At 34.4% G+C, this 140,723-nt stretch overlaps 18 protein-coding genes, 1 long non-coding RNA gene and 2 pseudogenes across 27 annotated transcripts in view; 11 read left to right on the top strand and 10 right to left on the bottom strand.

Annotated features, from left to right (window-relative positions):
* Window positions 1-5,002: 5,002 nt before the first annotated feature.
* On the bottom strand, window positions 5,003-9,318 carry LOC140809744 (phosphatidylinositol 4-phosphate 5-kinase 1-like). The gene is made up of 8 exons (XM_073167464.1): window positions 7,715-9,318; window positions 7,428-7,592; window positions 7,064-7,229; window positions 6,745-6,855; window positions 6,459-6,652; window positions 6,242-6,372; window positions 6,058-6,151; window positions 5,003-5,692 (listed from the first exon to the last, which is right to left on the bottom strand). Exons 1-8 carry the CDS (start codon window positions 8,902-8,904, stop codon window positions 5,383-5,385), a joined length of 2,361 nt encoding a protein of 786 aa, XP_073023565.1. The 5' UTR covers window positions 8,905-9,318; the 3' UTR covers window positions 5,003-5,382.
* Window positions 9,319-15,405: 6,087 nt separating this feature from the next.
* Window positions 15,406-22,635, bottom strand: LOC140809743 (oxysterol-binding protein-related protein 1C-like). The gene is made up of 10 exons (XM_073167463.1): window positions 21,959-22,635; window positions 21,144-21,500; window positions 19,096-19,195; window positions 18,431-18,876; window positions 17,451-17,606; window positions 17,042-17,209; window positions 16,821-16,961; window positions 16,243-16,473; window positions 15,951-16,064; window positions 15,406-15,708 (listed from the first exon to the last, which is right to left on the bottom strand). Exons 1-10 carry the CDS (start codon window positions 22,457-22,459, stop codon window positions 15,535-15,537), a joined length of 2,388 nt encoding a protein of 795 aa, XP_073023564.1. The 5' UTR covers window positions 22,460-22,635; the 3' UTR covers window positions 15,406-15,534.
* Window positions 22,636-24,683: 2,048 nt separating this feature from the next.
* On the bottom strand, window positions 24,684-29,449 carry LOC140810686 (serine/threonine-protein kinase MPS1-like). 2 transcript variants are annotated; one of them, XM_073168556.1, is made up of 6 exons: window positions 29,034-29,449; window positions 27,742-28,155; window positions 26,527-27,488; window positions 26,190-26,390; window positions 25,853-26,014; window positions 24,684-25,528 (listed from the first exon to the last, which is right to left on the bottom strand). In XM_073168556.1, the coding sequence occupies exons 1-6, from the start codon at window positions 29,248-29,250 to the stop codon at window positions 24,941-24,943; spliced, it is 2,544 nt and encodes an 847-aa protein (XP_073024657.1). In that variant the 5' UTR covers window positions 29,251-29,449; the 3' UTR covers window positions 24,684-24,940. The 2 variants fall into 2 exon arrangements, with proteins under 2 accessions (XP_073024657.1, XP_073024658.1); XM_073168557.1 differs by lacking the exon at window positions 29,034-29,449 and adding an exon at window positions 28,772-28,857.
* Window positions 29,450-30,526: 1,077 nt separating this feature from the next.
* Window positions 30,527-35,062, top strand: LOC140809011 (chaperone protein dnaJ A7A, chloroplastic-like). Its single transcript, XM_073166458.1, is given in 10 exon segments — window positions 30,527-30,663; window positions 31,168-31,282; window positions 32,189-32,330; window positions 32,696-32,753; window positions 33,117-33,159; window positions 33,608-33,656; window positions 33,764-33,844; window positions 33,966-34,349; window positions 34,351-34,431; window positions 34,433-35,062. Coding segments are annotated over 9 exon segments (1,332 nt in total). The 5' UTR covers window positions 30,527-30,663; window positions 31,168-31,175; the 3' UTR covers window positions 34,820-35,062.
* Window positions 35,063-39,721: 4,659 nt separating this feature from the next.
* LOC140810506 (caffeic acid 3-O-methyltransferase-like) lies at window positions 39,722-41,619 on the top strand. The gene is made up of 4 exons (XM_073168349.1): window positions 39,722-40,152; window positions 40,584-40,888; window positions 41,108-41,172; window positions 41,326-41,619. Exons 1-4 carry the CDS (start codon window positions 39,722-39,724, stop codon window positions 41,617-41,619), a joined length of 1,095 nt encoding a protein of 364 aa, XP_073024450.1.
* A 1,584-nt stretch (window positions 41,620-43,203) lies between these two features.
* Window positions 43,204-45,683, top strand: LOC140810195 (uncharacterized). Its single transcript, XM_073168064.1, has 3 exons — window positions 43,204-44,216; window positions 44,804-45,032; window positions 45,335-45,683. Exons 1-3 carry the CDS (start codon window positions 43,324-43,326, stop codon window positions 45,497-45,499), a joined length of 1,287 nt encoding a protein of 428 aa, XP_073024165.1. The 5' UTR covers window positions 43,204-43,323; the 3' UTR covers window positions 45,500-45,683.
* A 6,374-nt stretch (window positions 45,684-52,057) lies between these two features.
* On the bottom strand, window positions 52,058-55,938 carry LOC140809692 (uncharacterized). Of its 2 annotated transcripts, none has more exons than XM_073167400.1 (12): window positions 55,771-55,938; window positions 55,297-55,356; window positions 55,171-55,224; window positions 55,015-55,075; window positions 54,685-54,761; window positions 54,533-54,582; window positions 54,340-54,422; window positions 53,407-53,477; window positions 53,165-53,321; window positions 52,862-52,992; window positions 52,689-52,784; window positions 52,058-52,304 (listed from the first exon to the last, which is right to left on the bottom strand). In XM_073167400.1, the coding sequence occupies exons 1-12, from the start codon at window positions 55,807-55,809 to the stop codon at window positions 52,233-52,235; spliced, it is 951 nt and encodes a 316-aa protein (XP_073023501.1). In that variant the 5' UTR covers window positions 55,810-55,938; the 3' UTR covers window positions 52,058-52,232. The 2 variants fall into 2 exon arrangements, with proteins under 2 accessions (XP_073023501.1, XP_073023500.1); XM_073167399.1 differs by having other exon boundaries at window positions 53,159-53,321.
* Window positions 55,939-58,001: 2,063 nt separating this feature from the next.
* LOC140810840 (uncharacterized) lies at window positions 58,002-59,922 on the bottom strand. Its single transcript, XR_012113316.1, has 4 exons — window positions 59,673-59,922; window positions 59,556-59,583; window positions 59,153-59,252; window positions 58,002-58,111 (listed from the first exon to the last, which is right to left on the bottom strand). It is a non-coding gene; the product is annotated as an uncharacterized lncRNA (long non-coding RNA).
* Window positions 59,923-61,583: 1,661 nt separating this feature from the next.
* Window positions 61,584-67,165, top strand: LOC140809246 (uncharacterized). Of its 3 annotated transcripts, XR_012113086.1 has the most exons (10): window positions 61,584-61,768; window positions 61,890-63,436; window positions 63,903-64,041; window positions 64,147-64,232; window positions 64,441-64,664; window positions 65,093-65,179; window positions 65,712-65,811; window positions 66,020-66,230; window positions 66,376-66,956; window positions 67,035-67,165. XR_012113086.1 is itself a non-coding variant. In XM_073166801.1 (9 exons), exons 2-9 carry the CDS (start codon window positions 61,919-61,921, stop codon window positions 66,720-66,722), a joined length of 2,712 nt encoding a protein of 903 aa, XP_073022902.1. In that variant the 5' UTR covers window positions 61,584-61,768; window positions 61,890-61,918; the 3' UTR covers window positions 66,723-67,023. The 3 variants fall into 3 exon arrangements, 2 of the variants coding, with proteins under 2 accessions (XP_073022902.1, XP_073022904.1); XM_073166801.1 differs by lacking the exon at window positions 67,035-67,165 and having other exon boundaries at window positions 66,376-67,023; XM_073166803.1 differs by lacking the exon at window positions 67,035-67,165 and having other exon boundaries at window positions 66,379-67,023.
* A 598-nt stretch (window positions 67,166-67,763) lies between these two features.
* On the bottom strand, window positions 67,764-71,294 carry LOC140810569 (lysM domain-containing GPI-anchored protein 1-like; annotated as a pseudogene).
* Window positions 71,295-74,834: 3,540 nt separating this feature from the next.
* On the top strand, window positions 74,835-76,619 carry LOC140809426 (uncharacterized). Its single transcript, XM_073167046.1, has 3 exons — window positions 74,835-75,412; window positions 75,991-76,112; window positions 76,321-76,619. The coding sequence occupies exons 1-3, from the start codon at window positions 75,056-75,058 to the stop codon at window positions 76,469-76,471; spliced, it is 630 nt and encodes a 209-aa protein (XP_073023147.1). The 5' UTR covers window positions 74,835-75,055; the 3' UTR covers window positions 76,472-76,619.
* Window positions 76,620-76,918: 299 nt separating this feature from the next.
* Window positions 76,919-80,800, bottom strand: LOC140810063 (UDP-galactose transporter 1-like). The gene is made up of 5 exons (XM_073167872.1): window positions 80,499-80,800; window positions 79,399-79,648; window positions 79,010-79,217; window positions 77,635-77,866; window positions 76,919-77,391 (listed from the first exon to the last, which is right to left on the bottom strand). Exons 1-5 carry the CDS (start codon window positions 80,607-80,609, stop codon window positions 77,164-77,166), a joined length of 1,029 nt encoding a protein of 342 aa, XP_073023973.1. The 5' UTR covers window positions 80,610-80,800; the 3' UTR covers window positions 76,919-77,163.
* A 4,704-nt stretch (window positions 80,801-85,504) lies between these two features.
* On the top strand, window positions 85,505-91,454 carry LOC140809036 (uncharacterized). The gene is made up of 10 exons (XM_073166492.1): window positions 85,505-85,686; window positions 86,003-86,241; window positions 86,753-86,786; window positions 87,594-87,724; window positions 88,630-88,696; window positions 89,232-89,331; window positions 89,964-90,127; window positions 90,428-90,474; window positions 90,554-90,598; window positions 90,842-91,454. The coding sequence occupies exons 1-10, from the start codon at window positions 85,614-85,616 to the stop codon at window positions 91,217-91,219; spliced, it is 1,278 nt and encodes a 425-aa protein (XP_073022593.1). The 5' UTR covers window positions 85,505-85,613; the 3' UTR covers window positions 91,220-91,454.
* Window positions 91,455-92,419: 965 nt separating this feature from the next.
* Window positions 92,420-98,518, top strand: LOC140808740 (long chain acyl-CoA synthetase 9, chloroplastic-like). Of its 2 annotated transcripts, none has more exons than XM_073165962.1 (12): window positions 92,420-92,705; window positions 93,290-93,771; window positions 94,086-94,166; window positions 94,326-94,595; window positions 95,738-95,869; window positions 95,969-96,142; window positions 96,236-96,465; window positions 96,588-96,705; window positions 97,051-97,182; window positions 97,275-97,409; window positions 97,637-97,843; window positions 98,157-98,518. In XM_073165962.1, exons 2-12 carry the CDS (start codon window positions 93,325-93,327, stop codon window positions 98,319-98,321), a joined length of 2,091 nt encoding a protein of 696 aa, XP_073022063.1. In that variant the 5' UTR covers window positions 92,420-92,705; window positions 93,290-93,324; the 3' UTR covers window positions 98,322-98,518. The 2 variants fall into 2 exon arrangements, with proteins under 2 accessions (XP_073022063.1, XP_073022062.1); XM_073165961.1 differs by having other exon boundaries at window positions 93,324-93,771.
* A 2,190-nt stretch (window positions 98,519-100,708) lies between these two features.
* Window positions 100,709-103,507, bottom strand: LOC140809537 (amino acid permease 3-like). Of its 2 annotated transcripts, none has more exons than XM_073167189.1 (6): window positions 103,329-103,507; window positions 103,009-103,226; window positions 102,695-102,788; window positions 102,206-102,420; window positions 101,902-102,053; window positions 100,709-101,505 (listed from the first exon to the last, which is right to left on the bottom strand). In XM_073167189.1, the coding sequence occupies exons 2-6, from the start codon at window positions 103,136-103,138 to the stop codon at window positions 100,852-100,854; spliced, it is 1,245 nt and encodes a 414-aa protein (XP_073023290.1). In that variant the 5' UTR covers window positions 103,139-103,226; window positions 103,329-103,507; the 3' UTR covers window positions 100,709-100,851. The 2 variants fall into 2 exon arrangements, with proteins under 2 accessions (XP_073023290.1, XP_073023289.1); XM_073167188.1 differs by having other exon boundaries at window positions 102,993-103,226.
* Window positions 103,508-111,071: 7,564 nt separating this feature from the next.
* Window positions 111,072-114,148, top strand: LOC140808727 (WAT1-related protein At1g43650). Its single transcript, XM_073165928.1, has 7 exons — window positions 111,072-111,356; window positions 111,506-111,568; window positions 111,809-111,925; window positions 112,008-112,251; window positions 112,378-112,536; window positions 112,608-112,759; window positions 112,851-114,148. The coding sequence occupies exons 1-7, from the start codon at window positions 111,160-111,162 to the stop codon at window positions 112,969-112,971; spliced, it is 1,053 nt and encodes a 350-aa protein (XP_073022029.1). The 5' UTR covers window positions 111,072-111,159; the 3' UTR covers window positions 112,972-114,148.
* Window positions 113,555-114,517, top strand: LOC140808728 (uncharacterized). 2 transcript variants are annotated; one of them, XM_073165929.1, is made up of 2 exons: window positions 113,555-114,147; window positions 114,381-114,517. In XM_073165929.1, the coding sequence occupies exons 1-2, from the start codon at window positions 113,555-113,557 to the stop codon at window positions 114,451-114,453; spliced, it is 666 nt and encodes a 221-aa protein (XP_073022030.1). In that variant the 3' UTR covers window positions 114,454-114,517. The 2 variants fall into 2 exon arrangements, with proteins under 2 accessions (XP_073022030.1, XP_073022031.1); XM_073165930.1 differs by having other exon boundaries at window positions 113,555-114,140; window positions 114,381-114,495.
* A 3,586-nt stretch (window positions 114,518-118,103) lies between these two features.
* On the bottom strand, window positions 118,104-120,125 carry LOC140810138 (BTB/POZ domain-containing protein At4g08455). 2 transcript variants are annotated; one of them, XM_073167964.1, is made up of 2 exons: window positions 119,785-120,125; window positions 118,104-118,717 (listed from the first exon to the last, which is right to left on the bottom strand). In XM_073167964.1, exons 1-2 carry the CDS (start codon window positions 120,067-120,069, stop codon window positions 118,250-118,252), a joined length of 753 nt encoding a protein of 250 aa, XP_073024065.1. In that variant the 5' UTR covers window positions 120,070-120,125; the 3' UTR covers window positions 118,104-118,249. The 2 variants fall into 2 exon arrangements, with proteins under 2 accessions (XP_073024065.1, XP_073024064.1); XM_073167963.1 differs by having other exon boundaries at window positions 118,104-118,720.
* A 1,173-nt stretch (window positions 120,126-121,298) lies between these two features.
* On the bottom strand, window positions 121,299-126,271 carry LOC140808726 (protein kinase STUNTED-like; annotated as a pseudogene).
* Window positions 126,272-132,625: 6,354 nt separating this feature from the next.
* LOC140810059 (UDP-glycosyltransferase 73B3-like) lies at window positions 132,626-134,561 on the top strand. Its single transcript, XM_073167869.1, has one exon. The coding sequence runs from the start codon at window positions 132,837-132,839 to the stop codon at window positions 134,427-134,429; it is 1,593 nt and encodes a 530-aa protein (XP_073023970.1). The 5' UTR covers window positions 132,626-132,836; the 3' UTR covers window positions 134,430-134,561.
* A 1,526-nt stretch (window positions 134,562-136,087) lies between these two features.
* Window positions 136,088-140,723, top strand: part of LOC140808818 (protein EMBRYO SAC DEVELOPMENT ARREST 30-like) — a 6,409-nt gene continuing 1,773 nt past the window's right edge. The window contains 9 exon segments of the mRNA XM_073166101.1: window positions 136,088-136,473; window positions 136,780-136,989; window positions 137,108-137,195; window positions 137,605-137,675; window positions 137,753-137,841; window positions 137,933-138,176; window positions 138,764-138,876; window positions 139,997-140,087; window positions 140,524-140,649. Coding sequence (XP_073022202.1) covers window positions 136,465-136,473; window positions 136,780-136,989; window positions 137,108-137,195; window positions 137,605-137,675; window positions 137,753-137,841; window positions 137,933-138,176; window positions 138,764-138,876; window positions 139,997-140,087; window positions 140,524-140,649 — 1,041 coding nt within the window. The 5' untranslated portion in view covers window positions 136,088-136,464.

The raw sequence follows: 140,723 nt of genomic DNA on the forward strand, positions 1-140,723 counted from the left end.
TCTGTGGAAACAATCAATTACAGACCACAAGATTTCAGACATGTTGTCCCATTATTCCACAAGTTTAATATCCATACGATATAATCTTAGTGTAAATAGTTGTTTGTTGGCAAATAAGAGTACACCATCATGAGCAATCTCTTCCAACTTTTGGCAAGATCGGATGGAGCTATGAACCATGGACTTATTTGCCCTTAAAAATTAAATTTTATATTTTATTTTGTTTGTGAGAATACATATATTAGGAGCATTATAGAAAGGCAAGTCATGGATTAATAATTTTCTGTAATAATAATGTTGAAAAGGCCCATACAAAAGCTATGGAACCATGAATTAAGGATGCATTGTCTACCATACAATACATTCCTTGCATCAAAATGAACGTCTTCCCAACATCTGTGGACTCACATCATCATTTAATTAGGCCTACCATTAATGCACCAAATACATACATACATACATACACTCACACATGATATATAATATATATGATGAAGATGGAGGGGAATTAAGAATTTTAAGCTTTTTATAATATAGAAGGAGCTAAAATAAATTATTTGTCACAAACAAAAAAAATACATACTAATAAGTAATAACCTCGGATAACTGATCCGACTTGATTCCACCACGAGCCGCCTACATATCCGAGCCCATTCGCGGGGTTGGGCTTAGCCCATATCTAATACAGGTAAGTGGGCAAAGGACCAACACATGCACGCACATGCACACACACATATATATTAATTAACGAAACGATTATTTATGAAATATAAAAATTTACCAAAAAATAATAATTTAATTTGATATGTGATGTATATATTACATAATCAATGTGGAAAGTATGGCACCAATCACCATATTTGGTCCTTGATATTACAGGCATGTGCTGTGGACACAAATTTGAATTTTTGATTCAATGAAAGCGAAAAGATTCAAAAACTAAAAACTTAGGCTTAAATTCTTTTTCCTTTTTTTCTTTTTTCCAGAGTGTGATGAAATATGTGAGCCAAAATAAATAGAATGATAGGAATGCAACAATTTAGCAACACTGATTTATGTATGTCTTGTCTCTGTCCATTTATAGGCTTTGGAACATGTAAATTGGTCCCAGAAAATAAAGGGCAATTGCATCAGATTACAGCTTTTGCCCAAGGTGAGTGTTATATTCTGAGTGACTGATTTTAAAAGAGACAATTTTGAATGAATACCTTTTGTTTTTTTAGATAACATCATGTGTAAATTTATTTATGTCTTAATTTTTTTTTCTTCAATTTGTCAGGACCACACGAGTCTAAATTTCATAATACCTGTCTCGAATTTATGGACTTGTTTGTTTGTATAGATAGATTAAAAAATTTATTGGATAAATAAAATTTACAAACGCACTTCATATGTTGTTCTTATTTAATTCATTTTTATTTAAAAAATTGTTCCACGTTTTTTAAAACTAGCTAACAAGGATATATTGTTAAAAAAATCAAAAATATATATATCACTAAATTTAAAAATTAGAATATAGATTTTAAACAAACGAAAAATAAAATGAACTTAAATAATTGTGACATGTGCAATAATAAATTTAATAAGTCTATTGTGATACGGTTTAACGACTCTCAATATTGGCCAAACAGCACAGGACTCGATGCAGGATTTGCTGGATAAATTGAGTAGGAATTTAGTGGCAATATGATTCAATTCAAAATTTCTGTCCGTCGCTGCTGGCTTTTTGTCTAAGTAAAAACCTAAATATTTAATTATCAATGACACGAAACTTAAGCACTTGGCGTAAGTCGAACAGTGCAAAAGGAGAAGCTGTAATAAATATTTAATATAAAATCCAGTATTTCTTTTATTCAAGTATTTTGTATGCTTTTTGGCATACATCCATCTATATTAAATATATAATTTTTCTGTTTATCTGTCGAAATTTTATTATTTTTCAAATGTCTTTGTCATGATTTGTTATTTACTCAATATTTAATTTTTTTTTTTAACAAATATTTAATTAAGCATAAATACAATATTGACAATTATTTGATAAGAAACATAACCCAAGTTAGTCTTCGTGGAGTGGTTGATATTTTTCATTTGTATTTTTTATTTGTTTAATTGGATTAATTTGACCACGTTAATTTTAAAATATTCGTCGTTACTGTTTTAAAACAAATAAAAAAAATATTACGTAATTTTTTCTTAAATAATTGATTTGAAATATGTAACAAATTATAAATTTATTTTCTTAAGATAAATGTAAACTAATGAAAACCTAAATTACATATCTCACCGATGACGTTTTTTTAAACTCCACGTATTTTTTTTAAAAAAAGAAGATATTTTATATATGGTGGCTTTTAAAAACTAATTATTTGAATAAACATATTTAATTTTTAACCGACCAAATAACATTGATTGGCGTGGGAGTTGACTGAAAAAATTGTAGTTGACGTGTGTCCCAAATATTTAAATAACTTATTTTTTAGGGGGCAAAGTATAAAATATTGCTGACCTAAACTGTGTGAGTGCATGCATGTTGTCCAAAAAAAGAAGCAATAATCTATGAGAATTTTAGGTTATAAGAAAATAAAATAATTTATAAGGATAAGAGGGAGACTTGTAAATACACGACTCTCAACTGGCTTTTTTTTTAATAAAATAAATAATATATTATTCTTGAGTAGGTCTCTTGTGAGACGGTCTCACGAATCTTTATCTGTGAGACACGTCAACCCTACCGATATTCACAATAAAAAGTACAATGCTTAGCATAAAAAGTGATACTTTTTCATGGATGACCTAAATAAAATTTCTGTCTCACAAAATACGATCCGTGAGATCGTCTCACACAAATTTTTATCATTATTCTTTATACGAAAGAATAATTTTTTGAAAAAAATAATTAAATTATAGTAATTAAATGTGATAATGAAAAGATGAACAAGCGCACTTCTTATAATGTGGCACTTTATTTATTGCAAATTTGCAAATTAATTAAAAAACGAAATGAGAAAATATTCTTTTTTTGCTTTCATATAGGGAAGTGTTCGTGTCAAGAAATTGGAAGGGCTTTCTTGTTTTGAGAATAAATACCTTCAACTTCTTCTTTTTTTTTTTTCTTTTTTGGAGAAAGCTAAAACATACATTAATATTAAATATATGATTTTCTTATAATCAAATTTTAATAGAAAATGACTTAGCTTCCACTAAGATAAATTCCAAATAATGCGTTACACTTGTTAATTCATATTCGATTTCTATATATGACAACACTTTTTCAATGGCCAAACCTTTATATATAATATAGATAATATTGCTATTGCATTAGTACGTCCTAAGAAATGTCTTATTATAACATACAAGCTAAGGATAAAAAAATTATGTGAACTCGATGGAGAATTCAATATCCGATTCGAATGAGGGAGGAAGAAGATATGGAGGAAATTTTTTTTATCTGATTAAATAAATGAGTAATCGAGGCTAAAAATTTTGAATATGGAGATGTAGGCCGGTCTTGAATTAAGAATCCTACTATACCCGACTTGAATCTCTAACCGAAGCTAGCCACGACCTAATTAATTATATTTTTGATTCGATGATGCTATCGAAAAGAAAATAATAATATGAAGGAGCGAATAATAATATTTTGACGCATTTTTTAAGCTAAGATCAAAAGATGATATCGTATAAAATTAACTACTATAATTTTTAAATGTATATAGATAAATAAAATGAGATACATCGTTGCCATAAGCACACGTATGTCAAAGTTATGTCATTAGTTATCCTTTATTAGTTTAACTTCAATTATAAGTACAACAATATTAAATTGCATGATTTCTTTCACAAGTGAGATGTGCCAATGTACTCAAAATTTGATAAATGATCGAATAAATAATATGTTAGAAATCTATGATTTTTTAAATAAATCCTCTTTTTCTTTTTTTCTTTTTTTAAAAATAAAACACACACACACACACACACATAATTTAATTTAGAATAGAAATCATATTTAACATGCATGATTTAAAAGTGAGAGTTGATTCGAAAGTTTCGTATTTATGATCAAACTTCATATATTAAATAAAGAAAATAATTTAAGGTATACTCATATTTATGATAGAATTTCATATATTATTAATATGGTTTTATCATAAAAACGCATTCTTTTCTGGTAAATTTTTCTTTTTTTAAAAAAAAAAAACTCTTTTACTTTTTTCATCACATTCCAAAAATTTTAATATTCCCTCAAAATGGTATGTTAATAAAATTTATAGAGAGTAAAATGGTTAACTAGTCGGACAACTCTACTAGCTCGAACAACCTCCGTTTGTACGAATTATTAAAATTTAAATGCATCAAGCATTATTTATAAACAAAATACAATAAATCATACACAAAACATTCGAATCAATAATAAATAGTTTTAAATCTTTTATTTTGGTGTTTGTTTTTTTTTAAAAAAAATAGATGAATCAAATGTTTTGTGTGTGATTTATTGTATTTTGTTTATATATAATGTTTAGTATATTTACTTTTTAATAACTCTGAAATGAGATTTGTTCAAGCAAAATATAATACAGTTTTCAAACACGAAGAGGCATGTGACATTTCCTCCCTTGTTTTGGTGATACAAATTTTCTGTTTACATCCATCCTTGACTCATCAAATTTTTATTTTTTTTTTTTCAAAAAGAAGGAAACAATTATTTTAAATTTCCAAGTAGGAAAGAACAATGGCGCATCTTTCACATTGCTTTCTCTTCTTTTCATGTGCTCAACCATCTCCCCCACTTCCTCTCTCCCAACCTTTCCCTTTTTATGATTTCAATTTTCCCAAAAAAAAAATATATATTTCTGCTGATTTTTTTTTTTAAATTTTATGTAACATAAGACAAGATGATTAGCGTCAACGAATTGAAAATAGGAACATTATTTGTTTACATATAAATACATGTCATCAAATATACCAAAGTTATATTTAAATACTATTAAAAAAAATAAGAATATGGTTCCCCAAAAAATGAGACTTTTGTAAGCATATGATAACTTTTTCTCCTATAGCTATACAATCATTATTCAAATCCCCTAATCTCCTGTAATTCGAATTTCTTTATTGGGGAAACACTGGCTATTTTTACTAATTTAAAATCTTCACCAAAAATCACTAAAAAATATACACCATCCTCCCTGTCTATGTACATAATTCATCCCCGAAAACCCATGATTCCCTTGGCTCCAAGGGTGCTTGTGACATATGGATGGCACTGCTACAGGCAAAACAAGCAGAACCATCTCCAAGAACTCGAATTTTATGCTTGGTAACATTCCCACGTGAGATTCTACCAAAATCTTCTTGGACTCGTTTTGAAGTATCTTCTTGGTGTTGTTATCTATCCTCGATGAATGTTCTTTGAACAAAATCTCTAAATCTTTTGGAATAAAGTTTTGGACCAACAGCAGAGATTGAGGTAGGATCAACCTGTAAGGATTTGTACGCATGCTCGAGTTTCTTGCTGATGTCGTAGTCTTGTAGAATGTCGATTATACCAAAGTATAGGATTACTTCACAGGTTTCACCGCTGCAACGAGGTTTCAAATTGCCAGATCCACCTGGCATGTACTGATCAAAATCACTCCTTCGAGCCACTCGCTCTGCTCGTGCAGGCATGTTGGCACCGAGTCTGATCAATGGTTTCCTGATCAAGTGCAAGTGCAAACCCTAACTCAGAACGATATAAAGAACATGAATATCACATATATTTGTCTATTGACATTTATCTCACTTGGACAGGGTATATATCCTTGGAATCATCTCATTCAAATAAAAGCAATAATCAACAACAATTTCAAAGAACATAGCCGCGCTATCAAACGGCTCCTCAGTTCTTTCAACGGCAATGAGCAGAATAATCAATAAGCCTAAAGCAGATTCGATTATAACTAAGAAAACAAAAGAAAGTTGCTTCAACTAAATCCACGCAACTGAAGAACTTCTATCGAAAACCGGTTCCACAAAAAAATGAGCCCAAACAGACAGATTATAACATGGCAAGGACCATACCTGCCAGCTAAAATCCGATCCATGTCCTGTAGTTCAGATTCTAGGAAACGAAAGCCTCGCAAGAATTTTTCATTCTGATACGAATCATTCTTTTCTGCAAAAAAAAATAAGATATTTTATAAGAACTCGCCATGCCTTTTAGCAATACTGACTTAATGTATTACTTATTATGGTGAAAAATAACCTGTACGCAACAAAAAAGGCGACAGACCAATCTTGTCTCGAGTACTATCATCGCGAAAATGAAGACCGACTAAAAGACTGTAATCCATGATCCTCTCAGCTTCCAAGAATTCACAATCACGATCTATTTGTCTGTCGACATGAATAAGTAAATTAGGAAAATATCGACATAATAAAATAGAAAAACATAAGGCTATCAGGAGATCACCAAAACTCACTTCATTAGTTCTTGGTACCAACTGGTTTGAAGCCTAAACACAAAGTTGAGATCGAGATCTTTAAGGGTTGTGGTTTCATCAATCTCTCCCTCAGGCTTCTCGGTACTGCGGCCATGGGATGATCCTTTCAAATCAAATCTTTTATGAATTCGATACATGGAGTAGAATAAATTTCCCATCACAATGAACCTTGTCTAATATAAAATGACAAAATATGTATCAGTTTGTGACAAGGAGGCAACTCAACACAAACAGGACGAGTGCATTTTTAACAAGGAGCCAATACCTTGATGCCACCCACTGGTTTTACGCAATGGACACCAAAAAATTTGGTCACCAGAGAACTTTCATAGCGACAAACATGTCGGTAATAATTTGGAAGCATCTTGATGAGAACCTAATGAATCGAATAGCCAAACTTTGTATTTCAGAAATATGAGTACTCAGTAGATAGCCTTATCAAATTGAAATAGTACTGAGAAATTTCAGCTGTGCAAGACAAACATCATGAAGAAAATTCAGAGCTTCAGCTTATGCTATCGAGCTGCACAAGATAGCATAATTCGAGATTAACAAATAGGTACTCGCGTAGATGGCCAACTAACCTTGGCTTCTGATTTCTTGACTGTCTTTATCACAAACCGGTCATCCTGTGTTAAATAAAAGAAACTCCCACTTTTCCCAGGAGATGAAAGCTCTCTCAAGGCATTGGTACCGCAAACAGCTAACATATAATCTGCAGGATCAACTTGGAATAGCTCCCTTAGATGTCTGAGAAACCATTAAGTGATGATCATCGTATTAGAATGCAAAACTAGAACAAAACCATAATCGAGTCATCCAAAAGCTAATATAAATCATAAATTTATATACGCAGAAGACCAGAAACAAAATTCAACAGATACAGCAAATAAGTATTATGTTTACACATTTCTAGCAGACCGAGAAAAAAAAAAGATAAAGAGTCACCTAAACACCACTGGACAGTAATCCTTCCACCGGAACTCCGGTGATTGATGGGGCGGTGTTGTTTTTGATCCTTCTGGAGGAAACCTAGTCCAAAACTTCTCCTTAGGATCAAAATCCCTGAGCTTGAGATCGGGCAATCTTGAGGCATCCTTTCCCACCGAATGCCTAACAAAAAATAGCCAAACCAAATCAGCAAACATCATATTGAAAACAAACAGCTTATGAAACTTCCACACACAAATTTCAAAACACCAGTTTATATCCATCATCATTTGATCCATTCTTACCGAATGCCCAGTTGAAGATTAAGCATCAGATCATAATTCTTATGACCTTTCCCAATCATCTGTCCCGGCTTCTTCACTTCCCCACTAATAACACTAGGATTCTTCCTAAACTGCTTTTGCTGCTCCATCAAAAAGCCATCAGAGCACGAAGGCCGCAAAGTATCAATGATATCACAAGTTATATCTCCGCCCTCCCCTTCAGATTCCCAAATGCAAATTCTTGGAAAGGCCCTCTCCATCACACCACCATCAGCGGAAGATGACCTTTTCTTCCCTGTACCTCCTCCAGGCACCACATTCAAGCTCTCCTCCCCAACCACCATCAACGGAGCCGATAACTTATAACTAAAAAATCCCTTCAAACCTTCTTCATACACCGTATTTCGACTTTGAGAAGGGTAAAAAGTTCCGTTCAAAATTTGATTGTTACTCTCTTTTTTGCAAGAATCCTTACACCAACAACCAATGTAGCAAATCCCATCCGGCCAAGTGAAAACCCCATGTCCCTTAGGAACCCCATTTTCCCAATTCCCTTCATATCTACTCCCAATGTTCCAAATCAAAACACCCCTTCCATGGATCATCCCACTCTTCCACTCCCCATTATACTCGTTCCCATTTCTCCAAATATACCTCCCTTGCCCATCCTGCAAGTTCCTTCTCCACTGCCCCTCGTAATGGTCCCCATTAATATAGTGCTTCACTCCGTACCCGTGTTTTCGATCCGAGGACCAGGAACCCTGGTACATGTCGCCATCCGCGCCGATAAAGGTGCCCACACCCTCCATTCGACCCGACTTGAATCCACCTTCAAACGTTGCCCCTGACGGCCAAGAAAACTTCCCCTTACCACTCGCTTTCCCTTTTCTCCACTCCCCCTCGTACATGCACCCGTCTTTCCACAGATATTTACCCGATCCATGAGGAGTGCTGTTAGAAAACGTTCCTATATACAGATCCCCGTTGGGAAGAAGCTTTTCGAGTGTGTCAGCTGCTGGTGAGGATGAAGTAGGCGTCACCCTACGGCAGCCGGCCTGTGATTTGCTCCTCGGGACGAGAACAACCGATCTTGGGGTAGTAGTCGTGGTAGTATCAATAACTTTTTCTTCACCACCATCTTGAAATGTTTTCTTCTTCTCGTTATCTTCAAGTGATGCAACTGACTTTACAAACAACACTGGCTCGAGCATTTTCTTAGGAAAAAAAAAAGACAATCTTTACTTGGGTAAAGAATAATTCGCTGGACTATAGCCAGGAGATAGCACAAGACAGCTCCTTTAACATCTCTCCGGGCAGGCAGTTTCTTCGTTTGTTAGTCATATATCCGTTAAGGGCCGCAATAAATCATCTTGAAAAAATAAAAAAGATAAACAGTGAGAACCCTTCTACGGTGATAGCAGATGGGAGGAGGGAATCCAACAACAGATTAATTGAATGAATAAGAACAACACACCACTGAGACCAACAAACGATGAAGGATAGAGGAGAATAGGAGAGAGAAAGAGAATGTGAAAAGTATGAATTCAAAGCGTTAACAATGTGTGAGAGAGAAGGATTGCAGTGTGCTGAGGTAGGAAGGGAGGAAGGGAAGGGAAAACGTTGCCAAATTTTAAAAATTTATATTATTGTTTATATATTTATATACATATACAAACAATCAAATACCATAAATAATTTATACGTGGCTTAATCTGCTTTATTGTGCCGTCGACATAATAAGGTTTAATCAAACAATTAGAAATATTTTTAGACGAAAAATTAAAATTTACCAACTTTGACTGATAAAACAATATAATCCGACTCTATTGGGAGAAATAGACAAATGTACATGGAGACCTAATAATAAACTATTTCACAAATTTATCAACATGCACATCGAACGTATCCATATTACATGTCAAAATTATTGCTAAACGTACGTATATCGAAAAACAACCATAACAATATAAAATGATTAATAAACCGGCTTGAGGATGTTCAAATTAGTGAAATAGATAAAAAATTTATCAATCAATGATCATGTATTTGATTTCCGATATTAACTCTGAATATATTGAAGTTTTTGCTAACTATCACATATGAAATGTTTATAAGTATTTTATTCATATATAATATTTATATGGAAAACTATTATATATATATATATATATATATATATATAATAATAATAATCAACCTCTATCGTGGCCCTTTCTTGTGGTATGTTTGTTGATTATGATCTTGAAATTCGAATAATTCTCAGTCTTCTATGTCAATCGAATTCAATAAATATTTACAAATTTTGGATTGGAAGGGCCCATTTTGCCTAGATATAGTCGATGTTTTCCTTGCACTGATTAATCGCCGTGGCATGAAAATTACAGCCTTTTATCCACTTAAGAATCCGTATGTTTACTCTTTTTTATTTTAAAAATGAGAAGGATTAGTCTATTTGTTGTATCTTGTCTCACATGGTTTAGAAAATAAGATGAAAATGATTTCTACTAATTTTTTTATAACAATTTGAGTCAAAGGTTACAAAGTAGTTGATATAAACGATTGATTTAGCATGAGCTCGAGACTTGGTTATGTCCATATATATTATAAAAGATAAAACACATAACACTGATTTCTACTTTCAACAGTCGATCATTTCTTCAAATGATTGGATGATCAAGACATTAACACATGTGATTATGTTTTTGTCTATCACGAAAACTTACGGACATGTCAGACGTGTGATTATGTTAACTATGAAATTATCTGGAGAAAATTTGCAAAAACTTTGCTGTAATTTTTTGATGAATTCTGTCCAGAGTCCTTCTGATCTTTGTTGTTTGTTTTTGTTCAACTCTTCTGAGCAGTTCTAGCCATCTTCTACGATCGATCAGCTTCTTCAAACCTGAGCATCAACTGATTTTTTCATGGGCTTGACAACTGAGTTTCTCACATTCGATGGATTTCCATTGCTGGTGAACTTTACATAATTTGGGATAACAGTTTTTAATCTTCCACTTTTGCTTGCAAAAGAAATCTAGCTGTTATCCGCTTCATTACGAGTATCATATAATTTACAAGAAAGGAAATTACATTTATCCATTCCAACTAAATAGGTCTGGCCTCGACTATTGGATGAGCTGTAAACTAAAACGACACGAGAAATAATCCCCTGGAATGTGACGTGTTCATGTTCTATTTTTGGAGTTTGCAAGGAAATGGATAATTAAAAAGATTCTTCAAATTCTTTTTCGAAAAGGAAGAATTTTATTCCAAAAATCTTATTCTCTCTCTGGCTTATGGTTAAAATACATTATTATTTTTTTACAAATATTAAAGTTTGTAATTTTCCTGTGGATGTAATTAACTGATCCTCGAATTTGGTAGTTTAACTGTTCGAATTTTGTTGAAATTCCAGAATATAGGGCAGGGCAATTTCGTCGCATCATTTCATTAAATGATTCGAGACTCGCTAAATGGTCGGTTCTAAAATTAAATATACTCGGAAATTTTCAAACAAGAGCAACACCAATTTAAGACAATCAAACACACACACACACACATACATACATATATACACATTTTTTTTTTATATATAATATACATCTATCATGTCCATCGTCGAGATGACATTCACATATTGAATGTGATAAATCATATCAAAATTATAAATCAAATATATGAATGATACACAAACATACATTTTTGATATTTTGCACACTCGCATTGCACACTTATTTGAACACCAATAAGGTGACATTCAACTATTAAATGTAATGAAACATGAAAAATTACATCATCTAACACGTGAGTGTTACCTCGTAAGTGTTCACATAAATATACAAATTGAGTATGTAACATATCAAAAAATTGAGCAAGTTTATATATATATATTTTAAAATGAAATGATAGAGACTATACTACTTAGATACCCTGCTCAATCTGCATGTTGGGTTAATCAAATCAATTTGACGACAATTGATTTTTCAATGAAATACATATCTATCAAAATCGAGAGACTAGTCGTTCACCATTTATTTGTTTTTTCAAATATTCAACTTTGGTTTTTGGACAAATAATATTCAATCAGTTGGAATTTAAATTTTGAACCGAATTTAAAAAAGCTCCCATTTTTATTGTGTAATAAGTACCATCGAGGAAAAAAAAACATTTTATCTTATACGACTAGATATGAAATTTGGGAACAAATGGTGAACAAATAGTACACGTTACAAATTCAATTATTTTTTATAAAAAAAAAGTCAGCATATTTTTGCAACGTGGAATGGTTTGTTTTAATATTTTTAGATTTTTAATGAATTTAGTTTATAAAAATATTTGTCCCGTTTCGTGCTACAAGCATCTTCTATAATAAATATATTTTTTATTTTTATTTGTTTTATATCATATCTTGACGAAATGTATTGCAATTTTGAACGTTTTGACTTTCGATTGCATGTATTGGAAATTATTCAATTTTTTTTTTCAAAAATAATGAATTAAAACTATATATTAAAATATTTTCTATTTTTTTATATAAAAAATGTCGCTTTCTGCATGCTTCTCCTGAAATTTACACGAAAATTTTCTTAGTCACGGAGAAATTTGAATATATATATATATATATATATATATATTCAAATTTGCACATCCATTGTAATTTAGTTAACTATTTCAATAAAGGATCGATGGAGTCAAACGTAAAAATTGTACAACTGCGTGCATGAAAAAAAAAAAAAACAGAATTGGATGGAACAAAACTAAAATTCTTTGGATATATTTTTCATATTGCAAACCTAATTTTGCCTGCCCCTCATCGGATAGGCGGAGAAAATAAATAAATTACATTAATGAAAATTGAATTTCTAGAACTGACCGAAGAAAATATGTCCAAACTTTGAAGACAAAATATTATATATTAATCTTATTCTAGTTTTGTACATTTATAGGGTAGATTTATCATTAATTCGATGGTAACACATTTTTTCAAAGATAAACAAATCAATATTAGTATAAAATATGAGCCCGATAATTTTAAAGATCAAAGACTTCTACTTGTTTTAATATTATATCGATGTTTAATTATATAAAAATAAATAATAATAAATACACTGTTTATCATTACTTTCAATTTGATATCATTGTAACTTGTGATTTAGATAATTGAATATTAATATTATATTTTAGTATTTGATAAGATAATTAATAGTTGTTTTTAAAATAGTAAAACTCTATGATTCAAAGCACGAACCACGAATTTTTTGTTTTTCGTATGTTTAATTGGTTTATGGAATGAATGTTATAATAAATAGAACATACATATCTATAAATTATTTTGAAAATGCCTTCAAAAATTTTCATTTATATAATTTGTAATTATAACAAATACATTTTTTTCATAATAATTTTTACGAGATTATCTCACAGATCAATTTTGTGAGACATATTTGTAACTCGACTCGAGTTATAAAAAATATTAATTTATGTCAAAAGTATTACTTTATTTTTAAATATAGATCATGTCAACTCATTTCATAGATATAGATTCGCAAGATCACGTGACAGAAGACTCACTCTTTTTTTTAAAAAAAAATAGCAGCATAACTCCAAAACATTTGTAGTGATATCTAAAAAAAATGGGATACAAAAAAATTAGCTCAAAAGTCATGTTGGAGATATTGATACACAATTTAATAACAATAACAAAAAAATAAAGGAAGAAATAAATGATAATTTAATTGATTTTAGACTATAAAAATACGCAATAATAATGTTGAAGAACTTCATTATCCATGGATGATAATAATAGGAAAAGCGATTTGAAATCTCACCGTAAACAAATTGAATGAAGAATATCCATGAAATGAAATTAATTTAAATATGAGATATTTTTTAGTTGAAAATAATCTAAATAGAGATGAAATTGTTATGTTTTGAAAATTAATTATTTTTATGAAAAGACGATGAATTATTATTCAAGGGACTTATTTTAATTTCAATTTAGTCCTCTAAATATCAGGTATGACGCTGACAAGATGTATCTCATACACATATCCCTCGAAGCAAGTATCATCGGCTTTAGTGAGAAAATGGTTGTGATTCGCTAATTCCCATGTGTTATGGCTAGGTTTGAGTTAATGATAGATCTTTTCTGCACGTTAGGAGTGTAATAATTATTCTTGTCGGAAGATCAATCAAAACGTGTGATTCTCGAGCTGTCAGATGATTTAAAAGATTTCACTAACACAATTCCACTAGTTATAACATTTTGTAAATGGAAAATGTCTGAACTTAACAATTGATATCATGTCCAAAATCACAGGTACATTTCTTATTGATAGCAATTGATGTAATTATTGAGAGATAAAATGTTACGATACAATAATTGTCTATACTAAGAGAACTATTGAAATATAGCACTTACGATGTTTTATTATCTAAAGATTCTTATCACCTATTCTAAATTTGACGAAATGATAAACACTCTAGCTTAACACACAGCTATAAAGTCGTCGATTCTTTGAGAAATCAGTAACAATGGAACCCAAAATATATAATACCACGTGCACATATAAAATAACTGTCTGTACTAGGAGAACAATATGAAATATAGTTTTATGATCTAAAGATCTTTACCACTGACTCTAAATTTAGCGAAATGATATAGTCAGCTATAAAGTCGTCGATTCTTTGAGAAATCAGTAACAATGGAACCCAAAATATATAATGCCACGTACCCAGAACCCAGATAAAATCTAGAGTCGGAAGAAGGATTATTTGACAAATCAGTAGTGTATTTTAAAAATGGCCAAATAATTACTAGTTGTAGGGCCAATCACTCGTCCCCAATCAACACGGCGGTCGGCGCCACCCACTTAATTTGATCCCTGACCCATGGTTGGTTAATTGTTCAATCAAAAACCACACGTCGCACCATTTCCATTTTGGTATATATATATTTCCGCCCTTTCACGAACACTTGCAGTTGTGACTAAATTATGTATTTAATTTACTTTATATCCAAAACCGACTCATAACTTATTTATGGTGTATGGTGGGCACCATGCATGCATGTTAGCTCCCGGCGAGTAGTTGCAGTCATATAAAGCTAGAGAGATCGAAAATGTGTTATATTCCACCGTCTCTTTTCACATATTTGTATATACATATTTATTTATTTTATATGTTATTCATCAAACCGTACCTATCTTTTTTTATATTATTTAGACGACAATCATCCCGTGGATGTATAATTTTGATATAGTTCATCATGTTCACAATATTAGTACTGTCATATTAAAGTGAACACGATAAGTTACTATGAACGATCTGAAGCGTCTATATATATATGATTAATTTCTTGATTTTTTATGAAAATTTCCCGTGTTCAAGAAATCTAACCAAAATCGAGATGATGGATAAATCTTTGAGGATCGACTATTTCGATTTGTCCTAAATGGATTCAATACAGTAGGACAATAGAAAAAGGGGATTGTAATCTCTAAGCATATATCAAAATTAACAAATTATTTTGGGTTTAATTATAAAAATTAAATTTTCTCAAGTTACCTAAAAACTTCTTGAATTCTTTTATTTTTCTAGTAGGATCATCTACATGGTTCGTATCATTTTTTTTCCTACAGAAATTAAGATAATTGTTCCCAAATTTCTTAAATTCCAGAAATCGAGACAAATGGAATAATTTTTTTTTATTTATTATAATTGAAACAATTTTAGATGCACTGTACAGTCATGAACATATTTGAAAGAATCGTTGGCCGTTTTCCAATATTTATAGCGACTATACGTAAGAGGGAATGGATATCAAGACAAAAAAAAATTTCTTACTCGAAATCTAAGCTTTGATCCGCTGGGATTTGGCCAAAAATATCAGGGCAGGATTCCCAGTTGCCTTGTTCCTTTGCTTCCCAATAGCCGCCAACGTAACGGTATGTATCAGATTCTCTGTCTTTCGCAAACCACCGAGCTTTCCAACCCCTCTCTTGCATTTTCCACGCCTGGTTTCCACAAATTTGTCAGTACTAATGGAACCTCAACCTGACTGTTACAGGAGATTTAATAGAAAAACAAGTGTATAGTATGTCATTTAAGTTACTATGGGAGAATGTGACGAGGGTTCGGAAAGGCCAAGACCTCAAATTGTTCAAGGTACTTCGGGAGAAGTGACAGAGGACAAGATAATACGAAAGTAGCCAATGAAACATTGAATTTCTTCAACAAAAGAGCTCATGTCAACTACCTGTCGTTGACGTTGCTCTAGACGCAGTTTTTCAGCATTCGCCATTTCATACTCCCCATTTTCCAAGCATCTTTGATCAGGTCTTAGTCTTGAGTCCGTAGGGGGAAGCTTTTCCTGCAACAGATGAAAATACCAGTTCTTCTCATTATGTATGAGATGTAAAACAACCAAGACCTCAAAAAAAAAACATTCAAAACTTTGGTACATATTGTTCTAATTTCCAACGTATAATGATGACCTAAGAGTTTCTGCTTAACCAGTGGACAAAACATAAGGAATTTTGACAAACAACCTTCAGCCCTAGCGTAAGTTCATTCAGTACTATGGCAAAGCGTGTCAAGCTATAACGTGTGGGGAACTTTGGGGGGTTGCTTCTTTTCCAGAGCAAATGGGCTTCTGAGTGAGGTTCGTGGCTTTTCCCTTTGGATGTGAAATCTCCATTCACATAGTGCAAACTTTCGTTCCATTTTCCAAACACAGATGCCACCGTCTTTCCATTCTTTTCTTGGATTATTCCCTGTACCTGCAAAATATGAGTTTTTATCTGTATGACTACATCCATCACAAGCTATGATCATACGAAATAGTATGCAACCACAAATCCTTCGATTTTGCGATACAAAAACATATCACATTTAGTACTCCAAAATGCCTTAATTTGCGAGAAAAGTACTGCACATAGAACTCCAAGTTATACCACAATTGTGTAAGAAGATCCTTGTCGATAAGTTCATATTTATTTCTTTTATTGACTACTGCTTCGTAAAATTTCAGAAGAGCTAGCAGCACTTAAGTCTGTTATCTAAAAAAGCCCGAAAGAATCCACCTTCTTAAAGGTCTATAATGACATCAGACCGAAAGGAAGAGTACCTGATGAGGATTTCTGTCTATAATAGACTGCTCCTTGAATTTCAATTTACAGGAGTAATCACAATTTCCTTGTATCCGCATCGTACCATAGTGATCACAGTATAATTTCCCCAAAATGAGATTGTATATAGACGTTGTTACCTACTAATAGAAGGCCAGTTACATTATTTGTTAAAATGAACAAAAAAAAAAGGAGCAACCATCATTTAACAAAAAAGCACCTTACTCCACTGGAAAACTTCTCCATCATCAAATTCTAAAGTTAGAACACCGACTGGATCAAGCTGAATGGACCGACCCCAAAATTTGCTTTTCAGATTGCTATCACCGTGAAACCTCCACCCTGTACCCTCGCAATGGCAAGCTACGATCATTGGGTGGTGACTCACCTGATCCAAAAAGATGGTCAGCCTTGTTTTCAATTATAGCAATCTACAAAAGAAAGGAAATGGAGAATCAACTACAAGTCGTAGAAAAAATATACATGACATTTTTTTCTTAATATTATATTTAAGCCAATTTAGCAACAAAACAGCAGAGCATTCACACTATGGTAGTCATGAAAAAGTTAATATAGTATTTAACACGACTAGAAAAGACCAAAGTTTGGTCCAGGTCATAAATGGCTACCTTTTCTGAGAAAAACCGGAGACCTTTATCCGGATAATCAGCCTCATAAGTCTCCCCCAACAATGGATTAAATGGTTTGCAATTTCTTCCATCTGTAGAAGCATATCCAGACACGGCAAATGCAGCTACATTTAGAATCCTCATAAAACTGTTGCCCTACCAAGAGATATTACAGGTCGAAGATAAGATTCTAAAGAGTGAAAAACTATGGCACTCAAGGCACATATTTTTAAGCTCAATTTCCTACTCTGCACAAGGAATCCAACGAATCTCACAAGAAAGGAAGCAACAATATTTGCTGGAGATGATAAACTTTGGGACATGATAAGAAAGACAAATAATCTAAAATTATAAATTCACTCATAATTCAAATTCCTAAGCACCATGCAGTAGCACAATGATTTACAAGAAACAATGACCAGATGGATCGTGTGATGTCAAAAGTGAATAAATGAGGTGGAATAAAGCCCTTCTTGTACTTCTAATATAAAGCTTCACAATTATCTAAAGTTGGATATTTTGCGCCAAATAATCTATAAATCTCAATTTACAATCATTCCAAAAGAAATCTTACGTATCGTGGGAAATAAATAAAAGGACTGCTTGATGACTGCAAATCATATCGAGAGAATCTAAAAGAACTTATAATATGGTTGATAAGCAGTAAAATTCATGTTCATTTTGCATTTCTGCCAGTGAGACTCATTCTGAGATGGGAACAAAATTTTGGGTTTAGCACCATGCAGGAAATATGGTTATGCCTTTTAAGTATAAACATGGGAACCCGATTTATGGCGCCCTTGATAAATACAACAAGAGAATAAACATACCTTCTTGACTCAATTCCTAAAGCTGTCAAGAAACAAATCATACTAACAAATAAAAGAAATAAAAAACACCGAAGAATTAGTGAGAATTTTTTACTATTTGAGTTTATTATTATGATAATATTGTTAACTAGAAGTCTTGGGAGAAGCTACCTGCTTTCCCCATTCATAAGCCTGGTCAAGAAGATATGAATATTCCAAATCCTCGAAACATTTCTGCAGAGAAGAGAGAGGCTCATTGAAGTAGACCGGAAGACACACTTTTGTAAGGTCCTTCCCGATGTTATCCTTTATCATTGACCATAAACTCACTCCTCTCTCTTTCTCAATAGGGTCTGGCAATTTCTTTCGACGTCTAATATAAGGAAAGTTGGTCCCAGCAGATTTAGTGGCAGGATCGATGTTATCCTCGGCTTCAAAAGCATATAGTTCATTGTCATCAGATGAAAAAGATGATGTCCTAAAGTCGGAACCACTGCTTTTGAAAGAGCTAGATGAAAGAAAATCTCTGGTGTCAAAGAATGTATTATCTTCTTCATCAGTATCTTCTTCTGCTGCATCTACTATTTCATTTTCGTCTTCAGATTCACTTGCACTTTCTGTTAGAAATTTTAAAAAATGATACATAAGTAAAATTGCAAGTAACCAAATAACTCATGATTGACTTGGATACAAAGATTATTAACTTGATGAGAAATCCTCCTTGCTAAAGCTTAAACATGAACAAATCATAAAGAGGTGAATTTACTCAACCATGCAAAGCAAAATAAAAAATAAAATAAAACAAAAGAAAAGAAATAAAATGTTATGAAGCATACCACTGCACTTATCTTGCCTTGATCTAGAGGATGCTCTAACTTCTTTTAGTTGTCTTTGGCTCTCATCAACAACTGTGTTCTCCAAATCCACCTTTTCTCTCTACACAAATTACAAAAACAACATTTAAACAAAACACGTGAACAAAAGCCACAAGTAAAAGAATGCAAACCAATCTACATGTACCAAATTTTATTTATGTCATGAAATAAAATATAGGAAGAGTTTAACTTGTAAGAAAGAATGACTTGAACCATGCTTTTCATATATCATTCCCTCAAAGAAAGACATATGCATGCGCCAAAAAATAGATATTTACAATGAAAATAAGTACCCAACTGAAGGATGACCAAAATATGTAAATGACAAACCACCAAAGGGAAATGATGAAAATATTCTAAAGAAAATAGAAAAATAAATCTTAATGAGAAACCATCACAGCGAAGTACAAATAATTCACAAACTTTAGTATAGCATCGTTAGACTCTGTAATGAAACATAGTTAAACACTCTGCAGAACTTGTAACAGAAGCAACCCTAATCTTCATTAAAATGTCAAGAGAAGGTGACATTTAATTTTATGTCCACATTTTATTACAACAGAAGCACAGGATTCTACCTCTTTTCAACATTCAAGAGCATTTTTTTGTTCACAAACACAAAACAAACTGCAATGTAAGATACCACTATATCTGATTTAACAACTTTTACAGCCTGATCTTGAAAGGTCACACATCGTCAAAAGAATTCTCTCTTGAAAACAAACAGAAATGCTGAAAGTTCACTGTGCAAGTTTATAAAACTGTACAATGAAAGGATACCCATAAATTTCTTGCTGGAACAGTCAACAGAAAAAACATCAGCCAAGCACTTCCTTCCGAGAAAAGCCCTTGCATAGCAGCAGTAGACGGGCTTGCCACTTAAGAAAATGTGATCAACAATGAGAATAAAAAATCCATTGTTTTGCTTTCTTTCAAACATGAAGAGAAACAAAGCATAAATCTAACGATCAACAATAGTTCAACTTCCACGGTTTAAACATGCAGCCATTATGGTCTAAAATCACTAGTTCTCGAGCAAAAGTAGAAATTATCCCTCAAAGATATTCATGCTTATCCAAGATATCTTTACATTATAATAGATTAGAATAAATTATATAGCAGAGATGTTCACTTTTGTCTGTCTTCTGGTCACCGTGAAAACCCTAGTATCATAGAATTCATATGACACATGAATATGAATATCTCAAGGCAATCGGTAATCTATAGCCCAAATTCCCTGCCAAGAAACATGTGATAAATGCCACAGCCACACGAAATCTCTTTCCATTCTCTTACACACAAGGAGAAATGTATCCCGTATAGGTACAAGAATCTTTCTCATTTTTCACCACTAAAAAGTGAAATAATCGATGACAATCTAATTATCTTACACTGATGTTCAATGTAATTTTCTTAAAAAACTCCATAAAGATTTCAGTAGGAATCCTTTGCCAGACTATATTAATCTAGGGAGAGACAAAAAGCGCCATCACAAAAAGAAGCTGAAAAGGTACGGCCAAAACTAGCATCTCCAAATCCCACATCCATGCCAAACGGGACAAAATACTTAAAATTAAAAACACAAGACCGAGGTTCAAGATGATTAAAAATTCAACCTGGCCATTCACTATAGAAAATAAATGTGATCGATCAATTTTCATCATAGAATTATTCAAACAGGATTGTACTAATGAGCCAACGAGTACAAATTGATCAGGAAACAATTTCAGATCAAGTGATCTACACAAAAGAATACAGAAAAAATAATCGATTCCATATCAATCAGTCAGTCGATTGAAAAATACAGGAAAAAGAAAAAAAATCAATGTTTACTGTCATTCTAAATGGTGCCGAGAGAGAAACAACAATTCACAAGCCCAAGCCAGTTACCACCCTACAATTAGCTAGAAAGCTGAAAGGACTCTATGTGGCTAATTCTTTGGAGCGTAGATGGAAGAAGAATTCCGAAATCAACATGTAAGACGTTTTCTATGTATCATATGATGTACCTCTAAATGTCGCAGTGTGTCTATGCAGAGCCAATGCTTCTGCTTCAACATTATCAATTGATTCTGCAGAGCCGCAAACTCATTTTTCATGATCTGCTCGCTCTCCTGAATGGCAGCTTCACTCAGGCGTTCTTCCAACAATCTTTGCCTCAACTTATCTGTCGGGATGGGGACATCTTCCACAGGAGCCACTAACTCACTGTTGGACATTCTCGGAAACATGTCCTTCACAGCCTGCAATGCTTCCACCCATACCATTCGATCTTCTCTGCTCTCTGCCCTCATAAAAAGCCTCTTTGTTCCCGTGAAAATGGAAAATCTCTTATCATCAGACCGGCTCTCTCGAATAGAAGAGACCTACAAAGAAACTACTCAATTTAAATGCCAGAACATTTACAATTTCATAGTAAGCACAACCCCTCCATTTCTAAATTGAATAAATAGCAAGAGAAATTACGCAGTCAGATCACATCCGCAACAAAACATGCATGTGATTGTCAAGACCGTCTTGAAGTTCAGTAACATAGAATCTATAGAGCTTAACTCATGTAAAATAAATAAACCTACAAAACATGCCATACATCTTCGACCAGATTTCAATTCGAAACCAAAATAAAGAAAAAAAACCCTCCAAAATACCGCCAAATCTTTACAAACAGCAAAAGTAGAATCCAAACGAAAATAATAAACTCCCAAACTACTCAGGGGTATTAAAACATATCCAGACAAATCTGTCTCTGAAAAATAGTTGGGTAACATGTTTAATGCCTTCTCAGTTTTTAAAGCTTAAAGCAATACAATTGTAAAAATGAAACCTTCAAATGAACTTCCCCAACGGGCTCCCGGATATTTGCAGAAGACCCACTAGTCCCGTTCTTATAGTGATGATCGTGCCTGGAAATCCTTTTAATCGATTCTTCGCCAATCACTTTCAATCCTTTCTCAGTATCTTGATTGACAACAATTTTATCAGGGCCGTGAATCTTATAATAGCTCAAAACTTCATCCTGCAAAACAAACCAACGAGGCCTCCACCCTTTTCCATAATTTACCCATTTGTACAATACTCCAGAAATCCCATTGCCAACTATATCGTTCATCTTCACGTCACGGCTGTGGGCGTGGAGAATATTTTTGCCATTCGGAGCACCACCAGAACTGTGATCCAGCCCGGAACCACAGGTTGACGATATCCTCAAGATAGCGGGATATTGCTGACTTTTAGTCAGCGGATCAAAAGGTGGCGGTGTGGACGGGGAAGAGGGCATGTTAGGATTGCTGATTGGTGTCGATGTGATACAGCAGAATGGACGCATAGCAGGAAGATGAACATGAATCAGTTCATCATTTGGCCATTAACAGATCAATGAAATTTTATTTGATCGAAATCCCAGAAAGAGAAACAAAAAAGTGGCGATCGAGTGAGTTATGGACATGGAAATGTAGAATGAATTGGACAGAAATCCTGTGCATCGAGTTGAAGTTTCAATTTTAACATTACACGAGCATCTCAAGTTTATTATTTGTTGGATTACTCATTGTTAGATATTCAATAATTGAGTCATTTATAAATTTTAAGCTCCAAATATTCAATCCAATGTTCATTCATAGGTATGAGCAGAATGTGTTAGTTGTCCCACATCGGTTAATAAAATACCTGAGAGTTTATATAGATTTAGACAATTCTTCATTTTTAACAATCTTTTGTAGTTGAGTTATGTTCATATCCCAATATTAAGAGAGTGGAGAAGTTTCCGGCGAATAAGTGCTGATTTCGAAATCGCGGTTCTTGAATACTCGAGAATTTGTGATTTCCCTACTCAGTTGCGATCGACTGGGTTGCGCTCCGCAGACAGGGAAATTCGGCTACATACCAATTGGATTTTGTAGTTCACATATGTAGACTTCGAAAATAATAATTGTACACAAAAGTAACAATTTCGTTTGAAAAATAAAAAAAAAATATAAAAAAAATTTCATCAATCGTATTCATATTTATAATAAAAAATAATATTTTTTATAAATAATTTACATAAAAATTTCAAATCACAAAATTTTGTTAAGTTAAATAAACATATTTTAAAAGGTGATGTAATAAAATCTATTGACTAGACAAATTTCTCTAAACAAAACGTCATTTCCGTTTCTCTTATTCTGGTCCACAATTATGTGCTACCCATGTGATAATCTATTTATTGAAAGTACGAACTTTTTTTAAAAAAAAAATCTATGTCGAACAGATGGTGTTCATTCAACAACTTGATTTTATTATACTTGTGTTATATATTTAATTGACAAGTAGTGATTTTTCTCTTTGAAAATGACAAGTACTGATTAATTTATACGTGAATGTTTCTATACATTTTACGAACTCCATAATGCATTTTTTTAATGATAATCGATTAAACACTATGAGAAAACGGAGATTATGGACCGAAGATCAATCATATATTTTCTCAATCCCTTTGGGTTTTCAACATATAATCGTTGCTCATCCCGAAATTTCGATGAGTTTGGTGCCGTATATATTTTCGGAAATTTTTTTAAAATATAAATGATATTGTAAAATTCAAAATATATATAAGTATATGTTTGATAGGCCACAATTATGTTATCCGTTCATGAAAGGATCTAAATTTGCAACTGTTTGAATATATACATGCTTACCTCAACAATACAATGACCGAAAAAGTCTTTTTAATATATTTCCTTCTTCGGGGAATAATTTAGTGATTATTTTGCTTTGATTTTCAAATCATTGGTGGGCAAGAAGTAATCTGTAATTTTCCAACTAAATAACAAATTTTTGCTTAAATATTCCTTTTTAAAATGTAGTGTATGTCAGTAATAATTTTCAAACCTTTTAAGAAAAAAAATGTTCATTTTCTCATATGGGATAGTCATAAAATTTAATTAATTTAACATATATTTAATGTTCTCACGTGTTTTTCCGACAAAATGGAATGTTTTTTTTGTGCCTTAGCGAGAGCATTCACAATCGCAAAAACACAACCTTAAATTATCTGAACAAGACAATAGCATAAAAAGTCTGTTGCTTTTATTTCCTTCTTCGGGTAACGTAAATAATTTACACACGTATATATATTCAAAAGTTGCGTAATCCCACTATTTTTAATGAAAGTGGAAATTAAAGACTACTTAATCCCTTTTTCGAGTAATGGTGGCCAAGAAACTTTAATAGGCATGTTCGAATGTTCTGCATCAATTCTTTACATCAAATACAAAGTAGACACCAGAAAATCAATAGCCCATCCCTTATTTTCACTCTCTAAGAATAATAATAAACATGAAAAAAATTCATATTTTAGAAAATCTCTTTGCTCTCCCATATTTTTATGTATTTTCAATATAAAATTTAGCAATAAAAAACTTACCATATTAATTAATAAAGGACTATATTATATGGGTAAGTAGAAAAATGTCATTTTGAGGTAAATGAGTGTTTATTTAAATGGTTTATCATCTTCAAACAACTTCACTAACCTGAGGGTTTGGAAAAAATAATAAATAGCACCTAATATTTGGAGGAAAACTCAACACAACCTTATTTTGATGCTCCATTGTAATTGACGCAGTTTCTCTGTTTCACATACATAACAGTGAGAACACGTGTCAGTAGCAGTATATTTCATTACATGATTCGAAAATACCACTCAACTTCATTCTAATGCAGCACAAAAAGAAGTAACACACGGAAGCAAATAGCAAATTGACCTAAGATCACCAAGCTACATTGCTATCTAGGGGAAGGAAAATGCCAACAATTGAAATAAAATTCATCTGTCATTTGAGGTTCTCTCCGAATCCGCAAACTGATCCTGGAGCTGAAAGAAAAGCGTTGAAATTTTACCAAGTATTTCGTGTACATGGCCTCTTGAAACAGATTCCTCGTATGCTAGAAATGATCTGGGGTTGCTTAGCATGTTTTGGAGTTGAGAACATAGCATCGGTGCCTTTTCATCACCCAAATTCGATTCACTTATTAGTTGAAGCAATTTACAACTCTGATCGGGAGTGCTGAATGATTGAGGTGGAACGGGAGGAACAAGGAACGGGTGTTGGAATAGTTGGGGGATGCGCCATCTTTTGTTCCTATCCCAGGCTAGGCATTTTTTCATAAGATCAAGAAGCAATGGGTTAGGCAAAGGTTCATATGTGATATTGTGGTTTGGATCTGTTATGACTTTGAATTTTGCCCAGAAAGTTTTGTACTCTGAAAAGGGAGTTCGTCCATAAACCATTTGGTAAAGGATACAACCTAAAGACCAGATATCTGATGGACGACCACATTTTATAACGTTTCCATTTCCATCTGTCTCATTACACAAAAATGCTTCAGGAGACATGTAACTCAGGGTGCCAACCTGCAGTTGTTATGTGATCTTAGCATAAGTTTAAAAAACAGAGTACAAGAACTTATGTTTGTGAGAATAAATAATAGTATTAGATTGTTCTGGCTCTAGACATTGGAAGTTCATTCTTGAAAAAGTTGCTTCTTTTTCCGCTTTTTTGTGTATGAGGAGAAAGAAGCTTAATTGCAAGCACTTGTGTTTTATTTTTGTTTATCAAAATAGACAAGTATGTTTTAATAAATATTGTCAGGTAATATGCAACCACAGATCCAATAAAGTAACAAGCTTCATCAAGTAAGTACCACAGGATATAAAGGAAATCGTATATGGAGAAACCTGCGAGTCCCGTTGAATATTTGTTGTATCATTCATTATAGCCTTGGCAATTCCAAAATCAATCAGCTTCAGTGAACCTTTCACCAGAAGAAAATTAGCTGGCTTCAGATCTGAATGCAAAATACGTTCCTCATGTATGGTGTTTACTGCAAGAAGTATTTGCTGCAACATTTTTGACAGAGGTACAAGTCAGAAAAGCTTACTGATGCCTTAAGTGACTCACTTCCCTTGACAACAACCAATATCACCTAGCAACATGTTTTGTGAATTTCCAGTTTCTCGGAAACAGTATGCCAGTACGGTAAATTAATACACAAAGACGTGGATTAGTGAAAACCTTCCAATAAAATCGCAACCAGTTCTCATCCATGGTAGCAATAGAACCATCTAGCTCTCCCCATTTCTGAGAAAGCATATGTGCCAAATCAATTTCCCCGTATTCAAGTACCATATATATGTACCCTTCATCCTTGACCCTGCCATCCTTATTATTCATGGAACCATTCATTACCTCCTGAAGTAAGGGTTTATCTGTCACCTACGAAGAAATGCTACATTAGATGATCACATGGGTCGATGAAACACAAAAGAAAAATAAAAGAGACTTAATTAATGGGCTAAAATACAGAGAACTGTGTTTGAGTTCACAGTAAACATTGAGTTGCAGCATGCACCTCGTAGTCAATGAGTTGAATAATATTGTTCTTCCCCTTCAATCTATTCAGATATTCAATTTCTTGACAAAATCCATATGCTGTCGCATAGTCACGACCTTTAAGTTTTATCCTTTTTAAAGCATAGATTCTGCATTCAGATGATATGACCTTGTGAACCTCGCTGCTTCCTCCACTACCTATTTTTCCAAGTCTTTGATAGAGCTTCCCATTAACTTTGAAGAATAAGTCAGGATCGTAACCCTTTTTCCGAGTTGTTGACGCTGCTTTACTATTTGCACCTACTTCAAGTTTCTGCGCTTTTGAATTTTCCAAATTTGCTTCTGATGAAGTTAATTTAGATGACAGTGGCTCAGATTTTTTATCATGTACATTTCCTGCGGTTAAATTGTTCTCTTCACCAAAAGAATCTTTTGAAATATCACATTCTTTTGGTGAAATGCTCGGCAGCTCCTTAGACATGACAGAGGATTTGTTAACATCCATTGACATAGCAGAACTAGAGCTGATAGCTTGCGATGGAACAGACAATAGATGTGATATCACACCATCAGCATGCTTGGATGAAGACTGCAATGGTTGCACCACATCCAGTTGTGCTTCAGCTTCTCCTGATGGTTCGGACCCCAAATTTGAACCACTTGTTTGATGAGGTTGTGAACAATAAGTTGTTGAGCTAATCATTGGGGCACATGATGGATTTGTTAATGTTGAGGTAGCACAAGACGACCCAACCACTGAAGATTGTGTCATGGCATTACTCAGATCGTTCTGTATAAAGTTCTGGAATTTGTGTAGCTGATCCTGAACACCCATTGTTCTTTTAGATGGCAAAGAAAACATCCCATTCTCAGACTTCAAACTAACCACGTCCATCTCCATACTTTGGAAATTTTGATGCCGCCAGACTTCACTGACAGCGGCCGAAGAATCTACTTGATCCCCAGCATCCCATTCCATTTCTGCCAATGTAAGTAAATCCATTTGAGATAATAAATGAAATCATTGGGGGACGGGTCATCAGCCACTGCATATACAATAGGCTATAACTGCTATAAATTACAAATCATAACTCACAATGATCTATAGCATACAAATAGGCATCCATATTACTACATCATGTGTCAGCAATCCACTGGATTTGATACTTAAACATGCAAGACAGACACTGTTGATTGCTTCATCACAAGACACTAACGCTAAAATAATTATTACCGCAAGATGTGGCATTATTTCCACTGGAAAAATGAACCTTCTTTTGCACATCAGCCACTGGAATACACCCAGATTCTGCATCTGATGAAGCAATTGCAACTCTGCTTCCAGACATTAAAGAAATCCCTGGTTGATCTCTCTGAAAATTACATGGTTTAAAGTTTTCATCTTGCGTATTTAATGACGAACCCCATTGAGAAGGTGGGGTGATTGATGCGTTCTCCTGATTGTCTCCAGCAACAGAGACCCCGATTATAGATTTTGGTATGGAGCTACTTGGTCTGTCACCCTGTGCAATCTCCTCTTTACCTTTTTTGGCATAAATAGTTGAAGGTTTTAGAATTGATTTTTTTGAAGTTTCACGCTGAGGAAGCAAAAGTCTCCTTGGTTGATTACCACTTGGCTGCAGCATTCCTAAATGCCCATCAGGAAAATAGAACTACAAATTTAGAAAGCAATTCCAAAGCACCAACATGAAAGGAAAATTAAATAGAAAGCATGTTATGGAACTGTACTAGAATATTTTCAACGAAAGCCTCTAGTTTTCAATTTTCGAAAAAAAAACACAGATCTTTTTTGTTATAAACAAAAATAACTGCAGCATTAAAAAATTATAACATCGAAAGAGAGACAATGATGAATACTTTGAAAGTGAAACAGCATGCAGAAGAAGCATTTACCAAGACACGCACGTTCGTTTAACACCTTATCTCTCAATTATGCGAGTCTTTTTGCAAACTACTATCTACAAAAATACTTTAAAGATAATTCGAATTGACTTACTGCCTGTGTATCGAAGAAAAACTAATGAAACAACAAGGAGCTTCCTTAGCTCATTCTTTATTATGAGCAAAGAACCAGCATCAAAAGTTCAAGACACGCACTTTTCAACAATTATGCTAATTTTCTTCCCTGGTCCCTCGACAAAATTACTGAATTATGCATAGTTAAAGCAAAGAAACAGAGCTAGTATAAAGTCCAAATTAAAAAGCTCATTCTTTTGAATTAAAAGTTAGAGAAGATATAATACCAAACAAGGGGAAATGCTCAAATACATATAAAACTAGATTCAGCCAAAACCCTCAAGAGAAACAATTAGTTTTGCATATCATACAGATACGTAGTCGTAGATAATTTGAAAATTAAAAGGAGAGACGGCGTTTTTTCCTTCGAAAAGGCAAACATATTATTAGTTTTCAGAGCATCGAAAAGGCAGACATGTTATTAACTAGATTTTCACATTCTAAATTGCCGAAAAAATAATATAAAATCAGTAAACGAAGAAAACGTGCCGAGTGAGTGATGGCGTTTGAAGGCGGCTTGAACTTGCCGGACCAAGTCCTGCGGATAAGAGGCAGAATCCGAGGTGGTCGAGGTGCAGGTTGAGATGGTGTTGAACGAACGGCTTAGATTGATTGAAACTGGGTGGACGCTGATCGGATGGCCTGGTTTCGGCTTGAAAAAATTCGAATCATCGGGTGGAGGTGCAAGGTCAGGCTCTCCTTCCATCGATTAATCTCCTAAACATCTCGAATCCAGGCAAACCTTATGCACAAATTTACAGAACTTCCATGGAAGAACAGCGTGCTCGGTTTTTTGTGTGAGAAATTTGAAATTGACAATTGGCGCTCTTGCTTCGACCACTTGCTCGCAACTCAATTGCGGTCTAGTTTACAGAGTAGTTAGATACAACGACCATCAGATCGATTCACTTGGGGAAAAAAAATCGGCCGATTTAGTCGTGTTTGGGTTCTATGTTATAATAAAAAGAGTATATTGAGATCGGACTTGTAGCCTAGTGGTCTCATCCCGTCGGACTAACTGGCTCTCTTCCACGGGTTCGATATCTTTTTTTCGCGTGTGTTGTAATAAAAATAAAATAAAATAAAGGGTATGTTGTTTTTCTTGTTTAGACAAATTATTTCAACTTTGAATTTATAAATTGTAGTATACACATATATTTAATTGATGAATACTAAATTTTAACTTGGTATGATTAATACTATTTATCTTAAGCAAAAATTTGTGTGAAACAATCTCACGAGTCATATTTTGTGAGACTGATATCTTATTTGGGTCGTTCATGAAAAAATATTACTTTTTATGCTAAAAATATTACTTTTTATTGTGAATACGATAGGGTCGACCCGTCTCACAGATAAAGATTCGTGAGACCGTCTCATACGATACTTAATCTTATCTCTACTGATATTTCATATTAACAAAATAAATCCAACTATATTTAAATATTTCATAAATTTTTCTTGAGATTTGTGAAAAGTAACAAACTTGATATATTATTACATTCATACTTTATGCTTGTAATGTTTTCACATTTAACCCCTAAAAAATATAAAATAAATACAAAACTGAGGAGTAAATGTAAAATAAATATAAACTTTATTGCGATGTTTGTAACTTAGGAAGTTAATGGATTTATTATTTCATTTTAACAAACTTCGAAAAAAATAAAAATAATATTTAAGTATAGTTGGATTTTTAAAATAATTATGATAAACCTAAATAAATTATATTGTCCTTTGATATGTATAATGTTAATTTTTGCTTGTGCGCATAACTGACCTATGGCATTTTGCCATCCCTAATTTTGTCTATAATTTGTGGAGTTTGATGAATGACCATGGGACAATCTTACAAAACTTTTTTACCAAAAAAATTCCTATAAAATTTAATTAATAAAAAATGAAATTAAACCATCAATTTGTTTACCTTCCTTTTGTTTTTTTTTTTCCCAAATACAAAGCATCGAATTGCGGTTGGGTGAAGTCGGGAAAACACAACACAATCTCACCGAATAAACTGAGAAGCCCTATCCTCAAACGACGCAGCCTCTCTCTCGTCGGTTTCTTCTCCAATTTCCAGCTCCGGTCCTAATCTATCTTAACTCCAGGTATCAAACATGTAATTAGGGTTTAATTCGCGTGGTGTAACTAGTTCTTCAGCTCTTGATTTTATATGTTATGCCGTGTCTAACTTGTGAACAACGTTTTACTTTGGTAGTGTTGTATTCCAGTCATATGATTTGGTTTTGTGTTACTTCGTTTTAATATAGACCTGAAATTCTGATTAATGTAAACTTGTGCTTTCTTCAAAGGTTTTTTATTATCCTCTATCATTTTCTTTTTACATGGGGCTGCTTATTGTGTTACTTATACGGAAGTGGAGCTTCTAAAATTTTCTGGCTCGAACCCGTATGTAACTTGTCAGGCTCTTTAATCTTTTAGAACGAGCTCAAGCTAGCTCATTTTGCTAAATTTAAATCTTTAACGATGAAGTGAACAAGGCACGTGAATACGTGTCATTTATTTTTTGTGACTATGTCTATAATAATGAACGAAAAATAAACTCTGGTTTTCGCAACGCATTTTTTTTTATTTTCCTTCTTAAATGTGTTGCATTATGTAGTAAAGTTGATGGCAATCATACCTTGTGGAAGTACATGGATATATAGGTGGGGATTTCAGCCTCAGCTTGTATTGGGATCCTCTATTACGAATAAATTACCAGCTTCTCTGCATTGGTAAGCATTGTGCTGAATTCTCGAAATACTGAAATTAATCTACTTTAAAGTTCTAACTGTATTTCAACTTTTTTCCATGTACAATTTGTAATTTTTACTTGTTTATTGTCTCTCTTTTCTATAGCTGACAGCTTATCCTTGTTTCGCTAATTTGCAGATTTTTTCTTTTCTTGTCTTTCCTCTACCATAGAGTCTTTTTTTTTTCCTTTCCAAAATGTACACATTATGCCCAATCTAACAGCATTTGACATTTACGATGGAGTGAGATTTTTTTGAAATCATAGGCATCCTGGTATTAGTCGATTGATTTGTGTGTTATTTTACTTCTGTCGAAATTTTATACATACCATCCAAGTGTTTGAAGAATATATTCTTTCGTGTATGTCCCATTTAAAATTTTAGAAAATTAGAGATGTCGAAAATACCTTTTAGCCCCAGTGAAATCTGAGAGGGAAGTAGTGCCATTTTGATGGGGGAGAATGTTTGCTTTATTAGATTTTTGGTTATGTGTGATGATGTGATTATTTCAAATAGAAGTTGAGGCACAATCTTCTGAAAGTTCACTATATTGGAGCCTTATATGCATGGAATCAGGTGTATTTTCCATTGATAAATAAGCCATCCAATGTAAGCCTTTAATTTCCGTGTACAGTTGAGTATTAATAGATAGTCTTAAATATATGTAGAAAGAAATAAAGTGCTTAAAATAAAACAATTTGTTAGGTTTGTTGAAAGTTAAGTATTTTCCTTGCATCATCAGTTACTACTCACTACGACGCACGTTGAGCTTGACATTATTCAGCTTCCAATAACTCTTGCTTTTGCTTACAGTTTGGATTCTTGGATCTTATATAGGATTGTGTTTATATTTAAGGTGATTGATGATATATTTTTTGGTCAGTGCAGTACGGCTAGCACTATCAAGCCACTGGCATCAAGAAGTTCAACATTATTTTCTCAAGAATCCTTGAATTTACTATTCAGTTCAGGGTCATACTGTAATTTACGTGGGAGAAGAGGATCTCGTCTTCTTGTTAGAGCTGACAAAGTGAGATATTTTGTATGCTGTATTAGTTTGTAGTGTTATGTAAGGGAATTCTTATCACATTATTTATTAACTTGTGTTGAGGTAGCACGGAATCGGTTATTGACAATTTACTTGAGGTCAAAGTTTACCTACTCTTCACCCTTCAGCATCCCCAGTTGACACCCAAAATTTAAAAGTTAAACAGTAATCCAAATACAAGCATACACTAGCCTTCATAAGATAACATATTTATAGTCTGAGTTGTGGGGGTATCCCTCTGCAATAGCTTTCGGCATAATGTCATTGAGAAAAAAGGTGATTACTTTGCTGTTCCTTTCGTCAGGCTTTGCATAAGAAAATGCTTATTTATTTCATTAAATTTGCAGGATTACTATTCTGTGCTTGGTGTGTCTAAGAATGCGAGCAAGTCAGATATTAAAACAGGTGACGATATACTTGTCTCTTATTTGTGTTCTTAAGTTTGAACTCTGTGTATGAGGTGCTTAGGGAGGCTTTTCCTTCCTCTGCTCATTTGTTGTTAATGATAATGATTTAGCTTTGTCCCTGCATAAAAGTCGTCGTGATCTCTTTGGGTTTTTCAAATTTGATGTCCTCATGAAGAATCTAGGTGGTCTATTAGCATATCTGGTCATCACTTTTAGAAATCACACTTCCTTTGTTTACTTTACTCAATGACATTATTTTGAATTTTTTTTTATAGATAGACGCTATACATGGCAACTGTATTCTTTGCTCATGAAACTTATGAATTAAATGGAGTTTCATCTCTTTGTGCTTTTTCTTCAGCGTATCGAAAGCTCGCCAGGAGTTACCATCCAGATGTAAACAAGTAAATCTTCGTGCCACTTTACTTGATATTTGGTTTCATCTGCTAGTTATCTCAATTTGACTTCTTTGATATCTAATAATAGCCACTGATATTTTTTGTATGCTTATTGAAGCCAGATATTGAGTGTGTTGCTAAGGGTTGGTATTTCACCTGAACATCATATGAGTAGATTAAGCATTGATCTGAATTAGATGTGAATATAATAAAAGAGAATATGGAACTAAAACTGACATATTTAAGAGTCGATTGTTTGTATTAATTGTTGCCTGCAATTTAAGGCCTAAACATCTATTCATCATCATTGACGAGGTCATCATCTGTAGAAAAATGGTGGTTAAAACTATCGATTTTTACTTTTTGCCAGGAAGAAAACTAAAACATGTTTTGGTATACTGGTTAAATTATGAACTTGCCTAGCCCAGCTGAAAATATGGCATTGTAACTGCAGAGAACCTGGAGCAGAACAAAAGTTCAAGGAGATCAGCAATGCTTATGAGGTATAATATCTGATCCTTTTAGATGGTGTATGGCTTGCTTTTGTGAACTATGCATGCTTGTCGAAGCATGTATAACTTAATGAATTATTGGAGAACATGTACGACAGGTCTTGTCGGATGATGAAAAACGGTCCATCTACGACAAGTATGGAGAGGCGGGGCTTAAAGGTGCTGGAATGGGTACGGGGGTAAGTCTGCCACATAAGTAGCACAAAGATCTTAAAGAAGTGGAATAGAAATATGACTTTCTTTGAAATATAGTTATCCTGAAAAGCTGGTATTCTAACCTCTAATGCTTCTCTATGGCAGGATTTCAGCAATCCGTTTGACATATTTGAGTCATTATTTGAAGGAATGGGCGGCATGGGCGGTATGGGCATGGGAGGAAGAGGATCTCGCAACCGAGCCACAGAAGGTGAAGACCAGATCTATAATCTGGTTTTGAACTTTAAAGAAGCCGTATTTGGTGTCGAGAAAGAGATAGAAATTACTCGTCTTGAGAGCTGCAGCACTTGTGATGGATCAGGAGCGAAACCAGGGACCACACCATCTAAATGTGGAACATGTGGAGGTCAAGGTCAGGTCATCTCATCAGCAAGGACCCCACTGGGTGTTTTCCAACAGGTCTCAACATGTTCCGCCTGTGGTGGGGCTGGAGAAAACGTAACTCCTTGCAATACATGTGGCGGAGACTGGGCGTGTAAGAAAGTCGAAAAGGATTAGTTTGAAAGTTCCAGCTGGGGTAGATTCTGGCAGTCGCTTGAGGGTCCGTTCCTGAAGGGAATTCTGGACGGAGAGGAGGTCCTCCCGGGGATCTGTTTGTTATTATCGATATTATTCCAGATCCTGTTTTGAAACGAGATGATACCAACATCCTTTACACTTGCAAGGTTTCTTACATAGATGCCATTTTAGGGACAACAATGAAGGTGCCGACGGTAGACGGGATGGTTGACCTCAAAATTCCATCTGGTACGCAACCAGGTACGACATTGGTCATGGCTAAAAAAGGCGTCCCTTTTTTGAACAAAAGCAATAAGAGAGGTGATCAGTTGGTCAAAGTTCAAGTTGAGATTCCAAAGCGATTGAGCAGCGAAGAAAGAAAGCTTGTTGAGGAACTTGCCAACTTAAACAAGACAAAGACAACAAGTAGCAGGAGATAGTTTGGGCGATTAACTCTCTGCCATTACATGTTTGACCTGCAGTTCTCCATAGTTCTGGTGTTTATGGCATGTTGCCAAGATATTGTTTTACGTTGATCCCTCGAGCAATTTGCACAAGGCCGAATGTGGGCTTGGAAAGAAGTTGGGGGTCAATATTTTGCAAGGTAAAATTATTCAAGTTGAAACACGATAACATTAGGTATACTATTCATACATAATTCATGCGTGCACCGTTGCCACCTTTTCAAGTTCTCGATAGTGGAACTGCATGTGGTATAGCTACTGTAAATCACTCCTTTGGTGATCGATTGGCATTTTTCCCGGTACAATAATCTCGTGTCATTTTGTAGTACGTAGATTCGAATTCGATTATCTATGATATATATTCATCGATGATAATTATCTATTACTTATATCTTTTCAAAATTGTTCTGAATTGGAAGGATATATAGAAACATGCATTGCCAGGAATGAACTTACTTCGTTTACGATTAATGAAGATTCGTTAGGTTCTAGTCTGTTAAAGTTCGTTTTTTAATAAATAATTATTTTCAAAATTATACGACTGAACCGAGACATGAGTGAAATATATGAGATTGAACCGGGTTTTACCCTATAAACTGAATATAAAAATTATTTTGAGCCGCACAGAAATGGAGCTGAGGCTGTCGTCTCTTCAGACTTACCTCAGATACGGGTTTGCTCATAATATATAGTCATTGCTGTCAAGATCAGAATTTGGACTTAATTCAACCTCAATAACTAGCTTTAGGGGGGAGGATTGTCCAAGTTAATATATACAACTCTCAAGTTATTTATCCAACCGATATGAGACAATTATCTTTTTTCAGAAAAAAAAATAAAAAAAATCACAATTTTATCCCTAAAACTAAAGTATTTTTTAAAAATACGCACCTGCATGCATCTCTCTCCAACTGATATTTTCTTAATGAAGAATTATCCCTAAAATTAAAGTATTTTATAAAAACACGTAAAATTACTCTACATACACACAAGAATGTTGATTTCTTTCTGTAAAGCTAATATTTATAACCATGCCTACATTTTATACATAGGAAAATGAAAGGAGTTGGCGAAGCGACAACTCTTATATTCTTCCTACTCATGATTATGACGGCCATGGCCAACGAAGAATCAAGTTTCTGCAACTCATGAAAATGTGCAGTGAGATGCTCAAAGGCAGGACGTAAAGACCGGTGCCTCAAGTATTGTGGTATTTGTTGTGAGAAGTGTCATTGTGTCCCACCCGGGACTAATGGAAATAAAGACAAGTGCCCTTGCTATAGAGACATGAAAAATTCCAAGGGCAAAACCCAAGTGCCCATGAGTGCTATATATAAATTGTATACATGATCAAAATTTAATAATCTTGATATAGATGATCCATTGCCTCAACACTCAATTTCAGTACAGCCTTCGGATAAAATGTTGTAAACAAAGATCAGTACTGGTGGTTTTCCGAATGTGCAGAAATCTTGGGTAGCTGCATAAAGATGTAATATAATTTTAACATGTATTCATACTAGATATTCCACAAGCTTTTCCAACTTGCCATTAAGAAAGAACCTGAAGAAACAAAAAACAGCCGAAGTTCACATCAGGATCATAAACTTACCATCACACTTAGCGGTTCTTGATCCGAAAATTTTCAGCTGCACTCGTTGAATTTCATAGACCTGCAAATGAGAACCAAACAATTAAACTTGAAAATTACTCCTGCACGTAAAAAAAACCTATAAGTAGTTGATCTATAGGTCTTGCACACAAAGCATTAGCCGCATTACTACCCATTTTGAATCGATTCACTACAAAAAAATCAGGTGTTAGCGACGGTTTAGGCAATCATTACATGTGAAATTACAACCATGATCAACTTAAAGGCTCTACAATTGGAATATTTATACAAGACTTTGCATGTGGAACAGCTGAACTACATCGAAGCTAAAATATACAGTACTGGACTTCGAGCACAAAAATTATGCTGGCTAAACTACTGATCATCTAAAATTAGCGGAAACTCTACTCCACATTTCTTGTGAGTTTGATGCCTAATGTTTGTTTTCAAATTGGAAACTTAAAAGGAAGATATCCCATAATAGATTCTGGTGGGTGTGTAAATTAAGAACACACAAAGCTGTCATAAAAGAATTGATTGCTATAATTCGAATCGAAAGAAAGATGACCTCAACTATGATCAATCAAGAGCTCGTGAATCAGTATTCAAGAGTACTATATGGCAGTAATAGTTTGATTTGAAAAACATCCAAGAAAGCTTCCAATAATCAAAGTTTCAGGATTTCGTTACATATGCTTACTTCAAATTGCTTCCCAATGTAATTCATTAGTGGACGTTCAATGTTTTATTTGGATATATATAATATGCTGTTAGGATAGTAAACAGTAAATTACTAATACAAAATTGCATAAAATCACTTCAAATATGAATACAATCTCAAGATATTTATGTATAAATAATTTAGCGCGCGGCAAATTATTTAAATTAAGTAATATGAAGTTCTATTATATGTAAGAATAAACTTTATAATAAATTTATAATTATACTAAAATGGGGCCCCTAATTTTTTATTTTTCATCAATCAAACTCGTGTTTTGCTACTTCTGCGCTTTGATCGACATCCAGCGGCACAGAGATGAGGAAATCGAGCTGGTTTTATTGGGAGCTTTCTTTTTATTACCCCTTGAAGGAAATAAATTTACAGTTATTCTCTGTAAAACTTCTCATTGATATAGTAATATTGTTGAGATTTGGACTTTGTTCTTGCATTTCTTTTATTGTATTATTCTCCTTTCTATTTCTTTGTTATCGTGCAATATTCGTCATATTGCTCTACGGTTGTCTGGTAATATTCATAACAGAAAGTAGAAACCATTACTTTGTTTATGAACATAAATGAAAATCCAAGCTGACTTGTATATATATATAAGCCTGGCCATATTCCTATTTTAACTTGATATGATCGCGATTTTACTGTCCAAATGATGGAATTTGTCAGCACTAACAATTTATTTGCTGCTCTTTAATGGAACCTAGCTCTGTTATGCTTTATAAACCGCAAACTAGTTGGTCGAGTGCACCAACTTAGACGTACGCCACTTTATTCACAGAAAAACTTGCGGCTCTGGATCAAATTGTCAAGAGGCGAGATTCTGCCATAGCAAATGCCCAAGCTGTCCAAGGTTCTCTTAAATTTTATTAGAGGATCTCCTTCTTTCAGCTTTTGTTTGTTTCTTGTTGTTAGCCTTGATAACAGTTGTCTAGTTGCGAAGTACCTCCATGCAGGAGTTTGGTCCGAAGAATAGATAGGGTTGATGAGAGGGTTTTTTTTTCCTAAAAAAAAGTGGTGAAAGAACTTTATTTATCTCATCTAGACACGAATTCAATCCTATTATAAGTTTAGCTTATAAATTAACTTCATTAATGAAGTTGTTTTAAAGTTTAGATTAAGGGTTTCAGATCGTATTTAAGATTCTCCACCCCATCCCCAATATAGCCGCCCCTACCCCTTATCCAACTCACACATGCAATTGTATATATATATATAGCATCGTACCTAATTAACCTAAACAAAACAATACTTGTATTGTTTAATCATAATATACAACCTATTTATCTCTTATAACAAGAATCGCAAATAAAGTTATATATATATATATATATATATATATATATATATATATATATTGCGTTTTCATTTAATTGGTGTATTTTCTTTAAAACACATGAAGATCATAATAGTGTTTTTTCTTCTTTTTTTTTTTTGCAACATAAGAAATTTTGAAAATAATGTTACGTAAAAATTGAATAGATATTTGATTATAAATATATATTAGAGAAATAACATTTTCTTGATAGATAATTCTTAGAAAAAATATTGAAAGATTTTTGAATAAAAAATATAGTTTTCATTAAAAATATTAAAAGAAAATTTTTAAAAATATATATATATGATTTTTACATAAAATCATATGATTGAATTTTAATCTGGGAAATGATTTTGAAAGTAAATTATAAAAGTTCTTAGTTAATTTATTCGTCTAATATGACAAGAGATTAAACCCAGATAAATTAAAAAATGATTCAAATTATTTTTTCAGAAGATCAAAAATTTTAATTTTAATTATATACATGCAACGGACGTGCTTCATGCTAGTCATAATAAAAATATGGAAAGACGAGGTAATCCTAATCAAGAAAACAATTTCATATACCGCGGTGATGAAGCATTCATCACTAGCATCATGCATGGAGTGTTTGATTATAATATATGAAATTTTGTAGTCGTTCGATCCGTTGCAAGAAATATGTAATTGAATCGCCGGAATCGTTCGAAGGCTCAAGTTTAGCTATAAGTAAAACAATCAGGAAATTAAGTTGATTTGTTAATCGATTGATGATGCTCGTCTAGATTAATGGAACTAATTTCTAATTTAACAAACCCAATAACCTTCAATCTTTGAATTATATATGAGTCCAATTACAAGATGAGAAAATTCTAAAGTTCCCTAAGTATATATATAATTAGAGTGTATCAATCGTTTCTTCTGAAATGTAATTTATAGCATATATATTAAATTAAATAATGTGTGCGTGTTGAGAGCCAACTATTTGCCAAACCTAGTTTTAGTAATTTTATTATTTTTTTGTTATTTGTATCTATAGCTAACACGAAAGAAATCTAATAAATTTATTTTTTGTAGAGATTTGGTTTTTTACCCAAAACATTTTATTTAGTATACATATTCTTAGCCACACCAGCTAGGGCATGCGGCGCTATTGTATATATATCCTCGATCATCCAAAGATAGAGTCACACAACTAAAACTACTGAAAATCGAACAAAAGTTGTTGAAGCAAAAACTATGGAGAAGCAAGGCCATGCTGATTACTACAAACATGTCAACCATGAAGATGATGATGAAGCATTTTTTGATTGCATGATTGCATGTGGATCCCATGTCCTCCGGTTGGTTTTGAACGCTTCGATCCAACTCAACCTATTCGAGATCATAGACAAGTCCCATGATGGGGCACCCGTCTCGGCTTTTGAGATCGCTTCTCAGCTTCCAACTGTTAACGTCGAAAGAGCTGCCCGAGTGCTAGACTCCATGCTTCGGGTGCTGGTCACTCAATCTTTCCTTACTTGTTCGATTACTGATCATGCAGCTTCTACATTAACGGAATTACGCTTCGGGATTACACCAAAAGGAAAGTTCTTGGTTGTGGATGAGAGAGGGGTATCATTGGCACAATTTCATGCCCTAACAGTCCTACAAGAATCAACCAATTGGCGGTACGTATTAAGTAGTACTGAGCATTCAAATAATCTATCAGTACAATATATATATATATATATATATTACACACACACAGACACATATATATATATTATATAAAATTCAACCTTCTTTGTTTTGATTTTTTTCCCCAAAAAACTTTAATACAAAAGAGTCACATATCTCACATCGGCTATATATATATATATCAAAAGTTCTTGAGTTGTATATATAGACTTGCATGTACAATTCTTCCTATGAGTTAACTTTTGAGGAGGAGTTAGTTTATGAGTTCTAATGATCTTAACATGATATCGACTCATAGTTATGTGTTGGATTGTCATTATAATATACCTGTTTATGTTTTGTAAACTTCGGTGGATTAAGTTATTGGACACATGATTAATGAAAACATGTCGATGATTGACTAGTAATTAATCTCTCGCAGCATTGACTTAAAAGCTGCGGTTCTTGAAGGTATAAATTTCTTTGAAAATGCCCAGCCTTATTACAAAGACATATCATCAAACCCCGATTCCAACAAGATATTCAACAACGCAATGGGAAGTATGACTGTTCTATCTATGAAAAAGATTCTTAAAATATACAACGGTTTCGAGGGATTGCGCACATTAGTGAACGTTGGTGGTGGTAATGGCGTGACTCTTGATATGATTATTTCTAAGTACCCTTCAATCAGTGGCGTTAACCTGGATTTACCGGCGGTCATACGAACTGCCCCAATCTATAAAGGTATGCATAAGAATTTATCCAAGATTTTCCTTTAAATGGTAGAAGTTAACCTATAATTTGAAAATATTTTGTCTAGTGGAATTCAAGTTTTTCGCCCACTCGCGCTATTTTAAAATCCTGGTTACGCATGTGTTGGTGTGCAAACAAACCATGTAAAATCTACATCAACAAATTAATTCTTCACTAATGGAATCATTGTGTATATATATGTTGCTGCAGGAGTGAAACATGTTACCGGAGACATGTTCGCCCAAGTGCCGAAAGGAGATGCAATTTTGTTGAAGGTGCAAAATTTAATTACTTGGATACTTTGGCTTTTAGTTTAATCAATGCAATGCAGTATGTATGCTTTAATTATATATTCTTTTATATATAGAAAAGTAGGTTGGTATATAATATATAGTATCGTTTAATTTTGGTCATGCATGCATGCGCAGTTAGTGCTACACAATTGGGGTGATGAACAATGTGTGAAAATTCTAACCAACTGCTACAAAGCATTGCCGAGGAAAGGAAAGGTGATTGTGATCGAAAGTATTCTTCCTGAAATCCCACAAACTGATCTTTATTCACAAGAAATCGCTCTCCTGAACATCATCATGTTATCCATTAATGGAAAAGAAAGAACCAAGGGCGAATACGAGGCCATGGCGATGGAAGCTGGATTTGCAGAGTTTAAGGTTGTTTGTCGTGCCTATGAATCATATGTTATGGAACTTATTAAATTCTAATTAAAAGTAGTACAGTGTACGTCTATGTTGAAGATCTGAAATAATAAGCTTGGCAATTAATAATAAACTGAAGTTTCAATATCATCCAAAACGTACGTATATATAGTACGTATACATATCTTTGCATCCTAAATTGATTGAAAAGGAAGCTATCACCAGTAAATCGAGCAAGGCTTAGAATAAAAAACTATGGAGAAGCTAAGTCAGTCGATAAAGATTACAACAAACATAGCAACGATGAAGATGATGAAGCGCATTTGTCGAGTGCCTGGTTGCATGTGGACAGTGGCGGAACCAGGAATCTGGCATTACCCGAGCTAGAATTTTAAACTCTAACATCCTTTAATATTTTAAATTAATCTACCCGAGCTAATATCAAATTTACCCAAAATTATACAAAAATTTACATATAAATTTTTTTAAAAAAAATTGGACCATCCGGTTAAAGCCCGGGTATCACAGGCTGTGGCTCCGGCCACCTCTTCATGTGGATCCAATATCCTCTTATTGGTTTCTTCGATCCAACTCAACCTACTCGAGATCATCAATAGATTGGAGATTAATGTTGTATTTGATTCAAAAAAATGCGCTATTAATTATTTAGTGGAGAACTTGTACTAAAATAATTAGTTTATAGGTTGGCAGGTAAAATTCATGCTAACATATGTAAGCGGCCCCCCAGTGTCGAAATCCTAGATCCGTCCCTACTTAGTTGGTGGATAACGTAATTAATAAAGTGGAGATACTAATTAAGACACTACCACGATCAAATTGGAGGAAACAGGAGATATCATCAAATAGTATTTGGGAATAATTGAAAGTTGGTACCAACCAAGGGTGAATACGAGGCCATGGTATCATAGTATAATTATCAGGACATTTAGTCTTCTTCAAATATACATACGTTCTTGTTTAAAAATTAGACGTACCAAACATTATGTAAAAATAAAAATACAATAAATCACACACAAAACATCCGATTCATATCTCGAGCAAAGATGTTGATTTGTTAATACGAAAAATATGAATCGAATGCTTTGTATATGATATTTTTATACATAATGTGGTTTGGTGCGTTTAATTTTTAATAATTCATTCAATTAAAACTTGTTATTTAGAATATCAGCTGCGGATTTCGTACTGTGCATATGTCATATTAGGTAAATACTTGTGTGAGACGGTCTCATGAGTCGTATTTGTGAGACGGATCTCTTATTTGGGTCATCCATGAAAAAATATTATTTTTTATGCTAAAAATACTACATTTTTGTGAATATGGATAAAATTGACCCGTCTCACAAATTAGCTATCCATATTAAAACCAACTCATCAAAATATATTATGATTACATATATTAAAAATTCTAAATATATATAATATATAAATAAATATATTAATTCCTCACCCTTTTAAATCTGGATCCAACGACCATATGTTCCAGTCGACAGCGGGAACTTCCCATCCAACGGCCAAGAATTGGAAACCAATATATTAATCAACGGTCTCAATGAAACGAAGGTGGCCCCACATCATACTATAAAATCCCTTCTTTCCTGTTTCTCTCTCTCTCTCTGTTTTCTTAATTGACATGCGCCATAGCTTCAGTGCTTGGTGGTTATGGAACCCGCGGCATAGTACAGGATAAGAATAGCAGCGAGATACAGCAAGTGGAAAGAATAGCGGGATAAGATCCATCGCTTAAGAATGGACGGTCAGCAGAGCCAAGCTAAGCTTGCTAGGACACATTCTTCACTCCTCCGATCGTCTCCCAACGTCGAATCAAGAACCCGTGTCATACCTTCGGTGAACGAGATGTCATCTGATGGAGAAACGCAGGATATTGAAGAGAAAAAGCCACATAGGAATCCGTGTTCTCCATCTGTTCGACCCGGATCGAGATCTGGTTCGGGTCATTTGGCACCTGTTCTGGCCATCTTCTTGCTATCGGTTTACATCCTTTTCGCTTTTTCCTACAGAGATGAAAGACCCACGTCGGAGAATTTACTGCTACTCTTGATTTTTATGGCGGTTTTGCTTTTCTTTGCATCCAGGATTAAAGCTTCAATCCGGAAAAACTTCTCTATTTACAAGAATTTGTGTGATGATTATGCAAGGAGAGTTGGGATTGCTTGTTTTGGCTCCAGTAGCCCATCAAAACCTGTGCAATGGTTCATTGGAGAGCCAGGAACTGGCAAAATTGAGAAGAAACAAAGTACGAAAATGATTATAAGGGAAGGAGTGGACTTTTACAGCAATGGAGATTTCTACGAAGGGGAGTTTCACCAGGGGAAGTGCAGTGGAAGTGGAGTATACAATTACTTTGTAAATGGGAGATATGAAGGAGATTGGATTGATGGTAGGTATGATGGATATGGTATTGAGAATTGGGCAAGAGGGAGTAGATACAAAGGGCAGTATAGGCAGGGATTGAGGCATGGTTATGGAGTTTACAAGTTTTACACGGGGGATAGTTATGCTGGAGAGTGGTGTAATGGGCAGAGTAATGGGGTTGGAGAGCAGATTTGTGCTGATGGAAGCTCTTACAGTGGAGAGTTCAAGGGTGGAGTTAAACATGGCCTTGGCTGTTATCATTTCAGGTTCTTGTGAAATTGATTAAAATTTGGTTTCCAATTTTTTTTTGTTTTGTTTTGCTGTGTATTTTTTGTAAGAATTCTTTTGTATTTGATGAGATTTTTGTTCTTGTTTGATGTGTATTTGTTGGACTTTTTAATTTTATCAGGTGATAAAGATTGAATTTGTGCCACTAGATTACACACACCACATATGTATCTTCTCGAAACGAAAACTAAGATTTTGGCTTCTCATTTAGTTCTTGACTTCTTGTTATATATGAACTGTTTAGCGTCCAACTTCAAAGATGGTGACTTTAAATCTGTTCTGCGATGAGGTGTTGAACTTAAGCTTGAAGATTTTGTTAAAAGAAAGTTGTACAGAATAAGGTTCAGTGTAAGCTTTTGCGTGGCCTTGTTGAAAAGTTCAAACTTGGTATCAAACTTGTTAATTAAGCCAAACAGAATCAACCTCCCCTGTTGGGGTGGTCTGTGGTCCTTAATCACTACGATCAAATAAATAGATAGTAGCTTATACATATTATGTTGGATGCACTAGTTATTGTGTATGAGTGGAACTCAACTTATATTGGTAAAGTTCTTTCATGTTACAGGAATGGAGATAGATACGCTGGGGAGTATTTTGGCGATAAAATGCATGGTTTTGGTGTTTATCAATTTGCCAATGGTCAACTTTACGAGGGGTCATGGCATGAGGGTGGTAAGCAAGGTTATGGCATGTATACTTTCAGAAACGGCGAGACCAAATGCGGCGAATGGAGTGGTGGCGATATTAAGACTCCACTTCCCCCTTCAGCCAATGCAGTCTTTCGAGCAGTTCAGGTGAGACTGATCCCCTATTCAAAATGTTAGGGAAGAATAATTGGTTTTTCCCTATTGTGTGGTTGCCTCTATGGCACCGCTACCGAAATGTAGGTTTTAGGCTGGTTTTTTAAAATCTGAGTTGATCAAAACAACGGCAACCACGTGACATCTGGATTTATTCGGCACAACGATTGGAGTGTGATGCTTTAACTTGTGTGTGTTAAAATATTTTTGGATGTACTGATTAAGACCATCCATCAGCCCTGTAGTTTTTTTTTTCCTGCATTATCCCTTCGTCTTACATCTTTATACCTCTGTAGGTTGCTCGAAAAACTGCGGAAAATGCAGTACACCTTCGATGTGTGGATCAACAAGTGAACAATGCGGTGACAGCTGCAAACAAGGCAGCAACAGCAGCAAGAGTTGCTGCTGTCAAAGCAGTTCAGAATAGGATTGACGGTAAATTTTGTGAAATTAATTTCTAAAATACAAGCAATATTGATAAGTGTAAATATTTTAAGTTCTTGAATGTATCGAATGCGTCCAAGCACCCCAGTGAAGCTGAAAGCTCGCGGGAGGTTGAGAGTTTCCGTAGGTTTGTTTGATCATCTCTGTAACTTGTACATGCATCCATTTACGCAGCAATGGAGATTTCCATTTTTGCCTAAAGTCTTTTTTTTTTTGGGTACATTCCAGTTGATACAACAATGCATGTTCTTCCCCCTGGCGTGGTTGAAAAATGAGATCAATGTCTCTTACTTCGAATTGTGTGTGAGCTTTATGTTTCATATATTTTTATTTGCGGCTTCTGTTATTTCATGTGCGGAACTTTATGACATATTTTTTTTATTGAACATGCATCATTCACCAAGATATAATTCCGAAACAAAAGAGACATGGAACATAAAAATGTGGAGGATACGGTACTATCCAAAATAATGTAGGGGAGTGATGTTTTTGAGTTCTTGGGGTGTCCACGCAAGGCCCTTGGCTTCACAAAATGTTCACTTTGTTTTGTTTGCACACCATACGTTTCTACCCTACGACATATTTTGTGTATATGATGTATAAGAAAAGTCCCCACCATTTCTTTGATTACCTTGTAGGGTTGTGGAAATTGAGATTTAAAATGGAGATTGCTCGAACCTTTGGTGTTTCGATATTTCAACTTATCCAAATTTGATGACGAAGCAGACATATCTATCTAATGTATGTCAAGACATCTGATGTGAAACAATGGCCTATATATCGACCTCATCGTTTCAACAAATTTTTGGATCATTTTGAAGTCAAATTCGAACCACTCGATGAATTTACAATTGATGCAATTAGATTATTGCACTTTTCTTGATTAATAAATACACAAACAAAAAAACTCCTGTGAGTCGAGATTAAAAGTCGATTTTTGTGAGATTAGTATTTTATTTGAGTCAATCTTAAAAAAATATTATTTGATGTCTATCGGTGTCAATTAACAAATTTGAACCTTGTTTCGTGTGTGTGTGAAACTAGTGAGGAAGGGCCCTGCGATGAAGAGTAAAGGGCTAAAATGGATAAAGGCATAATGTTGGCACTTCTTATCTAAAAGATAAGATGAGGTGGAATGTTTGTTGATCCACTTCATTTTGTTCGATTGAAATTATGTCAGACTTTTTTTAATATATTTATTTGCTCAACTAAAAGTTTTTAGGACAAGTGGCTATAAGGTTCACAAATAAATATATATATGGTACAATACTATTTTTTTTTTGCTCAAATAAAGGTTTTTAAAATATATATTTTTCTAATATATAATAATATAATATTTGGACCTATTTTCTGGAAGGTGTCATAATAATATAATATATATAGTTAAAAATATTCTCTCATTTTGGAACTCTTTGATTGAAACGCCCAAAAGGAGATTAATGTGACCTTAGAATATGATTTTAAAATTTAAAAAAAAAAAACTCATAATTGGGGAGAAAAAGAAGAGGTGGCAGGTCACCAAATTCCAACTTCTTTGTTTGACATCTTATAAGTATATTTTTATATACTAGAAAAATGCACGTACCGTGCACGTAAAAACCTAAACTGTTGAAAATATATGTACGAAATTTTGATAATATTTAAATGAATTAAAACATGGTTAATAACATTTATCAAATGAAACAAACTAAGCCATAAAAAATAAAAAATATGACCATAGACGGTATATGAATCAGAGAAATTATCTTATCCACTTGACACACTTTCCAATATCTTCTTGATTGACAACTCAACAACTCTTTGTCCAGGGGCGAATCCAGAATGATATGTTTGGGGGGCCGGTCTACCTCAATTCCTGAACGTAGAAAAAATGCCAAGAATCCTTGTCTTTCCTTCTGATGCGTCTCCGAACTCGCGTCCCACAATATTTCACTCGTCAGTCGACAATATAGCAGAGGTTTTGCAAAAGGTTATTATTTCAAATGGCCTTCTTGATTGTGTTTGTATTAACCACCTATAAAGGTTTTAAGTTGGGACTTTGTAAAAGCCCGTTATTTAGGTTTTCAAAAAAAAATTTGCAGAACAATGTCAAAAAACAGCATATAAAAAGAATTAAACATGGACCATATGTGTAAACCTCGAAAGTCTTTAACCATTAGACTAATTATAGATACTTAAAATTTTGATGGATCAAATAATATATATACTAAATAATAAAATATATCTTACTTAGTAAAAAAAAATTAAAAAATTTCAAGGGTGTCGTGGTCCCCTCCGGCCCTACAGTGGATCCGCCCCTGTCTTTGTCGTAGTTTGTTATAATATGCATATAACTATTTTGGTATGCTCAGCAAATATCTGATCGTCTATAGCTATAAGATTAATAAATTTTCAACAACTATTTCTCAATCACTGTGAGAAAAATTACTTGAAATCTCTTCAAATGACTATATCTTAGAATTGTGTCCTCATTTAATTTGACACAATTCAAGAAAATCGTCTTTGATCGTCATTTTTTGGAAGCTTTGCAATAATGATTGCGTGCATCATGTCATGAGGATGATATAGTTTCAATCTCATTTGTTGCGTTTAGAACATAATATTATATTATTCATTGAAACAAAACAAATTTTCTTCTAGCGAGTTTATATTTTGTTTTATAATATTTTATCTTGTAGAATGACATACAAAATTATTTATTGTATTTTAAAAATCTTGAGAATATATACGAATAATGTAATTAAGATATGCATATGAGATATCATTCTAGTATATGTCAAAGTATTTGTTTTATTCAATATCTCATCTAATAATATAACCATTTAAATTTCATGAGCATTTTACGATAGTCAAAATTAATTTGATGAAATATTGTAGAATTTTATTTGAATTTAAATTTTTGGCTAAGTGAATTTACTTGACAAGGAGTTTTCTATGCTACATCATATATGTTATGAATTAGCTGGTTAGACACTTTGACTAAAAAAAGAGACAAAAACAATCTCGTATCACCTCGAAATATATCGAGATAATATTGGAGGAAATAAAGTGAAACTGGCTCGATGTCTCAATAAAATGCACAGAATTCATCTATTATATTGTGTCAACAAAGCTTTAGAATTGTTCTCATACCATTATAAATAGAATGAAAATTATGTACAATTTGTTTTTCATGTATTTTTTTTCTGAATGAAGAATTTTTTCTTTTTGAAAAACTATTTTATTGAGAAATATTGACATTTATATGTCGCACAACCGTGAAGTAGCAACATAATCATTATATAACATTTAATGTACACATACAATTCTTCAATTTCTTCTTCATTGTGCTTCGTTGAAATTTAAATCTGAATCATTCTTGATCTTAAAATTTTGCTTTAAATATGATTTAATATATATGTATATGTTTCATGTTACTTAGTTGGACCTAATTTCAAATATCTATAAAAAAATGTGCTTGAATTATATCATACAGAAATTAGGACATAGTATGTAGGAATGAGCACTTGCCGTTTTACCAAAAGTTATAGCTAGTAGTAATTGTGCAACTCAAATCTTTTAAACCGCGCAACAGCTCAATCACCACGGTTCGACCGCTCAACCAAGTAGGGACAATTATTACACCCAACAATCTTCCTCCTATAATTGCACTCATTGCAATCAATGAGAATCGAACCCGTGACATTGGCTCTGATACAAATTGTAAGACTGAACGTTTGTCGCTTTACCAAAAACTATAACTAGTAGTAATTGTGCAACTCAAATCTGTTAAACTGCACAGCAGCTCAAGCATCACGGTTCGACCGTTCTTCCAAACAGGGACAATTATCACACCCAACATAGTAATACACAACATATTTTTTTTATTTAACATGTCTTTTTTTTTTCATCCACTATGTTTGTCGAAACTTTTTTGTTCAAAATTTGACGCATTTCGTAGACTATATATATGAAAAACCAAGAAATTATATAATTCACAGAAACCATTTATTATTCTCTTCATAGAACAGAAGACCCAATATACGTGGTTTGATTGGTGTACTCTCATACTTATTTTTATATAAACAACAAGACACATCATATAATATCAGAAAAATCAATTACCGCCAACAATACTAACAAAAACGAATAAAAAAATCATAACACAAACAATCTCGATAAGAAAAAAAATGATAACTCAAAGTTCAAAAATAATTTATTTAGTACAATAACAAAGAAATTGAAGTATATACGAGCAATAAAAAGCAACTCTCAAATTAAATATTATCCCATATTATTTACAATTTGTATAAATTTTTCAATATTTTTTTAAATAAAGAGAAGACGTCTTATTAATGTCATCGTTTTATAGATATTCATTCCACATCTTTAAAAAACACAAATGAAAAATGGTGCCTTGAAATCATAATAAAACCATTTAGAAAAGCAGCTGTAAAAATATAATACAAAGTCACACAATTTTTCTTAAACCATAGAAAAATATTAGACTATTGACAAAATATATGTAGCAACAACAAAACATGCGTTAACTCGTGATATAATTAAAATTTAGAATCATGCATAATCATTGAATTAGAACAAAATTGCATGCCAAAAATCTACTGGATATTATATATTTTAATAATTTATCCATATTTATCGTTTACCAGAAGACTCTTAGACCTACCAATTTTTTTAGTTCACCTATTATTTTCATAATAAATAATATTACAAAAATAATATAAACAAGAACATAAAAACTCAAATTAAAATGTCTTCTATCAATCTAAGTAAAAAACATTGATTAGATAATAAAATAATGTCGTAAAAAATTTAAATATTGATTTATATACAGAAGTTTGGAAATATATTTGTCCCAATAAATAAAAAATATTATCTCTTGATATTCTGAGACATAAGGTAAAAACGAAGAAATATTTCAATTTTTTAATATTTTCTAAGTCACTTTAAACTAAGTAATCTAAGCAAACAGAAAACATGCATTATGTGTATAACAAAATATCTTAATAATAAAAATTGAAAAATAACCATTTTTGTTGGATATTTGATTTTGTTTTCTCTTTTCTTTGTGCAAACAAACAAATCACAAAAACAATTCAAACACAATTACATGATCAATACAAATGATATATAACAATCAAACATGTTAACGCTAGGGTAAAAAAACTCATCTCATTGCAAGAACAAAAAATGATCAAATAGAGCATATTATTTAGTAATATTTATTTAGCAGCATTTATAAAAAAATTGACTAAATAACTTAAAAACAGTGTTTGAAATCTATTACAGAAAAATATTTCTCTCAATCGTATATTTCTATTGACACATGAGGAGTCTGAAAATATTTTTATTCTAAATGAGAGAAAGAAATTTTGTATGACCTTAATATTTATTAATACTTTATTTTTATTCAATCCGACTAATCTCTTTTGTCTTCCTATTATTATTTGACGACAATGTATAAATTTAAGTATTTAAAATTAAATTTAAAGTAAATTAAAATAATAGTTAGTTTGATTGAGTTAAATACACTATTAATGATCTTATTAAACTAAAATAAAAAATGACTTAAATAACATCATTAATATGACAAATTATAATATAAAAAAATAAAGTGATTTTCTGTGAATTTGAAAAAAAAAATAAAGTGATTTTGTGTGAATTTGATGTCAATGTAATCACAATTCACATTCATATATAGATATTAGTATAGATAGATAGATTAATTTAATTTTAATTAATTTTAAATTTTAATTAATTAATTTAAATTTTATGAAATAGAAAATGAAAAAGAAAACATATATTCAATTCACATATTTATATTAGTATAGTATAGATATAGATAGATTTTAATTAATTAATTTTAATTTTATGAAATAGAAAATGAAAAAGAAAATATGTATTAATGATTAATATGAAAATGTATATTAATGATTAATATTAAATGAAAGTAAGGATATTTATGTAAATTCACAATTCAATTCATATATTTATATTAGTATAGAATAGATATAGTATAGATATAGATAGATTTTAATTAATTAATTTTAATTTTATGAAATAGAAAATGAAAAAGAAAATATGTATTAATGATTAATATGAAAATGTATATTAATGATTAATATTAAATGAAAGTAAGGATATTTATGTAAATTCACAATTCAATTCATATATAGATAGATTTTAATTAATTAATTTTAATTTTATGAAATAGAAAATGAAAAAGAAAATATGTATTAATGATTAATATGAAAATGTATATTAATGATTAATATTAAATGAAAGTAAGGATATTTATGTAAATTCACAATTCAATTCATATATTTATATTAGTAAGTATAGATAGATTAAAAAATACTTGTATAAAATAAAAAAAAATGTTTAATTGTTTTTTCCTTCTTGTTTTAAACTTAGTTCGTGTGTGTATTTTTACGAGGTGATGGTTTTTTTGTTATTTAAATAGGCTGTTTTGTAGAAAAGTTATTCTTGAAATTGAAAAAACTTGATAAATAGTACGGATCAAGTGGCCGGTTAATTAAATTATTAAAACTTTGCAGAAAAAATGGTACAAAAGATTGATCATCAAATCTTTACGTTATGGTTTCGATGGTAATTTTTGGTACATAATTGAAAGGCATTCTCTATTATAAGCTGAAGATAAAACAATGTAAAGAATTCATTGTAGAATGCAACCGAACGAACATTTTCTCCACGATGTTCTATTCTATCTCATTAATGTCGTCGATACTTTCACCATTTGTTCGGTTGAGAATGATTACCAGCACGAAAGCCTTCAGTGTATGCTGTGTTCTTGAACATCGTCTGCAATAGAAAAAATGAAAAAATATTAATATGTGATACTTGATTGAAGACAATTTCGAGATTGGAAAAAGGCAAGCAAAAACCAAAAAAGAAACTTCAGAGGCTATGTTTCGACACCGGAACAAATAACGATGGCGCCTTCTGATTAATATCAGATGTTTCGTACCAGAAGGTTGAGACTTTTCAATTAACAAGCAAACCACGCCATTAAATGCAAGATAAGTGTAGTTTGAGACATAATTTTCACTCCAAATATAATGGGATTGTACCATGTCGATTGTTTCGGAGCTATGATAATCCGGTGAGGAATTTGTTCAACATAAAAAGAGAACTTGCAAGACATCATGATAGAGGTATTGGTATTTTTGAAAAATTTATACTTACAGCAATGAACTTCAACTGCACACCAAGTTGTTTTCTCATATGGTTTGACAGTGTAATAGAAAGTTGTTCCGGGTCTTTCTCTATGTGCTGTTTGATCTGTTTTGTAAAATTAAACGAGATTGAAAGCCATGACCAAGAAGCAACAGGCACTATATGTATAAGTGAATACAAACCCCAGAAAGAGCTGTGGACACAGTCTTCTCCAAGATTTCCTCGACAAATTTTTCAGGGTCTGCAAAGGCTATGGGCGAATTGGCAGTAGCGCGTGATTTCTCCTTTTCAGATGCATCGGACGATTTTACAGCTTTTGGTATTGAGCAAAGATATGCACATTACATTAATTCAAGTTCAATTCACCATAAAACACTTATGATTTTCACACGGATTAGATAATAAACACACACCATATTTCCTTAACTTGAAATAAATTAATTATTTACTCTCTATCATTTTCACACATTGATGACCACAGATACCTGTAACAACAGTTGGCTTGTTATTCACAGAGATGGGAGTCTTTTCAGGGCCTTGAGAGGGTGCTTTGTTCTCTGGAGGGTTAGGCAAGACAGTTGCACCCAAAGGAACAAGACCAGCTAAATCTGGTGGTTGATCCTTTCCTATTGTAGAATCGGCCTGCAAGATCACCACAGCAATATTAAAAATCAAGCCAATAATATTAAGAACATTTGCGGAAATCAATGAAACATTGTTAACTTACCTCCAGGTCAACATACGCTGGGGTTTTTCCAACTGAACTCAGAAACTTGTCAAGATCGTGTGAGTTAAGAGCTGGAATTGGCAACAATACATGAATAAGCAAAACAGTAATAAAACAAAGGCACAGAACAGAAGGTTAAGGTCCGGGAAAAAATTGCGGGATTAACTGTATTGAACAGTTTTTGAATCAACGTGCTATGGACTAGCTAAGAGCAATTTAATATTTTCATATTTTGTGTCCCATGTTGCCATTGGGACGTAAGGTCAATAAATATTTAAGTATCACTCGCGATCACAAGAAACCAGGTACAATCATCAACTAATAGAAGATTCAACAAATAGTTTGACCTCTAAACTCCAATGCACACAACGGGATACGCACAAAAAGAAAATGTGAAACTGCAGCGTACTTATCATAAACACAAGAGGACCCTACGCTCAAGAAACAGCGAGACACGTTTCTATTAGGGTTAATCAAGAGACAGCCCTTTGGTGAAGCCTGAATCTGGCCAAGGTACATGTAAAAGTCTCGAGGTGTTCTTTAGTGCACCTTAGACAGAAGGATGGTGATTCCTTACTGAAAGCCAATGTAATGATCATCCACATTTGCTTATACACAAACAAATACATCTTTTATTAGTGCACAATTGTTTGTCAAGAGCGTACTAGGTGTAAAATGACAATTTTATTCATAAACCTACACTCTAAAAATTATCACTTAGTTCACCTGACTTCTATAAACAGCACTTCTCGTTTGTGTTCTTAAGAAATATAAGAGGAGAATTCGCGGAGTAAGAGAATATGAAAGTCAACAAGGAAGGCGAGCCAAGCTAGTAAATTCAGACATAAATATAATGAAGCATTGAAACCCCAAAAAGAGCTCACATTAGGTCATATTTACCGTAACTCAACGTAAAAATGTTAAGTCGCTCACCAATTGACATATCATTAGACAATGGATGAAAGAAACAGCATTCCTGGGTTTTCAACTTTTGATCTAACAACAATGAAACATTCCTTCACAAAATTCAGAATAAAACATGAGCAAAAATATAGCCTCGTAACAGTAAGCAAAAAACAGCATATAAATACACAGCATTGGCACAAAGAAAGAAGAAAATATATACCTAGCTGATTCGTTCACAAGTGCAAATGGAGTTACACAACCCAAAGGCACCTTAAAAATAAATTAGCAAAATGTGTCAAGAAGTGTGAAGAAAATTAGCAAGGAAACTCGTAAACTAATTATTTGTTCTTCAAAAATTCACATCATACATACCTGAATTATCTCTGCAAGTGCTTCATCAGGAGCCATTCTTAGACCTCCTTTCCCAAGACCAAGCCTCTGAGACAACACTGTGTGCTCCAGTGGTACAAACAAATTAGGTACAACAGAAGACAAAATTTAGGTTATAAATAAAAAATTACTGTGTTTAACGCCTCTGAGTAATAATCGTATAACGAAATAAAACATTATACTTTGTGTTCAGCATGTGATATGAGTTCACCTAGGTGTCAATAATGAACAGAATCCTGCCAGTGAATGAAATCATAAAAGCAAATCCAATTGATAAGATCATTGAAGCCATCAACTAAGAAAGGTGCATACCTTTCAGATCTACCTTTGTCTCCGCCAAAGCCGAAACAATGTAAAATCTTTGTTTTTTATCCTGTCACAGAACAAAAAGTATCAGGAATGTATGTCCAGACAAAAAAAAACGAGAGAGGAAGCGACGAGCATTCACACACACAAGGATCATTTTACCTTCAAGAATAAATTTTTGGTCAATGCACCATTCATGTGACCAACATGCTTTGCCTGATACAAAAAAAAAGGTTGCTTTAACTATGGCAAAAATAAGAGACACGCAAAGCTTCCAAATGCGCTCACCTGCTCTTCAACTGTCAAAACAACAGGATGCTCATACTGGGAACATTCTATTTTCAGTTCCTGGAAAGAAATTAACACAGGTTACTACAAATTTTTTAACAATAGATGTGAAACAATTCATTTCGTTTGACCCATTTTCTGTGTACACATTAGTCGAACAAGAATAAAAAATTCAACTATCCATCTCCCTGGAAAGGAAAATGAACACAAAGTCACATGCTTATTCCTCGAAAGCCTCAGTCTTGAAGTGAACAGATTGAAGAAAGGTATGTCATCGTCAAACAACGATAACATTCACCAAATCGACACGGAACACTCTTTTCAGCCCTATCAATCTATTAATCCATTTGCGTCCATTAATTTGCGATAATCATTCGAATCCCAGATGTTAAACATTTCATTTCGTCCATTCTGTGCTCATAGAAGAATCTAAATGAAAATATACATAAATTCCCAACAACAAAAAAATAGAACCTGCAAAAGAGACAAGAGCTGCTCCTTCGTGTAACCCATTTTCTGTCTGCCTCTGTATCAAAGGCGTGGAGAAGTTTAGAACCCAAAAATGCGTTGTTGCCGCGGCGCTAGGGCTGACCACAGTGTGCTTTCTCGTTTAGGTTAATTACATACTGCCCCAAAAAGTTAATTATTACAGATTAACCCCTAAACTTAACAACTGTATCCATTTCCATCCAACCATATTGTTCCCGGCGCTGGGGCTTTTTTTGTATATATATATTAATATTAAATTTTTTTATGTGTATTTTTTCAAACATCAAATTCTATTACTAGGCCATCTCCAACTCAAAACTCTCTTTTAAAACAACTCTACTAGTATTATTTCTGCACCAAATATAATATTTATCTTCAACTCATCTACTTCAAATCTTACTCTAAAAAATAATATTTTCGAAATATATTTATACATTTATATAATTAAATATTTTAATTTTTATGATTAAATATTATTTAAATATATATAATTATTAAATTAATATATATAATAATATCATATTATTATATAAAAGACATATTATTATATGGGAGCTGCGCTATTTCTAAAATATTGTAGCTCTCATTGGAGAAGGCCCTGCACCAAAATGGAAGGGGTTGGAGATGCCCTAAATAAAAGACATTAAAGTTAAACATTTCAATGATATATATAAAATAAAAAAAATGATTCATTTTATTTTTTATTTACAGGTAACTTAAAATGTAAAAAAAAAATTACCACATACTATTTCAGTTAAAAATAGTGAGTGTTATATATATATATATATATAAAAGGACCTCAAACGAGCAATTTATTTTTTATGTTTGAGGTAATTTATTTTTTATATTATAAAATTATTATATATATATATATATATATATATATATATATATTAAAAAGTGCTTAATTTTCAATTAGTCATACCATTTGCTTGTTTTTTTATAATACTAACCTAATTAATTTAAAATAGTATAATTGTGATTATCATAAAATTATTAATGTGATAGTGCATGATCAAAAGTCTTCGATGGAATAAATGATTGGAAAATACATTATAATCAACTTATATAAATATTCCAATAATTTTTATTATTATTATTTCATTTACAAATAAACACATTGAAATTTGTGGGGAAATTTTAGTTGATCATGTACAAGTTTTACACAACCTACACTTACATTTGATGCTTAAAGTAAGAAGATTGCTCTTTCAGGCCCCGTTTGGTTTGAGGGATAAAGTAGGTTTATATTATTTAACATACTTTATCTCTTGTTTGGTACGCGTGATTATTTAACCCACCTTATCCCTCCTATGAATGATTAGGTTATATTAGGTAGGTTAAAATAATACCTCCTCACCCCCTAGGATTATTTATCCTACTCTTAATCCATCCTATTTTTCCAATTTTACCCTTCTCCTAAATTCAAACTCACCACCAGGCCTCGTTTGGTTTGAGGGATAAAGTAGGTTTATATTATTTAACCTACTTTATCCCTCGTTTGGTACGCGTGATTATTTAATCCACCTTATCTCTCCTATGAATGATTAGGTTATATTAGGTAGGTTAAAATAATACATCCTCACCCCCTAGGATTATTTATCCTACTCTTAATCCATCCTATTTTTCCAATTTTACCCTTCTCCTAAATTCAAACTCACCACCAGGGCCCGTTTGGTTTGAGGGATAAAGTAGGTTTATATTATTTAACTTACTTTATCCCTCGTTTGGTAAGCGTGATTATTTAACCCACCTTATCCCTCCTATGAATGATCAGGTTATATTAGGTAGGTTAAAATAATACCTCCTCACCCCCTAGGATTATTTATCCTACTCTTAATCCATCCTATTTTTCCAATTTTACCCTTCTCCTAAATTCAAACTCACCACCACTTCCCGCCTAAATTCAAACTCACCACCACTTCCCGCCGCCGCAACGACCGCCGCCGGCCGACCGCCGCCCCCGCCGACCGCCGCTGGCCGAGCACCGGCCGACCGCCGGCGCCGGCCGAAAGTCCGGCCGCAGCCCCCCGCCGGCCGTTTCCGGCGGACCATTTCCTGCCGGCCGCCATTGACGCCGTCTCCGCCGTCGCGAAGGGGAAGTGCAATTTCGTCTTTTCATCAAAAAATTCAAAATTATCCTACACTTAAAAATATTACCAAACATAATATTATTTTACCCCATATTAATCCATCTTACCACAATCATTTTCTTTATCATTTACATACTAATCATTAGTTTATCCTATCCTTCCAAGGCCAGTTTGCTCGAAAGATGAGCCCCAGCTGCAGCAAGTCTCAAAATTGTGCGGGGCCTTGATACAAGCTGCAAGAAGGAAGCACACGTTAGTATTTGTGAGACAGGCTAAGAATTACTATTTTGGTGCCCTAGGTGATGTGTACCTTATACTAACAGAGATAAAGATAAAAAATAGAACGTTTCCACAAATTATGAATCACATTAAAACAAACTATGTAGTCGTGGTCGGCAGAGACAAACTACAATCTCTATGATACAGTTGCAACAAAACTCTTTTACAATTTCAACTTCAGCCAAAACTCTACACTGGATATCCCTGTAACTATAGCATTTCAAAATTTTAGCATGTACACATCTATTAAAACAAAGAATGCAGCATGCAAATAGAATCGTGAAAATCCTTGGGGAAGTCGTAGCCAAACTTCCAGTTGGGGATCTAACAAACTGTTCTTTATGATTTCTGAAGCTACAATTGGATATAATATATCATCATAAATGACAGTTTGTTCTGACAGCTGTTTCATACCAATGATGTAGTGTCCCATCGCACGCCACAATTTCAAGCATCTACTGCACACCATCATCACTATCCATATGGCATATGATTTTGTGCAAAACCTTAAATTAATTTGAGAGACAGAGCAGAAATGCAACTTTGGCACTAACAAAAAGATTGAGCAGCACACACGTGAGTGAAAAGATGAACCCCCAAAGGATAAAGGGAAGACAAAATTACACATGCAAACGTGGAGGCATGAGGAGAACAGCTTATTTTGTTTATAGTCACATGGGAGTTGTCCATTTATCTAAATCTAACAGGCAGAAGAAGATCGACATTGTCGTTGATCACTGCACCGAGCATATGAAGTTTCCGAACTTCAAAAGCACTCACAGTCTCAAGGTACTAGAAAGTAACATAGCCATTTAACAAGTTAGAACCCCTACAGAGTACAACACCAACTTCACAGCTAGACATGACAGCGCATAATAAGATACAAGGTCAAAGATGTGAAGTCTTCCAAAGAAACAATATTAAAGGGTCGATATAGTTTCAAGATTTTTAGACATCAAAAGTTATCTTTGCAGTTCAGCATATTCAGAATATACCTCGCCAGAGTAAGTCCCCAGATAGCCATGGTATAAAACATCTTTCCAGCATGCCATATATTCCGCATCTTCTCCGCTTTATTCATACCTCCCAATGCTTCTGTCAAGGTTGCAAATCAAAATATTCTTGATAATTGCCACTACAATTGTTTCAGATCACTAAATGAGAAAATTACATATCAAAATGAAAACAAAAAGAATTTGGGCAAAAACAACTAATTGCATGGTATCCATGTACTATTTTCTTCTTGGCTCCAGCATGAGAACAATCAGAGAATAAAAAAAAAATATATCTACGAAATATATCATTTCACTTGCACAACTTTTTACATGGAATTTTTTTCTACAAACAGAGAATCGAGCACCCAGAAGAAAGGACGTAGAATAAATTGAATTTTTTTACCTTTCTGCAGTTCCTGAGGGGTCAGATTCTGCATCAAGAAAGAGTAAAATTGTGACTTTACATGAGATAGATACTAGATAGGCAGCTACCAATTTAAAATCATATCAGCTCATATACCAGAGCCTTTGGATTGGCCACAGTGCATCTAGCCATAAAATTTACCACCCCATGACATGCTCCTCGCTAATTAACAACCATATAAATTTTCATTGTCGATCCCACTCTTCTCCTCAGCATTTGAAGATACCGATTCCTCGGACACCCACACCCACAAACTAGGTTCCTCTTGACCGACAGTGATAAAAACTTCTGCCTTCTCCAAATCTGAATTTGATAGCGTTTCATGAAGGAAAAGATAGAGCATCAATACATCATCTGTATCCATGTCTGCACATGATCGTGCATCAAAAATAGAAATTAAGTTATCCATATAAATGCTTGGCCTACACAAATTTATCTGAGAGATTCTCCACCTTAATTTAACGAACAAATTTCTATGATAACGCCGCACGCATAAGAAATGGAAAAAAGGCAAAAAACAGTTTCTGCTACAGATCCAGAACATCGCCATATTAATAACTTTTCATAATGAATCGAATACATGCATCGGAAGGGCATTTCCGTAGCAAGGTAAGGGAAGCAGACATCTGCTGGAGTAGCGTGAGATTTGTCTCAAGCAGAAGGCGCAGGCGCTGATTTACAGAGCGCAAGGATTCCACATCAGAATATTCGTTTCCTGCACTTCCGGGGTACTGCGGGTCCGTTAGGTGGTGGTGGCAGCGCTCAACGGCGATCCACGCCACGTCTGCCACCTCCCACACAATCTTCGCCACCGGCCCACCTCCATCAACACGTGCGTTTGTGTCATCAATCAAGAAAATTCAAATTTCTGCGTTAACCTTTTGCTTCAGAATCCTTTAATGCAGGCACGATGGTGGATAGATTATTTAATATTTTAAATCTTTCTTATGATTACTCCTTCCTTCCGATATAAATAATTATTGTTCTACAACAAAAGTATTTCAGCGGCATAAATTTTTATTGATTGAAAAATCACATTAAAATCATCAAAACTATTAAATTATCATATTTTTGCAAACGTCATTTGTATAATTCTTTAATATAAAATGCACAACGTGGATTTGGTAAAAAAATTAATATTGATCAAAGACCACGTCACACCACACCGAGCCGGCCGAGTGCGTGTGTTTAACTAACCGAGACATAGCCTACTAGCATCTTCCTCATCTAAAAACTTCAGGTACCCTTCGGGTTCCAAACCCATAGCTCAAACTAGGAGCTTATGAGGGAGACTCACCTAGGTTAATCTTTCAATGTGGGACACTTCTTTTACCATCAATTTTTATATGTGAGACGGATCAACCCTACCGATATTCACAATATAATATTTTTTCATAGATGACTCAAATAAGAGATTCTACTCGCAAATACATACCGCCTTACACAAATTTTTAGGAGTGAATCTTATGTGAGACCGTCTCACGGATCATAATCTGTGAAACGGGTCAATCCTACCCATATTCACAACAAAAAGTAATCCTCATAGCATAAAAAATAATATTTTTTCATGGATGACCCAAATAAGAGATCCGTCTCTCAAATACGACCCATGAGACCGTCTCACACAAGTTTTTGCCAATTTTTAGATTGCAAAACATACAAACGCGCTTGTACTGGGAGTTTTCCTTCAACCCCGTGTATAGGATGGAACAAACATAACTACCAAAACTTGCATTTAAAAGTTTGCGCCAAAATATGCACTTTATTCACCAAGATAATATTCATATTCCAATAATTTTAATTTTATATACTCATAAATGATGAAAACTCGTACGAAATTATATTAATATCAACCAACCTAATTGTTTATCATTATACTCCGAATACGGATATATCTATACTAATCTACATGTATAATTCAAATTTATTTTTAATTAAGAAATATCAATAATGGAGGGAAATTTATGCAACCTGGTTCCTTCCCTATTCCGAACCCAAAATTAAAACCAATTTTCGCATACAATCTGCCTTTAAATACCCACAGAAACAAACAAATTATGAACCCAACAAATTTCAAGCCCTCTTCTCTCGAGTTAAACCCTTCCTCTTCGTTTCTCTTTAGCAAGCAAGTAGAAGCTGTAGATACGGGTCAATCTTTCGTGTCACCAGAGTTGCTTTTTTCTTTGCCATTGGTATGTTTTTTTGTTGATTTTGATGTGTAAAATGCGTGGGCGTGTGTCAAGATTGACACTTTATTTTATTTTTTTCACTTTCTTTAGTCTGGGGTTTATTTCATTTTATTTGGTGTGGCAGGATTTGATATATTTTCCGTGTTAGCAAGGATGAAAGAGGGGGGAAGAGATGTCGAAGATGAGTTGTTTGATCTGAACAAAGAACCCATTGAGAGAAAAAGGAAAAGGGTCGAGACTAATTCAACTGATGGGCAACAAGGGTTTGATGTTTTACCTCAAGTTGTTGGGAGGGTTTTGAGGTCTGAGACAATGGCTATGGCCGAATGTGGAAGACAAGCCATTGATTTGAAATTAGTAAAGATCGAAGTTGAAGATGAAAGTGAGGTTTCTATGTTGCCGAAAAGGGGAAAAAAGAAGGGTAGGCGTGGGAGGCCTCGAAAGATTCAAGGTAAAAATGGGGTTTCCTCATTGAATTTGAAAGAGAATGGTGGTGTGCCTGTAAAACAGGAGAATATAGATGAGGGTAGTAAAGGGACTGACCGAAGGTGGAAGAAAAAGAAGCGTGGACGTGGAAGGCCACCCAAGGTGGCTTCAGGGGATGCAACGAAGAAGGAAAAGGTTGAGTGTGATAAAGGCTCTTTCTTTAATTGGCGTAAGCAAAAAAATGATCATCATGAGAAAACTTGGGGTGGGAATGGGGTGAAACGATTGAAGGCTGATCCTAACGCCTTAGGATATGAAATTGTTTGGCCAGGAAAAGGAAAGGGGGAGTACGCTGGAAGGAAGGACATGGGTCGTAGGGAACAACAACAGTTGGTGAGGGATCAAATTGTTGCCATGCTTAAGAAAGCTGGGTGGACTATTGAACTCAGGCAGAGACAACAAAGGGAGTACATGGATGCTGTTTATGTAGACCGACAAGGTAGAACTCATTGGTCAGTGACATTGGCTTACAGGAAGTTTAAGGAGAAGATTGACAGTGGTAACGCTGATGCTATAGATGTTTCAGCATTTAGTCTGATCCCAGAGGAGACGCTCAGCACTTTGTTCAGAGCCACTGAAAAAGGTAAGAAAGCGGGTAAAAAGAAGAAAGGTGGTGCAAACACTATCAGTAGAATTTCTAAGAAGGTGTCATCCAAAAGTAAATTATCCGACAGAGGAATAACAGGGTCTGGTCGGGGAAAAGGGCAAACTTTGTTGGCTCGCAGGCCTGGAGAGGGGTCGAATGGTGACTATGAATTGTATGAGGGAAAACGCACTTTGATTTCATGGATGATTGATTTGGGAACCATTCCTCTTGGTCGGAAGGTTGCATATAAATCCCGACGACATGGAAAGAGGTTGCTTGAGGGGAGGGTTACAAAAGATGGAATTTGTTGCGATTGTTGTGGCAGCATGCACACAATTCGGGACTTTGAGTCTCATGCTGGAGGAACCCTTGGAAATCCATTTTTTCATATATTCATGGATTCCGGCAATTCTCTTTTGCAGTGCCTCGAAAATTCCTGGAAGAAACATTTGGAAACAAACTATATAGGATTTGTTGCCGTGGATGTGGATGGGGACGATCCACATGATGATACATGCAACTTTTGTGGTGATGGTGGTAACTTGATCTGTTGCGACAGCTGTCCTTCGACTTTCCATCATGGCTGCTTGTGCACTGAAGTAAGAATGCCTGGCATTTATTTTTATTGTCCTTCATTCATTATTAAATTTTTAATACTGTTGGAAATAGTTACACTGTGAATGGATTCGGTGAATTGGTGCTTTGCCAATTAATGCAAAACATTTAAGAATTCTACTTTGAATTCGATATTCAAATGGAATGGCACATGACTCCGAAAATAGTAAGCCACCTCAGAAATACATGTCAGCATATCATCGTGCGTTTCTCGATCATTAATGATACAGTAACTAATTTCACACCCTTTACTTATTTGTGTTACTCTGAACGTGCATATGGATTGATGTACAACCTATATTTGCCTGAAAGGTGATATTCGTGCTGTTTGTGTGTCAATGCATAATCGTTGTTTTGGTTTAATTAAAATACAGGAGTAGATATTATTGAGGTAATGCTATCCTCTTATCATTTTAGTGAAGGGCATGCCAATGTTGTTTTTTTCTGAAGGAACCTTCTGGAGATTGGCACTGTGTGCACTGTTCATGCAAATTCTGTGGTATAGCTGATGAAGATGACTCAACAGTTGATGACAATGAGGATTCTTTTGTATCTGAGTTGTTCACTTGCCTATTATGCGAGGAAAAGTGTATGCTCGTATCTTATCCTTCCCAAATTGTTGAGATGTTTGCTGATTTAAAACCTAAATTTACATAAATCACAAAGAATTAACACAATAGTTTATTTTTTGCAGTTCATGTGCATTGCACTGAAGGGAATGTTGCTGAAAATTTCGATTACAGAGACCATCCATCTTTTTGTAGCACGGAATGCCTAAAGGTAACTGCCTATTATAGTGTCTGAGTTGGCGAGTTTTCTCCAAAAAAAATTGTGGACTTTTGATATTTTAATTTGCTTTGCTTGGATAATTATAATGGTGCTATTGGTCTCAACTAATATTAACCACTTCGATAAATTCAGTGGCTGACAATATTTCCTCTTGACCTTAATTTTATTTTGCACTGATACGTACGTCTTGTGCACACAGATTTTTGAGCACCTACAGGTTATTGGGATTAGATATGAACTAGAAGAAGGGTTTACGTATACAATTCTTCAACGTCGTGATGAATGCATAAATGAAGACTGTACAGTTGAAGAAATCAATTCCAAGTTAGCTGTTGCTTTTACCATTATGGATGAATGCTTTGAGCCAATCATTGATGATCGAAGTGGAAGCAATGTGATTCGCAGTGTTGTCTACAACTGTGGGTAAATACTGTGCCTTGATTTCTACTTTCAGCTATATTTTTGTGAATTAATAAGCTTCTATGGTGGGTTTTGCTTTGGCCATGGTTAATTGAGTTTTATCTTCTCAAGGTGGCTTTTGGTTGTTTCAAATTGTAGGATTTACAGCTCATGTGCTATTATGTAAATGAGTTTTAAAGTTAAGTTTATATCGAATTTCTATATTCATAACGACGTCTTCTAATTCTTAATGATATCTTCTACATGATGAAGTATAATATGCTTATTTTGTGCTTTCTAGCAATGGACATATAGCTTCCTTCTTTTCTGATCTGTTTTGTCTTGTCTGTAAATTTTTTTTTTTGGGTTGAAGCAGAGCAATTTGATGATTATATTTCATTCACTAAATAGAATTGAACTTTTATATTTTTATTCCTTCTTGTTGTTTCTAGGTCAAATATTAGACGGCTGGACTTTGGTGGATTTTATACCATTGTCCTGGAGAAGGGTGATGAACTTGTTGCTGCAGCATCTATAAGGTTTTTTTATATGTGATTATGTTTGGGTTTCAGTGACACTGTGCATTGGCTTAGTGTTTATTTTGCCTACAAAATAGATTTGTTCAGATTTACCTTTATTAGACACATGGGGCACGTGTTCCACATTTAGAATAAAGACCGCTGAGGTCTAATTAGTTAGCACTCTATGTATGCTTCCTGCAAGATTCGTCGTGATAAGATAAAGGAAGAATATTCTTCTCCGATTACTTTTTTTTTTTTGTGATGTCTTCTCCTTTCTATATGTCTTGTCAATTCTGAGTTGAAACATTTTGTTCAAAATATTTGTCCAGTTGGGACACACTATGAAAATGAGTTGATCAGAATCTGTATTCACATAGAAACCTTTATTTCAATAGTATTTTGAAGTCCTTTTTGTTTGGAGATGCTTTTGACATATTGATTCTCATTATAAGGCCAATTTGGCGACACAATCCTTTTTTTTTCCTTAACTGGTTTTATGTTAATCATGCAGTTGGGGCTAACAAATGCCTTTTTACTTTCTAATTAACAGAATCCACGGGAGTCAGTTCGCAGAGATGCCTTTTATTGGAACTCGATATATTTATCGTCGTCAAGGGATGTGCAAGCGGCTTCTAAATGCGATTGAAAAGGTGAGTTTCTAGTTTTTTAAAGTTTCTTCGTCATTTTTAAAATTGCTTAGCTTGTGTCCTGATTGGTAATATTGGGAAGAATATAGTGCTAATGTGTAAGGTAGTGCTGTATGACGACTTTTCTTATCAATCTGTTGTGAGCAATTGTGTGTTTTGCTGCTTGTTGCAGTTTGGTGTCTTTTTATTTCACGTGAGAAATTCATCGCAGGTTCTCAATTGTCTTGGTGTTGAGAAATTGGTGATTCCTGCAATATCTGAACTAAATGAAACATGGACAAACAAATTTGGGTTTGTTCTCCTCGAAGAAACTCAACGAAAAGAAATGAAGTACACGAGTCTGATAGTGTTTCCGGGGATAGACATGTTGCAGAAAACTGTTTTCGAGCATCAGTTCTATAAAGGACAAATGAACTCTACAGGTATCTCGTGATAAACTAGGCCATCATCATTCTCTGCTTCATTTCTATTTGTTTAATCCAAGAGTTAAAATTTTCCAACGGCACACACTAAACCTCCATGTATCTGCTGCAATCAAATCTGGTGCTGATTCACCTGATACGGCAGCAGTTACAGAGTCCGTTGAAGCTGAAGCTTTGCATCAAAACTCACTGGAGCAAAATAATGGTACGAAAACTTCAAATCTTGATACTTCTACGGCAAAAATTGATGGTCCCAAAAACAAAGTTGGTGCTGTTGAGTCTGGTCCTGTCAGGTCCTCTGATGCGACTAATGATTCAAGAAAGGGAGTTTGTGTTAACGAGTTGCCTGGCCAAGAAAGTCGTGTCAACGATCTTAATGCATTAGAAGGCAGCAAATATTTCTTAAAAGACAGTGCTGGTGCTGACTGTAAGCTTGAGGCAAAGCAATCTGATGATGGTTTTAGAGTGCCATTGGTTACTGGAAGCCTGTGATCAGCTACCTTGAAATATCTGGAAGGAAATATGGAAATGTTGAAAACGGGCTCGTTATATCTCGAAGAGTCGGTTATCCTTTTGAAGAGGCTGGGTTCTTGCCATCTCCCCGCTAAAGCTTCCCTTCTAAGTAACATAATCTTATGGTAAAAAAATTAACATGATCTTGAACAGGGGAATCATACCCTCGGGAAAAATGGATTGTGATGGATGAGATGTATATAATTAACTAATGTGAGATATTTGTCATCCTTTTCAGTTTCCCCTTTTGAAAAATTGGAAAAATGTGACAAATTCTCTTCTTTTATGTAGTTAAAATCACTTTTGAATGGGCAATCCACCTTTGAAGTGACAATTGCCTGGATCCTTGCACCCCATGGGATAGTCCAACTCCCACGAGTTAAATTGAATGCCGGCAATGCTTCCCGCCCAAAATCCATTTATGATCATGTGTTTCAAATCTCTATTATGAGTAATTTAGATTTAGATTTAGATTAAATAAAACTCTCCGTTGCCCATTGTATAAAAAAAATTCATTTATTTGTCAATTGATACACTCAAAAATTGAATTGCAAGTTCGGGTAATAGCTAAAAAGCTCACATTTTTGGCAAAGCTCTGAAATGATAAAAATACCATGTAGATATTTTTTGAATCAGTTACTAAAAATGAAAATCCGATGCGAAAGAATCATGATAAAGAATATAATCGGAATCATGCACTTGCACAAACAAAATAGATGTGAAATTGATTTCAAAAAGCTCAAACATCCAACTTTACTAATTTCGGCTCAAACTCTACTGAAATCTACTCAAAGAAATTCGAGACTTGGGCATAACACTAAATGAAGTAATTTAAGGCAGCTCACTCGTCCACACTACTAAACCAAACGAGTATTGTGTAATTAGTCAAGAAATAGTTGTGCAGCAGCACCTCTTGTCTGTTGATATAGTCTAACAGGGAAACTCGTGTATTATATCCATCGGAAACAGGGGCAATGAAAGCAAACAAACGGAATCACCAGCGGCACACACTTTCTCATAAAGAAGACAGCAGGTACGCTGCATTCCAAAAAATTGTAAGCATACTACATACAGGGAGGACCTAGTTAAAACAAACAAACAAAACGTAGCCCCAAAAAGTTCCACCATGGGAACAGTAGAGATTACATCGAAAACTTGACAAGACACAATAGAAGGATGATTGGGAAACAAGACAACTGATTCATTAACGAGTAAGAACTAGAAAAACCAGGGACACTCCCAGTAGGTCCGTTAGCAGGCGAAAATCCAAGAACAGCATCAGAAGAGGGCACGGTAGATGATTTCGGGTTTGTGGCGGGAAAACCACCAGGTTCGGATGGCGAAGGTGCTGGAGTGAAAGATAAATCAGGGACGACTGTAGGTGGAGCAATAAGTGCCGGAAATTGCTGTGTTCCTGCAAGACAAATTATGTACGGCAAAAATATAGGGAATTGAATAGCTTGGGTAATTGTAGAATGTGGATCATGACAAAGTTGCCTTGTAAAGTCACTTATTGAAAACACCATATCTTCTAAGAAAGAAACATTGCTTCTCATTTAACATCTTTACCTGGGCATCTTGGTTGGAGAGTTGAGGACAACCTTCATATAACACAGAAAAAACTTGGAATCAACTATCATTTCTAGGAAATAATAAACACTCTGGCACTATGTGTGCCGATCATACGTAAAGTACGAGTCATTGGATGTCAAACAATAACAACAATGTCATGAAGTTTGTTTTGCCAGTACAATAATTTTGGTAATCCATGATTCGCACTGAATAAATGTATATGCATAAGCTGTTAGCTGAACAACAATATTAAGCTGTGGTCTTCAACTATCATTTTATTTTTCAAAAAGGCAGATGCATTTAATGTTTGGATACACTAGTCAATTTTTTTTAAAATAGAGGACAATACGGTAGCTCGAGAAATCGCATTTTCTGACGTCTTGATATCAACTTTGTCATGTGCGCTTTTAAACATGTAACAGTCCAACTAAAAGATAATTTTTCTAAGAAGTATTTTTCTTATAAAAGCTTTTCCATCCAAATAAACTGTGACAAAACATATGGCCAGCCAAAACCACCCTTTTGGGGTTGTGGGCGGGGGGGACCAAGAGTAAGTTAAAAATCTATACGTCGCAGAGATGCTTCCATTAACATAGCCACTGTAATTGCAAGAAGTCACATTGCATCCAGCACTAGATTGTTGTGCGGTAACATTTCCCAGCATAAGATTGCTATTTCCGCATTGCATACTCGAACAAGAAACTGCTAATGAGGCTGGTGTGCAATACAAACTGCAAGAATCCCAGAAAGGCATTAGATGTTGTTCAACAAGTACAAAATTCTATCAAGAAGTTAAAAAAATCACTAGAGCTATTTTTTGAACTCACTTGCGACTCCATGGTCCACAACTGCACTGCACACAATGACTAGCAGTTATGGCGTAACTCCCGTTTGGAACAACTAAGCCATAATCCGAAGCATACTTTGGGAAACTAGACGCACAAGCTGCAAATGCATTATGTTATACGACAGTGTATGCCACTATATAACAGAAGAAAATGATGTATGGTTTGATCAAAATTGACACGATTTTTCCAATAAGATGAATTAGTAAAGGCAAAGGGACGAATCAACATCTTCACTTTTTAAAGAATACGTCAAAAAAACATTCTATACATCCAAATTCCGAGTGAAGTTCTTCAAATTTTCAATGAAATAATCAATTTCAGCATGCATTGGTCATTGGAATGTAGCTAAAGCTATAAAGATATTCCTATACAATTCCTATGAAACTTGAAATTTTCTTCGTTTGAGATATTATTTTACCACCTAAACTATAAAGAAGATCAATTAACTGACAATCACAAAGAGTAATTGTGATCTATGTGTCACCAATCCAAGTGGATCACGGGTTGAATTCAGAAGAGGCAACTAAAAGGCAGTTAGCTAGTTGGTTGAAGAAGTGGTTGATCGAGATCAGAGTTGGCACTAACATGGGATCATCTCATGGCCATTCGATGGGAATATTCCATCTGAAGGCTCAGTATATAAGGTGGTGGAGTTAGTGGAAACAAAAGTTTGGATCATCCCTGAAATCTGAGAACAAGAAGCGAGAAAATCCCCTTTCAATATTCAGGAGTTTTTCTGTAATTCATAGAAGAGAAAAGAGTGAACTTGAGAGTTCGATTTGTGCTGTGATGTTCTATTGTAACACTGATTCATTCCTAATGAGAGCATCTCCCGTGGATATAGATCAACTCTTCGATCGAACCAGGTAAAATCTTGTGTTGTACTATTTTGTTTCTGCCTTATATTTCTTTCTTGTTCATTGTGCTTTAGCATATATTGGATTGATTTATCCGAATCTGGAAACAATATGTGATCTTAGTATAACTACTCTGTGGATTCAAGGATAATTCATTACAGTAACGAGATGTGGTTCACACTTTTTAAAGTCCTCTTTGGCCAAGAATCTTGAATCAAGCGTCACGAACATAATTAAACCAACCGAACATATGATCAAATGTGAATAAAAATCAATACCAGATAATGGAATAGCAAGAATGTCACCCTCAACAATTTCCATACTTCCCAAAGAATTCACATTCGTCAAATCATTCACAGTTGTTGAATACCTCCCCGCAATCCCCACCAGAGTATCCACATCTTTAACAACGTAAGACATGTAAATCGCCGGCAAATTGTTGTCACTGTTATCGAAACAAGTACAAGGCAGCGGGATATTAAGCTTCGTCCCAACGCTAATCACCGAAGGGTCAGACAAAGAAGCGTCTGGGTTAGCCTCTTTAATCTGGTCAGCCGAGACAAGACCGCCGTACACGGCGGAAGAAATGGCGGTGAGGGTGTCGGAAGGACGCGTTTTGTAGAAAATACCGCCGGATTTCCGAATGCCGTCGATGCAAGAGCAGGAGATGGGTACTTTGAGGAAGAGCTGGGAGGGCAAAATGTGATTTTCGACATCGGGGTATGATATGTCGATGGAGTTCACCAGTAGGAGGGAGATGGGGTCCACGGAGAAGAGAGACGCTACTTCGGAGACTTTGAGGTCGGTGTAAAGGGTGTACCCGACGAGTGAGCTGCAGTTGTCGGAGTTCGATCACGCCTCAATGGTGGATTTGGAGGTGGCGCGTGGAAAAAACGCGCCGACGAGTCCGAGGAAGGTGAGGACTCCAAGTGTAGTGTTGATGTCCTGGAAGGACATTTTTCTACTGGGTCTTCGGTTTTGAGTCCGTTTATGTTTTTGAGAGACGGAGGATTAGCTGAAAGTCTCCATAATGCAGCACCGGAGTTCACAATGTGTGTTCTACGGGTGTTTGTACGTGAGAGAGAGAGAGAGAGATATATAGGGGGTAGGGAAAAATGGTGGAGCGAATGGGGGAAAGTAGTTTTGAAAGTGCGGAGACAGAACAAAAGCCTGAAACGAGACAAAGCGCGAAGCTTTTTCAAACAGAAGTGTGTGCCACTACGTGAGAGAGACAGCAAAATGTTTTAGAGAGAGAAAGAGGACGCTTCGATACAATTCAGACATTATTAGTTATCCTTTCTGGATTGCGGGGTCAAGCGTGAAAACGGAACGCTTATCCGATTTTACTAATTTGCCCTCCGATCATTTTTTCTTGTATGGTTCATGAAGTAAAATGCATTCCAGGCATATCTCGTCTTTTTACAAGACAAACTAATATTATTCTCTCAAGTTATTTGAACTTTTATTTAATTTGTTGATATGTCGAAATCTAAACTACATATTAAAAACTAAAATAAATTTTTACGTCATTTTCTTACATTTATTAATCATTCGGAAAAAAAAAATTCATCATCATGTTTTTTTATCGGTATATTTCTTTTAATAAAGTTGAATAATATGTGATGAAATAATATGCTTTTAAAGCTGATAATATTAATTGGATTGTTAACATATACATTATTAATTTATTATAATGGTATAGATCATTCTTCAACATTTTGTACTATTTATGGATGAACCGATCCAATGATATTAAAAAAAATCTTATCAATTATCAAACGACCAACTTATTCGACATTGTTTAGTATCTACTAACCAAGTTGTGCATAAATAATACGGAACTCGAGGGTGCTATTCCTTTTTTTTTTTGGGACAAAGTAACACATTGTGGCTCGCGTTCAGGCTGCTAAAAAAATATCCTTCTCGGTTGAATCCTTCCCAATCAAAATTTCAGTCTTGAGTAATGGCGAGGGCGACGTGGTCATTAGATAAAAGTTATATTTGGACAGTTGAACGAATTGAAATCAAGTGGACCCACTTTCTGCAAAAACCCAACCTGAGATATCGACGTTGAAGATTTTATTGGGCCTGTTCGAAATAGCCCGACATATAGTAACCATTGGCCCAATTCGTCCTTGTGAACAGAACCCCAATCGATTTAAGTTGTGTTCATGGGTCCGACAAGGGTAGTCCAGTCCAAGTTTAAAGATAATTGGGCCTAACAACCGATATGGATTTTTATTAACTTGTCCAGTATATAAACCCAACTGAATGATAATACGAATTAATTAAATTTCCATGGCAACATATTTATTTGAGATTTCTTGTGATTTATTTAGCTGTTAACCTTTGATTTTTCTACCACAATTGTAGTGGCGCTTTATTCGTTGCTAAATTTTTTAAAGTGGAAAAGTTTAATTATATGTGTGAACTTGTAGGGAACAATTCGATAAATAATTATTGTAGGGCCATTCACATATAAATATATATATATATATATACATATATATATACAAGAAATTAAATTCCCCAATGAAGTGGCAGAAGGTGGCGTCTGAATATATATATATATATATATATATCTGTGTGTGTGTGTGCGCGCATGTTCATACTTACGTACACGTAAAACTTTGACCAATAAGCAATAGCACCAACCCTTATTCAATTATCGCAGGAGTGAATCAACAAATGATTCGCATTACTTATAATCGAAATATGAAAAGTTGACATGATCTAATGATTTTAGAATACGCGAGAAATCTCCGGTGAAACAGAGACTAATATTTGTATGCCACAAATGTGTCAATTGTATCATCAAGGCCTTCCACCAAATCTCCACAGGATGTAAAATGTCTCACTAACCAAATTAGAATTTTTTAACAAGACAAAAGCTTATCGATAAGGTTGATTCGTTTTACAGATAAAGATTCATGAGATCATTTTATAAAAAATCTACTCTTTTAACAAAACAAAGTTGGCAGATGAAAAATATATACTAAAAATTTAATGGGGGCAATAAAAAATTTTAGAGAAAGAAATGAAAATAATATAATTATTTATAGTCATTTACTCTTTAAAAAAATTCAAAGAATAGTGGCTGTATCTACCGCCCCTGACAGGTATAGTAATCTTATTAGAGTAAAAATCATTTAATTAATTATTTTTCAATTAATTGATGAAACTTCAGATTAAATTATGAATAAAACCGAAATTATTAGACAAATTAGTCATTCTATATTGTCTCTTTTTTTAAGCTATTATATGTTTTATTATTTACTAAAATAACATTTATTTTGTGTCATTTGATATTTTTTATTTAAAAAAAATTCACTCATTTTTGTAAAATAATATATCTATTGTGTTTTGATGTTTATTTATTTACGAAATCAATATATATTTTGTATTTTTTAAATTTTGCGATTTAATTTTTTTAAAAACGAATTTATATGAATACGCAGTGCGTAACAGTGGAGTGCTAATATTTGTTATTTTCGAGGGCACAAACGTAAATGTGTGGAGGAGGAATCTCGGCGAATTAAACGGGAGCAATAATTTGGGTGTACGACATATTTCAGACTGAGAAAACATTAAAAGTTCAATTCACGAGGGACCATTCTGACATTTCACATTTTAAATTAAATTTCTCTCTCCAATCGAGGCAAGCAACAACCCATTTCGCTTCATTTTCTTCTGTTTTTATTTTATGAACCATAATTGCCTCCCATTTCCATACTTCCTAGCTTTCACCGGAATGAAATTACATCTCCACCCCTTCCAATAATTTTTGTCGGCTCATGTTTTCTTTTTTCTTCTTGATTTAGAAATTTAGGAACTGGAAAAATATCGAAACATTATTTTCTCTATAAATTTATATAATGGTTTAATTTTATTTTAATATATTCAAATATAATCTTCATACGAGCAGTCAAACAAGGAAATCGTAGCATAAATATAAAGTAACACAAATATAACGACTCAACTCACTTGTTAAATCGTTTGTTTTGAACCGTGGTCTCACTGTTTTATTTACACATTTTTTTAATGAAATTTCAAAATATTTGAGAAAATATCCAAATTACCATCGACTGTTTAATTACACTTTCTAATAATTATGTATATAATATATTCATGAATGATTTTTGTTTCCATACGAATGAAAAGGCACACAACATCCTACTATACAGTGTATACTATCAAACAGCAGGGTGAGGAAAGGATTCGTGACAGTGAAATGATGGATGAATGGATGGATGGGTACTATTGAAGGCATCAGCTGTCTCCTCATTTTCATTATTTTTTATATTATTCACTCATAAAAAATACTAAACAATGCCAAATTTATACGGTGATTCCCGTGAATAAGTAACTTTAATCACCCTTGGACTTGTATGTTTATTGTTTGGTAAAAAACACATTTTGTTTTTCTTGGTGGTTGTTGTCAATTTGTGATATAAATTTGTTTAATGGAACTTCATATCCAAAGGGAAATTTGTTTTTAAATCTTTGAAGACAATGGTTCAAAATCCAAACTCATCCTATACCAAGAAATCTTGAGATATGGGTAATCACAATCCTCTACAAATGGCTGATGTATGATTAGAATATTATCCATCTTATGAGAAGATGAACACTAATATCGATGTATCTGACACATTTCTTTATGTTTGTTTAGATATAAATTACATCAATATTGAGTCATTTTAGTAATAATTATATTATATAGTACAAAAGAACAAAGTATAGTTATCAAAAACCAATAAATTTGTGGTGAGATAAATATGCTATTGATGTGGAATGGAAGTGTGATTTGACCAACTCGTCATCATCACCAAAATCTCCCTATGAGCTATAAGTTACAACCATTGGCCCACCTTTTTGCCCCTTTCGCCCAAAACACAGACGCATACTGTGCCAATTTTCTTGATTATAAACCAAAGATGAATTTTTATAGTACATTGTACATGCATTAGGGGTGCTAGCTAGTTAGCTAGCTAGGTTAATACCAGGTAAAGACAATCCAAGAACTCTACGGAAAATGCCAAGTTCAGATTCATTTCTCAGGCAACTAAGCAACAAAGAAGGATGGAAATCAACTTCCAGAAGATGGGTTGGCGGTCGAGGATGGGGATCTAGCTTGGAGCAAATGGAAGGGATGAACAACGTGTGTTATGGGAGTGAGACGGGGTTCTTTGTGGTGAAAAAAAGAGTAATGGTTTTGGTGGATCAGTCTTCGTATTCTAAGCATGCAATGATGTGGGCTCTGACTCATGTTGCTAACAAGGGTGATATAATCACTCTTCTTCATGTCGTGCCTTCTTCCGAGTTTGACAAATCTTCGTCCCATTTCCTTGTTAGCACGCTTGGGTCACTCTGTAAGGCGTGTAAGCCTGAGGTGGGTTTATGTTTCTCGGTTTCTTGGAGTTATTCTTGGTGTTTTGAAGACTTTTAATTGAAAGCTAACAGCTTTGAGTACTGTGATAGTTGAATGTTGTGCTTATTATCCTGCATTTGCCTATGCTTTTTATGTGCCCAAAAAGTTTGAGATGTCTGATTTTCTTGGCCCCCATGTTCAGAATTTGTCCTTGAAATGCATACAGTAAAACCTTGTATATCATTGAGCCAAGTAAAGATTTTCATTTTCTTAAATTCTGTTCGACTTTTCTTTCTGTTTCAGAAGTTAAGTTGAAAAATTTTATCAAGAATTTTAATAAATTTCGCTTGGCAGTGTGCCGCATCCTTCCATTCCTGATTATTTTTATATTTTTTCTTTAATTAATGAATTTCTGCATGTTCATTTTCTAAAGCCATCTTTCAAGTCAAAAAAGAGAACATAGTCATTGTTACATGTTCCAGGTTTTTTTTAATTATATATTTTCAACTTTTTTCTCCTGTTGGGCTAGGATAAAACAAAGTTCTGTACGCATTAATAGTAAAGGTCAATACATTTCTAGTTTTTCGGGATGGTTTCAGGTTGAAGTAGAAGCACTGGTGATCCAAGGATCAAAGCTAGGCACAGTGATGAGCCAAGTCAAGAAACTTGAGGTGTCTGTTCTTGTTTTGGGTCAAAAGGAGCCTTCATCCTTACTCTATTGGTCAGTACATTACTTTGCAAATTTCTCGTCTTATGGATCTATGTTGAGCCAAGCTCAAAATGTTGTGCTTCATGTGCCTGATTTGTGATTAATCTTTTGAAAGCATTCTTAGAACAATTTCCTAAGGTAGATCTCGTTTCTCGTGGTTCTCAGTTAATCTCACAATATTGGTTCAATTCTTACTCGAGTATAATTCCAAATTGGACAGCCTGTGTTTGAAAAGCAGCACGGAGGAATTCGTGGAACATTGCATCGATACTTTGGAATGCTTGACTATTGGAGTGAGGAAACAGAGCGGAGGAGTTGGTGGATACCTTATCAGCACAAGATGGCACAAAAATTTCTGGCTTTTGGCTTAGATTTTATATTGGTTTAAATATAATATCGGAAATAAGATGAAACGTAGAGATAATTCTGTACAATATTTGCATCGGTATGTATTAAAACTCCGCGTAACATTAATCTGTAGCTTGATATTCGATATATATGCTTCGAACTAGTTCTATATTGAAAAGCTCCCGAATATCTTGAAAGTCATGGAACAAGAAGTAAACATCAAGTCATCAAGTGTTCATTTGTCACCATGGCCTTCAACCCCGGATCATTCCGTACCTATTTCGCTCTTCAATATAGATTCGTTAAGGGTCAAAATGGGCAACATGTGTGTTCATATGTTTTTTTTTTAAAAAAAATTAGAACTAAGGTAATCTGCTTCTTGCTTTATATGAATGCCTTTGATGCTATCAAAAATCAAAATACAACATAAAGTAGTGCAAAGCTTTGACTAATGTAACTAAGAAGTTAGGAACCAGTGCAGTGTGATGGGTGGAACATATGAGATAAACTTGACTGCAATCAATATCCGGAGGAGTTTTAGAAGACATACCGAAATCTCGCAATTATACGATATAAGAACAAAAAGAAAGCAAACGAAGATAAGCCGAGGAAAAAATGAATCTACCCAGATTTTGATTCAAACTGTACTGAAACTTTTTTCCTTTCTACAAAAACTATACCCACCATTTCCTGCGGAGCATAACTCGAGCTCGACTCAAACTTTATCATCTACTTTCTCATTGACTAATGGAATCAACTCTGCTATAACTCTTGGAGTCCGAGGCGTCCTAGGTGTACGAGGAGCTCCAGGTGTTTGTGAAAGCATGTGCCTAATGTACCCGTAGAAGGTACATCCCAAAAGGGTTATAGCACATCCAACCGCATTCATTGCGGAAATTGGGTTCCGGAAGATCAGCCATGAGCACGTAACAGCAACCGCTACCTTGAGATGAAACAAAGAAAATGATTTCAATTCAAATACCATTATAGGATCATAATCCTGCCAGATCATATCCCGTGAACTTCATTACACATTGGCGGTTATGGAAACTTGGAAAATATTAGATAGAAATTTGTTGTCCCGCTCCTCATACTTCAAAGAATTTAAACTTGTAGCACTAGAAACACATGGAATATTAACATATAAAAATAGATCCAGTAAATCTCAAGAATTAGAGGCTTGTACCTTAAGATTTCCGGCAACATTGAAGGTCACAGCAGTTGTGGAGTGAATTACGTAAAAAATCGAGAAGTTGAGGCAAAATGCTAACACTCCAGACCCGAAAATGATGACTAGGGACGAGAAAAGTGACGGAGATTTATGAATCCATTCCACAACTCCCGGTCCTTCTAGCAGCATAGCTGGTACGGCCAAGATCATAGTTGCAAAAGGTGCCATGTAGTATACTGTGTTTATGCTGAACCCAGCAAAAAAACTCTCAATATATAAGCTACTGTATTGGAAAAAAAATTTAATGTGATTCCGTGAACTCTAAGGACAGATGCAACGGTAAGGCAAGGGGAGATACATCGGTTGCTCCCCAACCTCAACTGAAAAAAGTTGAATTTTTTTTATGCATAAATTTTCTAAGTATTCAAATTTCGGCTCCCATTTTGATTTGAGTCAAATTGTGTGCTTTTGCATAATGTCAATTGGAGCAATACTGTGTGCTTCAGGAAGCCAAAGTGCCAAACTCTGGCCAAAGACCAATTGCTGGTGACTACAAATCTTCAGTTTAAATATACTAAGAATTATCTTTCACTGGGGTATCAAACCAGCATGAACCCAAATATATCAAACGTCCGATTATAAGCGGGCAACGAATTGATACGTTGTTCAAATTTCAAATTGGCATGTGTAACAGCACGTCATCAAAATAAGAGTGATCACAAGATCATATCGATTTCTTCTACAAGGTAACCACGAAGATGTCCAAAAACACAAACAGATTCATAGAGAAAAAAAGAGAGATTTGATCACAAAAAGTCAATGAATGAATTGGATGAATTAAAAATCCACAGATGAAAATGGTAGTCTATCATAGTTATTCCAATAACTAGTAAGTCTAGTTTCCAAGTAACTAATAAAAAAAGGCGTGCAAAATATCTGAAAGTTTTGAATAGTCAAGCATGGGAACGCAACAGTGGAATTGAATGCACTCTACAAAGCAAATGAATCACTTATACAAAGTGAGGTGCACGAGCATTGATTGGAAAATTACGGCATATGTTATTTCAATTTTTTTGGTAAAACCAAATATATTTGTTGGTTATCATTTTTTGACAAAATAAAGTAAATACAAACAGATAATTTTGACTCATTTTAACACCAAGGAAAACATCAAACAATTTAAAAACGATTTCTTTCTACTCTTACTGTGTCCGTATTCATTGAAGTAATCTTCTGCACAACTACGTATAGGAAGGTTGATAGATAACAAATAGTTCCTCAGCTATTTTAAGTTAGGAAAGAGTTTCATGTAAAAGATAGATGCTAGCTATATAAGAAAATAAGAAAGCAATCTGGTAGAGGAAGAACAAGATTATGAATAAGTAAATACCTATCAAATTTGTATCCATGCAACAAAGACTCCGCAAGAATGGTTTTTGTAGAGGTAGCAAGACAGCCAAATAAAGCAGCAAAAAACCCCAGCATATTAAAACTCAGCTCGGTGACAGAAGTGACTAAAATCCCTCCAACAATTGGAATCAAAGAAGCCCAAATTCTCCAGTCAAAATATTTTTTCCAGATAAGCCACTGCAAGATAACTGTTTTAAAGGCATTATAAATGTAAGTCTTCATTGACAAAATAAAGAGAAAGCTGATAACATTTACGAAATAGAGACAACAATATCAAAATGATCAAATACAGCGATAAATTTAGAGGTTATTACACATCAAATCATCATTATTTCATGTTGCCTGATATTGGCAGGAATAAAAACTCACCAGTTGTTGCAGGGGTGAAAGATTTGATGGTTTGCATGAAAGAAACCGGAATATAACGCAGGCTCACATTTCCCAAAACTATGTTGATACAAAATATAAATGACATGGGAAAAATTCTCCTCCAGCGATCTTCAGGGTCAACCAGAATGAGTGGCTTTAGTTTTAGCACTTTAATTACCAGGTATGCACCTATTGCCGAAGATATAAAGTGAATGCATGACACTGATAACGGAAACTTAAAATCCAGTTTCTGTCAAGGCAAAGAAAATGGAAGATCTGGTGAACAAGAAAAATCATCACATTCACATTCAAGATCATTATAACGGAAAAAATCAGTAGCATGTTTATAACCAAATACAACTACACTATCATTTATATTATTTAAAAATTGACGTAACAGAACCTAAAATAAATAGACCATGAAACCACATAGAAGAATGGCTGAATGATCAGTTGGCCATTCACAAGGCAAAATTTTATTTTTAAAATTTTCGTTTGAGCTCTTAATGAAATACTCCAAGCATAATTGTGTGAGTTTCACCCAATATATTAGCTACGATAATTCAACTTGAACCTAATAATCACACTCAACTTTAAAGAAGCAAAAGTAAGAAAAGTAAACTATGGTAGGCATGATAAATTTGACCATAACAAAACCATTATATTCTAATAAGCTCGAAAACCATTAACGATCAAAATTTCTCATCCCACAACGAAAACTAAGAATAAACACAGGCAGCAGATAGTCAGAGATCAGCCCGTTCTATGCATTTACAAATATGTGCATAAAGAAACTAAAGTGCGAAGGCCACTCGTAACACACAGTCTACAAAAGCATCCCTCGAATTAAAAGGGGATTCAAAAATCAACTACAATATTGCACTACCCTGCCACAAAATTCTAAAACAGAACCACATTTAGCACAATCGAAAGTTCGAAAACAAAAATCAACTACAGATACAATCAACACAAAACTATCAACCAATAAAGGAACGAAATCTGTAAAATTAGTAGCCTACAAAAACATGGAAACAATTCCTTCAATAATCTACGCTAGTTTTTGCTGTTGTATGAAAGACGCAGTTTTAACAAACACAAACCTGAAAGATCCATTTGTTGATAATAATAACGGTGACATTGAAACCCCACCACTGGAGAATAGCTAATATGGATCGAATTACACTCCACTGGCAAAAAATACTCTCCTCCATGATTTATGTCACCACCTCAGATCGGAAAACGTTTGAGCGAATAATTTCTGCCCATAAGTTTGAGGAAAAAAATACCGAGAGAACGATCACAAGTATATAATAGAGAAACCCCAGATGAAATTCAATGGAGCTTGTGAAAAATGGAGGCGTAAGATTAGAGCCGTGCCATCCAGTTTGCTGTATTATTTTCCAATAATTTTGTATATTCAATTCTGCAAATCCTAAAACTAATTATGTTGTTTTTTTTTATTGTTAAATCAAAATATTATAATTTTATCTATGTCTATTTGTAAATACATGTAAAAACAGATAATTTCTGATATTTGAAAAGTTCCGACAAAAAATAATTTCTTATAAAAAAATTATATTTGAAAATACGTAGAAAATACATACATAAATAATGTGAAGTCGTTTCAATTTTTTTTTAAATTCACTTTTGAATTTGATGTTGGTCGAAAAAATATTTGCATTGACTATATAATTTTATTTAATTTCGATTAAGATTTTGAGTTTTGTATTAATTTTTTTAATATTTAATTATCAATGCTTTCTATATAAAATATATATTATTAAAATTTTCAACTTTTTAAAAAAATATCATCGTGAAAAATTAGGATATTAACAGTCCAAAAATTATTGTTTTTATTATTATCTAACTTCGTTAGAATTTTAAAATAAATATTTTTTAATATATCTTAAAAATAATTGAAACTTTTAATCAAAATTTATCTATATAATAAATGGAAAAAATTACTTTTTCAAAGTATTTATTTATTATCAATTTTTTTATAAATAAAATAATATATGTTACATTCAAATATTAATATTTATTAATTTTAATCATTAATTATATAAAATTATGTTGTGGGTTTTGTATCTGGCTTCACGCCTTTGGGATTTGGACACACTAATATAGACACGCAGCGCCCAAATGAAAATACGATAATATGCTCTTGAATATTCGAATATCTGAATTAACGAGGCCCGTTATGTTAATAAGTTAGTTTCTAGGGTCAAAATTGGTAATATGTACCACGGCGACCAATGACCATTCAATTCGAAGTACACCCTTGTTTTAGGTCCAAACGTCTACATAACTTTCAGGAATGATACTTCCATCTCTCACGATAAAATATTTTTTTTATTATTATAAATTTGACTCGTCTCATAGATGTCTTACGAATAAAAATATGTGAAATCGTCTCATAACAGTCATCAATTTATATAAAGTGTAAATCTCGACCATTTTACTATATGATTGTATAACTTTTATGACTTTGAGATTTTTTATTCTAATAAATTTTGTCTTGCAATAATCTAACCCAAATGATTTATGGCCTTCTTGTTTGGTCACGTTCACGCAACTCAATTCAAGTCAACTCATAATTCATGTATTTATTTATTTATTATGTATATTAAATATATTCCACAAATTTTACTCCAACCTGAATTCATTTTTTCCGTACGTTTGTTTTTCACTTTTCCCTTGTGCAGGTTTTGAACCTCGATCGATATTGTATTCAAAAATAGAAAATCCAAATAGTTAAAAATAAAAAAACCCTAAATCATTCATGATTAATTACTTCATCTCATGGAGAAGAAGCATGTCATGCACCTACATTACATTTGGGGTTTTGTTAGAAGTCAAAATTAGGCGATTTAATTTGAAAGTAGGGTTTGGCTCCATAGCTACCACTTTTCAAACATAACATTTATTTGATCTAGCAACTTTAAGTGTTCCTTCTTTGCTATAGCATGTCAACGGTCGATCCTTCGAGAGAAATTCAACGTTAAGTTGGCCCATCCAAAATTCAGTCGAATATTAACTTTCAAAATATAATTATCGCAAGTAATATCATTTTCTTGTGTTATAAATCAACGTCATTCTACGTGCACTTGCGGCACATGCTTCAAAATACCATAATGAAAAGTCAACTAACTTCATTTTTGGGGTACTTTGTATTATCTTTGTTCAATATCGAAGTGATTCCTTTGTAAAGTTTGAGTGATATTGTATTTCAACATTTTGATGGGATCTTGTTATTATCGAAAGATGATTTGTTTATTTTATCTGTTCACTCGCAACTACGAACAAACCTCAAGATTGAACAATAACGAAGATGGATCAAGAAGAATAATACGAGCTCCGATCCTCCTGTGATATGGTAAAATTTCATCCCTTTAATCAATATGATGTCATTTTCTATTAAAACATGGAGAACTTACATGATCTAATGATGTTGAGTTATGTAAATAATTACTTCCGAAGGATGATATATATACTAACTCGATGTTAATATGATATATAATAGTGTGGATGAGTTTGATTTATACCATGAATCGAGAAGATGTTCTTTTTTTAAGTTACTAAAGTAATTTGCTTGATGCGCACCCCCCTATGGGATAACTTACTCAAAGTTGACAAGCTAACAAGAGTTGGAAAACTTGCAGTATCAATTCAGTAAAGGTCAAGCAAGGGTAAAATATGTGACAAGGCAGGCATGTGAAAGGAGATCACAGAATAAGGGATCACTTTAATTGAAAGAGAAGCTATGCAAGATATTCGCATGCATGTGCTACATATTTAGCATTTGATATTAGATTTTAATATGAAAAAAATCAGGAAATCTGGTTCAATTCAATTAAAACCTGGCTGTCAACCACCTGGGGATGCTTACACAATGACCCAATCCATATGAGAGTCGTCCTTCTTAGTTACTTAGTAACTAGGCCAGCTAAGTTAATCGTCTCAATTCTTATCCTTAGATTGCATTTTGATCGAATGATTTGAAATTTCAAGTCCACGACTCAAATCCAATAGTGTTTCCCTTTGGGAAAAAGTCGAGCTTTTGCCCGACATACTATTTTTAAGACGAGATCATTTCTTATATAAAAAATTCTAATTTCGTAACAAGTTCAAATATGGTTTTGTTCAAATCAACATCACGTATTCCAAGTACTTGTGGAAATAAAAAACCATGACCGAACTATTTTTCTACACTTTACTATTTTCAAAGCATAAATCAAGAAACAACGAATCTTAAAGCATTTTTTGGCCTGGCGATAAGAACTCATTAGCGACAGCAAAAAACCTAAACAATCACCAATGTGTATAATCAAGGAGTATAATAATCTTGCATCAAACTTCAGATGCAGCTCTAATCCTAAGATAATCACATAATAACCTAAAACCCTTTGATTTAAATTTTCGAACGTTAATCACATCGACAGGGCATGGCCACTGGCGATATCTAATCCTACGACAAAGTGGCAGACCAATAAACGATTAGGAAACTCCCAGAGACCACGGGTGAGCTGTGGTTGACTTCTCCGTAAATGGCTTTGACAGTGGACAGAGAGACGAGGGCTTTTTGAGGATTCGCTTCGGCATCCGCGCATAGCAGCTGCTTCCAGTCCCAAACGGTTTTCTTTGCGAACTTGTTTGTTTTGAGAAGAGCGTCGCTTCCACTGACCGCTGCTCGGTTCAACGCGCTAGTAATTCGCTCCATGCTTGTTCCACTCCCCGGTTGATTGTTCGGTTTTGCTGCAACTTCGTCATTGTTAAAGTGAGGCGATGAACGAAACGGTCTCAGAGACCCAAAATGACAAATGCATTCGAACAATTAATTTATTGTATTCAGGTCGAACAATGAAACAAAGGCATGTGACTATATCTATTGATTTTTGTAAATGTCTATGATTCATTTATGTATAATTTACAATGACCTCAAAATTTTGGTAAGATTTATTTAATAAAAATTTCATGGTCATCAAATAATTATGGCAACTAATAGGAGACAACACAATTAATAATATTATTTAATATCACAACCATGAAAGTAATCGAATGTATGCTCAAAACAGTATTCTAAAAATCCCAGTCTAGGCGCCGTCTGGTCCTAGGCGGTGCCTAAGCGCTGGACGATCCAAAACCGTCTCGATTTTAGGCTAGTCGAAACATCTAGGCGGTGCCCGGACCGCCTAGCGCAAAAGCCACAAAGCGATTTTACAATTAAAAATCCGCTTAGGCGGTTTACACTAAAAAAAAAAACAAATTATGAGGGAATAAGTACTTAATTGATTATTCTATACTTATTATTATATATATTTTATATATGTATTCAATATTAATATTTTTTTAATATCAATATATTAAGTTGGAAATGAACTAGAAGATATAGATGTTTATGTTTAATATCAATATATTAAGTTGGAAAAAATATTGAACAAATTTAATTTTCATTGTACAATGATTATAGTAAATCGATGTAGATGATTCATATATAAAAATTTATTAATATATATTTATTATTACAATTTTAAAATATATAATAATATATATTTCATATACAAACGTAATACTCATTAACTATTTAATGAATTTAAGCTTTAAAAAAACCGCCTAGACAATCGCCTCTGCCCTGCCTAGTCGCCTAGACGCTAGGCGGTAGATAACCGTCCGTCTATCGCTTTTTAGAACACTGCTCAAAACTGAGTTCAAACCCATAAATACACAAAATCTTAATTTAAAAATAATAATAATATGAGATAAGACAATCAATTTTAAAAAGACAAAAATTTATGTGAGACGGTCTCACATGTCGTATATTGTGAGACATATATCTTGTTTGGGTCATCCATTAATACTTTTTATGTTAAAAGTATTACATTTTATTGTGAATATCGATAGGGTTGACCTGTCTCACAGACAAAGATTCGTGAGACCGTCTCACAAGAGACATACTCTTTTAAAAATATACAAATTTTTAGGCACGCGATCCAAGTTATCGACTTATCTCAATGAAGAGATTGGGATCGCTTCATAATAATTTATAAAATCGTTTTCTCAATATAGAAATAGTTTTATTTTCACGATAAATTAAATAAAAGGTAAAAGATGGCACAACCAAACATCCCCTTATTCAAGACTCGAAGTAGCTCCTTCTCGGCTTGTATCTGTTTTCTTGGCGCTTGACTTGACTGCGAACCGTCGGACGCCTTCTTATGACGAATCTAAAGACAGATTCCCCTCTCTCTCGCCGCATCGCCGCCTCTTTCCTCCAATTCCTCCAGTCCGGTACGCACTTTAGCAACGCATATTTATGTATTCGTGTATGCGTGTGTAGCTGTGTTCGGTTTGATTTCGATTAGGAAGTTCCGAAATTTCTAGAAGCTAATTTTATTTCGGTAAGGGAATGAGATACAGCTAGTCTGGTATTTTCTAGTCTCGATTCTGAATTGTGCGCCTGCTAGGCTAAAGGATTTGTACTATATTTTCAGTCATCTGCTGAAGTTTTCTTTTCCTTTCATATTCTTGGAATTATATTTTACAAACCCAGTAACATTGTTCGAGGGTGTTATATATATATATATATATATATATATAAATGCAGTTGAACCTTCACCTGGAGTCGACAGTGAATCTCTTGAAGTTGCAAGGGATTGTATAGCCGAGGTTTTTAAGATTGATTCGTCCACACTGTGCAACCAATCAAATTGCGATCCGTTAATAGATATTTTCAGCTCTCGAGAAGCAATTGCAGATTGTGAAACTGATAGCGCAGGAATTTCCAATGGTGCATCTACATCCTCAGCCAAGAATTCTGAAGTTTTGGAGGCTTTGCTGTCATTGGTCTTTTTTCACTCTGTACACTGTATTATTAAGTGTTATGTTATTTTTCATTGGATTCTGACTAATTTAAATGCTTCCCAGTTAAGAGTTTTTAAAAATTTATGTAGAATTACCAAGCAAGAAACATTGTAGTTGGATTTGATTAATACACGTGGATATTTCATACATTGTTAAAATGATTTCATATGGAATGGCTGAAAGATATATGCTTATCTTTTTGGCTATATGACATGGATTAATATGTTGGCCTGTAGTAAACTGTTTTGTTTCCCTAATTTGAGAATTTTTTCCTTAGAATCCTAATGCTAGTACTGGCAAATTGAAAGTGCATGCATGATTTTAGTTGTCTCTTACAGCTTTGCATTATTTTATTTCTCTCTCTTTCCAATATTCTTCTAATCACGTTTGATGATACGGCTCTGGGTGGGGTGAGGTTAAGGATGTTTTTTTATGTCTATTCTTGGCAGTTCGCTATTATTTTTTACTAAATCCTATTTTCTTCCACTATTAGGGACAGGATGCAACAAGAGAACAATATTCAAATGGTGAGAGCATATATTTTTATGTATTTTTCCTAAAAAAAAGCTTTATATGATATATGAAACATGATAGGAAAATCCTGTTCTTGTCATCATGACACTATTACATGACCTGATGATCAGCTTACCATGGCAGTATCGAGATACTCGTGATTCTTATTTGAATTAGCTTTTCTTTGTAAGGGCCGTGTATCTGAGGCTTCTTCCGTCTGCTCAAAGTGCCGAAATTATTTGAAAAAAACTCGTCCTTAAAGTTGTAATCCTATTATTACACCTAGAATCCCTGTCCATTGGATGGTTTGTGATCATTGCGGGCTGATAGATCAAAAATACCGGATAAAATAATGAAATAGTTGAAGAAAGATAAGAAAGAGTTGGATAGGAGGGTAAGGGACAAAGACATTGACGATTTGGGTTGCAATTAATCTCATGATATCTTGTGAGATTGGTTTAATCCATTTCTGATCAGCATTTTTGAAGTCTTGAAGAACTTGCAATCCTTGTACTTGATGAAAACTGTTTTCATGTCAGATAGTAAATTTATAGAATACAGGGTTGGTTTTTGTAAATTAGTAAATTGATTAAATTGTTTTTGGTAATAGGAAAGAGACAAATTGGACAAGGAATTACTGTATTTGCATGCTTTTCCACCCAATGAGAGTTTCTTTTTTTCCATTTTTGCGTGTCTTTGCTGGGATCTGCTAGAGGTGCACCTCGATGAGGCCAAACTAGCCTTTATTTGCTACTAATTTTTATATATAATATTTTATAAATCTTTTAGTTGTCTGAATACAAAATCTTTTACATCGGCAGGGAAGGATGAACTTTTTGGGCAATTTTTTGGTGCTCTTGAAAAGATCCATTATTTCAATAGGATGCCCGATGGAAACGATGATCAAGTGCAACTGGATAGAGCAACCCTCGTATTTCATAATGCAGTGGAGGTATGATGAGCTTTGTCGTGGTGAAAATTAAACCATGTTTAACAGCAATTTTTAACATTGTTTTGATCAACGGTTGATGTAACTTTCTTTCGGAGATACCTAATTTTTCCTTTCAGATTTGTTCATGAAACTTAGAAATGTATATTTGTCGTACGTCGAGTCATTTTCTCACCTTTATGTTATTCTAGGTGTACTTCTGGTTATAGATTGAGCCAAGTTGGTGAATACTAATCCTTGATCTGAGATATTAGCTGTCATTTCATCCTGTATTAGCAATTATTCCATTCCACCAACTATTTATCCTTCTTTTCGTTAAGTTAAAAAACAATAGAATCAAAGTGGCTATTTGCCTTTGACCGTGACTGATGAGTTTGATAATGTAAAATTTCGAAAGTAGGGATTTGGGTGGATGCCAATCACTGCCACTGTTTGTTGATGTTGTGTTACAAATTAGAAAACCTCCACCACACCACATCATCTCAACTAGATGATACTGCTGGGTTAAGTTGCTAATGGAAGCGATACTTAAAGAAATAAGAGTACCTTAGAGGTTATGGTGATGGGGCCATTTAGATGGCTCTTGAAATTGAAAGAATTTGAATCACTACAATGTTTATGCTGTGGACATGATTCTCCAATACTCTGCGAAACATTATTAGGACTTCATTATTTATTCCTGGTGCTTGTTTTGTTTTAGAGTTTGCAATGTGTCGTGCATCTTCATGTTATTTCAGAGTTCTGATTGGATAAAACAGCATGAACTGGAAATCTCATCAGTACAAGTCTATAAGATGTTTCTTCCCTCAGATTATAATTTCTTAAGATTATTGCCATTCTTCTTGATGGCTAGAGTTGCATTAAGCTCCTTGTATGCCTCTTGATGAAGTTATAATTATGGGTATCAGGAAATGCAAATAGCGGGGTGTCAAACATATGATAAAAAAAGCTTGGCAGAGACCTTCAAATCACAAGGTGCTTCATCTTGCGATGTTTTTAACCAAATTTATACTTCTCATTACTATTTCTGTAACCTAAACTTTTTCTTACTTGAAGTGCTATTATCATCTTGTTATGAGCTTGGGAATGATGGTTATGAATGTATTTTTCCAAATGATGCTCTCCTCGGGTCGGAAACCTCTTTGAGAAGTTGTCATGGCTGAGTGACCGAGTATCATGAATTTTTTAGGCATTTGAACTATAAAACAAATGCCTTTCCTGTTGAAACATTTGTTATTAATCGCAATTTATGATAGAAAATACATGCAACATGTTGATGATGCATCTGTGTATCTCTTGATATTTCTTTTGTTATTTTTCTTTTTCCCTCCGCCATTATGGTATTGCTGAATGCTGATAAAAGATCACAATATGATGGTGGATTACTTGTGGTGCATGATTCCTGTGTGTTTTGTGTTCTTTACCATTTTTATTTATTTTTTACTTACATTTTTTCTCGTGGATTGTTTATTGCTAATACATAATCAAATGATTCATTTTTGTTTTGTAGGTAACAAAGCCATGCAGTCTAAGCTTTATAATGAGGCAATTGAGCTGTATACTTTTGCTATTGCTCTATGTGCAGACAACGCTATTTATTTTTGCAACAGGTCTGCAACATATTCACGGGAACTTGTTTGGTTTGTCACTTGTATAGTTGTATTACATATCTCCACATTCATGGAACGCCGTTCTGAAATGGCTTCCAAAATGTTCTAAAATGCTAACTTATAATCTACCAGCGTCAAACTGATGATTAACAATTTACATAAAAGCTGGTTTAAAAGCCAACTTTATGTGATTATAACCTGAAGGAACATAGATTTCAGAATTGACCTGTGGGCATAATGAAGTTCTGCTATTTTTCGCCATTCCCTAAACTCTCATGATACCCTTTAAAAGCATATCCAATTTTCATTCAGTCAGACAACGTCATTAAATGGTTTTTTAAATATCAGTTGCCTTCATTGCCACTTTAAAGATTTGATCATCGTATTTGAACTTTCATTGTTTTATTCTTTCTTTTTTCATTGTTTGTATTTTTTGTTTCTCCTCTTCCCATGGTTGAGGAGTTCTGCTCCGGTGTTGCAATTTAGGTCCAGTTTCAGCAATTTCATTTTTCCTTCTCCCAGGCTAATATTTTGTTCGTGACTTTACCATGTTACATTTTAGACTTGTTTTTCTTCTTTTCTCCATGTATCCGTTTATGATTGAACAACTGTATTGATCATAAAAATTTTAGGGCAGCTGCATATACCCAGATTTATCGCTATGCTGAAGCAGTTCAAGATTGTCTGAAATCTATAGAGATCAATCCAAACTATAGCAAGGCATATAGCCGTTTGGGGTTTGCTTGTTATGCTCAAGGGAAGTACAGGGATGCAATTGACAAAGGATTTAGGAAAGGTTGGTGGTTTCAATTCATTTTACAAACATTTATCCTGTTTATGTACGAATATAATCAGGATAATGTTTACTCCTTTGTCTCGTCTTGCCTGCATGTGCCGTGGGAATTTAAGCTGCATTGGCTTTAGAACAAAGACATGGAACTGAGTTATTTATCAAATCTTTCACCTTGTTTTCTTATGTTTGATTGACATTCTCATATTCTTGCGACTCGATACTTTTTTATACTCAGTAAAACTTGAGATTCTTTTAGTTTGTGGAAAATTGACCTCTCTAATATAGATATCATTTTCATGGCAGCTTTGGAACTTGATCCTACTAATGATGCGGTGAAAGAAAATATCAGGGTTCGTTGATGAATAAACTACTGTTTTGTGTGGTGATTCGATGCTTGCTCTTGATTTTAATCTATTCTTAATTTTTTAGGTTGCTGAACAGAAATTAAAAGAAGAGCAGCAAAGACCCTATCAGGTACCAGTTTCATTCCCCAGCCACACGCCCCTACTTAAAAGTCACCTTTCATGGCATGTGAAAATGTAAGAGATCACTAGTATTTATGCGTCAAATACTAAACGAACGTCATCAGGAATTTTGGAAGTTTATGAATTGTTGTCGATGATCAGGTGTAAGATGAATGCATCATTTTAGAACTGGATTAGAAATTCTATTTCTATTATTAATGCGTACAGTTCTATTTCTATTCCCCCTATGCAGAATTCAGCCTCCACCAGTCACGGAGAATCAAGTCAACAATCTGAAGGTGGATCAAGAAGTCGTTATGCAGCACCGCCACCATTTCCTTCCATGCCATTCAACATTGATGCTCTTCCTTCGGATTTCGCTAGCATGCTAAGAAACATGTCCACCTACGGAAATCCAGGACAGATCTTTGAAAACCAATCTGCGGGACAAAGTGACACTGGTGCACATGCTGAGCCAGAGATAAGAATAGGTGGGAACATTAATCTCAATGTTAACGAACTACCTGAAGAGGTATCTGGGGCATTTAGGTCTATGATGGGAATGTTTTCAGGAACGTCGCCTCAAGATAATCAACAAGATGACTTCCATGGAAGATCATCATCAAGCTGAGAGGATGAATATTCTATACAGACGTTGATTTTCTCCCTCTAGTTGAGAGGTGTCATGTTGACCTAGGATATTGGGTTTTTTTTTTTTTTTTTTTGTACTTAAGGACTGTGCATGATGATCATTTGTATGCCACAAGTTACCCAGGTGTGGGTGGCTTTGTCTTTAATGCTAGAGATACAAACGGATTAAATCGAGCAAATATTTTTAGCTAGCCCAAATCTAAAAATGAACTATTTTGGTTTGAGTTTGAGAATTTGTTACGACTAAATCCACAAAAGCTAAGTATTAAGAAGGTGTCCAAAACTCACAAGAGAGGCTTTTTAAATGTGAGAAGAACCATGACACGTCACATAACCTGTATTTGATTTGTTTGTACCAAACCTGTCATCGATTATATCAGCGATGATTCAAAATATGATTGTGAACTTACATAATTTTATCATATCATAAATTATAAATGAACTTTAGAAAATGTATCTTTTAAATTATGAACAAAAGGTTTTATGTAATAAGCAACGATCGCCCATATTAATTATCGACAATGCGTTTCTATGATTAATTTAAAGATTGTATCTGTAAATATGTTGGCAAATTTTACGTCCACCAGTGTGATTTCTTCGGCAACAAAGAGAGAAAAAAAATTGATCTAAAAAATAAATAAATAAATCTAATATTTTCTATATAAAAGCATGAATAAAAATAACAATTATTTTTTTTTACTTTTGTGTCCATGGTATTTTTTAGTTCTCGATATTGCCGATTGATGATTAGTCTTCCACTTTTTCGTGTTTCGATAATGCGTTTTACCAAAAGTTATAGTTAGTGAGAATATCATATCTCAAATCTTTTAAATTGCATAACAGTCCAAATATATCGTTCGATCACTCATCCAACATGAATAATTATTATATTATATTTTGATACAATTTTATTATCATTTCACTTTTTGTTATTAAGGTAATGCAAATATTTTCAAAAATTTTTGATTCTCACTTTGACATTTTTATTTATTTATTTATTTTTGTTTCGTCAATACCACAAATAGAGATGTCAAAATGTGTTTGGCTGAGACCGGGCTTGTAGTCCAGTGATCTCACCTCTATCAGATTAACTGGCTTTTCGAGTTCGAATATCCGCGTGTATGTCGTAATAAAAATAAAAGTAATAAAAATAAAAAAGTGTTTGGCTCACTTAATTGTGGGCTGCGATGACTAGCCATTCAGCCCGCCTCAACGCGTGTGGTTAAAGGGAAACCTCCGTCTCCCCAAAACAAAAAATGCAGTCTACCTTCAATCTTACCGAAAATCTTAACTCCTAGTCCTCGTTATCTCCGTCTCTCGGCAGCAAAGAAAAAGCCTAAAACAATCTCGAGTTTGAGAATTCCATTTTCGTGCTCATTTGTAGTAATGCCCGTAATTTCCAACAAATTCATGATATAATTTGTTGGGAAAGATCGATTTTTTTTGGTGTAATCAATTGCTTAGAGGTATGCTAGCTTTTGTTAAATAAAAGTACCTTATTTAGAATTTCTCATAAATGCGTGTAATTGGGGTTTTTTCTTCAATATAATTTCGCTATTCTGTTTTCCCAACTTGGGCATAAATTAATCATTTGCGTGAAGATATTACCTTTTCGTTAGTTGCTTTTGTTTTCTTTTTTCTTGAAATGGGTCTCTTTGGTGTTCTCTTTTCTTCAATGGTACAATGTCATGTCTATGGTTGCTTGATCAGTGTGGACTAATGCAAATAATGCTATCATGTGTGTGGAGTAAAGTGGTTTTTAGAAAGCTTTTAGATGAATCTTTTGCTGTATAATTCATTTTATCACGCCTCGGAATGGTTTTATTATTTTATTTTTTTAGTAAGATTCTAGAGAAGTATGTGTTGTTGAGTCGGTTGACCGGTTATTTTGGTGAAGTTAGACATTCCAACTTTGCGTGCAAAAATGGGTTGTTTGTTATTAGCTGAGAGTTGATTGATCTTTAGTCAAACCATCTCGTTGAAACTATGCAATTCAATCAAGAAAATTGTTTAATAATATCCTTATGGTCGTTTCTTTCTACATCTCAAGGATTTTTTCGATTTTCTGGCTCTGCCTTGGACAGAATGGGTCCTTATTATATTGGAGCCATTATTCCACTTGTGCTTGCGCTGATAATTCAGAACACCAAAAAAGAGAAGAAAAGAGGTTTGGCAGTGGATGTTGGTGGGGAAACTGGTTATGCAATTCGAAACAGCAGATTCACATCCCCGGTGGAAACGGCGTGGGAAGGGGTCACAACTCTTGCGGAGCTATTTGAGCAGTCATGCAAAAAATATACTTATAATAAGTTACTGGGGACTAGGAAATTAATCACGAAAGAAGTGGAAATATCTGCAGATGGAAGGTCTTTTGAGAAGGTCCATTTTGGTGATTATGAGTGGTTGAGTTATGGACAAGTTTTTGAATCAGTCTGCAACTTTGCCTCTGGTTTAGTGCAACTCGGACATCAAAGGGGGGAACGTGCAGCAATCTTTGCTGATACATGTGAAGAATGGTTCATTGCATTGCAGGTAAATAATATGCTTGTTGCATAGGAACAACATTCACTATTCTTTTCCTAATGAAGCTGCTTTGTAAGTCATAATATCATCTTTATGTTTGACACCCATATCATGATTGGATTATATGCTCTGATAACATATATATCAAATATGCGGCCATCTGGGATTGTGTCTATGCTCCAAATTTCACTTTCATTTGCATGCAGCGTAATTAATCCACAAAATTAGGAATACCTTTTCAGTTGTGAATAATGCATTGACTTTGATAAATTTTATGCTCTGATGCTTACAATAACTTCTAATCATAAATTTCCTTGGATCAGGGCTGTTTTAGGCGCAACGTGAGTGTTGTGACAATTTATGCATCTTTAGGGGAAGAGGCTCTGTGTCACTCATTTAATGAGGTATTTCTTATAGGTTTTCCAGTTATTGGAGACCATTTATACTTAAATCACCAGTCAATAGATGCTCAAATATGTATCACATGCCTATATATTTCCTATCAAAAAAAAAAACATGCCTATATATTTCACTCATGCATGAAAAATGCCATTCTGTTTCAGACTGAGGTTACCACTGTGATTTGTGGATACAAAGAACTGAAGAAACTAGCAAATATAAGTGGACAGCTTGACACTGTCAAGCGGATAATATGCATGAACGACGAGTTTCAGTTGGATAATCCACTGGGTTCTGGCAGCAGTAGCTGGGCCATCACTTCTTTTTCCAATGTGGAAAAGCTGGGTCGTCAACATCCTGTTGAAGCAGACTTACCTCTTTCGGCGGATGTCGCTGTGATAATGTACACGAGTGGTAGTACTGGTTTGCCAAAGGTCAGAGAGTTAAACATCAAAAAATATATTATGGAAATAAATTTGATGTATGTTAGACTACGATGGACTTTAATATGATATTATTGTAATTCAGTTGTCTGAAAGGATTTCTACCATATTTGTTTCAAGATGTTTTAACCTTTGTGAAGTGTTTATCGTTTTACTATCAATTAAGATAGATTAGTAGAGTTTCAGACCTCTAGGCATTATGTCCTTGATGCTAGTGTTCATGGTTCAGCCATGTAAAGCTTATGCTGTGTTGCATTCTTTTTTCATGTCACTTCTTTGCCTTACCCGATGTGTGATGCTAATTAAGATTGTTTTGATTTCAGTTCATCGTCTAGTATTTGGCAAAACTAGATAAGGTGACTCCCCTAGAAATATGGGATAAAAATATTCCATGGCTGCACGGTTCCCATCTATTAGTGACAATTCAGATGTGTAATAAAGTTGATTTTTAGTGTTATCATTAATAAATTGAACTGGTAGCGTATTTATCTTCTTTGGGCACCTAAAATCCTACTTGAAGATAGAAAATAAAAGGTATATGGACATACTTCCTCCTTTGTGAAATGGAAGATGATGGAACTTTAGAGTATGCTTTGGTTTAGACTTCATTTTTTTCCTTTCATGAAGCTGAATCAAGTCTCAAAGTGCTTGAGAAATCTCCCTGTGCGTAAATGTTCATTTTTCTCTAGCTCTCCAAACTGCATGGTTAAGCTTTTTGAAAAACTTTTGTTACCGCGTATTGTCTGCCAATGGACTGGCGGTTCTTGATTTTATTGGGCCATACATTCATGTAACAACCATTTATGTAAGTCTCTCTTTTTAAATAAATAGTTGAATTAATAGCTTGCTAAGCCAATTATCAATTGTGATAGCTTATTGGCAGCTTTGTGTCTAATAACTGGTAACCAACCATGAAGATTGCCAATTATAGGGCTAAATTTAGTGCATGAATGCTTCGGAGTTAGGAGCACTAATAACTATGACTGTGTTTTCAACTTACAAAATTTAGATAGTTTTCTTATTTAATCCCATTGGTTTTATTTAGTTGGTTGGTGTTTAAAAAATACATGTTTTATTTTATCACAAGTTACCAAATCAGATCCCAGGTTAACATTATTTTTTTAATCATTTAGGGTGTTATGATGACACATGGCAATGTTTTAGCGACAGCATCCGCTGTGATGACAATTGTTCCTGGACTTGGAAATCAGGATGTTTATTTAGCTTACCTACCACTGGCTCACATTCTTGAACTAGCAGCTGAGGTATGAAATGCTGTCCAGTTAATTTTGTGCATCTATAATGTATAATATGATGATTGGCCAATCCCTTTAAAATATATTAGGAATCTTACTTTACTGCAGACTCTTATGCCAGCAATTGGAAGTTCTATTGGATATGGATCTCCTTTAACTCTTACTGATACTTCTAACAAGATTAAGAAAGGAACAAAAGGTGATGCCACGATACTAAGGCCAACATTGTTGGCAGCTGTTCCAGCTATTCTTGACCGTGTCCGAGACGGTGTGCGTAAAAAGGTCTGAAGTCTCTTCATTTTCTAGATGCTTTGCTCTTTTCTATTTTTCTTCAATTTTAAATTGAGTTCGAGCAATATTCTGGTAAAACTTCAGATAGATGCTACTGGTGGACTGTCCAAGAAATTATTTGATTTGGCGTATGCTCGTAGATTGTCTTCATTAAATGGCAGCTGGTTTGGGGCGTGGGGCTTAGAGAAACTTTTGTGGGATCTTTTGGTTTTTAGAAAAGTTCGAGCAATTTTGGGTGGTCAGATCCGTTTCATACTTTCTGGAGGTGCTCCACTTTCTGGTGACACTCAAAGATTTATCAATATTTGTCTTGGGTTAGTATTAATTATTCGTTGACTAAATTGCAAATAGGTCATTTCTTCCATGTCCCCATAATTATTGTTAATTTTTTAAAAAAATATTAGTTTGTTCATCTTCAACTCATTGTTATTTTCAGTGCTCCAATCGGTCAAGGATATGGCCTCACTGAAACCTGTGCGGGTGGGACTTTTAGCGAATATGACGATACATCTGTTGGTCGTGTTGGTGCCCCTCTACCTTGCTCTGTCATCAAGGTATAATAATTCAACATCGCTTCCCATCTATGATACTGAATATTCCTAGCTTCCTATAATTTAGGAGTTCAATATTGTATTCTGATGTTAGTTCTTGCATTTGAATTGCCAAAGAGATAGAAAAAGTTTTAAAACAGTTCATGGGTGCATCTTTTTTGGGTAAAAAGTAATCTTTGATGTTATCTTCTTCGTGTAAGAAATTATCACAGCCTTCATTTGCACTGATTCTGGATTCACTGCATGTCATGTCTTCTTAAACCTGGACACATGTTTGAAATATTCTATAATTGTTTTTCTGGACACGCTTTTACATATTTTTTAAGGTAAATATTTGAAAAATTTTAGTTGGTTGATTGGCCTGAGGGAGGATATTTAATAACCAATTCTCCAAAACCACGGGGAGAAATTGTTGTTGGTGGGCCGAATGTTACACTTGGATACTTCAAAAATCAGGAGAAAACGAAGGAAGTATACAAGGTAATCATTCGTGTTCTTTGCTTAATTCTTGCATCATATGTCTTTTAAGAATATGGTTTTACTAGTCAATTTTTATTTCTCTGTGTTCAAAGGTGGACGAGAGAGGAATGAGGTGGTTCTACACCGGTGACATTGGCCAATTCCATGCCGATGGTTGCCTTGAGATCATTGACCGCAAAAAGGACATCGTAAAACTCCAACATGGGGAATATGTCTCCTTAGGAAAGGTAAGGTACAAATGAAGAAAGTGACAGGCCAGAGGGGTAGGCATGGGTGATCTCTCCCTCGTCTGTTTTCTATATATTCCATTAAATTTGATTTTGGCCCCCTTCAATTTTTTGAGTTTTAGTTTGGCCCTGTTACTCTTGGCTCTGCTGCTGAAAGTGCTTTTATATTTATGTTTGTTTTCTGGTAAGATTAGTCTCCTTTCAGATTTCAAAGATTTCCTATGCAGGTTGAAGCTGCTTTGAGTATTAGCCCATATATCGACAACATAATGTTGCATGCCAATTCTTTCCATAGTTTTTGTGTAGCCTTAGTGGTGGCTTCACAGGCCGCTTTGGAAGCCTGGGCTTCGAACCAAGGGATCTTGTATTCTAACTTTTCGGACTTGTGCGAGAAGGAAGAGACACTGAAGGAAGTCTCCAGTTCGATACTAAAGGTACTACTCAGTCTCTGATCGATTATCAGCATTCATGAATTTATTACAATGTCAATCTTATTCAAACTCAGCCTTGTCTCGATAAAAATTTGATTACTTTAACTCGAGGGCAGTCAATTGCAAGATTCACGCACTCTTTTCCCTACGGTTTTCTTTTTGGTAACATGTCAACATTTATCCAAAATTAAAAGGCCGAACTCGATATTTTAAACACCTTTAAAAAAATTGCATTTTTTTTAAATTTTGAATCAACTCTCTCACTTTCACTTTCGGGTCTATTAAGATTGTTTTGCTACATTAATCTTCTGTGCAGGCAGCAAAGGCAGCTCGACTAGAAAAATTCGAGATCCCTGCGCGGATCAAGTTACTTTCTGAAGCATGGACTCCAGAATCTGGCCTTGTTACGGCAGCACTCAAGCTCAAGAGGGAAGTCATTCGGAAAACCTTCTCCGACGATCTTAACAAGCTATATTCATAAAGAAAATTAAAAAAGAACCTTTTTACATGTGTATGCAGATACCTTAAAATTTTGGTTACAGCATTTTCATTTTCTCTTTGTTAATTGAATTTCAACATTTTGGTATACTTTTTTTGGGTTTTTTCCTTGTAATGCGGAGATTGGTGGCGCTCCTTTTACCGAATAATTTTTACATCATCCATTCTAACCTTGTACAATTTTGTGCTCGATTTTTTTATTATATAGAACTTGTGTTTTTAAAAAATTATACAAAAAAATTCAAATCTTTTTTGTGGGAAGTACAAATTCAGTGTGTTATAATACGATAGCCACTTTTAAACACACCTCGTTTGAGCGCAGAAGCACCACACAAGCTCACACTTTCTTTCTATATATGTAAGATAAGTTCATTTCATCTCATTTTCTGTTTCCCATGCTAAAGAATGCACGCAGAGAAATTAAAATGAAAGAGTGCAACAGAGATGGTTTCAGTGAATGCTGCTATTTACATCCAACACACATAGTTGTAGGTGTGTGTGCGTTTTGCCTGAACGAGAGGCTCTTAGTTTTAGCAGCTAATTCACACCAAACCCAAATCTGTCACCTTCACCAGAACAAAAACATCCACACATTCTACGATATTTTATCTGCCAAAGTTTGGATCCGAAATATCTGCCAAAGTTTTGGATCGTCGGATCGAAGTTAAGCCGAAGAAATCAGATCATCAGAATCTGATCATCTCTTCATCATCTGTGTACAGCCAAGAAGGTATGATTTGCTGATAAGAAAATGTAGTCCTACTTTATTTGGATGCGAACTCTACTTTTTTAGAAACTTTTTATGTGACATATATATCCAGCAAGTAGTATAACGTAGAGTGATCCATTATTTGATGAAATCGCCAAGTTCATGTAGAGAATAAAGAATGTTTCCTCTAAGGGTTTTTCCTTGTCCGAAATTCTTCTAGCTGCTGCAATCTGAGCCCTTTTAAACTCTTTTGCTGATCAGAGAAAGCAATGTTTATTATCTGTACACGAAAAACTTGAAATCTTTGTAGAGAACTACAACGTTACCAGTACTTAGAGTGCTATTTTTGTGTGTCACCTAAGATTCTTTTATTTCAATCAAATTTGAAGATACTGATATTGCATCATGGGACAAGGAGAACATCTCCAAAGCACCACTTGATCATCAAAGTGAATATGACAACTCCAATGATGCCAAGAAGAATATCAAAAGTGTTGTAGATCACGTGAAACATCACGCGACGGTGTTGAGGTGGCGAAGGCCTATTGACCACATCATCCATCTCATTAGATGGAAGAGGTCCAACAAAGGCAGTTTGTGCCATGACGCAAAGCTTGAAGGAGCAAATTTTAGATATGGATGGATGAAGAATCTCACAAAGGATAAAGGGCTTTTTGGATAGAACGGGAATATCCACAGTTTCTAATTCTGGGGCATTAATTTTAATAGACAGTGTAATACTTCAGTTCTTACTTTTGTCGAGCATATGTTGAAATTTAACCGACACACTCCTACATAATAAATTTGTTATTTTTAAGATGAACATATACCATTAATATAAGTAGAATAATTAATCGATAATACCAAAAATATCATTAAAGATGAGTTCAAATATTAGTTAATTTTTCGAATGGAATAAAATCAGTTTTTCATGTTACTCGGAGTCGACTCAAGCTTCAGTTCGATTTCTAATCTCATTCAACGGAAATTTAACACGGCTAATTAAATCAATTATTATCTTATATTTTTATTTAATCGTTGAACAGTAAACATACATATTATACTAATATATAGTGAAGAATACTTTTATTGAAATAAATAACTTAAAAAAGGGATACTGTGCACAAAGTAGCAATATTAAAAAAGCCAAAATAATATTTTGACAAGAAAAAGGCTCTTATCCACAAAAATAATCAAGAAAATGGAGCTTGGATAAAATGTAAAAGGGGAACACCTTTATTTTGCTTTAATTTTAAAGGTTTCCCATTGTCAAAAATACTTTAGAGGGCACATTTATATTAATTTGTCATTGCATGTAAAATGTCCATATTTGCTCAAAAGTGTATATTATTTAATACACCTAGCAACAATCCTATGGCGAATTGGTAGGCCTCTAACTGAGATTCTGCAACAGTCCATGTGCTCAGATTCTGCAACTTTGGACTTAAAATTTTGTAAAAAATCTCTTAGTTAGCTCACAAATTTGAATACACAATAGTGAGAAGTTATTATATGTTTAAACGAGAGTAGTTCTCTCTCTGTTTTAATATGATTAGATCACGTTGATTTCTCAATTATCAAGAACTAAAATGTTGTTAAAAGGGAAACATTACAGGGAAGAATCGTGAAGCTTGTGCATGTTTTGAACACAAACTAAAGTCGTGAAGCTTGTCGTTTAAAGTCAAGAAACAGTGCATACATGGCCACTTTTTACACTTGGATAATGCAATGAAATCCACAACACTTGAAGCTTGTGCGTGTTTGGAACACAAACTAAAATTAAGAGTTAAAATGAAAGCAAGTGTCAACTCTTGAATGGCTTGTAAACCTTAAGATGAGCAGCAACTCCGGCAATAGAACCTGCAGCTGCTGCAATAGATACAATCAAGCAAGTGACACTTAGAATCTGAAGGCCAATCCATCTGGCACTCCATGTGGGAATCCTCTTCTGCACAATGTACATTTCCACGGGGAAATAAACCGTTAGTGGCCAGAATCCCAACGCGCCAAGAATCCCAACGATGTCCGTAAAGAACGGCAGTGCCATAGCAATGACATTAGTTACGACCACAAAAATGGATCTCCAAACAAGCCTAAAGAGATTGAGCTTGTAAGGCTCGTAGCCTGGGATGGGGATGGGGATGGAGATTTCTTTGGTGATGAATTCGCTTTCAGGAAACCATGTAGCGGCCGTTTTTTGGACAAACGCGAAAAGGGGTTGACAAAATACTTGATACGCTCCAACGAGATGGATTATAATCGCAGCATTCGCTATATCAATAAGCCAAGAGGGACTGAAATAGCCGAAACCGGTGAGTAGGTTCCCAGGGGCTTGGTCTCCGAATGCTGCATAGCCGAAGCAGGCACATGACATGTAGAAAACTGTTGTCACTATTACGCTTAGTGAAGTGGCTTTTCTCATTGTCTTGTATTCGGATGGTGGAGATTTGATCGTATCCTACCAATTGAAAACAAATAGATCAGAACAATTTTTTGTCAATGAGTTAAAGTTCAACCAGAGTGTAAAAATAAGATGGAAACTATTTTCTCGAGATTTTGAGCTCCTCGGAGATTGCCGAACAATGATACAGGATTTTTGGTCATGGGATCGATCAAGTTGGCTGAAGAAATCTATCTAAAAGTACATACATTTATCTACATGTATATTCGACATGAAAGTGGCAGTTCAATCATCAAAGTGGGCGACTGGCCTTACAGCAGCGATTAGTTCGTGTCTCACTCTCTCCCAAATCAACCCCACACAATCAAATCAATAATAAAATATAATCTATCACTTAAGTTACCATCATCACTCGTTTTGATCCTGGATTCTAGTGCAAATATTCAAGGATACCTGAATTTCAATGAGAACGAGGGAGAAAGAATAGGCAAATGCGATGGCTCCAAGGGCTTGAAAGCTCCTCCAGATTTTTGCTGCTTGAGTTACTTCTCCTGGACCGGTGCCAACGGTAACCCCAGTTAGACTTCCCTTGATTTTCCCGTTTTCTGTCATTCAAATCTTCAAATGTAAAAAAAACAACATATTTGATCGATGAGAGGAGGCCACCACCATCGAAATAACTCAAATTTCATGTAATGTCTCCCATGCAAGTCAACCCATTTATTAAATTTTGAAGTTTGCATATGAATTCCCTTACCTGCAAGCTTTGAAATGCCTATAACAAGGCCAATGGTGGAATACGTGAAGGACATAACAGCCGCAACGATAGAGAGCCACCATAGTTGGTCGAAATTCGGGATTTGGGAGAGTATTACTTCAATCACACCAAATGCAATCATGTAAGGCTTGCTTGAAATTATGCAGGGACTGTCCTTTCCTTTTGTGTTGAAGCAATAAGACCTCATAATTGCCCTGTTCAGTAATGTTCGTCAAATTTCTGTCACACCAGGTGCATTTCAAGCCATGCCCACTCAAATGGGATCCTCTAGACTCTCACAAACAGAACAATTGCAATTTCATTTGTAATATTTTGGATTCCCTAGAGTAATATTCATGTCTCTATCCAGTACTTGTGTGAAAAAGGGTTTCAAATTAATTTTCTGAAACAGACATTGAAATCATTGGTCTACCGGGCTACATTACAGTTCCATAGAAAATGAAATATAAGCCTTGAATACATTCTTACATCATGCTTAAAGAAGAAGCTATGGTGTAACCAACAGCAGCCCCAAAAATATTCAAATACTGAACTGCTCCACATGCTTTAACCTGGATCCCACCTGAAATTCAAGAAAATATCCAATATAAGTCATGTAAGTCCAAGCAATACATTATACATGTAGAATGCTGATATGGGTAAAATTTTAAAAGAAAAAGCTACCAACTTTACGTATTTTCCCTAAGATCAGATGCACTAAGTGGAGCAAACATTCAAAAAATTAAATCATAGCTAAATCATATCTAAATGCAACATTTCAAGTTACCTAGATGAGCCCGTACCGCTTCCATGTAAGTGTGGTTTCTCTTTCCGGCATCGGGGTTCTCGGTCCGGTAAGACGTAGCCAGAAGCAAAGAATTGAAATATGTCACCAATGAGAAAAAAAGCAACATAACCGGACCTGCCAACCATCCCAACTGCGCCGTTGCCCAAGACAAGGACAGAACTCCAGAGCCAATAACTGCCGTTATAATGTGTGCACTAGCAGTCCATACAGTTCCTATCGACAAACAAAAAATGCAAGAACATGTTTGACAATACTACTCTAAATTCAGCATTGATGCATTATGAATTTATAAATCCAATAATTATAAAGACGAACCGGTTCTTTTGAGTCGACCATCGTCGTCGAGATAGGTGGAGGAGCCTCCCTCCGGAGGCACGTTGATGGAGAGGTCAATGGCAATCGAGTCTCTATTGTCACGCACCATTGTTTGGTTTCTTTCAACTCAAGATCCGATCCAATGCAAAAACGAAAATAACAGAGTTGTAGGACAGAGAGATTCAAAAACTCAGGCTACTATTCAGGAAGATGAAATAATTAGTGTATATATATATATGTGTGTGTGTGTATGTGTAATATGGATTAAGAAATTTAGTTCATGCGATGTAGAAATTTTCCACTGTATTTTCTTTCTTACCAAATTCCAATACACACACACATTACATGCACACGTCGAAGTATCTGCATGCATTTCTTTTTCTAAATCCATACAAAACAATCCAAATTAAAATAAAAGGTATTGAAACTTCAACGCAAGTTTATAAATTACACTCGATCCACCATGAAAAGGGACAGTGGGGGAATATTTAATATGGATTTAATTAATTTGTGATGACGATTCAGTAATTTTCTCAAATTGTTTTATTGAGAATCGTACTTGCTAGATGACTCGTTACGTCGAACATTTGCATGTTAGATAGAATGCATTAAATATTTCGGTCGGTGCAAAATAATGTATTAAAACAAAATTAATTTGAAATTAAATTATCATGTTAATATTTTTAAATTTAATCATTATTATGAAGCAATTAGGATATATAATTAGTTTCTCAAAAGTCAAAGAGTAACTTTAACATAATTTTAATAGGTTGGGGGCATTATTATTGATCCTATAATGGGTTTTTAGGAGTTGTGGCAGGGAAATTTATATTTTTGTTGTTTTTAATTACGATTTTTTGTCATTTTGTAAGTCAATTTACTTTTTTATCCACTAAATTTATATTTTGATATTTTTTATCGAAATGTTGACGTAACACTAAATAATGACGACGAAAATTATTGACACGGGGACGAGACATTCTTGCATATCCAATGCAACGGAAGCAACATGACCAAACATTGAAAAAAATATGATAAAAACATAATTTTTCCTAGAGAAATTTTATTGAATGTAAAGTAGATAGGATTAAATGCACAACCAACAGAAATGATGGACATTTTGTCAACCTTCGTCTCCTTCTCCTATTTGGCTACATGTCAATCGGACCAAAAACTGGACAACATTTTCTACCAATGTTATTTATTATTCTTACATTGTTCCAAGTGAAGGCTTGAAATTTCAGTACGGCCCCACAAATTCCCATCTTCCATGCCTTCAATCAAGCCGAGAATACCACTTAACGTTATCTATTAATAATTTCCCAACGCAAACAAATATAATGAATATTCCAACACCATGAACACAGACGATTCGTTCAAGAAACCAGGAGCTGTTCCATTCAAGTGGGAGATCCGACCCGGTGTTCCTAAGGTCCGTAACCAACCGAAGCAAACTACGCCCGTGATCAAACCTCCGCCAGCCAGGTCCTATTTCACGCTTCCATTGAAGCCTCAAAGGCGGGTACCTGGCCAGCCCGACATCGTCTCATCGGGCGGGTGCTTCCCTTCTCCCAAGAGGGTGAAGAAGAGAAACGAACTAGACTATTATGATCCCGAATACTCTTCCTTTTCTAGTAGGAGGTCTCGGTCATCGTTATCTTCTGCATTTGGCTCATCAGTATCAGATATCCGAGCCATGAGTGATGCCGAGTGGGCTACTTTCGGGTTATTTTATTCGAATTAATCATAATCAAAAGTCTTTTCTCCTCCTCTCCCATATTAGTTATTTTGTTGTTTAAATATTTGGCGTGCACGTACATCAATCCCACACTAATGCAATGACCAAATTCGGACAAATAATTATTGGTTTAACTGGAAAAACACGTGCAATGATGTACAAAATCCTTATATGTTTGGATAACTTAATAAAAAAAATCTTGCTCCGATGTTAGTGTGCATGTTTTCACAAATACAACTAAGACAGGCTGCATGAGCCTGCATATATATATTATCTTTATCTTGCTATTAATGCATATAGAGATAATATTGCACATTTTACACACTAAAATAGTATTCGTTCAAATTTCATTACATCATTCATACCATTAATAAGTTGGCTTCTGCCACTAATTTCAGTCAAGGGGTCAATATCCCCACATTTATTTTTCCTTCACAACCTCACAGTCGTGTCATTTAAAAGGTCATTTTCACCCACTTACAAACCTTTTATACGATCGAAACACAGAGTAATTGAGTCAAGCTAGTTTCGACATGAACAAAAAATAATCCAAAACTTACTCTTTATTGACAAACATAACTCTGCAATCGAGACAGATAGAGCACCTTAGTTGTGATGCATGAGTGGATCCTTACTGATATATATATAACTATCAGACTAATATATGTGTATGGTGGAGAGCGAGCCGGTCTTTGTGAACCGCGCGATATATATTTTATTGATCTTCTTAATCGTAATAGCGAATATTTGTGAGTGATAATAATGGAATATTGATTTTAGTAGTGTTAACTAAGTAAGTTGGGTCCTAAAAATTGAAATAGACGATTTTGAAACATCTATAATTAGTTATTTGATCAAGTACTGGATCAAATGTGTTTTTAATATCTTGAATGAAAGTCATTCCTTATAATTTCTCCTCGTGTTTAACATCAAATTTGGATTTCCTGACAGGAAGAAGTGCTGCAACTTTCACTGCATTGTGGTGTAAGACAACACAGGATCATGCATCCTTTTCTATAGAAGCAGGCGTGTTTTAGTGGTAGGGTACGTACCTAATAATTCTTGTCACTTGCTGTGGTCTCAATAACGGTTTGCCTAAACGAACACGTTTTATCGACTGTTCTTTTCTTCTCTAATTAATGGGACACTACTTATAAATTTCAAGTGCACCATTGCTTTCCATAAATAGTCATGGAACATACATATCACGCTCAAATCTGGGAAGATCAAGATTCCCACAAGTAGCGTTGGAAGATTTATATGAAAAATAGTTTTCTGTTTTTTTAAAAAGAGGCTGAATATATCAGAAACACAACCTGAATATATAAGAGAGTCCGACTAAGAAGGCTAAACCCCATGCATGCTTCTCATGTTGGAATATATATAGCGTGATTTGTGTCAGAAACTACCTCATCCTAGCTATTTTATGACATGTAAATAAGGTCACGTGTTCCCATGAAACGGGAATGTTTGATATCTCCATTACTCGCTCGAGTTCAAGATAAGAATTGTAGCACAGTACTCGATTCATTGTATTTTCCGACAATCTTATTTGGTTTTTCTCTGTTCATTGCTTCAAGTGGACTCATCTGTTATATTCTGTGTGTATAGAAATACGCACATTTTCTGCTCATCAAAGTCAATCAGACGGTTTCTAGATTATTTTAAAATTCATATTCTTCAAGCTACCTAGTTGACTCTTTCCCCTTAAAGACTGAATTCAAAGCAAGCCAGATTTGAATTCCAAACACACCATTTTAGAATTCAACAACACAATTAACACATGGTTTGAGTTAGTCAAAAATGGTTAATTTGATTATATAAACAATGATGTTTTAATTTTTTGTTTTGTTTCCTAAACTTCACCTATATAAACAATGATGTTTTAATTTTTCGTTTTCTTTCCTAAACTTCACCTATAAAGTTCTCAAATACTATAGGAAGTACTCGTATACTTGTGGTTGCAGCTTAGTCTGAACTTTCACATCAGAAAGGCTTTCTAGACAGTATTAGGGAAGTGGTTCTTTTGTGTTCAGGCTTTGACGACTAATTTGTTGATAGCAGTCATAAAATATGGAGGTACGCACAAGCAAGATGATTAGTCTTAATAGCTCTAATTATCAACTTTGGAAAAGTAAGATGAAAGATCTTCTATTCGTCACCAAGATGCATTTACCGGTGTTCAGCGAGTCTAAACCAGATGAGAAATCAGATGCTGAATGAAACCTCGAGCACGAGCAAGTTTGCGTGTACATCCGACAATTTGTCGATGACAACGTCTATAATCACATCTCTAACGAGACACATGCTCGTACGCTTTGGACAATGTTAGAGACAATATATGCCTCCAAAACTGGCAACAACAAATTGTTCTATTTGAGCAAGCTTGTCCAGGTTCGATACAAAGAAAGAACTCTGGTCGCAGATCATCTGAACGAGATTCAAAGATTCGTAGAGCAGTAATTATCAAGTATGAGCATTAAACTTGATGACGAAGGTGATAGCTCTGATTGTGCTAGCTTCATTGTCGGAGTCTTGGGAGAGTCCGAAGGTATCACTCACGAACACAACACCAGGAGGAGTCGTGAGTATGGACTTCATCAAGAGTGTCATCTTGAATGAAGAGATGAGGAGGAGATCTCAAGGATCCTCTACCTCATAGTCATATGTTTTGGCTGCTGAGTCAAGGGGGAGGAGCAAGATCAAGAAAAACACAAATCAGAAGCCAAGAAGAAGCAAGTCTTCGAGGAGATATGTCAACATAAAATGTTACCACTGTGGAGAAAACAAACATATTAAAAATACTGTCGAAAACCGAAAGACAAACATGAAATCGATGATGAGCAAACAAACACCATTGACGAATTCAATGTTGTTCACGAGCTAGAGCAGGAGTCCGTAAATTTGGCAACTTAAGTTACTAGTTGGGTGATCGACAGTGGAGCAATAGTCCACGTCACATCTCGAAGAGAATGCTTTACATCCTACACACAAGGGGACTTTGGTATGGTGAGGATGGGAATAACGACTTATCCAGGGTCGTGGGAAAGGGAGATGTGAGATTGACTACCGTGGATGACTCTACATTGATCCTGAAAGACGTCAGGCATGTGCCAGATATACGCCTGAGTCTGATATCGGTCGATGACTCGATGAAGAAATTTTCTGCACAACTTTCTGAAATGGGATATGCAAGATTTCAAAATAATCACTAATGGTAGCAAAAAGATTAAAGATGTCAAAGCTGTATGTAGTTCAGAAAAATTATTCTGAATGTGTGAACTACACACGGGAAGAAAACTCAACAGCGTTGTGGCACCGACGTCTTAGTCACATAAGTGAAAAGAATCTTACACGTCTTGTGAGCAAGCAAGTTCTGCCCGGTATAAAGCAGGTTCATATGAAACAATGCACAAACTGCTTAGTCGGAAAACAAAAAAGGATATTATTCAAAAGTTCACCTCATAGGAGAGCCGATAAAATACTAGATCTGGTACACTCATATCTATGTGGTCCGATGCTATTCTCGCTCGGAGGAGCGATGTACTGGTAACTTTTATCAATGATCATTCTCGGAAAATTTGGGTGTGAACACTCAAAACCAAGAACCAAATTACGGAAACATTCAACAATTTTTTAAACTTGGTTGAACGAAAAACATGCATTAAACTCATATGTATTCGAACAGATAATGGAGGAGAATACATTGGAACTTTTGATGAGATATGCAAAAAGAACGGAATTAGACATCAAACACCACCACCAAAAACACCACAACTCAACAGATTAGCTGAGAGGATGAATAGAACTTTGGGAAAAAGAGTCAGAAACATGCTCTCACATGCAAAACTGACTAAGGAATTTTGGGGTGAGGCTGTGGTTGCTGCTGCATATATATCAAATCGCTCACCTTGTGTTCCTCTCAATTATGATGTCCCGGAGCAGATGTGACAAGGCAAAAAAGTTTCCTATAATCATTTGCGGGTATTTGGATGTGTTGCTTATGTTCATATATCAAAGGATGAAAGACAGAAACTGGATGTCAAAACAAGAAAGTGCATATTTATAGGCTATGGCGAGGATCAACTTGGTTACAATACAAGTTTATAATACAGATCTCAAAAAGCCTATAAGAAGTTGTGATGCCATATTTCAGGAGAATGAATTCTGGGAGACTGCGGAAAAGGAGAATTCTGGATCTGAACAAGATCTGGAATAGTGAGCTTCAACTTATATATATGTATGTATGTGGATCATGGATGTCACATATTTATAGGGAGATAAATTATTATGTAATGTTTATATGATATTCAGATTAAAAAGAACAAATTTTATTTGGGAATGTGGAACTTTTTTCAAATGAAGATACTCGATAGTTTATGTATTATTTGAAAAGACAATCACAGTACCGCTTGTCTGTGATGAGTGCCATTTCATCGAATGATTCTGTAACAACATATATGCACCATACGCTTGAGTTGTCATCAACTAGCAAATTTACTTCAAATAAAAACAGCATATGTTTTAATTCGTTGATATTTTTTTTTTTACAAAAGAAAATTAAATATCAAAATAAAAATATAGGACTAGTGATGTTATGAAAAAGTACATGATAATCAATACCAAAAAAAAGTACTATTTATACAATATTTGAAAATTTTAACGAAGGATCATTTGTGTTATTCTGAGTCAAGAATTGAAAGGTCGAAACTTTTTTTTCTTTTTCAAGTACGTACGAATTATCAAAGGAGTAGTGGAAACCGATTCAGCTATCTTTATAATATGAGTGAATAAATATGGTTGGAACCCACTGATCCAGTTTTTGCCATATTCACTGCTACACCAAACGATGATCACTCCATCCCTTCCCACTTTCAGTTTAAAAATAAACCGGGTTCTTAGTTTTGAACCCGATTCAATTTTCAAACCATGAACCCACTGACCCAAATTGTAGTGGATTTATTTTTCGAACCCAGAATGAATAAACCTCATCCCTGAGATATATCCATCTGATGAGTGCATGTTTCCGGTGATAATTAAACAATATAGTTCAACAATATTTTATTTAAAAAAATCCAAGAAATAATAAGTTTCCATATTATATTGTATTATTATGAATCCCAAAAACACTAAAACTAATTCTTATAAAATATATAAAATTACAATTTTTATTTAAAACTACAAATTTACCAGCAACTTTTTATATTTAACCATTAATATTGGACCCGATCGAGAAAGTGTCTGTTCAGTCCTGCTCCTCTACCATTTATGCGTTCACTAATTAGGCCTTACAATATGGGATGGATATTGGATAGTTGTGCACACTATTTCCGAAGTTCTTTTTTCGTTTTTTTAATTTTTTTTTTTTTGTTTTTCGGGAAAAAAAGGGGGAACAAATTAAATAGACAGGTGCAGGATATTTATATAAAAAAGGGCCCCACTTTTGTTTATTTTAAGCTATTTTCTGTTTCATTTTTTAAATTAATTTTTTCTAATTTTACCAAATTCAACCACTTTCACGGTTAATTCATGTCACATCGTTCTTTCTCACTATAGTAAATGATGTATTACTTTAGTTTTCGGAGATGTATCTATACTATTATATTAAGGATGAGCACATGATAGTAACTACCTAGGAGGACACTAAGTTTTTTTTCCAATTTTACCCTTACATGATATTAATATTACACTTTTGTTTTTTGTTATTTTTTTTCAAATTTCAACACACACTTTTATTTATTTTTTTTATTTCAACAATTTAAATATCAATTTAGTCACCCCATAAATTATCAAATTACACTTTAGTCCATTGATAATGATAAAAAAAATTGTACACACGCATCGCGTGTGCATAGTCACTAGTATGTATTAAACTTTACTATCTTGCGTTCGAATTTGTTCAAAACAAGGGTAATTTTCTTTAGACCAAAAGAAGTACTGGACAAGTAGCAGGTCACCTGCAAGATAGACACCTATGATCATATTAAAGTGAAAGGATCAGTGGTGACATACATCCTGAAATCTTCTCTATAAATATTATAGACGGGCGAGCTATCTCTCACACAAATTTTTTAAGTTCCAACAACATTAAAAATGGAGAACTCAGACAAATTTTTAATTATTAAAAAGAATATATATATTGTAGTGATTTTCATTCAATTTGCATATGCAGGCATGGCCTTGTTGTCTAAAGCAGCAATGGCACAAGGAATGCATCCTTCTGTGTTTGTTGCATATCGCCAAGCAATTGCCACTGTTGCTTTGGCTCCATTTGCTTACTTCCTAGAGAGGTATGATCATTTTTCTGAAATTTGACATCTTTTTATATATACGTATACCCTTTATCTTTAAATTTTAGTTTGTAAAACATTTATTTACTTTCCTTTTTTAGTAAATTATTTGGGTTCTTGAAATCTTTCTTGTTAATTGTGGTTTCCAGGAAGGAAGCTGATCCACTGCCTTATCCTGTAATTGGGAAAATTTTCTTGATTTCCTTGATTGGGTATGCCTTGGATTCACAAGTTTTATCAAGCATTTGAAGATTATAATTGATAATATATCTGTGTAACTGTCGGGTGGAAGGATGACGTAACTTATGTGAAATGTTATATTTCCCGAGTGGATTATCCAAAATTATATAGAAGTTTACTCTCTTACTCTACCAGATGAGCATGCATGCATATAAAGCTGTTGATAATGAATTGAATAAAATTTTGAAATTGAAATTTACTAATTTTTACAGGTCTACTTTAAGCTTGAATCTATTCTCCTACGCAATAAACTACGTCTCAGCAACTTTCGCCTCCGCCAGCATCAACACCATTCCTGCTCTCACCTTCGTCGTGTCTGTTTTATTCCGGTACGTCACGGATGCTCTTAACTTGCAAACTTTCATTAATATTTCGACTTATTCACAAGAAAATTAAACGACGTTAATTCAGAGTTGAAAGCCTTTCGGTCACACGATTTCACGGGATCGCTAAGGTTGTAGGAACTGTGATCAGCGTCTCCGGGGCGATTGTGTTTGCTTTGGTGAAAGGGCCGAAGATAAGTTTCATGAAGTGGTCGTCCAAGGATACCCACGATCCTGCCTCCCATTTGATGAGTGCCAAAGACAAGTTGGTACAAGGATGTCTGCTCATGATCTTGGCGAACGCTGCTTGGGCTTGGTGGCTTGTCATGCAGGTTTAATTTAATTGATGGAGACGTACATTACATGGCATGTTTTCTTGTCATTGCGAATGTTCTGTATATGCCTAATGCTGTCATATCCTCGCAGTTTTAAATTGTTATTTAAATGTTGTGTTCCAGGCCCCTCTTGTGAAGCGATATCCAGCGAAATTTCGGCTTGCGCTGCTGCAGAGTTTATTTAGCTGCATTCAGTCATTTGTGTGGGCGATGTCAATAGAGAGGAACCTGTCGTCCTGGAAGCTTCAATGGGATTTGAATCTTTTCTCTGTTGCATATTGTGTATGTCTTCTCCCTTGTTTATCTTTTCTCGTGTAATATAGAAATTTTTTGAAACACGTATATATTTTCAGGGTATAGTGGTGACAGGATTGGTGTATTGGTTGCAACTAAGTGCTGTGGAGAGCAAAGGTCCGCTATTTACGGCCTCTTTCACGCCACTGGCACTATTTATTACTGCCTTCATCTCAGCACTTGTGTGGAAGGAGATACTCCATTTGGGAAGGTAACTGTAAGTCACATCCATCAAAATTCGTGTGTTTGGTATGCTATCCACATATGCGATGTGACGGGGTCTGTTGTTGGAAATTGTACAGTATCTGTGGAGGAATACTACTGGTTGGTGGTCTGTACTGCGTGCTGTGGGGGAAGAACAAAGAAGTGGAAGTGCAGGCAAATAAAGACAAGCCAGATACCAAAGCGGAAACCATTGTATAAACAAATAATGCGTCGATCACAGTTTATATTTTGTATTAATATTGTTAGAATAAGGCCAAATCTATGTTAATGCATTGTAAAAATTAATATAAATGAATGGGTTTTACTTTTATTATATTATTATAGCCCACAATTTAAATGTGCGTGAATACAAAAATTTTATTTAAAAGTTAAACAAGAATAATTAGAACATTGTTTTGCTAAAAATCATGTGATGTTCAAGTACCCCCGAGAGTATACAAATCCACCCATTATTTTTATGCATAAACTTTTGACATATTGTTTGAATTATGTAATTCTACGGACACAAATGGCGTCAAACTTACATGTGGTTTTCAAAATTATAGACTTGTAAAATTCATGTATAACAAGAAGATAGTAATTATAAAATCCTTATCACTTGACACTTGGTATGAACTTGATCGGAGAAGAGATGGGTAGAAAATCTGGGGGCCTTGGAGCCTTTCATCTAAAGATCCTTGTCTTTAAGCAGCCAAAAGAATTTGGGCCACACCAAATTAGACTACTTCGTTTTCATGTGAGAAATTAAATAATAACTCGAGCAGACCACAATTACAGCAACATGGCGTCGATGAAATCAGGTGACACACCTGAAAACCGTAGAAGATGTGAAGGTGAAGCGGTGAAATTTATCCCAAATGATAATATTCAAGAATCTACGGAAAGCATTGAATCTGGCTACTGCTCACCGCCTCTATGGAAGAACCACAATCACAATTGTATATCGCCAAACTCAAGATTACAAGCCATCGTCAGAAGAAAGTTTGAGCTTATGGAACTGGTGAAAAGCATGCCCGAATCTTCGTACGAACTTTCTTTGACGGACCTCGTCGAGGATCCCAAATCAGAAACGCGAGTTCCACAGCTGCGGGGACTGGATAACAATCGAGGTTTGCGGAGGAGGAGCCGGGAACGCAAGATAAGCGACAGGATTACGAGAAGTGAGAGCTTTGAAAACAGGGGGCTGCTTCTGAAAATGGTGTTCCCGGTTGGTTTGCCGTCCAAGAGAAAGAAGAGTATGGACAAAAATGTCGGAGGAAGAGCGGAATCGTTGAAGGTTTGCGGGGAAAGGGATTGGTGGAAGAAAAGGTTTACGGGTTCCACCGATAGTGATAGTAGTAGAACAAGTGGTGGCCGCAGCCTGAATAGTATTAGGTATCTTTACTTTTGGAAAATATAATCCAGGATTTAAAATGCTTATGAATTCATACAAAGGTTATATTAATTTATATCAGTAATCTAAGAAAACAAATTTTTGACTCAGTTAAATGTGTTCCTGTGCGTGTATGTATATATATATATATGTGTGTGCATCAAGAAAAAGCGAGATTCTTGGTAAGTGTCTCAACAATTTGATGATTTGGTTTCTAAACTTGGAATATACACAGGAAAAGAAATGGAGTCCTAGGGAATTGTTGCTGGCCATTTTTCCAGTCTTGCAGACGAGAATCAGCGGACTAGTGGAGGAGGATCGATCCATCATCCAATCCCTTTTGTCTCTGGTTATAGCTTTTGCCATTTGCACATAATTTGGAAATCAAATAGCAACTTTTTCCCTTCTTTCCAAGAGTTGTACTTTCAAAGCCACTAAACTTTTGTAATTTTAGTGCCTACGTTTTCGTTTCTAATCAACTTGGAATCTTTGTTGGCGAACGGTGGATATCCTACTTTTATCTGAAATATATTATATAATCTCCTCTCTATGGTTAGATACTTAAAAACTAGTGAACGGACCTAACTCATTTTGACATCTCATAACCACTGAGGGATACTCAAACCGTAATCGACCAAAGTTTGAAATAATATCAACAGATTGAACCTTCATTTCACCAACCAAACATAGCCTTAACAAGATTAATCGGTATTTAGCCACATTTCAGTTTGATATTAATGAATTTGGGCAGTAACAGTACTTAAGTCACCTCTTCTAATTTTTTTTTTTAATAAAAAAAAAACAACTTTTATATATTAGTTAATTTAATCCAAACTCAAACCTAATATTTTTATCCATTGAAACAAAACCAAAACAAAAAAGAAAAATCCGATTCTTCTTTGTATAGAAAAGTTGGTAGACCCCTGGACTGAGACTCTTTATCATAAATAAATCATCCTAACTTGCAAAACCTAATAACCATTCAATCAGCTCTTGGGGCCAAGTGATGGGGTTTGCGATAGAGATATTTTCTGTGAATACGAGTGATCTAAATTGATAGCAAAATACACGATGTCCTCTTGTAATAAATTTCCAGATTCGCATACAGATCTTCTTTCATATTGCACAAACGATTTGATTAATCCGATGCTGCTGGAAAATAAAAGATTTAATTTTTTGCAGCATCAACTTTGATTTGGTTTATACTTTTTATTCATCAACTATACCTAACAAAGATATATATTGTTATTTAGTATATATGAAGGGCTTAATATGGTGTTTGTTATTTTATCATTTTTATCTGTCTTCTACAATCCTAAGTGATTTTCAAGAATCTTTTTTTTTGTATGGAACTTGGAAAAAAAATCGAAAAAGAAGGAAGATGGAAGATATACAGTGTTTTACAGTACCAAAATACAACAATTTGATTCTATAAAAATGGGAGTGTGTGAGACACTTGTTGATTTTTTTATCTATTAGAATTGATCGTTTTTATGGAACAAAGCAAGTTGAAATTTTAATAATTGATCGTCGGGCTAACTTTTTTTGAAGTCTCTTCTGCATGGGATCAGGGAGACAAGTCATTATGGAACGATATTATAAGAAGTCACCAGTTGCAAGCTATACATTGAAAGACAACCATTAGGAGTTGAAGGTAATCTGATAAAATCGACTCTTCATGATAAATATTATATTATTGCTAACTCAAGGATAGGGCTGCTGGCATTCATTATCTTCAGTGGTTTCTTTGTTGTCTAAAGCAGTACACAAAAAGTTCCAAGTTTCAAATTATGGGACTCTTCAAACACATTTAACCTTTTGTGCAGTGGGTTGTCTCCCCCTACTCAGTGTCCAAGAGTATTATTATATACTTCACAAGCCTATCCTCCCTCGTGTTTGCATGATTGAATATGGCTACTATTCACTCATTTTTCATTCGAAAATTTGTAGGTTTTAGCGGCAAAGCGAACATCAGAAAATTGGTGTCTAAATTGTTATGTAGTAACAAACAATATAATATTTTTGACTTAATTACGACACATTACTAATAGTTTTTTTAATTAGATGATAGATATTTGTTCGAAAAAAGATAAAATTTCGACTATATGTGGGGTCTAGAGTGCTGAGAGATCCTTAATCCCAAGTAATAGTAAGATAAATTATGGGAACACAAAGTATTCCTGGTTGGAAATCATAGCAAAAGCAACAAGCACAAACTTCTAAGATCTGAAATATATTATACTATCAAATTGTCTGTCGAATGTTTCACTTTTCCTGGAACAAACAAGTTGGCAATTCTTGTATTTCATTCGGCACTGTTAACATGGGCTATAAATTTTAATTCTCAATTGTATTTGGTCCTAAGATCTCTCAGCATGTCTGCCTAGATAAACAGGCTATAGGAGTTTAAAAGAGGGGAGGTGCTTGGTTTTTCTCTACCTTCCTGAGGCCTTCATCATGTCAAGTTCTTGGAAGGGAAAGTGCTTGATCTTGAGTCTTCTTTCTCTAATTTTCATTTCGGAAGCAGCAAGATCATTGCCAAGGGCACACAATTGGGAGCAAATGTTGCCAAAGAAGCTGCCCACTCCAACTTCATCTCCCTCCAAAGGCACGAACTCTTTCACATCTTCAGAAAAAACGTCTGAGATGGATCCAAAGCTTAATCCATCCGATACAAAAGTGTAGCGATACGCGAGATGTGTAGCATATCGTCTAGAACTTTATATGCGAGAACATGTATCCGACGAGAGATCAACCGGAGGAGAAAGGATTATAAGAAATATGTGGACTGATAAAGAAGGTTGATCGTATAGGCTCTCCCGCTTACAAGACTCGTCTTTTGGGTTTTGATTCTTCTTTCAAGCTTGTGGTTCAACACCGATATTCATATCGATAGCCGATAACCATATCTAACGGGGAAAAGATTCCGGGTCAGGGCGATATTTGTTGTGCTCAGAAGGTTAAAATGGAGTGCATATATTTGGCTGAAGACGCTAGTTATTTGTAATGTTTGTACAGATTTAGCCATTGATTAATTGCAAGATACAATATAATTTGTATATATCAAGACTAAATTTAATGGTCTATGATGAAATTAGCATAGAGCTTTTTTAAAACGCCGACTACTTAAGCAGCTGAGTTTTAGGTGGTGTCGCTTGAACTGGTTGGCTGAATAGCTTGAGTTCTATTTGAAGTCGATCGAAACTGAGCTAGAGCGACACCAGATGAAGCAGCTTTGATCTCTCGAACCCATCGTTTGAAAAAATAGGATTTTTGTTGCATTTATTCAAATATGTGGGAGAGAACTTTTTAATGTAGTCCATTGTCATACTGGTTCGGATTGAATTTTGGTACAAGTGATCCCATCCAATTTCCACTGATTCTGATTCTCATCCATAAATCAACCCAACCCAACCCAATTGAATAACAAGTGGGATTGGTTCAACCCTCAAACCAATCGGTCTACCATATGAAACAGCGCCATACTTCAATATACATTGGGTTTACCCCAAATTAACGTAACTGACTATAGATTACATCATCAATGTAAGTCTTGTACTGACAAACTCGCATGATAAAGTGTTAATAGGGAGAATCGAATTCTTGAATATTGATCAAACGCTCACCTATTTCACCTACTCAAATGCCTTGAGGGTGCTCATTGAGTCTTATTGATCATATATTTGTCTCGCTTGCATGCTTGGATACACAATAATAATAAAAAATTGTGTAAAAAATTTCAATATTATAAAGAATTTAAAAACTTTAAAAAATATCTTCTTCTTTTTTTGAATGATAGAAAAATATTGTTCAAATAAAACTATATGTCGGTCTCACTCAAGACTTGTATCCAAGCTTGGTTACAAAATACACGTGGTACCTGATTCAACTAGGCTCATTTCTTAGGGAGACTTGTCCCTCCCCAATCCAAGGACGAAAAAACTTACATCACCCGGAGTACATGCAAAATACTTAAGGATGCATCAAACATTTTCATGAGATATAATCACGAATACAAGCACTTCCACGGATCAATCCAATCTAACTCAGAGCTGCCATGCGATCACATCTTCCCCTAAGCACGAATACAAGCACTTTATGATACTAGGATTTTGGGGTTGGATTTTCAGTAGCGGCAGTATTTACCTGTTTGGAGAGATAGGCTTCATAAATTTCTACCACCACACGCGGATCCTTCTCCACAAGCTCCATGTACTCTTCTTGCTTAGTGAGCTTGTCCATGTTGTCCATGATCAATGACAAGGCTGCATCAAGCAAACTCTTTGCACAAAGCTGATGAGCAAAAGCATAATATGCTAATGAGTTCTCCCTATTCAATTTCGACATCAAATACTTTTCGCAGTAGGTTTTAAGGTGCTTCACTTCATATTTTTCTGCCAGTGCTAAGAGTTCACAGGCCATATGCTCGTCAAGGTTTGCATCAGCTGTATACAAATAGCTAACAAATGCACGGAGGGCATCGTATGATACATCACTGATCTTGATGGTTCCACTGAGGCTTTCCTCCATTTTGTTTTCAAGCATGGCTCTGAAAACTGGAGAACGGCTTATCTGCTAGGCAGTAAAGAGATTTAAAACATTAACGCAATATACAGACACTAATACCTATAATATAAGAACTAAGAGTTCTTTTGAGTGAAGCCACCGAATAAACAAAATCAAGTATACATGGACCATGGCTTATATGATGAAGGTGGAAGTAACTTAAGGACCAAATCTACTTTTTTTTTAGATGAACATGTGAGACGATTTCACGAATTTACGTTCTTCAGACGGGTCGACTAGATTCTCATTTTGAGTGCAAAGTAATATCTTTTGCATAAAAAATAATATTTTTCATGAGTCGAATGAGTTATTTGTATCACAAAATTGACCGTGAAACAAACTCATTAGAGTTTTTGTTTAGTTTTTACTATTGTTAGGTTTTTTTTTTTGAGGTACTATTTTTAGATATTTGAACCAACTAATAAATAGGAATTATTTGAAACCAACTAACATTATCCAATGACCTACGCTTATTTTAATATCATGAACATATGTCTCAAATATCAACGAATTCTTAAAGGTATTTTCTCACATGTTAATTAGAGGAATAAAACTAGAGAAATCCCCTGCCATCTTTCTTCACTCACATCCCACTTCTAAAAAGCACAAGTAATAAAAAAAAATCACACGAGAAATTTATGTTTTTGCCAATTGAATCGTACATGCAAGTGCACCCTTTAAAAAGTTTATACCTGTCAGCCAACAACATCGGCTTCGTAAATAGAACATGTACATCTTTAATACATAAAAACATAAGAGGACTACTTCAGTTCAACGTTGTTGCCCAGAAAAATCAAATGCAAGGTGGATCAGACAGAAATTAAATGCTACTGTAAACAAAAAGTTCAATCATTCGGATTTAAACTACAGTAAATGACCTCCACATTTTTAAGCTTAATAAAAGAAACAGCTTTTGATGAGCTAATAGAAAGTTTGAGGCAATCAAGTGTTGAATATATAGGAAAAAGTCCATGGGAACCAAAACTGAAATCCTAGCAAATTCCAACGCACAAAACGGACTGATGAAACACAATACTTCAAACCCGGAAATTAAAAGAAATTGAAAAGGGTACCAGTACTGCCCGATGGGCAGGGATCGGAGGAAAAGTGAGGTGTGGGTCAGCAGAATCTGAGGCGACCAAGACGACGTCGGAAAAGGAAGGCGCGTTTGGCCTTGTGGTGGCGTAGTTAGGCCCCGTCACAACAGTGTGGAGGCGGAGGAAGTTGACCTTAGTCTTAAGGTCTTCGATCTCTCGCTTGAGCTCTTCCTCCGTCTCTCCTGCCTCCTCGTAGCACTCGCGGCACGTTCCAACATCTCGACCGCCGTACTCCTCCTTGCAGGATAAGCACTTCATCATCCTCCGCCAAGATCCTATTACAATAAGGAGAATATTTTCATATTTAGGAAGGATAAAATATATTATTCATTTTCTTTTGCCAATAATAGTAACGATTTTATTTTTTATTATTGTTAGATTTTTTTATAAAGATTTTAGTTTATTTTATTCTGTTTATCGAATTTTTAGATTTTAAATTAAATTACTTTTTATTTTTTTAAATACCGTTGTTGAGTTATAAAATGAATTCTGACAATTTATCAGCTTATTTGAAATTGTTAACAAACAGATTTACTTACAAATATTGAAAATGTTTTTACAGATAAAATTAAAAATACAACTAATAAAAAAATTTATGAAAGGCATAGACACATATTTGATTCTATGAAAACAAATAAATCATAATAACCGTTGATGAAAGACAAACATTAATTTGCCAATATATTGTCTTGCTTGTAGGGATGGCAATTTCCTCCGAACCCATTGGAGGATCCGATACCCGATTCGAATAGAAGATGGTATGGAGGGATTTTGTAGACCCGATTAAATAATTGGGTAATCGGGTATGAGGATTTTCGGGTTTGGGTATGGAGGCGGGTTTGATATAATCCGACACACGCCCTACCCGAATACCCGTTTAAATTTATATATATATATATGTGTGTGTGTGTGTGTGTGTGTGTCTATGTATATATATAGTAATTATATTTATTTATATTAAAGATTCGTTTTCTCAAATCCAAGTAAATCGATATTTTTCTTTTCTCTTTCCTTTCACTTTCACTTTTACGTTTCAAGGTTTTACCTCTTTTATTTTTCATTCAATTTATCATCTTCTTAATTGGTAAGTTTATTCCATGTTTGACTTTAAAAATTGAAAATTAATTTATTTTTGTTAAATTGCGTACTTTTGTTCAACTAATATAAAATATTTTTAATATTTTGTTATTTTTTTTATAAAGTTTACTTTGCAAATTTTTATCAATAATAATTTTTCTTATTGTTCATTTAAATAACTTTTTAAATATTCATAATTTCACTGAAACAATTTAAATTTGAAAAAATTCAATTGTATATGATAATAGGGTATTTGGGTAGGGTATGAATATCCGATAATCCAATGGATATGGGGATGAAATTCAATACCCGATGGGTATGGGGATGGATATGGGGATGAATTCAATAAATGGGTACGGGGATGGATATATCAAATCCGACCCATACCCTACCCATTGCCACTTGCTTAGCCTCTGATCAATACAAGAAATCTCTGTAGCAAACGATGAACAAGAAAGAAAAGAAAAGCTTTTTACACGAGGATTTACAAACAATGAGACTTTACTGATATTGCATTTTATTCGCTCCACAAAAACTTACATATCGAATTTGTAGATCATGTTTGCAAAGGGGAGGAGGAGGGCGGCACACGCACACAATTTCACAAACAACCTCACATCCAAGCCCAATCGAACACCATAAAAATAAGAACATGCTCTAAAACAATCATACAAAATATACTTTTTCTAGGCGTATATGCAAGAATTTAAGATTAGTCGAAGCTTGAGGATCGACTCCAACGTCCTCGTAGATAATCTTCTAAAGAAACACTTTGCTCAATGCTGCTTCCAGAAACGGAATCTTCCTCCACGCCGAGCAACGCAAGGTTTAGATGAGACCGGAGATTAGATTGAGAAAATGTGTCATCATCTAACATATCAGACCCTTCTAGTGTTGATCCCTCAGAAGCGTGCACTTCCAGCCTTGCCCACTTAGTTGCGTCTTTGTCTCCTTGGAGAAGCTTCAGAACCTGTAATGCCATTATGCGAAGAATATGTAACACTATGTCTTTTTATGAAGGAAATCTAAACGAGTGTATATGAGGTATATTTCTTGGGTAAAAACTTACATAGTTCATTTTAGGACGAGCACGAGGTGCGCGTCTGATGCAGAGTGAAGCAGCCAGAAACATTCTCTCTGCTTCCTCACGATCATAACGATCATCCAAATTTGAGTCAAGCAGACATGCAAACTTCCCATGATTTAAAAATGGTTTTGCCTGACAATGAAGATGCAGTTAATTTAAATCGATATTCGAAGATAATAGGCCATGACAGTCTTAGAGGAGACTCCAATTTTTCATTTTTTTTTATTTTGTTCATATGAGGAACCTGTAGTGTATAGAGAACATACCCACATAACAAGGCTTTCTTGGCCCTTTGGACAGTTGCTGCTTATAGGCTTTCGTCCAGACAAAAGTTCCAACAGAACTACACCATAAGCATAGACATCTATCTTTTCGTTAACTTTACCGTACATGAAATATTCAGGAGCCAAGTATCTGCATAAAGCACAATGTTTATTTAAAAAGTTGGGACTAGAAAATTACTCGGTTAACGTATTTTCTTTTTTTATATGACTAAGAGCAGCAAATTTACTGACCCAAAAGTTCCAGCAACATCTGTGCAAGTTATGTGAGACGAAGTTGGAGATGCCCATTTCGCAAGCCCAAAATCCGAAAGCTGAATATAATCGGACGATGAGCAATGTAAGTGATTAGTTTATACACACTATGCGACTACTAGATGAATGTTGTAGCAATACCTGAGGCTCAAAATCATCAGACAGAAGTACGTTTGATGACTTGATATCCCCGTGGATAACAGGCTGTGGTTCTCGATTGTGAAGATAATCTAGAGCCTCAGCTACACCTATTGCGACCTTGAATCTCTCCCTCCAACCGAATGCAGAAGGTTCTTTTTCAGCACCTGATTCATTGTTGTTTAATTTTGAATAGTAGAAATATAATGAAAAGGAAAAAAAAAACACAACCCGGTTTTTACATAGGTTATTGTAGAACTGCATTCACAACACAACGCCTAGAGCGTTAATACTCTTTTCCACCTCTCTTGGTTTAGATTAGTTTTATGTGAAAATAAATTTGAAAAATATGATAGAAAATATTTTCCAAATATGAAATCATATGAAAAATATATCAGAATCTGTCTTAAACCAAATGTTATTCTAAAATATATTTTTGATTTCTAACAAGAGTGTTGATATTCATTTCCAACAATGAAACCAAGATTCGTGCAGTATTAAAATCGTTTAGTTGGCAAAGATCAGGGGTAATTTCTCACCATAAAGATTTTCTTCCAGGCTTCCTCTGGACAGGAAATCGTAAACCAAGAGAAGATGATGGTCATTGAAACAGAATCCAAAAAGTGACATAATGTTTTTGTGATGTAAAGCAGTGATGATTTCTATTTCAAGGACAAACTCTTTTAAAGAGTCCTCGGACTGCTTTAAAATCTTTATGGCAAGTTCCTTCCCATCAGGAAGACAACCTTTGTACACCTGACTGCTGCCTCCTTTACCTATCATGTTATCTGCAATTGGACAAATGTAGCCACTCGTGGTCATGTACGGGAGTACCCTAATCAAATCTTGAGGCTTAAAGCGAGAGATTATACGAAAGACAAAAACCTGGTGAAAAATTGGATGTTGCTGAGACAAGTTCATGGAATTTGAACAATCTGCAAGTGGCTGAGTATGTCTGATGAATTCGTTCCAGTTCATTCGGTAAAGAGCTCGAGATGCAATTGGGTGATGAAGAAATGGAAATAGTCCCATTCCCAACAGAAACCATAGCACCACTTTCTGCATCTAATTCACAAGATTGATCTTTTTCACCATCGTGTTCGGAATCACTTCTTGTCAAATTCTCAATCGACGAACAGTATCTACTCGGTAGCTGCATTGCCCATTCAACCACAGAGATCTGCCTCACATGAAAACTGTACTGTGGTTTCCTACTGGACAATACGGTTGGTCGAAGAAGCGGCCAACCAGGTTTCAGTTCAGCTGATTCTTTAAACAGAGAAATTAAACTAGGTGCAGCATCGAGCATCTTCAGGGGTTCGGTGATCATCAAATTCTCTTCACTGTCATCAGTAGACGATTCCTTAGCTAAACGAGCACCAGAATCATTGGGTTCCACCAAGTTTAACGAACAAATCGAACAATCCCGTTTAAGCCTATCAGTTTGACCGCGGGAATCTTCATCCCAAGTTATTAACTTTGTCTCCAACGAATGACCATCAGTAAGCACTCTAGAGTTCTTACAGAACGATCTTTGAAGGGCGTTCAGTAAACCATTTGGGCCATGATGTTCAGTTTCTGGTCAAGCAAAAAGCAACATAAACATTCATGAGTTTTCTGATAGAATTTGAAATGATCCAAGGGTCATCAAACAATTAACATCATATTCACTCCGGACACGACACATATTGATTCCCGAACCCTACCCTCTCCAACACCCCCACCAAAAATATAAGAATTTCAAATTTAATGCGTAAATTTTCCAAAATTAACCCCTCCTGAATATGCCCCTTCTCATACAATTCATGAAAGAAAACACTACCGTTTACAGTAACACGGCGGCTTGAATTGGATTCTCTCTGAAAGGCAACCTTCCCATTGTTTACAGCTAACACAGAACAATTCTTGGACAATTTTTTGGCACAGTACTTCGCCACAGACGCGGATGAGCAGTAATTTATGATTACTTTGAGCAGTTCCTACTATAACTTGTGTTGCAGAGTAAGATTTGGCCTCATCAACAAGAATTTTCCCAACAGATGAACCTCTACATATCTTTAGTTTGAGATCTACCTGCAGCATTACCAGAAATCCATCTTTTTACACACAAAAATCATTATTAAATACACCACAAATAACATATTTAGGTAGAGGGTCATATCAGATTCCATTATCAAACAAGAACAGGCACTCAATATTTTAATTCTTGATTAAATTATTAAGAACTAGATCTACCAAAACTTTTTAACCAACATTCCATTTTACATCGGACTGATGGCTACATGATACCGGAAGCTGCTGCTGCCGAATCAAGGTCTCTTATGCATTTCTTTTCAGTAAGTAAACAGTGATAAATTCAGTAATCAAATGAAAACAAAAAAATATATAAAAATATTGAAGTTTCATTTTCTTTGTTAAAAAAATCGATTAAGTTCTGGTCCCGTTATATCTGCATTAAACAGTTCTTTTTCGTACTGAATGCACTCATGAAACCCGTATTTAAAGTGAGAAGATATTGAAAAATGAAAATAATTTTACCTGTTTTAAATTGCAGAAGCCTTCATAAACAGCAAGAATTGAGTCAAATGATTTTACCACTGCTAGCAGGATGGATGATTTCCCATCACGATCCACAATGTCTACACAATTTCCATTTCACCAAATTAATTATTACAAAAAATTGAAACTTTAAAGAAACATATAAATAACTATCTTCAAGCAAAAGAGAGAAGAAATTGGTAAATAAATACGTTGTAAATCTAGAATAGCACACTAGTTTTATCTTCAATCAACGGTAACTTGGAATTTTTCACTCAATAGTCTCTTGAACTTAAAAGAGAAACGGAAAATGAAACACAAAAGACAAAACATTCACCATTGTTATTGATAACATGAATAGCAATGACACGATCACCAGCCCGAGCAACTTTAACAAGAGCCCATGTAAGAAGCTCTCTGCTCTGCAAATCCATCTTCACCCCAACGACCACCGTCCGGCCGTCGGAACCCTCTTCTCCTCCCGCAACCACCATCTCAGTGATTCCTAAAAAACAACCCAAAAAAAAACAACTTTTCAAAATTCTTTTCTCCTGCTACAATCTTTCTACCACCGGCGGGAACTCTGAGCAATCATGCAGAGCAAAGGGTCACATAAAAGGGCCCCTTCAAGCGGTAGCTTGTGCGTCACTAAATCAAGTAGTTTCGGCTTGCTTTTCAAGCTTTTTAGCTATGGCAGCAGTTAGCGGAAAAAAAGGCAGAGTGCTGTGTACCTCTACAATGTACTCTGCCCACCAAAAGTCGGATAGGGAAATGTAGGTGCTGCTGACTGAAGTTATAATGGTAGGCGTAGCCATGCCTTTTCACTCGGAGACATGGGACCCACCTGGCAGAGTGGGTGGCAGTGCGTAGGGGGTACTTGCAAGAAACTTCTGTGATATCAGCAACCAAGAATTTAAGCCGCAGCAACCTTTAATGAAAAAATAAAGGAAAAAGTAGGAAATTAGATTGCAAACACCCTGCAGCTACCTTCACAGGGGTGAGGTGGCTACGGTGAAAAAACATCAAAAAGAAAAAGACGAGTTATGTTTCTTAAATGGTGACGTCCAAAGAGGGATTCGAAAGGAAAAATTAATGGGGTTTGAAGAGGGAAAAGGGCAAGTAAACAGATGGACATGAGACAGGGCTGCGGATTTAATTGCCTGAATCATATAGGTCTAAATTGTACTGCATATTATATGCAGATTTGATGAATTCATTCTTCTAAAAATTCATTTTTCAAATTTTAATTTTAATATAATCTCGAAATTTTTCCACATGAATTACTTCACGTCAACAAAAATATTGGAAACAAAAAAGTCTAATTTATACATACACAAGCGTGTGAAGGCTGCTCCTAGCTAGCAGAGATTGACGTGCAAAAATATTTTATTTTTAATTCATGAAATTAGCAAATAATTAATCATATACATCAATTATAGATATAGTTAATTGTCATTGCCGCGGAAGAACCCATAGCGTATCGCATAGCATCGAGCAAATACGCAACCAACAAACATAACGGTTCTATCCAATGTCTTAGACGATACTTCACACTCCAGATGTTCATTTTTGTGAGTGAGGAGGTGTGTTAGTTATCTCACATCGGTTGGATAAAATACTTGAGATTTGTATATATGGTCTTGGACAATCCTCTACTCTTGAGCTAACTTTTAAAATTGAGTTAAGTTCAAGTTCAAATCTTAACTTGTCCATCATCAGTTTAAAGCGAAACTCATGTCACAAGATCTTGCATGTGAGTTGACATAAATTTTTCTTCAAACTTACATGAAACCAAAAAATTTCCCCACCCGTGTCCGAAATGTACTATACAAAAAAAAAATTTACTTATATAACTTCAATATATTTGCTTTATCATGACATTAAAAAAAGGGACATGGAGGGTTGACCACCACTAATTGTAACCTTTGTTTTGTCATTTTACTTTATTTTGGTTCTTATGTTATATATATACATACATGTGATTCGATGGTCAGTTGTATTAATTTTAGTTGGTACTATGTCATTTCAATCAATTACTAAATTTTTACTACTTTGTTGAACTAAAAAAAATAACATACGAACATGTGTGACGGCGCCAATTAAATTTTACCAAGTTTTTTGCAGGATCTTGTCTTCACTTTCACGTGGAATTTCAGTGAGAGAAAGTTATATTAGCATATTGAATATTATATGTAAATGCATATCAAATGTTTGAATATAAACTTATAATATTATCTTATTAATGATGGAAATTGATACAAATGTAATTTTATCATTTTATTCCAAATTTAACTAATCAAATTAAACATATCATTATTTATTCAATACTATTCACTTCATACTCGAGTTATTTAATAATCACAATATTATTTAATCATACAATCTTATAAATTTCATCATCTCAACTAAACAAACCTTAAAAGTATATTATCCTAACCGTTGATCTACCCATTCGCGATTTTTTACATTAGTACTGTCAACATTAATATTAATCATATGTTGATATATGAACTATTGGATGCACGATCGAGATACTAATACTACCCAAGGTAGCATGTCATCGACACGTTGTAGGACCATAATTAATAAACGAATTCACGCATGACTAAACATTAATTTTACGAAACAAAAACGAATGATTTCAAGAATTGAACAAATAAAAACGAATTTTTTTAGTTCCACATGATATGTTTGCACAATTAATATAGATGATAATATCAGATTCTTATACATTGAATCAAACCCTACATCAAAGTTCAACCATTAATGTAAAAGTTTGAGGCAAAAATTTATGTGAGACGGTCTCACGAGTCGTATTTTGTGTGGCAGATTTCTTATTTCGGTCATCCATAAAAAAAATTATTTTTTATGCTAAGAGTATTACTTTTTATTGTGAATATCGGTATGGTTGACCTCACAGATAAATATTCGTGAGACCGTCTCACAAGAGACCTACTCAAAGTTTGAAAGCAATTCAATTACGAAATATTATTTTTTTCCAAAAAGAAATAAAAATTAAATTGCAGATGAAGCCCACCAACTAAATTTCCCGGTGAATTAAAATTCAAATGTTTGAAAAAAAAATACGAATATTTTGTGACAATCTTTTAATTTATGAAAAAGGAAAAAAAAAAAAAAAAAGTTGTTTCCATTTATTTAAAAGTGCCCGGAAGACGACCAACCAAACGTCACCCATGCTTCCCACGTGACCGCGAAATTAGTTGCAGACCTTTTTTTAAAAAAAGTTGTCGTTACTAAAATTAGAGTCCACAACTTTACTCGATTAAATAAAATACATCCACTACGGATTTACCCGATGGATATCGAATGATAGCGACGATAAATCTCATCATTATAAAAAAAATGTATTTAATTTGATGCATTTAGGTCATGGATGATAAATTTTACTCATGATTCGATAAGATTTTTAACAAAATCATTCTAAAATTTATTATATATGTCCTTTTATTTATTTAAATTTCATAAATCATACAATTATGTGAAAATTGCATGTTGTTATGTATACCATAATGCATGATACATATATTTAATTATATATATTGAAGGATAGAGAACAAACATTAGTACTCTATTTAATAATCGTGGTCGAAAAATGTAGCCCAATTTAATTTGTGGGACATGCGAAGATTGTATTGCATGTGAATATTTCTTATTTTTCTAGTAAAGAATGGTGACCATTTGATATTTAAGTTAATGGTGACCCTTTAATTTGATGTATTGTGTCGGTTGAAACCAAGTATTTTCACGTGTTAAGTAGCTCACAACCGCACACATAAACACGAGGCTAGTGGTCGAATTGATTCATTAAACTGGTTAATTCGATCTATATTTAAATTGAAAAGTAATATTTTTAGCATATAATAATCATGAATCGAGCCGTGTTATAAGATATGTCTAATAAAATTGGTCGGTAAGACGATCTCATGTAAGTTTTGTAATGTATGAAATATAAATTTCATAGACGGAGATGAAATTTATTTATTTATTTCATTTGTATGAAAACGAGTTTCCTGTTCAAACCTAGCTTTAGCCATATTATATAGTAGTCTAGCTTGAATGTGTCATTACATAGTAAATAAGAGATAAATAATTATATTAACCATTATGTTTTGCCCAAACTAATATCAAAATTTGGAACTCTTAGCAAATTTATTTAACTTTTTTTTTTGGTCAATTTATGTTTTTAATTAATCCCATATTTTTTTTTTGTCAATGTTACTTCGTTTTATCGGGTTGCATGTAGTTGACGATGAATCAAAAAATAGAAGCAATAATATCGTTGGGTATGGAGTGTTCGATTACTTTGGAACATGTTATTGTTATTTACATTTTTTTTTCATACATGAATGTAATATGTATATTTAATCCGATACGATTCATAAAAAAAATATTATATTTTATGCTGAAAGTATTAATATTTTTTTCAATAAACATTTTTACGAACTTTATAGTTGAAAATGAAATTACTAATTTAATTTCCTAAAGTTTGTCACATTTCTATTAATGTTATGCCTTATATTTATTTAAAACAATTTAAACTAACCCATTTAAAATAATAATAGTAATAATATGACATGTACCCATTTCTTAAAAAAAATGTCAAAATTGGAACTTCGGTCTAAAATATTTGTCGTCTTCTTTTGATTCTAGTAATATAGTCAAATATTATTTTTTGTCTATTATTTTTGCGTTTTTTCTATTTTGGTTTTTTTTTCCACGTGAAACTCACGTGTAAAGAATCTATGTTATCATTTTCGATATAAAAAAATACCGAAATGATAAAAAATTAAAAAAAACAAAACTTAATTTTGACAACAAAGAAAATTGCAAACTTTTCATAAATGGGGTGTTTGATCCAAAGAGCCAACAAATCAACCTAGCTAAAATTGACTTTGGAACCCCATCTATCTTATCCTTTACTCCCCTACTATATATATATATGTAATTACTTAGGCTTTAACTTAATCGCACCGACGTGACTCCATTCTTAAAACTTGTTGATGCCAAAGGCAATAATGAAAGTGACATTTGTGGTCGTGCATTGTATTCTTGCATCACATTTCTATCGTACTTTTATTGCTTGATTTAGCTTGCCCACGGAAGTTCAGCTACAAATTTCAGAACTATTTAAACCATAGCATAATTTATAAATGTCAAAAAAAAAAATCTTGAAATTTTCTACATAACCATAGTCTAGATAATTAATTGTTCAGAGACGGAGCCAAGGGGACTGGTAGATGCGACTGCCCCTCAATTTTTTTCACAACTTGTATTTTCTAACTCTGCATAATCGATGTTGTCACGTGATGTGACCCTGTCTTTTCAGCATACATCGGGAAAATGAAATGAAATAAAACTGGGAAAATAACTTTAGATATTTTCGGGGACAATAAATAAATCAGGAGTTCTTATTGGAGCCCGAGACATTAATTAGGATATTCACTGTGTGAAAAAAAATCTGACAGGATATGACGAGAAGCCCACTAATTAATGATCTCTTGAAGTACCAAATAGGTTTTTGTTTGTGCGTGATGTATGATTAATGGTAAATGTAGGTGAGGACTTGTTTGTTTGTCTCGATTTGTTAACTACAAAATACAATAAATTTGTTCTCATACCAACAATTTTTGTTTGGTATATTGATTAGATCTTTTATGAGACGGTATTATGAATTTTTATCTGCGAGACGGGTTAACATTATCGATATTCACAATAAAAAATAATAATTTTAGCATAAAAAATAATAATTTTCAACTCACAAAATACGACTCATGAGACCGTCTTACACAAGTTTTTGCTCAGTATATTTTATCTGTCTAACATAATTTGCAAGCTATTACAATAGTTGAAAAATTTACTCGTTACGCATCAAATGATAGCAGCAATAAGTTTTCACGTCATTAAAAAAATACTACATTGTATTTATGGTTTGTTTGAATGGAGATATTTGAAGTAAGATGTCATATTTGATTGTTTTGTTGAATTTTTATTGGATGTAAAATGTTAATGGAGATGAATTTTTTTTATTACAATGAGACGAGTGGTTTATGATTAACATGTGATCGAACCAACTTATCTTCTCAAAAGTTGAATGTCCCTTAATGTATATATTCACCATCTCAATCACTTCTTCCGGATCAAAACTCGTCAAACAAATCAGTTTTACAATACGGGATAAATTTTTATTACCGTTTTTTTGTTTTAAAAAAAATAAAGATATTTTTATACGTTAATCCCATTGTCGCCTCTTCTGTCACGTCTATGTTTTAAACAAACATTGCCTTAAGATTGGAAAACATGCTATCTTTGATAAATACAACGATCATCACTGTTAACGAAGATTTAATGTCACTATAATGACAAAGCCCTAAAATAATTTTGATATAATGAACATATATTTATTGTAATAACTATATATACATATATATTTAAATGGTACATTTCTAATTGGATCAAATTTCAGCCCAGAATTGGATGCACGTTTCATAAATTTGTAATAACTCTCCAGATTTTATTATGTTAGATTAACATGATCCATTTGATTCATTAATTTTTTAAATAAGTGATATATATAATATTGGCCCAAAAATTGAGTTTCCAATGAAAAAATTATATTTTGTGTGCAGTTCTTGTTTTGATTGTCTTTGGGAAAAATCTCGGAGAAATGTTTTCTGGGTATTGATTTTAGAAAACAAAATATATGTTTGATTTGTTATGTCAGAATGATTAAACAAAAATAATTAAGATTTTAATGTATATAAACATATTATCATTAATAGAATTATATATATACGAAAAAGGAGTGTAATTTGTTTTAGAGAAGACGAATGAAATAATAAAAAAATATGTTTGTTTTGTTTTGAGATAAAAACAAATATTTTTCATACATAATATGATGTGGAAGCCCATTTAGCGTGTGGATAATTATACGTTTGTTCGACGCATGCCACATTTATAGTGATCATCAAGTGCTTAACGTCACTTTTAATTTTTATTTCTTGAAAAATTAAATAATACTGATATTTATTGAATAGTTCGTTTTTTTAATAATAATATTATCATTACAATGTGGGGGCATTTATTGAACACAACACAATTAAGTAATATATTAACACAATTAAGTAATATATATATATATATATATATATATATATATATATATATATATATATCAATTTCGATATCCTGCACACATACTGTACACACCTATGCGAGCACCGATGAGGTGTCACTCATCTATTGGATGTGATGAAATATAGAAAAACTGTGCATCCAATGGGTGAGTGACACCTCATAGGTGCTCACAAAGATGTGCACGATAGGTGTGCAGGATATCAAAATTATATATATATATATATATATATATATATATATATATATATATATATATATATGAACACAACACAATTAAGTAACACCACGTTTTTTGTTGTCTGCCAATCAGTCAAAGATTATTATACCTTCAAGTCTCAAATATGGACTAGCCTTCCCAAGAATGACTTGTCTTCCAAGTCTACGTACTTGATTCATCTTTTCTTTTTCTGGTGGAATACAAATTCATCTTTTGTTCTACTCTGGCATGTATATATATATATATATAATACTGTGTGTTATCAAAACATCAAAATTGTATGATGGAAGCCGCCGGGGATATTTTGGTATTGCCATTTTTCGGCCAGGGTCACCTCAATCCCTGCGTGGAGCTCTGCAAGTACCTTTCTCCTTATACCAAATCCAGACTCATTTTGATCATCCCTTCCCATCTATCTTCCTCTATTCCTTCTGCTCTCCACCAGCACCACCCCTCTATTGAAGTGCTTCACATCGAAGCACCGCCAACCGAAGCTGCAGGGAATGGACCCGATCATGGCCATAACCGGGATCACCTGAATCAGAAACTGGCACAGGGGATTGAGGTTTTTCTTTCTGAGAGATATAATAATGTCCCGTCCAAAACCCGACCAGGATGTGTGGTGATGGACTCTATGATGAGCTGGTGCAAGAACATTTTCATAAGAGACAATATACCCATTTTCTCGTTCTTCACTTCCGGTGCCGTCTCCGCAGCTATGGAGCACGCCGCGTGGAAAGCCGACGTGAATAATATGAAACCGGGGGAGACACGGATGCTGACTGGGTTACCCGACTGCGTGGCGCTTAGATACTCCGATACTAGAAGGCGGAACCATAGAGGCCCGCATGGTGCTAGTGAATCCGATCACCGTGGTCCAGGTGGAAGGTACGGTTTTGGTCACCGTGGTCCAGGTGGGAGGCACGGTTTTGGCCACCGTGAACCGGGCCAGGCACCTGGTTGGCTGGAAGAGGCAGATGATTTCAAAGCTTTGCTGTTCAACACGTGTCAAGGTCTAGAATGTCCTTTTCTGGACTATCTAGCGAATCAAGTAAACAAACCAGTATTCGGCATCGGTCCATTGCTGCCGGAAACATACTGGCTATCAACCGAAACATTCAGTCGCGACCGGGACAGTAGATCATCGAACCGTAAATCGAATTACACAGAGGATGAAGTTATCCAATGGTTGGACTCAAAGCCCAGCCGATCCGTCATTTACATATCATTTGGCAGCGAAGTTGGACCCACGATGGAAGAATACGGGCAACTAGCCGATGCACTGAGAGAGTCGAGGTGGGCATTTGTATGGGTGATCCAACCGAATTCTGGTAAATCCAGACCACCTCCACTGCTATTTGGCGACAAACCCAGTCGTCCAAACGATGAAGAAGAAGGCTATAAGCCCATAGGATTGCAAGAAAAGGTTGGAAAACGAGGGATGATTATAATGGGGTGGGCTCCTCAGCTACTTATACTGAGTCATCCCTCAACCGGCGGATTTTTATCTCATTGCGGCTGGAATTCGAGTGTGGAGGCAATCGGGCGGGGAGTTCCGATCTTGGCTTGGCCGATCAGGGGAGACCAATTCTATATTGCGAAACTTGTGGTGGATTACCTGAAGATAGGAGCCATGGTTACGAGTGGTGATAATTCATCAGAGATGGTGAAGAAGAGCGACATACTGGAAGAGATCGATAGGCTGATGGAAGATAAAGCAGCACATGAAAGAGCAAAGAATGTGAGCCGTATGTTCGAGGCTGGCTTACCATCCACTTCCAAGGCTTCTTTAAAGGATTTGGTCCAGCTTTTGACCACCAAGGTGTCGTGTCACTTGGAAACAGCAACAACGGAATTTTATTTAGAAAAATGAATTATCTCAAATGAGTACGACTCAGTCGCGACTTTGGGATTATTAAAATATCTTACTAATATAATCAAGTACATGATTATATGTTTGTTTTGATTGATTCGTTAATATCGTAATTTTTACAATATGAAGCAAAACATTTATTTGAATTAGATTATTGTAATTTTTACAATGAAGCAAAACATTTATTTGAATTAGATTATTAATCATATGAAACGATTAAACACAATTTTACTATATTTGCAGTATACAACATTAAAAAATTCTAAATTAATTGTGGGGATATGAAATAATTAAGTGTAAATTACCGGGTTCGCGTAATCCAGAACACCTCCAGTGCAATCTGGTGACAAAGACTAAAAGCCCATAGGATTGCAAAAAAAAAGGACCCATCTCACTCGAAAAATACGCAGAACGTAGAAAAAAATTAAAATCGAAATATAATCAAAATCAGGGAAGACAATTAGAGAAGAAGCGTTTGAGTTTATTGAGTTATATTTTGGGGTCAAAGTGCCAGGTTTACGTAATCAAAGACTCAAAGTCCAATGGTTGATTTTTATTTTGAGTATTTTGGGGTTAAGAATAGTATATATAATATAAGAACAATTTTTTAAAAAAATTAAGGAGAAATTTATTTTTAAATTATGATTATTCTGAGAGATCTCATATTCAATATTGCACGCATTCAACAAATGAAATGTCTCATAAGTTAGCTTCCCATGAATTTTTGTAAGAAAATTTTATCGGATATAATGATTTTTATACCGTTATATGTATGCTCTTCTGGTTTTTAATGAAATATTCCATTTCTTAATAAAACAAAAAAAATATATTATATTTAAAAAAATATTAGTTTTTTTATAAAATATTTATTTAATCATATGAGTTATTGGTAAATGATACAGAAGAACGTTTGTCCAGTAAGCAAACATAGGTGCAAGTTTATAATGATGTCTCTTTGAAGGGGTGTTTGAGTTGATATCATAGTTGTTTGAGTTGTTATAATTGTTAAACATTTAACTAATGATCAAAAGTTTAATTTCGGATGAGTTTGACATTCGATGTCACGCTTAAAACCCAGGCTCGCACCTGAGCAACTGTACAATTGACATTATATAAACTAATTTGTATTGTTCGTCGTTTTACGAAAATAGTTGACCTAAATTATTATGAAAATTTGTTGTACACACATAAAAAATTATAAACTTTCAATTTCATTAAATGTGTGACAAAATTGTCATAGTCATAACTCTTTCAGAACGTGACGTCTTCGTCGTGCCCTGTCTTTTTATCCACGAGAATCTAAAGATGACTCATACATGTTCAAGAAGTGAGAACCACACAACAATTTACTCTACATAACACTTATTTCTCTGTGTTTTTACTTATAACCGGTTAAGAGATCACGTCCTGAGCTTCGGCCCGCGCTTATACGACTGCACAATAAGTCATTATAAAAACTAATTTGAATACATATTCGTTTATGAAAATGCACTTACGCGACTACGCAATAAACCCTTATAAACATATTCGTTTATATATTTTTGTTTATAAAAATAATTAACTCAAATTATTATATAATAAGTCCTTATAACATATTTGTTCCTCTCATTTTGTTTTTAATATGTAGGATAACGTTATCACGCATGTGGATCCATGTTAAAGAAAAATGATTTTCATGATATTTGGTATATAGATCTTAAACCCCAGCCAATTGATTACACCTTCAATCCTCGATTCTCCAATCTAAGAACATTTTGTTCTCCAATTTTTTTACTATTATATTTGGATTTGTAAAAAGTAAACGATCCAGCAGCTTCTAATATAATATTCTAATATCGCTGCTTACGCAACTTTTGGGGCATCGATCCAGCAAAAGAGTTAATTGTACAAGGAAAAGGGTTTCGTGATTTTGTTTTTGTTGAATACCTTTCGCAATGGAATCAGCCGATCCGTGATCTGGTGATGAACCCAGCGCCACCAACTTGCGCCACTGTGGATAATTTGTTGGGAGGCTCCGGTCTCATGGTGTTGTTTGATGCATTCTGTCAGTAACAATCTCAATTTCCTGTCCCTACGATTTATTTACATTTTTTCTATTGGTTTAATCTCTATCAATTGGCCTGTTATTATTTTGACCATAGTTGTCTTCAAAATCGGCACTAGATGTTGATACTAGTGGAAGAATTGTTGTTTTGTGTGTCAGGTTGTGGAAGGAGTTGAGTGAATTAAATAGTCGTATAAATTTTGGAGCACCGGTTTTAACATTTATGCTGTGGGATTGCGGTTTATATAGTTTATTTTTTCTTTTTCCGGGATTATTGAACATTCAAATGTGAACACTGATGTGTAGTGTAGCGGGAGCAGATATCAATTTTGGCTGGCTTTAAGAGTTAGAATGAAATCCAAAATAAAATGGGCGGCCTTGGGTGGACTGGTATTATCATTTATGTCCTTGTTGGTGCACTTGTTTCTTGCTAAGTCCAGCGCCAGTATGATGCATTATAGCTCCATTTCGGCCTTTACCGAGGATTTGAATTACCCTGAAAAACCTGGCAGAAAGGTAAAATAATTGCTAAATTAAATTTGTGAATTGCTTTACTTTACCACTTCAGATTAAAATTTTTGTGACATTTGAGATTTGTTATATCATGTTATAATTTTGTTGGATGCTTCTCAAGGGTGCTGGATATAGGAAGCTGTGGGGCAAGGTTAAGGCTCTGGAGGCCTTGCAGCCTTATGCAAATCCGAGAAGTATGCCTTATCCTGGTAATTTACCATGCATATTTCTTTTGGGAATGATCACTTCGCTTACAGTATTATTCAGAGCCTGATATCCAATATGTCGCCACTAATGACCGACCATTTTCACTCAGCATTTGTTTCTGAATGTAATCCATTTTTTTCCCTTTTTTATAGTTTGTTTATTTTTCAAATATTTTGGGCTTGAAATTACTATTTTTGGAAATAATGTTAAACAGTATGTCCATTCAACCAAAGTTGCATTGTTTACATGTACTTGTGTGAGCATGATCATCGTGAAAATTTACCACTGTTCAAAATAATGAAAGTAGTGGGGATTTGTTTCGCGTTGTTGATTCAATGGCCCCTCTAAAACTTGCCTTAAAACCCCACCCTACTTTTACACTTCGGGGAAACTGATTTTTTACTGTTTCAGTTCCACACGAGCAGAACAACGGTTTCATATATGCTAAAGTTCATGGTGACTTTGAGAAGATTAAAGCCTCGGTAATCTCCGTTTTCTCCTCTAAAACATCTTTATCTATTTTCAATGTGAAGTTCCTAAAGGGCTGTAAATTTGCTAGATCTGTGATCTGGTCGCAGTTTCCAGGCTTCTAAATGCTACTCTTGTCATCCCGGAGATTCAAGAAAGTACTCAATCAAAAGGAATCAGGTTTTTACTAAGTTTGAAAGAAGGCGGATGAATAAAAATATCGCATTGTGCTTGTATGAATTCTAAGTTGCATTAAATATCTTGGTGGCAGTTCCAAGTTCAAGAGTTTTTCGTATCTTTACAACGAAGAACAATTCATATCAGTCCTAGCAAATGATGTGGTTATTGCAAAAAACCTACCTCATGACTTGATGGAGGGCAGGAAGCGCAAGCAATATCCAATTTTTAAACCCAAAAGGTTGTCTTCTCCCAATTATTATCTGCAGGATGTTTTACCAAAATTAAAGAGTGCTAAGGTCATTGGCTTGATACTTACTGATGGAGGATGCCTACAGGTACACGTACTCTCTATTTATCTCCTGTATAGATGTATATGGTATTATGGTTTTAGAAACCATGATTACATTCTATAGATATTGATGTCCAAATTGACTAGACATAAATCTCTTTTATTGAACGATGGCAAGGGGACTTAAGATTTAGCTACTCCGCTAAATCTCAGCAAATGGAAAGACTAAAGTGTGTAACTACAAAATTTATTCAATGCACTGTTATGGCGAACTGATACCATCTCCAGTACCCTAGATATAGGGATATAACCAGAACGGGTATGTTATCTAGTTTGGGTCATTAAGTTAAGAGATAGAGACAATAAAAGACTAAATTTTTGTTGTGGTTTTTATCCAGTGCAGTACAACCATTGAAAACTATGCTGTTAATGATATCATCAGCATTCTAACCAACTTACAGTCCTGCTTATTTGATCTCTTGCCTTTTTCTAAATATCTACTAATCTGATTGTTTTGACCTTTTGAGTCAGTATCATAGAGGCGATATTGTTGTTTTCCTGTTCTTTGATGCTTTACCATGCCCTTGCCTTCTCTCTGATTACAATAGGATTTTTTTCTCTTCTGCTTCCTAGTCGATTCTTCCCTCAAGCCTGGTTGAGTACCAAAGGCTCAGATGTCGAGTTGCATATCATGCGCTTCATTTCCGTGCAGAAATTGTTGAAGTTGGGAACCAGATCGTGAAGAGGTGAGTCGTGTGATTGCTTTCCGTGGTTTTTTTCGTCAGTTTGGGACCATTATTTATGGTGGCAATTTGGTGTTTTGATTGCTAATTATAGTTCTTTGCTCCTGGTTCATAATTACCAGAGAAGCTGACTTACGTTTTTTCACCAATAAAGTGGTAAAAGGAGTCGGATTTTTCCTTAGTAATTTTTCGAATCAAATACTTGCAGTCATTTCGGATTAGGCTGGAATTGCTGGAGGTGTTGTCAATATTTTGAGGGACCATGAAAACTTCTTTTTCTTTACCTCAGAAGTTTATCAAAATTGCTGTGTTCTTGGCATAGCCGTTAAATGCATGCACATGCGACTTTGCGTGCCTTATACTGGGCTCAATTCATGCAAAAGTCCCGCTGAGGAAAATTGAAGCCCAAAATGCGTGTCTTCTTGAAAAATAAACCTTGGCCAGCCCACATAGACCAAGGCCAATGATCCACAACAACCCACCCCTCCTCAAACCCTTGATCATTCAAGTAACACTTGGCACAATCTTTTTTCTATCTTTTGCTTCTCACCGCAATTCAATTGCACGACAGTTTTCGTTCTTTTTTTTTTTTGATTTTTTCCCAATCACAGCAACAAAAGTCCAAGCAGCCATTCTTTCTCTCTGTTTACAGCAATTTAATTCCAGCACACTTCCTCAGTTGTCTTTTTTCAAACAATCCAGCAAGTTTAAATTTTGACTCAATTTCACGTTCCTAGGTTTTTGCAGTTGGCAAATGATCGTGGTAAATTTCATTTATATGTGCACATTCTAAAAATTCATGCATGGTGTGGCTTATGTCCGTAAACCACACACCACACCATATGCCAACAGCTTCATGAGAAATGGTGTGCTTTAGCATACCCTGCGTGTTAAATAAATATGGTCCTGGGTGAAATAAGGTATTTAATACGATGAATAATGTTTAATTATTGTTGTAGAAAGAGTGTTACTATACTTACTGGTTTCTGTATGATTCCATCAATTTTTCAGTTTGGAATTCATGTATTCAATTTGGGACGGGTTTCATGCAAATGTTAGCCATATGCTTTTAAGTACGATATTTTGATTACGCTATGCTCTTATTATGTTTTCTCGTCTATAGGTTACGAGTGTCGGGTCAACCATATCTCGCTTATCATCCTGGTTTGAAAAGGGATGTCCTAGCATATCATGATTGTGCTGAACTTTTCCAGGTATCTTTACATCTTTATCATGTTTTCACCATCCATCTCCAGTTTTCATAAGCTATGCAAATTGATTTCTAGATTACAAATGATAAAAATAGTTGTGAATTTGACATCCTTGACCCAAATTTTTTCCTGAACATACCATCTTTTTTGCAATGGAAACAGTTCTAGTTGATCTGGTGATTCATGTTGTAATAATGGGAGTCGTCTATTGTATTGATGTCTTACACTTCCACTAGGCACTTTTTGTTATAGTAGGAAGGAGGACATCACTCTTTATTATTAGACTCCACCACCCTCCCTTCCTCGTACTTCCCTATGCATGCCTATGCCTCTAGATCTTCTTTTAATGACATTTGTAATTAGTTAGTCGCATAAGTGAACAGTGCTATTTGAGTCTATATTGTAACTTTGTCCTAATGGTTAGCTTATTTTTATGTAGGACGTACACACAGAACTCATACAATTCCGCCGAAAACAGATGATCAAACAAGGGATAATAAAAGAAGAGAGTGTGGATTCACACAGCCTAAAAGCCAATGGTTCATGCCCATTAATGCCTGAAGAGGTACCATCGTTCACAGTGCCAATCATTTATTTTGGAAATTCTTTTTTTCCTGATTCAGGGAAAAAAGTGTTATA

Source organism: Primulina eburnea, chromosome 13 (genome assembly GCF_022965805.1).
Source record: "Primulina eburnea isolate SZY01 chromosome 13, ASM2296580v1, whole genome shotgun sequence".
NCBI classification, from domain to species: Eukaryota; Viridiplantae; Streptophyta; class Magnoliopsida; order Lamiales; family Gesneriaceae; genus Primulina; species Primulina eburnea.

Coding starts and splice junctions, on each gene's coding strand:
- LOC140809744 (XM_073167464.1), bottom strand. CDS start 8,904: ATGCTCGAGCCAGTGTTGTTTGTAAAGTCAGTTGCATCACTTGAAGAT. Junction 7,230..7,427: donor TACTGTCCAGTGGTGTTTAG/GTGACTCTTTAT, acceptor ATGGTTTCTCAG/ACATCTAAGGGAGCTATTCC. Junction 6,152..6,241: donor GCCTTTTTTGTTGCGTACAG/GTTATTTTTCAC, acceptor TTTTTTTTGCAG/AAAAGAATGATTCGTATCAG.
- LOC140809743 (XM_073167463.1), bottom strand. CDS start 22,459: ATGCGTCCATTCTGCTGTATCACATCGACACCAATCAGCAATCCTAAC. Junction 21,501..21,958: donor TTGGGGAAGTTCATTTGAAG/GTTTCATTTTTA, acceptor GTTTCTTTGTAG/GTCTCTTCTATTCGAGAGAG. Junction 16,065..16,242: donor AACTTACGCTAGGGCTGAAG/GTTGTTTGTCAA, acceptor CATCTGTTGCAG/GAAAAGCTTCCCCCTACGGA.
- LOC140810686 (XM_073168556.1), bottom strand. CDS start 29,250: ATGGAAGGAGAGCCTGACCTTGCACCTCCACCCGATGATTCGAATTTT. Junction 28,156..29,033: donor CAAACGCCATCACTCACTCG/GCACGTTTTCTT, acceptor ATGGGCATTTAG/GAATGCTGCAGCCAAGTGGT. Junction 26,015..26,189: donor GGTTGCGATTTTATTGGAAG/GTTTTCACTAAT, acceptor AAAATGTTGCAG/CAAATACTTCTTGCAGTAAA.
- LOC140810506 (XM_073168349.1), top strand. CDS start 39,722: ATGGAGAAGCAAGGCCATGCTGATTACTACAAACATGTCAACCATGAA. Junction 40,153..40,583: donor CAAGAATCAACCAATTGGCG/GTACGTATTAAG, acceptor AATCTCTCGCAG/CATTGACTTAAAAGCTGCGG. Junction 40,889..41,107: donor AACTGCCCCAATCTATAAAG/GTATGCATAAGA, acceptor ATGTTGCTGCAG/GAGTGAAACATGTTACCGGA.
- LOC140810195 (XM_073168064.1), top strand. CDS start 43,324: ATGGACGGTCAGCAGAGCCAAGCTAAGCTTGCTAGGACACATTCTTCA. Junction 44,217..44,803: donor CTTGGCTGTTATCATTTCAG/GTTCTTGTGAAA, acceptor TTCATGTTACAG/GAATGGAGATAGATACGCTG. Junction 45,033..45,334: donor CAGTCTTTCGAGCAGTTCAG/GTGAGACTGATC, acceptor ATACCTCTGTAG/GTTGCTCGAAAAACTGCGGA.
- LOC140809692 (XM_073167399.1), bottom strand. CDS start 55,809: ATGGGTTACACGAAGGAGCAGCTCTTGTCTCTTTTGCAG. Junction 54,762..55,014: donor GACAAAGGTAGATCTGAAAG/GTATGCACCTTT, acceptor TGGAGCACACAG/TGTTGTCTCAGAGGCTTGGT. Junction 53,478..54,339: donor GTCTAATGATATGTCAATTG/GTGAGCGACTTA, acceptor TGCCAATTCCAG/CTCTTAACTCACACGATCTT.
- LOC140809246 (XM_073166801.1), top strand. CDS start 61,919: ATGAAAGAGGGGGGAAGAGATGTCGAAGATGAGTTGTTTGATCTGAAC. Junction 63,437..63,902: donor ATGGCTGCTTGTGCACTGAA/GTAAGAATGCCT, acceptor TTTTTTCTGAAG/GAACCTTCTGGAGATTGGCA. Junction 65,180..65,711: donor GTTGCTGCAGCATCTATAAG/GTTTTTTTATAT, acceptor TCTAATTAACAG/AATCCACGGGAGTCAGTTCG.
- LOC140809426 (XM_073167046.1), top strand. CDS start 75,056: ATGCCAAGTTCAGATTCATTTCTCAGGCAACTAAGCAACAAAGAAGGA. Junction 75,413..75,990: donor GTAAGGCGTGTAAGCCTGAG/GTGGGTTTATGT, acceptor GGATGGTTTCAG/GTTGAAGTAGAAGCACTGGT. Junction 76,113..76,320: donor CCTTCATCCTTACTCTATTG/GTCAGTACATTA, acceptor CAAATTGGACAG/CCTGTGTTTGAAAAGCAGCA.
- LOC140810063 (XM_073167872.1), bottom strand. CDS start 80,609: ATGGAGGAGAGTATTTTTTGCCAGTGGAGTGTAATTCGATCCATATTA. Junction 79,649..80,498: donor TCAACAAATGGATCTTTCAG/GTTTGTGTTTGT, acceptor TTGCCTTGACAG/AAACTGGATTTTAAGTTTCC. Junction 77,392..77,634: donor ATGTTGCCGGAAATCTTAAG/GTACAAGCCTCT, acceptor TTTCATCTCAAG/GTAGCGGTTGCTGTTACGTG.
- LOC140809036 (XM_073166492.1), top strand. CDS start 85,614: ATGACGAATCTAAAGACAGATTCCCCTCTCTCTCGCCGCATCGCCGCC. Junction 88,697..89,231: donor AGAGACCTTCAAATCACAAG/GTGCTTCATCTT, acceptor TTTGTTTTGTAG/GTAACAAAGCCATGCAGTCT. Junction 90,128..90,427: donor TGACAAAGGATTTAGGAAAG/GTTGGTGGTTTC, acceptor TTTTCATGGCAG/CTTTGGAACTTGATCCTACT.
- LOC140808740 (XM_073165962.1), top strand. CDS start 93,325: ATGGGTCCTTATTATATTGGAGCCATTATTCCACTTGTGCTTGCGCTG. Junction 94,167..94,325: donor TGTGTCACTCATTTAATGAG/GTATTTCTTATA, acceptor ATTCTGTTTCAG/ACTGAGGTTACCACTGTGAT. Junction 95,870..95,968: donor TTCTTGAACTAGCAGCTGAG/GTATGAAATGCT, acceptor ACTTTACTGCAG/ACTCTTATGCCAGCAATTGG.
- LOC140809537 (XM_073167188.1), bottom strand. CDS start 103,437: ATGGTGCGTGACAATAGAGACTCGATTGCCATTGACCTCTCCATCAAC. Junction 102,789..102,992: donor AGCGGTACGGGCTCATCTAG/GTAACTTGAAAT, acceptor CTTGAATTTCAG/GTGGGATCCAGGTTAAAGCA. Junction 102,421..102,694: donor GCTTCTTCTTTAAGCATGAT/GTAAGAATGTAT, acceptor ATTACTGAACAG/GGCAATTATGAGGTCTTATT.
- LOC140808727 (XM_073165928.1), top strand. CDS start 111,160: ATGGAGAACTCAGACAAATTTTTAATTATTAAAAAGAATATATATATT. Junction 111,357..111,505: donor TTTGCTTACTTCCTAGAGAG/GTATGATCATTT, acceptor TGTGGTTTCCAG/GAAGGAAGCTGATCCACTGC. Junction 112,252..112,377: donor CTTGGTGGCTTGTCATGCAG/GTTTAATTTAAT, acceptor GTTGTGTTCCAG/GCCCCTCTTGTGAAGCGATA.
- LOC140808728 (XM_073165929.1), top strand. CDS start 113,555: ATGGCGTCGATGAAATCAGGTGACACACCTGAAAACCGTAGAAGATGT. Junction 114,148..114,380: donor CGCAGCCTGAATAGTATTAG/GTATCTTTACTT, acceptor GAATATACACAG/GAAAAGAAATGGAGTCCTAG.
- LOC140810138 (XM_073167963.1), bottom strand. CDS start 120,069: ATGATGAAGTGCTTATCCTGCAAGGAGGAGTACGGCGGTCGAGATGTT. Junction 118,721..119,784: donor CTGCCCATCGGGCAGTACTG/GTACCCTTTTCA, acceptor TTTACTGCCTAG/CAGATAAGCCGTTCTCCAGT.
- LOC140810059 (XM_073167869.1), top strand. CDS start 132,837: ATGATGGAAGCCGCCGGGGATATTTTGGTATTGCCATTTTTCGGCCAG.